Raw genomic sequence first — 137,930 nt, forward strand, 5'->3', positions numbered from 1 at the left:
GAGAGAAACAAAGGTGCTCAATATGTGGTTCAGTTGGACACAACAAAAGCAGATGCCCTAAACCTATTAAGGATGAGGTATGATTTTTAATTTTTCTTACTGCTTGTCTGAGGTTTGTCATAAGCCTAGCTAATATTGTTGTGGTTAATTACAATTGTCTGTTAGGCCCAACATTCAAAGAAGCTTAGCAAAGGCAAGAAGAAGAAGTCAAACACCAACTCACATCCTCCAGCTGCCAAGGGAGGAAGGAAGACTACATCTTCACAGCCTACTCCTAAACTGGGTGTCAAGAGGAAAACTACTTCAACAACACAGCCACCATCTTCAGCCCAGTCCAACCCTACAACATAGCAAAAAACGCCTAGAGGCAGGCCCAAGGGAACCACTAATCCAACTGTTCAGTCCAACATGATCTACAGTCCAATAAGTTCAGCACCTTCTTCATCCTCAGCACAGCCAAACACTAGAACCCTTCCAGCATCTCAGCCAACCCTTACTATATCTTCAAGCCAACCTGTTGGATACTTCTCTATCAAAAATTCTATTCATTACTTTTACGACATTCACTTCCCTACTGAGAACCTGCGAGGACGATGTTCTCACCCCCTACAGATCTTCTTTTCAGTAGCAGGTTTAAGAGTCCTTGGCGCGGAGCCACGACTAAATGATAGAATTTTTATGTAGAAATGTAATCGTATTTCTTGTATTTGGTTTGGTCATATATTTATTTTTCCCTCGCTGTTGGTTGTTTTGATTTTTAGAGAAGCAGAACTTGTATTTGACAATTTTTGAATATGTCTATGTATATAAAGCTATGTGAATATATACTTCTGTGGTTAAGTGATTTAAAATAAAGTCTCCTTTCGATTTCTTGATTAAAATTTCGGTTCGTATTTACGAAGGCTCAATATTAAATAAAGATAGTATAAAATAAAAGGTTTAGAGGTAAGTAACGCCTGGACTTTTAGTGCGATTATGAGGTATTAAAAGTTAGGGTGTTACATTATGGTAGTAATTATGTGATTACTATTACTTGGTGATCTTTGATATATGATTTTAATTAATAAAAACAAAATTTTCAGGCATTTTCTTAAAAATTGAAACGCAACATCGAACTAAAAGTTAAATATTAAATAGTTAATAAGGAAATTGTAACGCCTTACTTTTGGTACGATCATGACGTACTGAAAGTTGGATCGTTACAATATGGTATTAGAGCAGTTCGTTCCTGTTAAAGCTTTGGGAATGAACTGACTATGCTTCATTGCATACTCTGAGTGTCTGTCATGCAATAGGAGTTGTCCTAGTGACAAGAATTTGAGTTTCAGATGCATGATTGTCTATTGATTAATGCTGTTAGCTTACCATTGTATACCTCATGGTGTTAAGTCTGGCCAACTTAATACTAATGATTTATGTATATGGGAACACTAACGGGTTATCATAGACGAAATAGAAGTAATAGATGATGCGAATCACGTGGTTGGGAACGATAGAAGTTATGTTTTAAGGTTAGTTCATTTCAACACAAAATCTATATTTGTGCCAATGTGACTTGGTGTTATCTCTTCCTTGATTTCTTGCAGTGAAATTCTTTGTTTCGAACTTACTGAAAAATGGTCCAAATATTGTTTGACCATATCGTATCGTTCATACATATATCTTGGCTTGATTATGTTCCTAGTTGTTGTTTGAACCTTTTGGAACATTTAACTTTGTCATTGATCATAAATTCTGTACTCCTTGACTTGATCTTGAATTTATTTTGGCGCGACAAATGATCTCTGACTCCTTGAAAACATTGCCATTGACTTTGGCGGCCTATATTTGTAAACCTTGTATTCCTTTAATTCAGCTTGAATTTGCTTTGACTTAATATGTTACATTTTCTTTGATTGTTTCTATCAAAGATCTTTGTCTCAGATTTCTTTCGTAAGCTAAGGTACGGTTTAACTCTCCTTTCGATACACTTCATTATCTATATATCATTGTTTGATTGTAATTCTATTCATCCTTTTAAATTCTTATAATTATTATCCGTGATGTTCAATATTTTCTTTCTAAATTTTGGATCCCTTTGTTCAAATTTGAGTTTAATTGTTAAAATTTCAAGCTCTCGAATTTTAAAGTTTAATTTGCAGTAAACCTATCATACAACTTTTGCACCACACTGCATCTAATTTTTGCATCTTTCATTAGTTTTTATGCAAGATAATTTTTCTTATGTTTGAGAACTAAACATGTCAAACCTTTCTATTTCTTTGATATGTTTGAGAGTAAAATTGATATAAATCTTTTCTATCTTATATTAATTTTTGAGAACGAAAATTTTTATAAATGGTATAAAATGTAAGATCCTGAATTTTTAAAAATTAAATAATAAATTATTTTACAATTTATTCTATTTAATCAAGATTATATTTTCAAAAATTTTTACATATAAATCGAGTAATTTTTTAATTATAATTTGAGATTATAGTAATTGAGAAATAATAAAAACTTTATATACTATATTTTAAATACTCAGTTTCGAACCTTATTTTATAAAAAAAATTAATTTAATTATTTTTAATTTATATTTAATTAGTATTTATTTAAAAATAATTTATTAAATAATAATAAAATAATATTTTAAAAATAATTATCTCATATTTAATTTGATTTTAAATTATTATCCTATTTTATTATTTTTATTAATATTTTTATTTATACAAATCTTAATTTTATTCTACTCAAACCCTAATTTCTAAATCAGGAATCCTAAATTTCCAATTTTGAACCTAATTTCCAATTCACTAATGGACTAATGGTAACCTCACCGCCTCACTGCCTCACCGCTTTTACCCCACCGCTCACCCGGTACACACACAAACACACCCACCCATATGCAGAGATGGATTAAGAGAGGAAAAGAAAAGGGAAACGACATCGGGGAAGGAGAGAAGAGAGGGAGTGCCGAGGGAGTGAGGGAGAAGAGAAGAGGAAGGAGTCGCGTCCTGCGAATTGTCGCGCCGTCGCGTCACTGCCGAGCTGCGTCGTTTCTGCCGCTGCCTTCTTCATGCACCATCGTCGAAGTCACTGGAGGGAGAGAGAGAGAGTTCGCGGCGTTGTGAGGGAAAGGGATCACCGCCGCTGCCATTCACCGTGTCAACTCGTCCCTGTCGCGTCCACCAGCCGCCGAGGAAGCCACTGCCACTAACCCCAGCCGTGCCACCGCCATTGAGCCCAGACAAGAGAGAATAGACGCGAGCCTGGAACCCTGACGGGCTGGGGGAACCGAGTGTGGTGCTGACGGCGTCTGTGGAACGGCCTCTTCTCATCGTTCCTCTTCTCGTCGCCGTCGCACGAAGGTCAGCGACTCCGTGTTGAGCTCGTGGCGTTTGGTCTCATTGCTCTCTCTCTTTCTCTGCGTTGAGGTCCCTCTTCGAGCTCTCTCTCACTCTCTGTCCGAGCTCAAATCCGTCGCCGTCAGTTCTCATTCCTCCGTCGCCGCCACTTCTCTTCCTCCCTCGCCGCAGGTAAGCACAAGCACTGCTTCAATATATTTTTGCTTGTTTTGTAATAATGCTGATTCTGAGTTGCTGAGATAATGATACTAAATTACTGATTTTGTTAATTTTTGCTTATTGTGAGTTGCTGATTTTCTGAAATAATATTGTTGCTGGATTTCTGATTTTCTGATTTCATGAGTTAATTTTATTGATGGTTAATTTATTTAATTTGTTGAATGCTGGTGTGATTCTGAATTCAATTTAATTTGAATTCTGAGTTTGGAATTGGATTCAATTTAGTTTTTGTTGCTTATGTATTGAAAAAGTGGCGTTATTCTTTAGAATAAACGGTACCTGAAGCCTGCAGTGCGAGGAGTGAATCCATGTCTATGGCTGCTGCGTTAAACCCTCCCAAAACCCCCTTCAAAATCAACCTCACACCCGCTCTTCCGCCTCCCCCAACCTCCTCCGCACTCACTTTCAAACCAAACAACAACTTCCCCACACTCTCTGCCGCCGCACAACCACAAGAACACGGCGCTATGCTCGACACTCTTCTCAACAGCACACGCAAGAACCAAGTGCTCCACTCCATTAGAACCACCTCCCCCTTCAACTGCCTCTCCGAAACAAATCTTCACCATACAGTTCCCACCCTCACCTCCAAAACCAGGGGAAAGGTGCATATTTCCCTCTTTAATCCTTCTCCAATTTATCTACTCATTAATACAAATGAATGTAAGTCAAGATTTCTTGTAAAATTGCAACAGTAATATAAAAGCAGAAAACATTGTACTAAAACAAACCATCTGAAAAATTGATGAATTTGGTTACTTGTGGTCTTATGCCACAGGTTAGAGACATATATGATAGTGGAGAGTACCTTATTCTGGTTACTACTGATCGCCAGAGTGCATTTGATAGAGTCCTTGCTTCAATTCCCTTCAAGGGACAGGTTTTGTGTTCTTATTCTCTATCCTTGTTCTCTGTATGAACAGTTTACTTTTTTTTTTATCATGGATCACACTCAATGTTCTTTATTCCGACTTGCAGGTGCTTAACCAGACAAGCTTGTGGTGGTTTGAGAGAACCCAGCATATAACTGCTAATGCCGTTGTGTCCACTCCTGATCCTAATGTTACCATAGCAAAGAAATGTTCTGTTTTCCCTGTTGAGTTTGTTGGTGAGTGTTTTGTTAATTGGTATTTCGGATTGGTGCTTGCATACACATTTTATCAAATGATTTCAATGGCTATGAATTGGCATATATGTTTGGTATAGGTTGTGGAGGAGGAGTTAGTTTGCTGGAAATGATAGCTTGAAAAGTACGATAGAAATAGAATATATTTCCCCGGAGCAACTGGGATAAAAGTAAACATTGCAGTTATCATTAAGTGCTCTAAGTTTATTCATGCTACCCAAACTTCAACATGCTATGCTCATTCTTTATTCATGTTGCTGTCAATATTATCAAAATATTTTCTTTACAAAAGCGGAAATGAGGATTCTAGAAACTGTTTGTTGACACTTTATTACTGTTGGTTTGTAGCTAGAGGGTTTGTGACTGGAAGTACTGATACTTCATTATGGACAGTCTACAATAAAGGCATCCGGAACTATTGTGGCAATGCCCTCCCAGATGGTGAGGTCCCTATATTTTTTGTTTTGCATTCTTACAATTGTTTCTCTCTTTTTTTAATAGGCTATAATGTTATATAACACATAACAGGTTTGGTAAAAAACCAAAAGCTGGCTGAAAATATACTCACACCTACAACCAAAGCTGCAGATCATGATGTTCCTGTAACTCCAGATGAGGTATTATTCCTTGTACTCTCATCTGCATCTATCTTTTCAATACAATTGAAGTTACAGTGAAAGACTAGTTTTAGAGACCAAAGGAATGAATAGGCAGATCAAATAATGTTGAAGGAATAAGAAACAATAGGCAGATCTATCTTATTATGCTGTTTTTTTCTTCCCTTTTTTCTAAAAAAGACAGCGTCAATGTTTTTCTTCAGGTGGATACTATTATTTTCTTAAGAGCCTAGTTCATATCATACAGTACAGTTTCTTCTTGATACCAGTGAGGTTATGATTAATGATGGATAATGTTTTTAATATTTTTAATAATTTTCTTTTATCTAACCTTCTCAATTCTTTTTATAATCCATTTCCCTTGCAGATTATAGAAAGGGGATTAATGACAAGAGCTGATTATGAGGAAGTCAGCAGAAAAGCTTTAAGTCTGTTTGAATACGGTCAGGTAATTGAGCATTTTATCATGTCATTTGTAAATTTTGTGAAATGAAAAAAGTAACGGCATGCCTTCTCAATGTATCCCAAGACAGTAACGACACATTCTCAATGTATGTGCTATCTGTTATTTGGATTATAGAAATGAATAGATGGTGTAGACTTATTTTTCAATGAAAATCTCTAACTTGTCCATGTATTCTTTTCAATAATGCCTTACTGGAACAAAAGTATAAATACCATCTCCTTGTGATGAGTGGGAAGCTTATCTTTATTATTGCTGTGATGCAATTTGACTTTTGACATTGGCTTGCTTTGATGAAATTTGAATTTCCAGCGTGTGGCTTCAGAACATGGCCTTATATTGGTTGACACAAAGTATGAATTTGGGAAGGCAGAGGACGGTTCAATTATGTTGATTGATGAGGTTCAGTGAATCCCTGATGTTTATTAGATTCTGAAATGCACTCCACACAATTTATGAATATAGAATAAAGTTTCGTTTTTGAAAATTGTAGGTGCACACTCCTGATTCAAGTAGATATTGGATTGCCAATTCTTATCTTGAGCGCTTTCAAAATGGTTTGGAGCCTGAAAATGTTGATAAGGTGCTCTATACATTTTATTTTTTTGCTTAAAGGTTTAGGGATATGTTAGCTTATTTTGAATTGCTAGTCTTTGTTCTCTTCATTCATAAAATATGGACAATTAAGTAATCTGTTGATCTTTAAAAAATAAATTTTTAGGAGTTCTTGAGGCTGTGGTTCAAAAATCACTGCAACCCTTATGAAGATGAGGTATTTTTTATTTTATACTTGTAATTAACTAGATTGTATGCTTTAATAAGGTTTCAAATCACACTAATGAATCTTGTTCAGGTTCTTCCTGAAGCTCCTGAAGATCTTGTTTGTGAATTGTCTTGGCGGTATTTCTCTAAAACTAACTCCTTTTTTTTCCACTTGATATGTGCTTCTTTGTGATAAATACACAAATAAATTGCCTATAGAATTATGTGTTTCTTGGTTTTCGGAATCAGAATTGCTTGAATTAATCATTCAATTTTTACACAAAGATGCTTCAACCATGGTTTTGGTTGCATGGCACGTCTGTCATGTCTAATCCTCATTCAAATAGATCTACCTGCTGCTTTATTTCTCCAAACCAACGTGTAATCTTGTCGTTATACTAATTCTGTTGGACAGATACATTTTCTTGTATGAGACTATAACAAAATCAAAGTTTGAGGTGCTGTCGTCTGAGGTAATCCATATGTTTCAACATTTCGTTTTGGCTATCTATTATCTGATAAAGTCATAGGAATATAACTCCATTTCCTTTTGCAGGAGCCAATACATGAGCGAATATCACGAAATGTTGCATCTGCACTGGCATCTTTGAAGTAGCCTGGGAATCTCGGGACTTTTTCAGTTCTGTATTCTATAGACCCCTTTCTGAGGATATATTTAAAACTTACAAGTAGCAGAAATTCTACCAAGAAGTGTTTTTTTAAATAAAAGAAATTATATAAATAAAGCTTAAAACCAAAAGACGGATGAACATTTAACTCTCATAGAAATCATGCTTGGTCTTTGCCAATTGCGCCATGTATTTAACTTGTATACTTGTCAACCAAACCGATGTCTTTGGCACACATTGTTACTGAATAATGAATGATGAATATTTCATTAACTTATGTCACATATTGCTCTGGATCTTTCTTTCTTCTTATACTCTCTCTCTTCACATGAAGTCTCAGGGAATATTGCTCTGCATCTTCGCTTGGTAATATGACTATGATCAATCATCTTTGTAGTTTAGGGAATTTTTTTATCTTAATTTTTAAGGTTAAATAGGCATATTTTGAAGGATATCAAAGCCAACCTTCTTTTTCGGGTATTGATATCAAAGCCATCTTTATCCAATTAGTTTTCCTTTTGGATTAACAAATTAATTGAGAAGACAAAAAGATGGAAGGAGATTGAGTGAAGTTAATAGGATTTTGGGGTAGTCCAGCTGTTCTAAGAGTGAAGTGGGCACTAGCAGTTAAAGGAATAGAGTGCCGATATGTGGAAGAAGATCTCAGCAACAAGAGTGACATGCTCCTTAAATACAACCCTGTCTACAAAAAGGTACCTGTTCTTGTGCACCAGGGTAAGCCCCTTGCTGAATCACTGCTCATTCTTGAGTATATTGATGAGACTTGGAAGCAAAAACCTCTTCTTCCACATTCTCCTTATGAATGGGCCCAGGCAAGATTCTGGTCCAAATTCGTTGATGACAAGGTAAGAGAGTTGCAGTACCATATTTAGTATCAATCATTTATAGAACTGAGAAAAATGGTCTTAGAGACTATTATGAATTATCAAATCCTCTGAATCATTTAGTTACTAAAAATACTGAAAGCATTTATTTTTAGTAAAGATATATTCAGACACAAAATATAGAATTTTTCTGTGTGTGCTATGAGAGCAGATAAATGCTCTTACTCTTGACTATTTATTGTCTTAGTTTGATGTTAGTTTTTTTTTATTAATATTTTTATTTTACCTGTAATGCTAATGTGCAAGACAATTAATTAATGAGAGCAAGAATAATGATTTATTCTCCAGACACTTGAGAATATCTCCAAAATATAGACAAAAATATGACATAAAATTGTGTCTCTGTCTTTATTACTAGATTTTAGACATATTACAAATTGCACAAATTTCTATTAATAAGGGTGTGTTTGGGAAACTCGTTGGAAGAGAAGAAGCACGTTTAGACTTCTTGAAAGCTTCAACTTTTGGTTTGGCAAATTTTTTTTTCATAAACGCAGAAGTGATTTTGCTACCAAAACCAAGGTTTACAAGAAGCAACTATTTTTAGCTTCTGCGTTTTCCTAACGAGCTTTTAGCCATGGATATTAACCATTTATTTATCTTTTACCAACTTTATCCTTCATATATGTTATTATATTATTTATAAAATTCTTATTATTTCTATTTATATGAGCTCTATTTTTTTATTATTTATTATTTTTATTTTTTTCAACTATTTATTTGATATTATACACTTTTATAATTGTGTTTTTTTGTGTATTATGTTTGTTATTATCTTTTTATAATATGATTTATTGATTCTATTAGGTAAAGTAAATTAAACAAAAAAATTAACTATAAATAATAATAATAATAATAGTAAAAAATTATAGCATACTAAAAAAAGAGTACTAAAAATACTAAAAATATACTATATAAAAAGATCATAAAAAATTTTCAGATTTATTTCGATTACTATAAAGTAAATATTTAATTTTTTATTATTTTTAGTACTCTCTTTTATAATGATAATTCTCATATACTATATTTTAGTGTAATTTTTTATAACATAGATTATGATTCTATTAAAAAAATAAATTAAATAAAAAATTAATCATAGATAATAATAAAATCATAAATGTTGGATTCCAAATTAATATTAAGAATAAGATTATTGAGAGTATTAGAATAAGAGTACGATGTAAAAAAATACTAAAGTAACATTCTTAGTTAATACTTAAAAAAAATGTAACATATTTGATTAAATATTCTTATATATATATATATATATATATATATATATATCTAAAATTTATATTGTTTTATTTTTATTTAAAAATATATTTTATCTATTTTTATATGTTATTTTTATTTTAGTAAATAAATATTAATTTTATTATAAAATTAATTAATAAGATCTATTTAAATATCTAAATTAAAATGATAGGATAATATAAAAAGAATTATTTAAGTTGAGGTCTATTTTAGTAATTTTTTATCTAAAAGTGATTTTGAATGGTATAAGCCAAACAATATTTATTTTACTATAATCAATTTTGATACAAAAATTACCAAACATAAATCACTTTAACACAAACTTACTTTTTATCAAAAGGAAAAGTATAGGTTAACAACATATTATCTGCCAACTTCTGCCAACTCTTATTTATAATTGTGTCATGGAAGTGTGTTCGTGGATGTGTCTAATAATTAATATATTTTAAATACATATATAAAGAGACACATCCAGAAAATATATCTATAAAGACACTTCTATTAAACATAGCTATAAAAAAGATATTTTATTAGACACATCCACGAACACACTTCCATGAAACACAATTATAAATAAAAGTTGGCAGAAGTTGGCAGATATGCTGTTGGTAACGTAGCGGAACCGTTATCAAAATCAAGTTTGCAAAATCAATTTTATACAAACTTCCGTTTACAAACTGTAATCCAAACACACACTAAGTGGTTATAATTTAACGTGGAGTCAAAATTGTGTACTTCAGGGAGATGATAGAATTTCTTATTACAAATGAAGGGTAATTTCAAAAGATATTAAGTACTTATTCATGAAAAATCAGCTTTATGTATTTATGTATAAATATATATATATATATTATTTAATTTGTTTTCAGTATATATTTGTATTTTCATATGTATTAGTGCAAGTTGCTGATTTAGTGGTTATTTTTTGTGTACACGAGTTAATTTAATTGTGTGTGACTCTTTAACTCTTCAGAGTGTATGCCAAGTTGCCAACGGTTGTGGCAGCGTTTTCCAAGGTAGGAGAAGAGCAACAGAAGGCAGCAGAAGAACCTCGAGAGAATCTGAAGAGGCTTGAGGTTGGACTTGAGGGAAAACGCTTCTTTGGAGGTGATAACATTGGCTTTGCGGATATTGCTATGGCTTCCATGCTGGATTGGAATAGCTGAGGAAGTTGTGGCCATCAACCTTATTGATGCAGAGTCAATGCCTAAGTTTAACTCAGGGTTCCATGCTTTTATTGACATTCCAATTATCAAAGAACTCATGGTTCCATGCTTGACATTCCTTCAAGCGTAGACATCATCCCCTTTGAAGGCTATTTCCATTCACATATCGTATATTATATGTGATGCCATCTTACCAAGTTTATTGTTAGGACTAAAACTAGAACAACTAAGAATTAAAGAAGAATATAATAAAAGAGGAAGAGAGGTGATTGTGATTGTATTGAAATTGAGATGAATGTTAGATCTATTCGAGTATAACCAAGAAAAACAATTCTCTTTAATTCAATTCAAGTTAGAGTGAAAATTCCTCATAAACTGCTAAGGATCATTAAATTTAAAAAATCATATATAGAAAAATAATTATTTTTTTTATTTTATTTCTAAAAAAAATCTGTGAGTCCGTCCCTGTTAATGTAGGGAGGTCAAAGAATGTCGTGATTGTTTTAAAAAATAATCATTTTCTTTCCTATTTTTTTTTTATTTTATTTTTCCTTCAAACAAACATCGTCTATAGTGTTATGGATATTATGGATAAGAATAAATAGTTATAGGATAAGGGTTAGATGTTACTGGAATACAATAATCAGCAAAAATAATATCTTAACTATTAAAGTAAGAGAAGCAAAGTGCCTTAGAAATAATATAGTAATCTAATAGATATAATTTTACTAATCCTACCTCGAAATAGAGAAGTCTTATGAAAGACAGAAAAGTCATTGAAATTTTTTTTAAAAAAAAAAATAGACAGAAACTACATTCAAATTACGGAAGATCCTTCAAAAAATAAAAAAAAATAAAAAATAAATTAAATTTTTTATTAATATCTTTTTGTTATATCTATCAAAATAAATATAAAATATTAATTTAATATTTCTAAATATAATATTTTTATTTATATTTTATTTATCAAACATAATTTTATTTCTTTATATTTCTTATCTTGTAGTGTAAACAAAAGCAGCCTATATCATGGCCCCACTATTTAAAAGGTTTTCAAAATAAAACTTTGCTTTCTCGCTCATTTTACATAAACTAATATGCTTAATTTAAATTAGTTTAATAATGATTAACCAGAGTGGAAGTAAAATATAAAAAAATATTTAAAAAAAGTCTGAAGCCGCTTTACCCGTTCCCCCATGGACGAAACATAAACAATTCAAAAATTGAAAGAAACCATAAACGAGAAAGTACCGCTACTTTTCTGATTTATCTGGTTATGACTTTTTGTTTCTTGCGTTTTCTATAATCGATTATATTCGAATCTGAAAGATCCTCTATCTTTCTCTGCACTGCGATAACAAATCCAGAATATTCCAAAAACGCTATGCTCCATCGCCATCACTGTTATCCGAATCCAAGGTATCTTCACTAATCAGTATCCACCGATTCGCATCTCGAACTCGTTGACTCCAACTTCACCTTTTCTCCTATCTTTTCTTCTCAAAAACTCTCTTTCTTTTTTCTTGTTTGTTTTGTAAACGTAATTTTTCCCTGAATGAAACAGCCAGCATTGTTCAGATCTTCTACAACTCAATGTTGTTTAATATTCTTTGTTTTTCGCATGCTGCATTCATGATTTTCAAGAATTGAAGCTGAGTTCTCATGGAAAATTCATCAATTAGGGTTACTTTTCGAGGTCACCGAATCTGAGGATGTTCCTTTTTTTTTTTTAAGCATAAGGTTTTCCTTTTGGCCTGGTTATGTACTTATATTAATCATTTTCTGGAAATTTCAATTATTCTTATATAATATATAGAGAAGTTAGGGTTGGATTTTGGTTCTAGTTCAGGCTCTGAATCTGAGCGTGTTGACTCTTAAATCTTAATTAATAAGGTTCAATAAGGTTTAAAATTTGACGAATTTTCCATTATTAGTAATTTTAAAATTTTTCTTTTGCCTGCTGAACTGGACTTTATCCAGTTTTGGAAAACAAAAACGGAGCTTCCGTGTGTTGATTGAATTTGAAGACATGTGGCGGCTATTTTGTTTTTCTCTGTAATTATTGAGTTTGCTTAAGGAGGAAGTGCTTCTTTTAAGTCGGTGAGATTGATATGAATTGGTCGTCTGGATTCATTGAGAATTTGCTTGGAAATTGAGAACTTCAACCTTGAAGAAGATACTTTAATTTTGCTTATTATACATCTTGGATTGGATTCTGAATTCATTTTAATTGTCGGAATCTTTTGATTGATTTGGATTGGCTTTTGTTCTCTGTATTGGTAAGGAGACAATTGAGTTGATGGGGGGAAAAAATTCTAAGCAGGACAATCATTGGAGGCAGAGTTCATATGGCCGTTCAAGTTCCTCTTCGTCTTCCTGGAATTCATATCCTCAGCCAGCTTATGGTCAGGGGGGTCATGCCTATGAGCCACAACCAACTCCTTATCCCACGGCGCAACCCTATTATGCTCCTCCTCCTCCTACTACTCAAAACTATGGCTATGAACAATCTTATACTAGCAGCGAAGTCACCCGCCCCGATAATAGAAGGAAGTTAGAGAGGAAGTATTCGAGAATTGCTGATAATTACAATTCCATAGATGAGGTAAGAGATGCTTTAAGCGTTGTAGATTTATTTTCATTAGCTGATGCTGATCTGGACTAATATCATGAACTGTGCAATTGACTTCTGAATTGCAGGCATTATTCATCTTTTGAGTTAATTCATTAGGATTTTAGGATCATAAGAGTCAGTAGGTTGTAAAGTAGCTTGTCATGCCTTGCCCTTAAAACTATTGGTGAATGGCTATCTGTTCATCTAGCTTCCAGTTGTGGCCGTTGAGTTTCAATAAACTGAATGCACTGAGGAAAAACATATATACTCCTGATGAATTTAGAGATGTAGATTTGATGAGCGCATTTTTTTTAATACGATTAAGCATTACCTAGCTTGTGATAGTATTCCCTTGCACTCTTCAAATTCCTTTGTCAATGATGGTGCTCCTTTCTCTTTTTCTTGTGTATATTTTAAGAAAACTGGTGATTCTGTAACATTATCTTAAATTTTAATTGTTAACATTCTAGTATTTTTCATGCTTATATTTCTTTATAGGTGACTGAGGCTCTTGCACGGGCAGGCCTTGAGTCTTCCAATCTTATTCTTGGTATCGATTTTACTAAGAGCAATGAATGGACAGGTAAGGTCTTGTATACTTGTAAGCTATAGTTGGAAGCTATGCATTGTGTTTTACCGAAAAGTTTGCTGAATAATGTTTGCAGGAAAGAATTCATTTAATCGAAAAAGCTTGCATCACATTGGGAATGTTCCAAATCCTTATGAACAAGCAATATCTATTCTTGGGAAAACATTGGCTGCATTTGATGAGGATAACTTGATTCCTTGTTTTGGATTTGGAGATGGTATCTCTCTCAAAGCTAATACTAGTTCCGTTATATAATTGTTCTTTGAAGTTTAAATTTTTTAATAGTGGATGCTATAATATCATGGCAGCATCAACACATGATCAAGATGTCTTCAGCTTCTATCCAGATGACAGGTTTTGCAATGGTTTTGAGGAAGTGTTGAGTCGGTACAGGGAAATTGTTCCACATATTCGACTTGCAGGTTATATTTCTACTTCATGTTCTGTTAATCTTCTGGGATCTCTGATGAATCATATTAGGTATTGTAGTACTGAGCCTAATCACACTTATGGATTTATTTTAGGTCCCACTTCGTTTGCACCAGTTGTTGAAATGGCCACGACAATCGTTGAGCAGAGTGGAGGCCAGTACCATGTTTTGGTTATAATTGCAGATGGCCAGGTATTCTATTCTAAACCCAGTATATCAAGTCATAGGACTCCAGTTCCACGATTATTTTTTGTTTCCCTTCCGTTCTTTCTTTCTTCCTTTTTGTTCCCTCTCTCAACTGCAATGCACCTTGAAGTTTCTCATCTTCCTCATATTGCTTTAATACAAACATAAGCCTAGGTTTAGTAGGTGCTTGAGGTGGGATTTTGTTCTGCCTTTTGAGGTTCAATGTGTATAATTTACACACAATTTTTTTTTTATCTTACATCTATATGTTCACTTCCAACAATATCTGATGCAGGTTACAAGAAGTGTTGACACTGAAGGTGGGAGACTAAGTCCACAGGAACAGAAGACTGTAGATGCCATTGTTGAGGCAAGGTGATTGTGCGGTAGTTTTTGCCTTAGAATGTTTTATTTCGTCAAAACATAAAATACATTTTCTTATGTGCCTGGTTTGTCACAGTAAATATCCTCTTTCAATCATATTGGTTGGCGTTGGAGATGGACCTTGGGACATGATGAGAGAGTTTGATGACAATATTCCAGCTCGGGACTTCGATAATTTTCAGGTCCGTACAAAGAATGTACAGCATATTTATTTATTAATAATAACTTAGATACTTTTGTTAGTGGATATTGATATTCTGGCTTTCTCTTTGCTTCTTTAGTTTGTGAATTTCACAGAGATTATGTCAAAGAACATTCCTCCTTCACGAAAAGAGGCCGCATTTGCTCTTGCAGCATTGATGGAAATTCCTTCTCAGTATAAGGCAGCTATAGAGCTTAATCTACTTGGGTAAGTTTTTTGGTTCCACACAGTTTCTATTGGTTTTAATATAGATTCCATCTACTCATTTCTGCTTATAATTTGTGTAGCACTCGGAAAGCCAATGCTCCACAGAGAGTTGCCCTTCCACCACCCATGCATGGTTCAGCATCTCTTGGTGCTTCAAAACCTTACGGGTCAGCATCTTTTGGCACTTCAAAACCTCATGCTGCTAATTTTGAGCCAAGTGTTCCCACTTATCCGAGTGACAGCAGCCTATCTGGCACGACTCATCCGGCCCCAACTCCGAATTATGACAATCTGGTAAAAACTAAAAATTGTTTCTGCTATTAATTTTCGTGTCATGTTCCACGATCAGGTCTTTCTGAGAAACTAGGGTTTCTTTTGCTTTTAGTGACCTAAGTTTTTCCTTCATTTGGCATGATCTTTCCATGCTTCAATTAAGAAATTAGATGACTTGTGTAGAAAGCATCAGTTACCTGATTGGTTTTGTTGCTTCTTTTCCAACTCTTATTGTTCATATTGTTCATATTGTAGATATGTGGTGTAGGGCCTAGGATAGAGACTGAATTTGAATTCGTTCATCTTATGCATTGATTATTCCAGTTGTGACAATGTACATTTAACGAATTAAGTTGGTTATGTACAGCTTTGCCCCATATGTTTGAACAATGCAAAAGACCTGGCCTTTGGATGTGGTCATCAGGTAAGAATAAAATGTTGAATTTGTTGCCTAATTATTTTGATTTCTAATAAGGTTCCAAGGAGAGTGCATGTGACACCTTTTATCTTTTACATGACAGACGTGTTGCGAATGTGGACAAGATCTTGAGACGTGCCCCATCTGCAGGAGCATCATTCACACCAGAATTAAGCTTTATTAGAAACTTGTTTGGTTTAAGTTAAAATTCTTTGAATATTTTTTTATTTAAATTCAATTTTAGGGTTAGATTTGGTTGTGTACAAATTTAGATCAAATGTGTCTCCACCGAAGAAATGTGGTACCCCATCTGCCGTTTGAGTTGTAAGTTGTAATGTGGTACTACTCTCTACATGTACAGTGTGAAATTGCTGTTGAAAAGATCTAATGACCAATAAAAAGATGATGAAAAGATATTAATTTTTGTTTAACTGGTTTTGTGGAAGTATGTTTTTATTGTTATATGAATCTGTCTTTCCAATCTCCCTCTGTCCGAATAATGTAAGTCATTTTATTTAAAATTTTGTTGAATGTGTTACTAGTTACTACCCCTATAATCCTATTGGAACGCAAAAATATTGTATAAATATATAAAAAAATCAATATCAAATTAGTTATTATCATGTACTAGCGTGATAACCCGTGCAATGCACGGGATTTACGAAATTTAAACCTTTTTAAAAGAAAAATACTAAGAATCTATCAAACAATAGATAGCCGTGGTTTCATCTCCGAGTTGGCCTCCTCTCCGCGTTTCACGCCGATTTCCGTCCCAGGTACGTGCGTTTCACCTCCTCGCTTACGCAACGTACTTGCCCTTTTTTCCATTTTTTCACGCAACCTGCCTTCATCGATTTGTTTGAAGAGGTAATGATTACCTGAAACCCTACGAGCTTTGCTTTCTTCTCCTTACTCTGCCCTACGAAGCTCTGTTCAGGAACCCTATTTTCCTGGGACTTTGGTTCGTCGCCGTTCATCCAGCTTAACCATCTTCCAGTGGACGCACAAATGGAAGATCTTCGATCCATCAATCAGGTGCATTCAAACGTTTTTTCATCTTCATCCTTTTTCTTTCGCTTGATTGTGTACTTTTTTCTGATCAATCTTGGTTACTGTTGCAGGGTTAACCCAGATTCAATTGTCTAGGGTTTGAGAAATTTCAAATTGTGCAAAATGTGTTCAATTTTTGTTTTCTGTTCCATGGTTATCCGAAATTGTATTGTCTAGGGTTTCTGAAATTTATAATTGTGCAAATTCTGATCATGTTTGGTATCTGTTCGATGGTTAGACGAGATTTTATTGTGTATGATTTTCTGAGATTTCTTTGATTGCAAATTTGGATCCTTTTTGTTATCTGTTTCAGTGTTATTCCAGATATTATTGTGTAGGGTTTCTGAAAATTGTAATTTGGAAGTTGTGTATGTGACTTGGTTTGTGTGTGGGTTCATGTTTTTGGTTACATTTCTTTTCCACTTGTTGTTAACGTTGAGTATGGTCTATGAATGTTTTTCATCTTCTTTATTTCCTTCTTTAGAATCTCATGTGATTATCAATTCTGCTATTCCTAATCCCTTTGAATTGTTTGCAATGAATGTAGCAATTTATAAGTTTTTCTGCATTTAGATTCAAAATTCTGTTACTTATGTTTTATGTAAAATTTTATGAAGAACTTAAATAATTATAATGAACAAATCTATTGAGTTTTTATACTGTTTTCTCTATTCAGATTCGTCTTCTGTTATATGTATTTGATTTTAAATTTTATGAAGCACTCTCATAATTATATTGAGAGTTGACCCATTGAATGGTTTATTCAAATTTCATGAATCTATTTTTATTCTTTAATTTTGTGTATATTCAACCAATCTATTAACTTTAGATAAAGTCATTTGGTGGTTAGTTGTGGGCTGTGTGAATCATGATGAGGGAATTGGTTTTCTACCTAATATGTTCTATTGGTAGTGACGTGATTGCAAGAATTGATGTATAGCTTGCTGGTTGTACCTTTATATAGCTAATGTATTCTATTGGTGGTTATGTGATTGACAGTTTTTCATTCTTCTTTGTGTATATTTTTTTTCCAGTTTATTTATAAACTTTTTTTCCAATTCATTTGTTGTTTCCTATGTATTCCTAACTAAGACATTTACCAACTCTAAATGTCATCGGTACAATGATTGTTTGGGTTAGTTGATCACTGCCTTCCCTATGGTGAAATGAGATATAGGTTCACTGCCGCAGGTATAGTGTGATTTGGTTCCTATTTCTTGATTTCTTGGAATTTTCAGTTGTTCTTGCTGTTTTTGTCTTTGTTCATGTTTTGCGTTCTCATTAGTTGTCTCTATGGTATTGAATGGAGATGGATATGAACTGATATTTTGTTTTCCGTGCATTTCTATATTCAATTTGAATTCAAAAAGGTGAGCCTCTCTCATACAAGTAGAACTAATTGTGATGCATTTGTGTGCTTGATTTAATTATATGCAAAGTAGGCCCATTAAATCCTATATATCAACTGATGAATCTATTTTTAATCTTTTACTTTGTATATATTCAACAAATCCATTTAGTTTTTATATTGTTCTCTGTATTCAAGATCATGTTCTTTCATTTTATATTTGATTTCAAATTCTATGAAGCACTCCTATAATTATATTGAGAGTAGATCCATTGAATGCAACATTAAAATTTCATCAATCTATTTTTATTTTTTTGTTTTCTGTATATTCAACAAATCCATGAAGTTTACATCAGCTGAATTGGTGGTTGCATGTGGGTTCTGTGAATCATGATGAGGGAATGGGTTTTGTACCTAATATTTTCTATTGGTAGTCATGTCATTCACATAAATTGATGTATAGCTGGCTGGTAGTTCCTTTATACAATTTGCTTTGATTTTAGTTCAATTTCATTCCATTCTTTTCTTGTTTGTATAAAAGAACATTTTTGACTAACAAGAAATTCCCTGCTCCAAGTAGTTATACGTTGATTAGGTTATCTTCCCTTAAAGGTCTGTTCTGCACAGAAAATTATGTTCTGCCATACATTGTTCACTGAAAATGTGTGTATCCGTATCAAGGTATGGGATTTCTATCTTTTTGGTCAGTGGTGATGTGATTGATAAGAAGGAAGAGGCTTTCTCACAATCAGATGCCATTGCTCCATTGTTTGTGTTACTAGGGAATTCTGTTCTAGGTAGTGTATTTGATATGTGGTGATGTGATTGATACCAATTGATTCATAGCTTCTTAGTGATTTATTTGGATTTTTGAAAAAACCTTTTGTTTGTCATGTCATTTGCATTTGAATCCTTTATTGGTTATGCAAAGAGTGCTGTATATTTCCCCTGTTGTATAGAAGTAGAGCTGATTGTTTTGAATTATTGTTCTTCTTTGATAAAGGAAAATGCTTTTGCCACTCTCATTCAATTTTTGCATTCGGAATTCCATTCTCTCCTGTTAAGGTCTTGAGAGAAATTGATGTATAACTTGCTGGTCATTTATTTATTTATTCAGTTCAATTGAATTGCATTACATTATTTGGTGTTTGTGAAAAAACAAATTTAGATATGAGCTGGTTTTCGTATGAAAATCTTTACTGCACACACAATAAGGTTGTCCTATATATTTTTAATTGGAAATGTCTGAATCATTACTAACCTATGAGGTTTCAATCTCACCCATTTCCCGAATGTTGATGTGATTGATGGATTTTTGTTGATGGTTGTGTATAGTTTCTTTTTCCGTTGATTTGCTGTTTCCAATGTATCCCTACCTAGGACATTTACCAACTCTCATTGCCATGAGTAGAACCATTGTTTGGGGTAGTTGATGATTGTTTTCCCTATGGTGTAATGATATTTAGGTGCACTGTAGTAGGTATGGTGTCATATCTCATTTTTTGCTCCCTATTTCTTGATTTCTTGAAACTTTCACTTGTTTTTCCTTTTTTTGTGTTGGTTCAGGTTTTGCTCCTATGATTAGTTGTCTCTATGCCATTGAATGGAGATGCATGTGGACTCAGATTTCGTTTTCCCTCCATTTCCATCCTCAACTTGAATTCAAAAAAGTGAGCTTGCGTCTTGGTTTTTTTCTATAAAAGGATTGTTGGTGGACCACATTCAATGCACAAACATTCTGCTCTGTTCTATTTCCTCCTAAGCTCTATCTATTCTAGAATTTTTCTGTTTCCATTTTGATCTATTTCATCAACTGTGTTTATCTCCTTTTTTTTTTTACTGCAATGCCTCCTCCATTTGATATGATTTCTAAGATGCATCCTCCTAAAGAGGCTTGGAGGTTGAAAGTTAGGGTTCTAAGGCTTTGGGTTGTACCCTCTTTTGGTAACAATGAGGTTCCTAACTCAATAGAGATGATTCTCCTTGATGAGCATGTTAGTCCCTATTAAGTTCTCTTTTAAATATGGTGTTACTTGTTTTTTAAATTTACAAGTTTAAATTATGTGTTTCACTAATCTGATTTTGTTCTTTTGTTGGATTTCTAGTGTGGAAAAATACAAGCTACAGTTAAGAAACCACTCTTTAATAGGTTTAGGGATCTTATAGTTGAGGGTCAGGTTTATAGAATGGCATACTTTACTGTTGTTTCAAATCATGGTAGTTATAGAGCAACTTCTCATGAATTCAAATTGGTTTTCCTTCACCGAACCACTGTTGTAGCTGTTGATGAAGATGTTATCCCTAAGACTTGTTTCAACATGTTTCCTTTTTCTGATTTGCTGAATACGACCGAAGATTATGATTTTTTAGTTGGTGAGTCTGTCTTCTTTGTTTGCTGTTATTTATGTTTTTTTAATAGATGCTTTGAATATTTAATAGGTTTTGTTTGTTTGGAATAGATGTTATTGGTCTTTTAACTTCAGTGGGAGAAGAGAAAGAATATGCAAAAGAGGGCAAAATTGTGAAAATGATTGTGCTGGAATTAACTTCCAAAGAGTATGTTGATTGAGTCATTCCTGCTGGTTTATCTTTATGTTTTAATCACTTTCTCTCCTTATTTTCTGTTTCATTGTTTGTTATGTTTTGAGTTTCAGTCTTACCTTGCGATGTGCATTGTTTGGGGATTATGTTAATCAAGTAAATCATTTCCTTGCGTCTGGCTATGTGGAGCAGCCTGTTGTAGTCATTCAACTTGCAAAAGTCAAGTTCTTTAGGGGTACATTGTTTGTTTTCTGTACATCTCATTGCTGCTCTAGGTGTTGTCTACAATAAACTTTTGCTTAACTCTTTCTGTGTTCCTGTGTAGGTCAAGTAGGCCTTCAAAATGTGATGTATGCCACTCAAATGTTATTTAATCCTGATCTTCCTGAGGTTGTTGATTTCAGGCAGAGGTTAGGATGGTTTATTTTGTTGATTTTTTATTCTATTCTTTATTTACAGCTAATCTGGGCTAACAAGTACAAGTATTATCATAATTTTTTTTTCTTTTAGGATGATTGAGCAAGGGGTGAATGGTACTCAGCCACTGTTTATTGCAAATGAGGGTAAAGTTGTGTCCTTGGAAGATGATTTCATGCGTTTAACTAGAAAATGCACCATTGAAGAGCTTCAAGATAAGAATCAGGTTGTCTTCATTTGAGTTAGTTTTGTTTATGTTTATTTTATGTACAAATGAACTGAAAAATAGAATCAAACAACAATTTCGAGATCTGATTTTTCATTCATATCGTTAACAAATTCTGAAATGCTGTTTGGATAGGAGGGTTCTTTTTATCATTTTTGGTACAATCCAAGGTATTGTTGAGGATGGAGGTTGGTTGTATTCTGCTTGTGTGTGTGGAAAGGGTATCTATCCTTAGAATGGTGTATATTACTGTGATTTCTCTTTGAAGCACATAACCAATGTCACTCCAAGGTCAGAAATTTTGTTGAAAGTGTATTCTTATTTTGTCTTCTGGATTGTTTGTAAGAATGATGTTTCTTGGTATTATTTTTTCTGAATCATTGTGTTCCTTTTTTTTCCCTCTCTTCAGATTTAAAGTTAAAATAATAGTTGAAGATCATAGTGGGGAGGGTATTTTCCTTCTCTTTGATCGTGAGGCATCTTATTTGCTTAAGAAATCATGTGCTGACTTGTTTAGTGAGGTTCAAAGAGATGCAAGTGTATGTACTTATTTTGTGTTTTCTGTTTTGTTCAGTTTATGGGATGTGATATTTCTTACTTAAACTCTGTATTTCGTATGTATTACTTTCAAAATAGCTTGTATGTGGGGATACTTATCCTTCCATTTTCCAAGGGCTCATTGGAAAGAAGTTACTGCTTAAGGTTGATACCAAAGGTGTCCCACATGATACATTTTATGGCACTTTCCGAGTTAGGAGAATATGTGATGATCCCACCATTATTACCATGTTTGAACTTCCCAATTATGATGCTGATGACGAGTCTACTCCAAAAAAGGTTACATATTCTTATAATTATCCTTAGATTGTGTGAATTCATGTTTTGTTCTTTCTTTCTTTTTATATTCTGTTTTGGTGAATTTTTCTTATGGTGTAATATGTCTTTAAACTCTTATGCCATGTGAATAGGAGCCTGATTTACACAAATCTGTCCTGTTTGGAAAAGGGGATACTGGTATTAAGGAGGAGTCATCAAAGACTTGTATCAAAAGTGAAAAAGTTGATGGTGAGTGTTGTGGGATTTTATGTAAATCTCCAGTTCTTATAGATTTTCTTGCTGAAAAACACTCTGCTGTTTCTGGAGGGTCTGAGTTTTCTGCGTTAGTTAATGGTGAAGATGGGAAAGATGAGAAAACACCCACCAATGATACTGTTAGTGATGATCTTTCTACTGAACTGAATATATTGCTTAGCTCACCAGAAAAGGAAACTCAGGTTCTGTTATATACATTTTTTTTCTCCTCCCTATGTGTGCTGTTTCTAAATGGCTTTTCCAATCTTGAGTGACTTTGATAGGTTTTATTATTTTTTTTTGTCATAGGATGTGCTGTCCCATGTTCTCCATGCACGTTGCCAATATGGAGAAAAGGTGGCTCATGACAATGATGTTGTCACCTCCAAGGGCAAGAGGAATTTGAATCCCCAATTTGAAGAAGCGGCTACTCTTGCAGATGAGCGTGGGTCCAAGGTTGCCAAGGTTAATGGGGTGTGATTGAAGGTGTTGTATTGAGCTGCTGTGTGTAGGTGTAGGTATATTAGGTAGTATATTTACAATTGATTAAGAAGGCTTGTGATTCCAGATATTTTGAAATGTAATCATGCTGGCTGTATGGTGTTTTGGTCTAACTTTTTTGGATTGTTTCCAACAAATAGGATTGTCAGATATAGGGGTTTTCCTTTTTGTGTTGGGTGCGGTTATGTGTCAAGTATCTGTATTCTCAACCCCTCTTTTTGTAATAGTGACTTTGCTAGGGATTGGACACATTTTCAATGTTGTAGCCTGTTTAGGTTACATACTAGGATAGGTTGTCAGATGTTTGGATCCTCCTTGTCATAGGAGAGATAGCCATATGTAGTTGTTCATATCACTATCAATATTTTCATGAAATGCAGCAGTTTTTAATTTTTATTTGTTCATTGTTGTACAACTTTATCTTTTCATGTTATTTACTTATTGGTGTATTTTAGAATACTTTATTTTCTTTGCTTTTCTCCCTTATCAAAACTCTCTATGGTTATGTAAGTTCTTTTTTGGTTTATTTAGCTTTTATAAAGTTAACTCCAACACTTACTCCCCCAAAAAAAGATAGAAAATTTGTTGGTTAATAGATTGACAATTTGTTTTCCTATCGACTCGCCTTTTTTTTAATACATATTTTTTTATGGGTACTTAACAATGTCAATGCCTTTTTTGCAATGAATTAGGGTAGTTTTCGTGGTTTGTGTTTCAAACTCTTTTTTTTAATACGTGTAACAAAGATGTCTCAGAATTCTGTTCTTGCTAGAGAATATAGGAGAAATTCTTTGAAAAGAAAGCGAACACAAGGTCACAATCGAAATGCAAGAGGTGCGTATTGATTTTAATTGTGATATTTTTATTATTTTGGTTCAATTTTCAATGATTTTATATCCATTGGAGTCTTTGTAATTTTGTTCCTTTTCTAATGTTTTAGAGGTGCTCCATTCCTCGACGCCTGTTGTTTCTTTGAATGATTATTCCGGTAATTTTTGTTGCTCTATCTATATTTTTGCGGTTAATCCTTATGTTTGTAATAATTTACATGTTTATTTTATATGTTTCCAATGTTTTGTGCTCATTTTTGTCTTTTAGAAAATTTAGTTGACGTGTCCCAGAATGTTTACCAGAGTTCAACTTTTATTTTGTCAGGTACAATAATATGTTTAAGTATTCTATTCCTCTCCAATTTTGTTTTTGTTAAATTATATTTTAAGGTCTTTTGGTTTATATATAATAACGCATTCGTTTGTTGATTTACTATTGTTTTCTTGCAGTTTTATACCTAAAAGGTTTGATTTAACTAATAGTAACTCATACAATTCCAAATTAAATATATTAGGAGATTTCTGTACTTTATATTTTTTTAATTTAATATCTCACTTAGTACCGTATGAATAAATTCATTTAGTATCATATCAATAATTGCATATTAAAAAAATTAATTACTCTATTGGTCCTCTAAATTCTTGAAATTTTCTGTTAGGTGCATATAATATCTTTTTTGTTTCAATCATATCCCTCAGACAAAATTCCTTTTTTTTTATTAGGCTATTATTGGTATTGATTTGGTCAATTGTATCAGGATGTATTTACAAAAAAAAAAAAAAAAACAATACGTTCATGAATTCAATTAAAAGAAAAACAAAGCCTTTGAAGCTAATTAAGGAAAAAAATGGTGTAATGACTCAATTAAAATAAGAAAAAAAAAGGAGTTTCTTAAAAAATTTGGAAAATGCTATGCATCAATAGAGTCATTAAAGTATAAAAAAATACAACATGATTCTAATTGTGATTTTGATTATATAATTTGAACTTACATAATTAGTATGAGTAATTAAAATAATGAAACAAAGTCTATTCTAACATTAAAAAAGAAAACAAACTCTTCTTGAATATGCTTTATGTTTTATCTACATTTTGTTTTTCAATAAATCAATGTTACTTCAGGTTGGTTTTTGTAGTTTATTACATTTTTAACGTTCAATTTTTATGCTGATTATTAAATAATCAATTCATTTCTTATTTCATCATGAATTTTTTTTTATATTTGGTTGTTAAATATATATTTACATAAATTTCTATTAATTTAAATTAAAATGGATGATATAGACCAATCAGAAATATATGATCCTTCGATAAATTCATTAAGTCAAGTTGCTTCTGTTATTGATCATCCGCTGTTCTGGCAAAGTGAGATACAAGGTACGCTCTCTTTCTTAAATCATCTATTATTCAATAATACTCAAATTAAAATCTTATTTAGTTAGTTTTAAAAGATTCCATTCTGCTTCTGTGATGAGATATTATTCAGGCAGTGTAAAATAGAAATAGTGTTTTCCTATATATTCTTCTTACAAAATTTAAACGAGTCAATTATTTATTATATATTATATCAATAAGCTAATGGTTTATTCATTTTATGTTCAATCTCTTTCATGGCATCTAACTCAGATAAAAAAAATTTAACAGAAGTGCATGTTTTTTTCTTGTTTATTTTTACCAGGTTGTCTTGATGTTGGTGATCCTAACTATGAATGCTCAATCTGTGGGGCGTGTTTTTGGTTATCAGAACGTGTTGAAAGAGATTCTACAATTAGTCGACCTGTTTACTGTTTGTTGCTCAAAAGGGAAAATTCAATTACCTTATCTTCAAAAGCCCCCAGATCTGTTATATAATTTGATTAATGGACATGATAGGAAGAGTCTGTATTTCCAAAAAAATATTCGATCCTATAACAGTATGTTTGCCTTCACGTCTCTTGGTGGTAAAGTATTGGATTCAGTGAATGATGGGAGTGGTCCACCGCAGTTTATAATAACTGGTCAAAATTATCATCGGATTGGAAGTTTGCTCCCAGATCCTGGTCAGAAGCCTAAATTTGCGCAATTATATATATACGACACTCAGCATGAGATAATGCATAGGCGGGAAATCTTTCGGTATGTGTGTTTGAAGTTTTGTTGTTAATTTTTTTTTTATTTTATCTCCTTAATGTTTTAGTGTTATTTGCATTGAAAAACATGTTTATATCTGTCACTGGATAGTTATATTGTGTTTTATTCCCGTTATAATGTGTTATTAATCATTTCTGGTTGATAATGATTTATCAAAACATATTGAAATTGTATCCTGTGTGGTTTTAAATATATTTTGTGGTTAATGTATATTTGTTTTAGGCAAACATCTGAGATGGATGAAGAATTGATAATTGAGTTATTGCAAATGATTGATACTCATAATGTCATAGCACAGTCATTTCGAAGAGTCAGAGAATTTTATTAGTGTCATCCATCCGAGATATTCTCTTTGAAGTTGTATTCGCATAGGAAGGTTGATCGAAGAAATTACAATTCTCCCTCTTGTGATGAAGTTGCTGCTCTGATTGTTGGAGATTTTGATTCGTCGGATCATGGTCGTGACATTATTGTTCGATCTACTACTGGTCAGTTGCAACGTATCTATGAAACTCATGCTCTGTATTGGCCTTTACAGTATCCGTTGTTGTTTCCATATGGCGAGGATGGTTACCAATTGAATATTCCATATCGAGGTCAACAGGAGGGATATGTCCCTGGAAGAAGAACAAGGGTTTCTCTCAGGGAATTCATATGTTTTTGTTTGCAAATTAGGGAGCAAGAAGATGGAATTATTCATAAGTGTAGGCGATTATTTCAACAATTTGTTGTTGATTGTTTCACGATGATTGAGTCCCAGAGGTTGTATGAGATTAGGATGAAGCAAAGTACAATTAGAGGATAAGTGCTTCAAGGAATAGAAGAGGCTATGCGTCGTGGTGACGATGAAGCTTCTTCAATTGGGACACGAGTCATCTTGCCTTCTTCGTTCACTGGTGGTAGACGTTATATGTTTAATCGTTGTCAGGATGCGATGGCAATCTGTAAACATTTTGGCTATCCAGATTTATTTCTTACTATTACGTGTAATCCAAATTGGCCTGAATTTCAGCGGTTCACGGAGTGAGAGCGAATTCCCATCGCTGATCGTCCTGATATTTCTTGCCGGGTTTTTCATGCTAAGTTGAAATGCCTGCTAAGCGATCTCAAGGAAGGTGTATTTTTTGGTCACTTAATGCAGGTATGTTCCTTTCTTGCTTAGCATTTCAATTTCTGTCTGTTGTTTTTGTAGATGTAGTTGTCTGGCTTCTTTATGTTGTTTTTTGTATTTTTTAGGCATGTATACTATTGAGTTCCAAAAAAGAGGTCTACCGCATGCACACATGTTACTATGGCTTAACGGGGAAAGCAACTTACAAAGTGTTGAAATTGTTGATGAATTCATCTGTGCTGAACTACCCAATCCACAGAAATTTCCATCTCTTTATAATGTTGTCACCAAGTACATGATCCATGGTCCTTGCGGTCTTCTTAGACCGAGTTCTCCTTGCATGAAAGATGGTAAGTGCTCAAAGTTTTATCCGAAAAGATTTGTTGATCAAACGAGCTTTGATGAAGATGGCTATCCGATTTATAGACGTCGTAATATGGGTGTGACAGTGAAGATCAATGACGTTGATATTAACAATAGATTTGTTGTGCCTTATAATCCACTACTGTTAATGAAATATCAAGCTCACATAAATCTTGAGTTCTGTAACAAGTCAAACGTCATCAAGTATCTTTTTAAGTATATCAATAAGGGTCCGGATCGGGTCACTGCAACTGTTGGAGAAACACATTATGTTGGGGAATCTTCTCAGGTAGTTGATGAGATCAAGCAGTATTACGACTGTCGTTATTTATCACCGTCTGAATCCATGTGGAGAATTTTAGCTTATGATATTCATCATAGATGGCCGTCAGTACAGAGGTTGACTTTTCACTTGCCGAACCAGCAGCATGTTGTATTCGATGATGCTGATATCACCACTCATGTTTATTTGCGCAACAAAGATTTGCTGACGATGTTTACGGGTTGGATGATGGCGAACAGGTGGTTCCCAGATGGGCGGTCTTTAACATATGTTGAATATCTAGAAAAATTTGTCTATTGTTCGAACAGTAGGGAGTGGAAGCCGAGACAAAGGGGATTCTCAATTGGAAGATTGAGTTTTGCTCATCCGACATCTGGTGAACTTTTCTATATGCGGATGCTTTTGAATGTGCAGAGAGGTTGTACCAGTTTTCGAAGTATATGAACTGTGAATGGTGTTACTTATGATACATTTCAGGAGGCATGTTCTGCCATGGGATTCTTGATAGATGATAAGGAGTATGTTTCTGCTATTAAGGAAGTTGCCGAGGTAGCGTCCGCTGCACAGCTAAGGAGGTTTTTTGTGATATTGTTGTTATCTGGTTCCATGGGAAGGCCTCTGTCAGTTTGGGAACAAACTTGGGCCTATTTGTCTGATGATATTCTTTATCGCAGAAGGCATGAGCTGCAATATCCTGGTAAGAATTTTGTTTATGGTGATTTTATTATATGACAAGCAGACACACACGAACTTAGACAGTGCAGAAATTATATTATCGTGCTAATATTTATTAATTATTGTTAAATGTAGATTTAACGATGAGTCAGGACGAGTTGCAAACATTTTGTTTGTTAGAAATTGAGAAACTATTGCATAGTAATGGAAAATCATTGAGAAATTATGCCGGTATGCCAGTTCCTAATAACTCTCTAGTGTCTCAATTTAACAACTTGATGTTGCTGCGTGAGTTGCAGTATGACACTGTTTCTTTGACTCGTGAGCATGATGCAAACGTCTTAAAGTTAAATGAATAACAGAGGGTGGTCTACGATAAAATTATTGATTGCGTTTTGAATAAAAGGCACGGATTCTTTTTTGTTTATGGCTTTGGTGGCACTGGAAAAACTTTTTTATACAGGGTTTTGTCGGCTCGATTGCGATCTGAGAAAAGGATTGTTATAAACGTTGCTTCTAGTGGTATTGCTTCTCTGTTGTTACCTGGTGGTAAGACGGCTCACTCTATGTTCAATATTCCTATTGAGCTGACTGAAGAAACTGTTTGTCGGATTAAGAAGGATAGTGCAAAAGCTGAGGTAGTCCGATTGGCCGATTTGATTATTTGGGATGAGGCACCGATGACTAACAAGTTGGCTTTTAAAGCACTCGATAGGACGTTACGTGATATAATGGTTTCGGTCTCTGATAGGAATAAAGATTTACCTTTTGGTGGGAAGGTGGTTGTTCTCGGTGGTGATTTCAGGCAAGTCTTGCCAGTTATTCCGAAAGGTTCTCGTGCTGAGATTGTGATGGCTTCGATAAATTCTTCTGTCCTCTGGAAATATTGTGAAGTTTGCTGTCTGACAAAAAATATGAGGTTAACAATGGGATTGGAACAGTCAACTTCTCAGGAGTTAAGGTCATTTTCAGATTGGATACTTCAAATTGGTGAAGGTCGCTGTGGAACAGTGGTCAATGATAAACTTTTTGTTGAGATTCCTTCTGATATAATAATTCCTGTCTTGGAAAATCCAGTGGAAGATATTGTAAATACAATTTATCCGGATTTGGTTCAGAATTTTCGTGATCCAAGTTTTTTCCAGGATAGGGCAATTTTGGCTCCGACTGTTGACAATGTTGAAGAGATAAATAATTATATTGTTGACTTGTTGCCCGGGGAGGAAAAAAATTATCTCAGTGCTATTCGATATGTGGTAGTGATGTCTATTCTGATGTTGATGTTGATTGGATAAATATTGAATTCTTGAATCAGATTAGGTGTTCTGGTCTACCTAATCATTCATTGAAGTTGAAAATAGGTGTGCCTATTATTTTGTTGAGGAATATTGATCCAGCTGGGGGTTTGTGTAATGGTACCCGACCTGTTGTGCGAGATTTAGGGAGAAATGTGATCGGTGCGGATATTGTTTCTGGTAGCAATGTTGGGGATAAAGTTTTTATCACTAGAATGAATATGATTCCCAGTGATACAGTTATACCGTTTAAATTCCAACGCCATCAGTTCCCAATTTCTCTGTCGTTTGCGATGACAATAAACAAAAGCCAGGGTCAGACATTATCAACAGTCGGTTTGTTCTTGCGTCGTTCTGTGTTTTGTCACGGTCAACTTTATGTAGCTGTTTCCCGAGTTAGGAATAGAAATGGTCTTAAGATTTTAGTTTGTGGTGATGCATTGGTTGATCCTGTCAGTACTGAAAATGTTGTATTTACGGAAGTTTTTGATAAGATATAATGTAGTTTCTTTGTATACATTCCAATCTTATCTGTGTAATTTATAGTTTTATTTTGGTGTATGTTTTCTTTATAGATGGACAGTTTCTCTAGGGTATGTGTAAAATCGTCTCAACCATTTTGTGTGCACTAGGTGCACCATTTTTTATGGACTGTTATATTCTATTAAATGAAAATTAAAGTATGTTATGAAAGAAGAGTATTCATACGATTTATCAATAAAGGGTATATTACTATATATTAGCATGCGCGTGGTTTCATCTCTGATGTGGAGAGCTATCTGCGTTTCAGGCCCGCACACATCCAAGCTGGATGTTCTTCTCCAGCGTGGCTTTCTCCTCATGAAGGGTGCATGTGCTGCTCTTTGCTTTCGCTGTCAGCTGTCTTTTCTCGCAATTCCTTCGCGCAAGCCCCTTTTCTTGTGGATTTAGTTGATCAAGTAATCATCAAATTGAACCCAGGCCCCTTTGTTTTTATTTCCCGATTTGCTTCTCTCTGTCCTACCAAATCTTGTGTACAACCTCTGTTTCTTCGGTGTTTGGTTCCTTGTCATTCATTGCAGGTTAAGGATTTTCTCATTGAGTCTCAAATAGAAGATTTGCAAGGAATCAATTAGGTGCACTCTTCTGGTCCTTTTACTTCCAAACCTGTTTTCGTCTTCACTGTTTTGCTTTTTTAATTCTGATATTATTTTTTCTAAAAAAAATGGAAAGAAATTATATTGTTAATTTATTAATAAAAATAAAATATTTCCATCTTATTAATCAAAATTAATTATTTATGTTCTTATAGCAAGAAAGGTTATATGATACTAATGTAAGTTTCATTTTAATGTTATAAACAAAAAAAATATTTTAATCGTAATTACACTCGGTCTATACAATTTTATTTTATTTTATTATTTCTAAGAAATATATTTAGGTAACTTTTTTAAAATGTATGTATCAATTATTCTTGGTGGCTTCTGCTCTATTTTTTTTATTATTTTGGTTTTACTATTTAGTAAAAATTCTAATTTGATGTCTAATATTTTAAATATTTTGTTTTGGTTCAAAATAATTTTATACGATTTTAGATATTATTATAGTATTCTTATTTAAACTACTTAATTATGCACTAAGATATTATGTATCTGTTACAGTTTATCAATATTCTTCTGATATTATTTTCTCTAAAAAAATGGAAAGAAATTATATTGTTAATTTATTAATAAAAATAAAATATTTCCATCTTATTAATCAAAATTAATTATTTATGTTCTTATAGCAAGAAAGGTTATATGATACCAATGTAAGTTTCATTTTAATGTTATAAACAAAAAAATTATTTTAATCGTAATTACACTCGGTCTATACAATTTTATTTTATTTTGTTATTTCTAAGAAATATATTTAGGTAACTTTTTTAAAACGTATGTATCAATTATTCTTGGTGGCTTCTGCTCTCTATTTTTTTATTATTTTGGTTTTAATATTTAGTAAAAATTCTAATTTGATGTCTAATATTTTAAATATTTTGTTTTGGTTCAAAATAATTTTATACGATTTTAGATATTGTTATAGTATTCTTATTTAAACTACTTAATTATGTACTAAGATATTATGCATCTGTTACAGTTTATCAATATTCTTCTGATATTATTTTTTGTAAAAAAATGGAAAGAATGATATTGTTAATTTATTAATAAAAATAAAATATTTCCATCTTATTAATCAAAATTAATTATTTATGTTCTTATAGCAAGAAAGGTTATATGATACCAATGTAAGTTTCATTTTAATGTTATAAACAAAAAAATTATTTTAATCGTAATTACACTCGGTCTATACAATTTTATTTTATTTTGTTATTTCTAAGAAATATATTTAGGTAACTTTTTAAAAATGTATGTATCAATTATTGTTGGTGGCTTCTGCTCTCTATTTTTTTATTATTTTGGTTTTAATATTTAGTAAAAATTCTAATTTAATGTCTAATATTTTAAATATTTTGTTTTGGTTCAAAATAATTTTATATGATTTTAGATATTGTTATAGTATTCTTATTTAAACTACTTAATTATGCATTAAGATATTATGTATCTGTTACAGTTTATCAATATTCTTCTTTTATATTAACCTTTGATCTCTCTATAATATAATCGAATGCTCTATACAAATATGGCATATTTTATAAGTACATAATTGTTGTTCTCATTTAAGATATACCCTCCTGTTTAATGAATAGAATTGATGGTTCATATTTTATTTTGATTTTTTTTAAAAAAAAAAAAGGTCAGTTTTTTTTTTTGATCAAGAAAAAGTCAGTTTTTAAATACAGTTATTTTAGCGACTATTAAAAAGTTAATTGAATATGGCCCAGTTTGGGTAACGAACTTCTTTTTTTTTTGATAAAATAACTTAAATGATAAATGATTCTATTAAAAGTAACTTATAAATAGGTTATTTTGTGTTCGGATTTTTAACTCTAAAAGTGCTTATTTTATATAAATCTGATGGAAATTAAATGTATTATGTGAGAAGTGATTATTTTTTAATTTTGTTTATAAGCTTTTAAATTGCTTCTTAAAAAGTTGCAATTTGGTCTTTAAAATTTTATCAGACATTAATATTACTACTTTACATAAGTTAAAAGTTAAAAAAAAAGTTACTTCTAAAGTTTTGTAAACGGGCCCTATATCTTTATTAAAATATGAAATTTTATTAAAAAAACTTAATTATTTACTTTTTTAAATTTGATATTGTTTTTTCCAAATAAAATATATTATAACTACTTTATATATTATTCTTATGAATTTATCCAAATTTCAATTTATTTTGTTTTATTTTTTTTACTTAAAATGTATCTATTTTAATAGATGAACCAGAATTTTATTTTTTTCAAAATTCAATTTAAAGTATTTTTTTAATACATTGATTTTTCATAAAATAAAAAACTGAAATATATAAAATTATTGATTTTATTTTATTTTTCTACGACTCAAAAAAACACTTGGTTGCATTTATTTGTTTTTATTAGTATAATCATCTCAATTAAACGCTAAAGTTAATTAAGGTGAGGTCATTCTAATTTCTTTTCATCAAGTTCATCAATTTGGGGTTATTAGGGATCCTAAAAGACGTTTCTGCCTCACGCGGTTTGCTCTATCCCTAACCAAATCTCCATCCGTCGGATGATCGCTGCATCGCCATCCTCGACTGAGATTTCGGCTTCCCTCCTCGGTTCTGGTCACATGCAGACAAGCTATGGCTATCTCTGCGATTCGATTCAGTTCCACCATGAGGGTGTTCTTCTCTTCGTTGTTTCTGTTCCTTTCTCCCCAGGGTTGTTCTGTCTCTCTCTGTCGAGGATGCCTCAGTCTCCATGTCGACTTCTCGGTTTTGGATAGCAGATGTTGTCACCGCGGTTCAAGAGGTATATGTGGGCTATGGTTCCATTCGCCCCTGTTCAATCTGTTTCTCGATTCCTTCTCCAGTTTGAATTTCTTTATTGTGTTAATTGTTGCTGTTTTCTGGATCTATCATTTAATTTTTAGTTGTTTGGTTTCTGGTTTAATCATGCTGATTGTTAATTGTTTTTCTAAATCAATGGTTCTCTCCTATGTTTGTGCTGTTGGTGTTTCTGTGAAATAATTTACTTCTTGGGGGGGGGGTTTGCTCATTATAAATTATATAATTTCCTTTTTACTGTTGGACTGAAGCTAACTGTAGTGTTTGGTATAGTTGACTGATGAAATTCTCTTTTTGCTTTACTGTGAATTGTCAAATCATGTATATGTGGTAGGTATTTGGTAATTTGCAACAGCCCTCTTCCCATATTGTTTTTGCTCTTTTCCCATGAGTATTTGGTAACTTGTGATATCTTCCTAAATGATGTGTGTGACCATATCAATCTATATATTCCTATTAGGCTATCTCTGTCCTATATGTGAAGCTTACATTGTAATCTTGAGTGTTTGTTAAATTTGGGAGTTTATAACCCCAACTCCTTTGTTTATCTCCTCATCTTAGTTCTGAGTTCTTTTGTTTATATTTTCTACTTTTGGTGTTCTTATCTTTCATATTTTGGGAATGAATGACCGTGTTGATCTGGTGGACAAAATCACTCCGTGGAGAAAATCATGGAAAGTGCATGTTAAAGTTGTCAAGTTGTGGTACCACAAGAATCCTGCTTTCGATTCTTCTCAAAATCTGTTGCATATGGTCTTAATGGATAAGAAGGTGAGTTTTATTTTATGTTAGCATTTCTTTAGGTTGTTGCAGTTTTTATTTTATTTTTTTATAATATCCAGAAGGGAAGGTTGGAAACTGATATGTTTTTGTTGTTTTATTTTTTTAATCAAGTGTTGTTATGCTGTTTGAATACCTAAATAAGTTAATAAATTCAAATATGAAGCATTTTTTTTCAACTGCAGTTACACAAGATCCAGGCCACCATTAGAGATCAGCTAATATCAAAATTTTCCTTGTCTCTAAATGAAGGAATTGTGTACTTGATGACCAATTTTACAGTTGTACCCAACACTGGTTTGAACAGGGTGACAAAACATCGGTTCAGACTTTTGTTCCAATACAACACATCTGTTGTTTCTGTGGTATCTCCAAGGATACCTCATTCGGGTCTGTGTTTTGCATCATTAGATGAAATTGATCAAATGACAAAGGACCACAATTTCCTGATTGGTTTGTACAAGTTTCTTGCTCTTCCCTTTTACTATCATGGTATTGTGTTTTAAAATGTGTGGTTTCTGATTCAAATTTGTATATGTTTCAATCTTATTATTAGACTTTGTTGGGATTATTACTGGTGTTCGAAAAGAAAGAGATGTGGCATCATATGGGAAGTTGGTGAAAGCAGTGGTGCTAGAAGTCTTTGCTGATGGGTAATATCTCTCTCACTGTCTCCTATATCAGTAGTTATCTTCTATTAATTCTGTTTTTTTCTTCCAGTTTTTATGTTTATAAGAATAAATATATAGTTAGATCCTTTTGATCTTTTGAAACTTATCTGTTCAGCAAAAGGGTACAATGCAATGTGTTTGGAAATGCTTGTGATTTGTTAGAATATGATAAGTTACAAAAATATGGAAGATCTCCCCTAGTTGTCCTCGAGTCTTTTAAAATCAAAGCCATTAAAGGTTAGTTTCACGCATATTCAGCTTATTTTTACTCTAATATTTAGCTGTCTGTTTTCTTACCTTCTAATATGGATATGGTTTGGGGCTAATAAAATAGGATTCTTGCATGCAGGTGGGGTAATCCTACAGAATGTGATAGATGTCTCTAGGTTATTCATTAATCCTGACATTCCTGAGGCCGTTGAGTTCCTAAGCAGGTTAGTTGTGATCAAAATATTGAAAACCTAGAAGCTGCCATGGTTATTTTGTTGGTGTTCATGTATTTGTTTTGTGTTATGAAGATTAGTTATTGTATCTTATGTGTAGATTTAGTGTAGCCAGTTATGGATTCTCAAGCCTTGTGACCAATGACCTTGGATACTTAGTTTCTAAAGTTGATGGTGATTATTTCAATTCCAAAGAGATCAGTAATATTCAAGATCTTCATTCAGATAATGGGGTACTACTTTAAATTGGCAAACTCTTTATTTAATACTTAATCTTGAATTTCTTAAACAATAGTCTTGGGTTTTGTAAGCTGTTTTGTTAATCATTATTGTATAGTATATCATTGTTTTTAAAATTTTACAGGATTCTCATTACTTTGTTATTGGGACAATTAAGGAAGTCATGGATGAACCAGATTGGTGGTACTATACATGTGTGTGTGGTCAAGCTGTTGTTGAGCATGAGGATCTCTACCTTTGTGATGCTTGTGGTTCATGTGTTGAGAATGTTATGGTCAAGTGAGTTCATATGTAACCTTATTTTGGAATAGATTAATTAATAATCTTATGGATTTTTTCTTACTTCTTTGTTATGCGCCACTCTATGTGTTGTTAAGCAGATTTTTTGGTTTTACTTATGATTCTTGGTTGTTAATTGTGTTAGATATGGGATTCGGGTAAAGATTCAGGATGCTAGCTGTACTGTTTTGTTTCTTTTGCTTGATAATGCGGCAACAAAACTATTTGGAAGAACCTGTTCTGAAGCATTTCTTAGCATAGAAGATGAATTTCCAGTTGATCCTAGTGTGCTTGCAGTATGAACTCTTTCATACTGAACCTCATTTAATCTTTATTATTTAAATTTTGTGTTCAAGTTTATTGATTCCTTTATATTAAACTCCTAAGGTTTGTCGTTCATATTCTCCACAAATGTTTGATCATGTTGTTGGAGAGGAGAAAGGTTTCAAGGTTGAAATTGATTCTACAGTTGATCCAGATTACTCCAGTTGCTTTAAAATTGTGAATGCCTTTAGTCATAATCAAGAACCAGTTGCAGTTGATGATTATATCAATGTATGATTCCTCACCTTATCTTACAACATGTTGATGCAATTGTTTTTTTTTTTTTGAACCAATGGATTCGATGCTTATTTTAACCAACTTATCCCAGGCAATGCTTCATGGTCCCATTTTTCCACCAATCTATGATAGCTACTTGCAGTATGCAACTGGCGAAGATTACAAGACTCAAGTAGTTTGTGATAATGCTATTCAATCAGAAACTATTGAAGGTATTATCACTGATCTTATTTCACCGAACCGCTGTTATTCTGATTCTGAGAACGTATTTTTTTCCCTCATTTGTAATAAAATCTCTTAAATCATTTTTTGTTAGTCTTGTTATATCATAACTTGAAAAATTAGTAAATAATAGTTTTGTAAATTATTTGAAATTTTAAATGCTGTAATCCTTTTTTCTTTGTTGCAGGGTGGTTTTGTTTTTATTCTGGGAACTATATCATCTGTGTTGAAGAATCATAAGTGGTGGTTCTCAACTTGTTTATGTGGTTCTCTTGTGTCAACTAATAAAAATATTTTATCATGTGATCTATGTCAGCTTCAATGCATTGATGCTGTCCGAAGGTGTTTTGTTCTTTCATTTTATTCTGTTTTTGTAACTATTTATTATTTCAATGTTAACTGAAATTTTCGTTGTTTTCTCATGATTTAGAAGGTTCTGCTTGAAGGTTGTAGTGTCTCATTCAAATGGGAACAATATTTTTATTCTTAAAGACCGTGAAGTCGTCCAAATAATAAAGACAAGATGCTCGAGCTTTTTGGATAATCACCCAGAGTTGAGTCAGGTTGTCATCCAATTGTGGTTTTAATTAGTATATGGATATACATATAGTAACTTTGTTTCTTTTGCAATTCCTAGAGAAAACATAAATTATTTTTGACGTATTTGTTAAGTATTTTGTGTTTTTTTTTCTTTATTTTTTGGTTTTTAGGGATCTTATTGCAAAGTTGTTCCATTGAAACTCATTTCAAGTCTTTTGCACAAAAAAATTGTGTTCATGGTTGATGCTAGGCCTGTGGGTTATGAGATGAATCGTTCTGTGTATATTGTTCAACAAATCTAGGATGATGCCTCTGTTATTAATGTTTTTGAGGCTGCTGCTGAGATGAATGACCATAAGGTTTGTTTTATATTTTTTATAATTTGTTCAATTATTAGTGTTTAAAAATATCAATAGCTAAGTGAATTTAAATTTTGTTCAGATTCATGTTCTGGTTGATTCTATACCTGAAGTTGAGGATGCTTTCAGCCAATGTGGAAGTGATCATGAGGCCGTGGAGGATCTGCATGCTTTTTAGTTTAATGTGTTGACATACTACTTTAAATTGTTGTTTGATTTCTGGTATTTAGTGTCTGTTGAATTCTAATATGGATATAATTGTGATAGTTATGTATTTAATGAAAGTACTTTTTAATTACAAGAAAAGAAAATCTTCGTTTATTTGAGCTATTTCAAATGAATTGGCTCAATAATTAATTAATTATTACTCTGTTTATAAATATAAGAATAAATTATAATCGCCCAAAAAGATATAGATGCTGGTTAATAAATTGCTTTACATTTACATTTTTTAATGTATTTAAGCTAAAGTTAAATTTAATTGTTATTAACAAATATATATTTTGTCTTCATTTAAAAATTTATAACATTTCAAATTGAAATATAAATATGAAAGCTGGTTAACTCCAAATACCGAACTGATTTTGTACAAGAACTCTGGTGTTCATGAAAGAATTTTTTTTTGACCATGCAGTCAAAAGACAAAATATATTGTAGTTACAAGTCTATTTTTTTTTTAAATTATTCTCAACATGCCGTAATGGTAGGGTGTTTTTATATCAACCGTTTCGTCAATCACTAAAGCTATGATACAAAATAATATGTATTTTAAATATTCTTTTATATAACATAAAAATTTCTATCATTATAGTTACATTTAATTAATACTATAATTTTGTTTTAGGAAAAACAAAATTTATTTATATTTTCATATTATACACCTAATATATATTTAATATTGATCGATTTTTTATTAAGACTCTAATATATCTTTTTTCATAATTTAGTACGTAGATTTTTTACTTTTCTTTCGTATATTATTTATTTTATTTTTAAAGTTCAGTCATTTATTTTGTTGTACATATATGTTAATTTTAATATTTTAATAGTATTTTATTTTTGTTTTAGACTTCAACCTAATGTATAAACTTTATAAAAGAATTTAAAATTAAAATACATTTATATTTAAAGAATTATTTGTATTTTTTTTCCTGTCAATTTATTAAAAAAATAATTAAACTTTAAATTTATTGGTGTACTCTTTTCATGTTCATCTAAAATATCGTATATAATGTTTATTAAATTGGTGTGTAAATTTATTTTTCAATGGTATTTGAATGAAAAAAAAAATATAATCTTATTTTAATAGAAGATTCATAATATATTTTGAAAACAGAATAATAAATTTTAAAATTTTTTTATGATAATATATAAATCTAATTAACATACATATATATACAATTTTAGTTAGTTTGTTTAGTGAGGTGAACGTCATATCATTATCATATGGTAGCGGTGTCAGTGGCGTGGTCGTCATGGTAGGGTGTTTTTGCATCAGCCGTCTCATCAATCACTAAAACTATAACACAAAATAATATATATTTTAAATATTGTTTTATATAACATAAAAACTTTTAGCATTGTATTTACATTTAATTAATACTATAATTTTGTTTAGGACAAAAGAAAATTTATTTAAATTTTCATATTATACACCTTATATATATTTAAAATTGATTTTTTATTAAGATTCTAATATCTCTTTTTTTCATAATTTAGTACATAAATTTTCAACTTTTCTTTCATATATTGTTTATTTTATTTTTAAAGACCAGTAATTTATTTTGTTCTACAGCTATGTTAATTTTAATATTTTTATAGTATTTTATTTTTTGTTTTACACTTGAAGCTAATATCTGAAATTTATAAAAGAATTTAAAACATAAAAAAAATGGTCCATCTAATGGAATGGAACATCAACAGTCATCTTCCTCATAAGTTTCTCCTTCGTTACTGAGTCCTCGGCCCTACGTTTCTCTTTGCTGCTGGCTATTGGCACTCTCCCGTTCCTGCATCTTTCTTCTCTATGGTTGGTGTGACCCCGATTCGTCTCTCACCATCCTCAACCAGTTTTCTTTATCCTCATACGGTTCGTGTTTATGGATCGTTTCTTGGATTATCCGATCTCTCTCTCTGTCGGAAAACTGTGCATCAATGTTACCTACTTTCGTCGACATTTTTGGTCTCAAAGATCCCGTCGGAACAGTATTCCTATCATCATCGTGTTTTCTTTGATTTGTTTCCTTTTGTTAAAAATATCATTCTAATTTACTAATTTTTATACTCTAATCTCTTAGTAGACGAAGATGTATGAGAAATCAATCCAGAATGGAGCTGGTTCTGGATCTGTTGCAACCGGGTTCCACTGAAAATCGAGAGTGCGTTTGAAGATTTGGAAGAAAGCTAAGTTACATAATTTTTCGTCTGAGCTATTTGTGTAGAAACTATGTTCAATTGTGATGAGTTTTTTTTATTCTTCTTACCAGCTATTTTGGGTCAATTGTTTTCTTTGTGAGTGCTTTGAGGTAGTGATTGAGAGAACGGATTCAAGTGGGAAGCATGCAAGGGAGTATACTGTTTATATAGGGGGTGTTGGTTCAGTATACTTGTTTTCATTTGTAGGGTTTTTTGCGTGTTTGGTCCCAGGAAAATGATGTGCTTGAAATCTATGCTCATAAGAATCAAACTAGGATGTCAACATTTCTTCAATTGAAATATCTCCAAGCGGTGTTGTTGTTGGGAACTCTACTATATTTAAAATATAACCATTTGAAAAAGGGATATTGTTATCTATGTTCATTTCTGTTTCAGGTTTAAAACGAAATTATTGACCACAAAACAAGTGATTTGTTTATTTTCAATTAGTCTGGGTTGGTTTGACATTTATCTTTTTTTTTTTGTGTGTAATTTGTACTTTCTTTTTCAGCTCTCTTGGAGTTTCAGCTGAACTCTTGGGTATCATTGATAAAATTTTGTAGCTTTTATTTTATTTTTATTTGGGTGAATCTTCCTCATATGTTCTATCTCACTACTCATATTGGTGGGGAACAGTATATCTACATAGTCAAAGATATCATGAATCAATAGGTATGGTTGGTTTATAGATAATAGATAGATAGGTAGATGTATGTAGATTCATAGATAGGTTGATATTACATAGCTATATATAGAGGTATGAGTATATGTTATTTAATTAGGTATGGGAACATTGAAAGTCATATGTCAATCAATCAATCAATCTATGCAAGGACTTCAACATAAACGTGTTCTACAAGCTTTGCATTACAGGGTTGCCCGTTTCTCTACTATAAGTAGTGATGAGGTGATGGAGTATTGTGCTGATCTCTCAGAAGCTATCATTTGTTCCTTACTTGGTTCTCTTCTTTTGCATTCCCTTTCATTGAGATAAGACTCAGATCCAACACACTTTTTTCTTGCCAAGCTTTTGCTTTCTGTTTTTATTATCTACATTCTTTCATCTCTGCTATTTTTATAAAATGAGTCTTGCTATTGATGCTATTAGAAAAATCTCTCCATGGAAGGAAAGTTGGACTATTGAGGCTAAGATCTTGACCATTTGGGAAGATGCTACCATTGTTAATCAAAATGTGCAGAAACTCTTACACATGGTCTTGATGGATAAGCAGGTGAATATGTGTGTTTGTGTGTCTCTGTGTGTGTATGCCTGCCTATGTTCTATCAAGACTGATTTTTTAGTTAACTAAAATCTGTTTTTTAAAATTCTATATGTGATAATTTTTAGCATGTAATGTCTCATGGTATAATATTATAAAGGCTAAGGTGTTTTTTTTTCCTTGTTTTTTTTTAAGCACCACAAAATCCAAGCAACTATTGAGGATGATTTGATTTCAACTTTTATTGATCGGTTAAAAGAAGGAGAAGTATTCATTATTTCCGACTTCAAAGTGATACCCAATCTTGGATTGGTCAGGGTTACAAGACATCGTTTTTGCATCCTTTTCAAGTGTAGTACTTTGTTGTTGCTGCTTCAAGTACAGTCATACCCAACCCTGGTTTAAGTGTAACTTCTATGGACCAGATTCTTCAGAAGTGCATTGATTATGAGTACTTAATAGGTAAATTTCAATTTTTTAAATATAAACCATTATAAAGGTGTGTTAAATTGAAATTAATAGAAAATCAAGCAAATGTCTCATGGTATTCTATCTGAGGGTTTAATTTTGTCTTCTATAATTTGAGTAAACAGATTTTATTGGGGTGCTTTGTGGATTGAAAAAGAGAAGGGATGTTGAGTGTAATGGAAAGATATTGAAAGTTCTGACCATTGAAGTTTTTGCTGATGGGTATGCATTGTGTTTCTGTTTCTCATCCTTTTTTTTTTAAATAACCTTGTGTTTGTTTTTCTTCTTTTTTTTTACTGCTCTTGAATTAGTCTATTCTTGTCCATCCTTTCTTATAATGATTACCCAGGAAGAAAATCTCCTGCAATTTTGTTGGTGATTCTCCTGCTCTTTTAGAGATGAATACTTTGAAAAGGTACCAAAGACCACCTGTTGTAATTCTGCAATCTTTCAAGATCAAAGTCAATGGAGGTGAAGAGTTGTCCATGTTGCACATGTTTCAGTTTTGATTTGTTTAAATATTTTTTTTATACCAATGAATACTTTATTTAAGAATTAATTTCTTCTTATTGTCTTTTGTGATTTGTAGATAAAGTCAGTCTCCAAAATGTGATCAATATTTCCCGAGTTTTGATCAACCCTGATATGCAGGAAACTGTGAATTTTCTGAATCAGTTAGTTTTATTCAGTTCTCTTTAAGTTTTGCCTCTCTAAACTTGAAATTTGTGCCTCCCTCTCTATCACTCACTCTCTCTCTATCTCTTTCTGTTTTTCTCTTTCTCTTTGTAACTCTCTATAACTTTGTTCTTGAAATTCTTTAATCCTAATATTAATTTTTTTATGCGTTTTAAATAGATATGGTATTGGGAGCCACCATTTCAGTAGACTCTGTAGTAATGAGGTTGGGGATTTGGTATGTGTAATGGATGATGAATCTTTTGATTGGAAGCTATTTACGCACTATTGATAATCTTAAGGCCAACAATGAGGTGCGCACTATTAGTTTTTTAACATGTTTTAGTCGTATGTAAGACATACTCATGTTAATTGATTTCTAAAAATTGTAGACATCCTTTGCTGATTCAATTCATAATTTTATTTTTCTAATAGGATGGACAATACTTTGTGGTTGAAAAAATTAAGGAGATTGTTGAAGATCCGGAGTGGTGGTTTTTTTCTTGTGTTTGCGGTCATCCTATTGTAGGTGATGACAATGTGTTCTATTGTCAGCTGTGCAGCAGAGAGATTCAGCATTTTATGATAAGGTAAATCTAGGTTATGATTTACAAATTTACTTTCATGTGTTCTGATTCAATGATATAAGTTGCCTTCATGTATCAGCCTCTTCTAGGACTGAAAAATAGGTGAATCTGATATTTACCTTCTTTATTATAGTTACAGGATTAAGATACTTGTTGAAGACGGTACTTCTTGTGGAATGTTTGTCTTGTTAGACAGCCTAGCCACTAAGCTATTAGAGAGAACGTGTTTTGATGTTTTTTTGTTGTTAGAAGATGAAATCGATGTATGGTTTATTCACTTATAATCTATTGCTGTATACTCTATGGATAAGTATCTCTTATACTTTATTTTTGTCCAATAATTAGTGATCACTTTTCAATATCTATGACAGAAAATTGAGCACCGATACTGTCCACAGTTTTTTCATAAACTGCTTGGCAAAGAAATTATTTTCAAAGTTCAAGCAAAGAGGATTAGTGCTCATGGTTATTGTGGTACCTTTAAAGTCATCAATGTCATTAGTGATGCACGATTTTTCAACAAACTTCAGGCTGATCAGTGCATCAAGGTTAGTGCATCAAGGTTATTGCTCTTTCTTTATGTTAGATATGGATATGGATGAATTGGAGGAATCTTTTTTATGTATAGTTTGTCGATCCCCATTTTCTAATTATTTGGCTGTTGTTTAAATTGGTTTCCTTTACATGCCAACATGGTTTTGCCTCATACTTTATAAAATTGGTTGCGTTTAATGATTAATGTTTTCTTTCCAAATTTTAAGGATGTTAGTTCTGATTCGGCCTTTAGCCCAATATTTGAAGACTTTTCTCGGTATGGACAGCTTAGATGTTATGAGAACCAAGTCATATCTGGTGTTCGAATAGAGCTGCATAGCATTAAAGAGATTCTTGCTGACATTCTTTGTGCTAAGATGTATTCTTCTGCATCAAGAAATGTTAGTATTTTTTTTTCCAACCATCTGAACTGTGTTTCAACATGTGTGGTATGATAAGAAATGTATCATAATATACCAATTATTGTTTTTCTACATGATCATATTTGTATTCTGATCGGTGAGATTATTGATGTTTTGAAACATCAGAAGTGGTGGTACTACTGTTGTCTGTGTAATGCACATGTTTCTCATGTTGGGAATGTATTTTATTGTTATCTGTGTAGAGTTGAGTGTGTTGATGCCATAAGAAGGTATCTATTCTTTCTCTGGAAATTGTTGGTACCAGTTTTCTTTTTGCTTTATTGAATCTTCTGCACATGTTTCCCAATGTATATATTTTTTATTTTTTTTACATTATTTAGGTATCGGATCAAAATTATTGTTTCCCACTCAAATGGCAGCAATATTTTCATACTTGAGGATGATGAGGTGATGCAAATAGTCAAAAAGAGTTGTTCAGACTTTTTGATAGATGAAAAGAAAAACTCCCAAGTAATCATTTTGGTTTTAATTTAATTTAGTTGTGCTTCTTTTCGGTTTAGTATTTATGGTTCAGGTATGTGAATTTTGCTAATGTCCCTTCTCTTTTTCCTTTTTTTTTCTTAGTCAACCGATGAATACACTCTTCCGAATGGGATAATTTCTCAGTTGATGAACAAGAAAATTCTGTTCATAGTGGATCCTAGACCTGTTGGATATGAATTGAACACATCTCTTCACATTGTTCGTGCAGTATGTGATGATCTTGAAATTGTGAAGTTTTTGGAGGACTCTAGCAATGATAATGATCAGCAGGTGATAAGATTGTTAACTGAATCTGATGTTGAGTTAGTGAGTTTTTTTTCTAATCAGGTCAACCTGATTTTGGTATATTGTTCTGTGTTTTTCATGTGTCATGTGTTAATGGTTTCTGATATTATTACTTTGTTGTTCAATTTAGAAATTTCATCTGGATCCCTTTGTTCCTCATTTTCCTTTCGAATTTAAGAATCCAGTTCAGTTTCACTCCAATGCAAGCATTCAGTGTTCATCGAGCTCAAGTGCTACAGTGGGTCAGGCTTCACCCATTTCTGTTCTCAACTGGAATTGTTGGGTATTTGTTGATCTAATTCAGTTTGATTTTTTATCTCTTTTTAAACTATGTGAACAATGATAGATACATTCCTATATATGTATTGCTTAAATTCTTTTACTTTATTTGTTTAGTTTTTGTTTTATTACTCTTCAAAGTTTCATCCTTCGTGGTTTGTTTCTCATCTTGTTTTATTTTATTTGTTTAATTATTTATTTATTTATTTATTTATTTTTTGGTAGTTTCTTCATTCGATGTTCTTATATTTTGTTGTGTTATTTGTAGAATGTTAACCATGATTTTCATGCAAGAATCTCATCCTCACAAGGTTCGAATTTATTTGGGAGTCATCAACCTCTCACTATTAGGGAAGAGCTTCGGAGTGCTTTTGGACAATGTGAAAATACTGCCGAGGCTGTTGAAAGGATGGATGAGTGTAGTGGCTAATCATTTGTTACATTAGAATATTATATATATATATATATAAAATATAATTCCACCTCTTTGAAGAATTGTCATAACTTTGTTTATTTGTGTTAAGTAGTTGGAAAATTGGTAAAATCTATTGTCAATATATCTATTTTGGTATGTAATATCAAGACATTTTCGGAGTTGTCATGTTTATGAAACTTATTATTCTATTTGATATATTTAAATTTCTATGTGTTGTTATGTTTCTCTGTGTTATTGAATAAACCATGATTATTATGTATAGACATCTGCTTTGTTTGGTATATATATATATATATCTTTATATATATATGATATATTTTTTTTCTCCTTATAAGTTATTTAAATGTGTGCAAGAATAAAAATAATGAACCCAAAATTAATGATTGTATTTCTTTTCAATTGTGTTGTAATTTGTGCTTATTCCTATTTCCCTTTTGGATACAAAGAAATCCTTTCTTTTTTTTTTTCTGTTAATAGAATCAAAATTAAAACAATCTTAATAACTATTATTCTTATATAAATTATTTATGTGAGTTTTAAAAAAGAAATATATCTATATATATTTGTGTGTGATCTTTATGAAACTTATTGTTCTTTTTCTTATGCTTAAATTTGTATCTGTGAGTATGTTTCTATGTGTTTTTGAATAAAGCATGGTTATTATATATAGACCTACTCTTTTTTTGGTATATATATATATTTGTTTTTTTATAAGTTATTAAAATGTATAGAATAATTTAAATAATGAACCCAAAATCATTTAAAAAATGTATTTTTTTTTAATTGTGTTATAATTTTATATTTAGATTTAGATATCTCATATAAAAAAATGTTGTTAAGTAAAATTAGTTAAAAGTATTTTTTATTTATTTATCATGTGAAAATATACATTTAAAAAAAATTATAAATATAAATTTAAATTTCTAAAAAAAATATTATAATGAATTTTTAAATAAATTTTACTTTTATTATTAAAAATTTTTCAAGTGCACTAAAAAGTAAGTAAAAACATATTTTCCATCCTTTTTTTTTTTCGATTTTATCATCAATAATCAAATGCTTAGTTGCTTCTATTAGTTTATTGATTTAATTAGCATAGTTATGTATCTTAACACTTTAATGGTGTAGAGATAGATATTTTTCATAAAAAAATGTTAAAATTTTTTCTGATACTGGATGGATTAGATCAATAGATGTGGACCGCAGAATGGAGTTAGGATGAATCTGATTGGAAAACAGGGGTGTTCCATTGGGAAGACATTATCTCTTGCTCACTATCTGTTTAGTTCGTCAAGCCGATTCTCATTCGGATCTTTCTCAGTCACATATCCCTTCTCACTCTCTCTGGAATTCGGGCGAAGATAGAGTCCGATCGGAAAAGGAACAAGTCTCCGGTGGTGCCGGCGGAGCAGAAGGAGAAGCATAAGTCGAATTTGAACAAGGAGAAGCTTCCCTGATCTTTTCCCTCTGTTATCTCTCTTTCGCTTCAACCCTTGCTGTCCTCTCTGTTTTTCTTTTGAAACCCTAAATGCAACCTTCCCCTTCTTTTTTTTCATAGATAGCCAACTCACTCCTGCTGCTCCGGATAATCCCTGGCCATTCATGCTCTGTTTATCGCTCTCCCTGTCTCCCAAATTCTCATTTTCGTAATGCATATTTCTCGGTCCTGAACGCCGTAACTTCAACGTCGTTTTTGTCAACCTCCATCCAGAAATCCTAACCCACCTAGCTAAGCCGATAGATGCTGGTGATGCTGAGAGACTGAGATCTCTGTTGCAGGCTTCACATGCTCACGAAGAGCGTTATCCCGGCGGCTTGCTTCAAGGCAACTGAGGAATCGCATCCCACTTCCTCGGCAACGGCGGTTGCAGCTACAAAGGTCCAATCATCATCTTTTCAAGCATCTTCTTTGTCGATTGGTAATGGCTCTCTATCCCTCGAATTCAAACTGTGTCTTCTTCCATCTTTTTATTCAATATTATGCCTATCACCTAATTCTTGATCTCTCTCTTTGATATAACTGCCTGTGCGATTAGGGTTCATGGAAAAGGATCATGGGAACAAATTTTTTTTGTTCTGATTTGTCAGATTCATTTAAAGATTGGTTGTAGTTCTCAAGAGGAAATCAGCCTAGGGTTCATGTCACTCTGCGTCTCTCTTATCTTGGGAAACAACAAGTTAGGTGGGAATTTTTCCGGCCGTCCTGTCTTTTCTGTGTCCCCTTCCATCATGTGGTGTAGGTATGTAGTGGTTATGACTTGTTTCAGATTCTTTAATATTTCTTTACTTTGATACTCAAGTTTCCTTTCAATTGACAGGATTTGTTTTTGCCCCTGTTTGGGTGTTCTTTTCTGATTCTGTTTCGGATACTTTTTGAACTTGGCTTTAACTAAAGTTTTATATGATGTTGACTAGAAACATAAATTGAGTTTACTACTACACATGTGTGGAGTGTAAGTGTTGATATTTCCTTATCTTATTTGTTAGCAGTTTTAATGTGTTCTTTGTGCCCTTTTTTTGTCTTGAGAGTCAAAATTACCTTTGTGTCTTATTTTGTACCTAAGTGTACACCACTTGAGTTTTATTTGGAAGCTATTTAAAATACTTTTTTTATCTTTTATCCTGTCTTTTTCAATTGTCACGGAGCTGTTAGCTTGGAAGAAGGAGCTGTTTGATGAAGTTATGTGATATTTTTTCTTGCATATTTTTACTTAAATTATATTTGTGTGTTGTTTTGTGTGGTTTTGAAAGTTTTTTTTCCCCTGATATGGGAAAGTTCATAACTGTATTAAAATCAATTAGATTATTATTTTACGCAAAGCTTTTTGGACAATTTTTTCACTCACCGTGTTTTCCAAATCCTAGGGATTCAACTCTGATCTCCACAATAGTGTTTCTATATTATTTTCAGTGGTTGCAACCTCTTCATTTTTGTTATCTTCAATTTAATGCCAAGGAAACTAATCTAATTTCATTGGTGGTTCATTGCAGCTCATATTATCAAAGTCAGAAATTGGAAAGGCCAGTTGAACATTCCCTATCCAGGTAAGTAGGGTGGGTTGTTGTTTTGTTGTAGGTTATTCGTGGTTGTTTTCTAAGCTGTGTGTGTATTAGACTAAAGTGTATTTTGTAGTTGTGCTTCCTTTTAATTGCATTATTGTGACTTGTGTGCTTTGAAGGAAGCAAATATGAACTCCAGTGTGCATCCCTAATTAATGTTTTCAAATATTGGTTTTTTCTTTTCCTTTTTTTTTTTTCAATCCATTTGCTGTTTCTAATGTATGCCTACCTAAGATATTTACCAACTCTGAATGGCATAAGTACAATGATTTTTTTGGAGTATTTGATGACTGCCTTCCCTATAGGAAAATCACATGGAGGTGCACTGTACCAGGTATGGTTTCATGTGGTTCTTATCTGTTGATTTCTTGAAAGTTTCAGTTGTTCTTGCTGTTTTTTTGTTTGTTAAGGTTTAGCCCCTCTCATTATTTGTGTCTATGGTGTTGAATGGAGATGGATATGGACTCATATTTTGTTTTGCTTGCAATTCCATATCCAATTTCAATTCAAAAAGGTCAGCCTCTTTGATACAAGTAGGACTAATTGTGATGCATTTGTGTGCTTCATTTAATTATAACCAAAGTAGAACCCTTAAATCCTATATATCAACTGATGAATCCATTTTTAATCTTTTACTTTCTATATATCCAAGAAATTCATTTAGTTTTTATATTGTTTTCTGTATTCAGGATCATGTTCTTTCGTTTTATGTTTGATTTCAAATTTTATGAAGCACTCTCATAATTATATTGAGAGTACACCCATTGAATACAATATTCAAATTTCATTAATCTATTTGTATTTTTTTATTTTCTGTATATTCAACAAATCTATCAAGTTTAGATAAAGTGGTTTGGTGATTACATATGGGCTATGTGAATCATGATGAGGGAATGGGTTTTCTACCTAATCTGTTCTATTTGTTGTTTTGTGATTGACAAGAATTGATGTGTATCTTACTGTTTGTTCCTTTATATAGTTTGATTTGATTGTAGATGAATTCATTCCCAATTTCATTCTCTCCTATTCAACTTTTGCATACCAATTTCCATTTTAATTCAGTAATCTATTTGGATTTTTTGGGTGTTTTCTATGATTTGCTTGATTTTGTTTCAAATAAATGCTAATTTACTAATTTTTATACTGTAATCTGTTAGTAGATGAAGATGTATAAGAGATCAATTGAGAATGGAGTTGAAAAGAAAATTATCTTTTTTTCACTTTCAGAATGACCCAAACAAAATTCCAGCACTATCACACCACAAGAGAGGATGTAACTGTAAGAAATCATTCTGCCAAAAGAAATACTGTAAATGCTTTCAGGTATTCATCCATCCTTACTAGGTATCATGAATGCTTCCGTTTTAGTTATAATTTTATATTCTAATGGTAGTATGTTTTGTTTTTCAAAGGCTGGTGTTGGATGTTCCATAAACTGTAGATGTGACACGTGTAAGAACACGTTTGGTAGAAAGAATGGTTAGCTGTCCCTTCTTTTGCAAATTAAATACATGTCAGAATTTAACTGTTTTATTATTTCAGGTTCTAATTCCGTAGGAATAGAAACCCAACCAGAAGTAGAAATAGAGGCCTGTGGTAAAGAGTTTGTAGAAAATGCATCACGGAAAATTGATATTTAGAACTCCCACGGAAAATTGAAATGGTAGCTTTTATTCTACTTTTATTTGGGTCAATCTTGATAAATTTGTTACTTAAAGGGGTGTTTTCATTTACACTGGCTTTTGATTGTGGTCTACATATTTTATTTGAATCATTAAGAAGTAAGTGTTGATTTTTTCAACCTAAAATTATGGTCAATATTAGTTGGTTCTAATTATCTTTGAGGTTATTAAAATTTGATAAAAAACTGTTAATCTTATTCCATTCAAGATTATATCAAAGCAATATCTAATTAAAAAAGAGAGGTTGAGAATAGAAAAGTTCAGTTTTCTATTAGTTGAAATCAAGATTATTAATTAAGTATTATTAAAAAGAATTTTAATACCAAAATTAGTAACAATAATAATTTTTTTTTTACACATATATCGTATATTCTTACAGAGCAGTTTGCTATTAGTTCAAGGTTGAGGCATGATTAACTTTTTTAGTAAAGTTTTACATCAATAGAAGAATATATGTTCAAAAGTGAAGAAAAAACTGATTGTTGGTGATTTTAGTCATAATTTTTAAGTAAAATATTTTTTATTCTGATCTATAAATTCCATTTGAATCATTAAAAAGTGCATATTAGTTTTTCATACTATAATTATGATAAATATTGGTTGGTTGTAATTTTCTGAGTTAATTGAAATTTTATAAAAATGTCTTATTGTTATTCTACTACATTATTATATAAAAAAAAATTTCTAATTAAAAAAGATTAGAAGTTGAGAATAAAAAAGGTCATTTTTTATTACTTGAACTGGAGATCATTATCATTAATTAAGTCGAATTAAAACACTTTTAGTGCCAAATTTGTTAAGAATATTCAGCTTTTAGTTTTAACGTCTATCATATTTAACAAGTAGCAAATCATTTTTAAAAAAATATATATATCCGTAATTATTTCTTTATCTACTTTTCATAATTTGTATCTTAATCATTTTTGTGTCATGTCAAATCTTTATTAATAATTTTGTTTTGTCCGGATTTTTTTTATATGTTTTGTGATTTTTCGTCATTTTTTATGCGAATTAACATTAGAAAAAAGAATTGAAAAAAATCTGAACATTACTTAAACTTTAGGATACATCAAATTTATTAATATAAAAAACTCAGAAATAAATAAAGAAATTAATTCCTGATTTTCTTTTTTTTCAACATTTAACCATTCTTTTTACTTGTGATAAATACTAAAAAAAATAAGTGCTTCTTAAGAATTCGAATACTAAAAGTTTTTATGATCATTAGTAATTATTTCTTCATAATGATCCACTATAATCTCTTTCTTTTTTAGAAAAAAATTAAATATCTTTTATTTTTGTGTTCTTTTAATTTTTTCTCAGGTATAAGAAGAACAACAGTGTTATCAGCAGCAAAGAGTAAAAATCCAAAGGCCACAACCCAGTCTTTCCACCTATCCCTCAACGAAAAAAAAAAAAAAAGGGAAGCAAACGCGACAACAACATACTTACTGCACCTCCTTCGTCTTTATTTCTTTGCTTTCACCTCCCTCAACCCGCAAACTCTACCACCGGACTTTTGCATGTTCAAAACCTCATATCCGGCTACAAGTTACCAACCTGTCCTCATCTGCGGTGGCTCACAGTGCTTCCAGTCGGTGCGACACACCAGTGTTGCTTGGTGAATCGGCGCATAATTCATTATCTTCATGTTTTGACAGATCGAGGCACTAAACTTCAGCCAAGTAACAACTGGGGTGCTGTTAAGGTAAATCCTTTATAAACTGAAAACCAAGCATCAATTTCATCTTTTGCCCTAATGGTTGTACTGGTAACTAAGTTTTCAGTTTTGTATTTTTTCTTTTCGTTTTCTTCTCAGTTTTGCTAGGTTTCTTTGCCTGTAAACTTGATTTTTTTTTTTGGGACATGCATGTATTATTCAGTGAATGTTTATATGAAAATTTAAAGGAAAAGAAAGAAACAGTTGATTTTCAACACATGACTTGTCTGATACTTCGTTCAGTGCAACATCTGATTCTTATCAAATTATTTTTGTTCAATCTTTCCGTTGGCATCATTTTCATTTTAGATTGGATTTTTTTTTTGTTCTGTACAAGAATTAGTTATTTTGGAAACTACCCCAACTATTAATCCCAATTTCATATTCTCAGATATGGGTTTATTCTTTTAGGTTTTGTAAGCTCTTTCTCAGTTAAAAAAATATAATTATTGTATAGATTATTTTATCCATTATTTTCAAATATAAAAATGATTTTTTGAATTCAGTTTTGTCATATCTATGATCCTTGAATATCAATTTTGGTCTTTTATAGTTGAATATTGATATAATTTTTTTATTTTTTCTTTTTTCGTATCATTTGTAATCCATATTCTAATTAACAAACTCATAATCCATGATTGTTTGCTTAAATTATTATTAATAGTCGTGGTTAGCTTTTTGACACTTCTCAACATTATAATTAGGATTAGTAGAAATTTAGTTTACTAGAATAAATAACGATATTTTTGTTGATCTGTTCCTTGTTTTCTTTATCAATGGTTGCTGTTTGTTCTTTATGTTTCTGGATTCAATTTTATCACTTATTTTTATTCAATTTGTTCAAATCTTATATTAGCATTTACTTTATCATAATACTCTTTTTGGCAGAAATAAACAAGTTCTTTTCTCCGTTCTTGGATCTTTATACGAAGTGTCTCTATCTCATAAGGCTGAATTCTGATGGATGCTAATAGAGAAGATCCAAATAGGTATGGTGCTGAGGATTATAGAAGATGTTTTGTTTGCTGCATTTTCAATTTGATTGAAGTCTCATCTACTTTTTAACTCAATATATTTCACATTAATTTTATAAAATGTTAACGTCAATTAAATATCGATGTTATGCCATGTATATATATTTTTTAAATTCTTTCTTTCATGCTTTTCATGTAGTTATTTAATTTTATTGGCTTGTCATCTATATGTAGTTCAGATTAATTTTATAAAATGTTAACGTCAATTAAATATCGATGTTATGGCAGGTATATTTTTTTTTTTAAATTCTTTCTTTGATGCTTTTCATGTAGTTATTTAATTTTATTGGGTTCTCATCTATATGTAGTTCAGATTTCAGGAGTTGTAGTAATCTGTAAAATATGTTGTGTAGTAGTTTTCAAGTGTGGTCTCTTGGATATTTTTCTCTAATGTTCTTTTAATTTGTTACTTTTTTTTCTTTTTTCTGGTATACTTAGTCAGTTGTTTTCTTGGTTAAAAGTCTCAGTCTTAAATTTTAATCGTGCCTTTATATGCTAATAGGAGGTTTTTAGCAACCCAGGTATATTGGCCTAGCGGAAAAGAACTGGTTTTCAGATTTCATGATTTCAGTCAGGTAACGAAATATAATGGCCAATGTGCAGTTTTGTACAGTAGTATCAATCTGAATTAATTAGATTATTGATTTGGCTTGATGTTCTTTAATTTGTTATTTTCTATTATTTTCTGCATGTGTGAGACTGATTGCTTTGCCCCTTTGTCGCTTTTCTATGGATATTTTTTTTAAATTCATTAAGCTGTTTACTGAACTAGAATCTTTTCAATTATTTATTCTAAAGTTTTCTTCTCATTATAATGTTAGTTCATTTACGTGATTATTGTTCTCTTGTGTTGCTCAGTTGGTAATAATAGTAGATTTAAAATACCTCTATTTGCTAAATAATTAGGTAAAATTATGTTAAGCTTTTTTACCATGTTTTGTTACACGAGTTAACTTTGAAAAGAAATTTGAATATAGGGTGACAGAGCTCTTCCCTCAAATTTTGTTTCAACTCATGGGGAAGAATTAGGGCCAATATTCTATGTCATTGACGAGTTAGATAATTGTTTATCGCTGGAGGTGATCAGAAAGAATGATCAGTTGCTGATAACTGAGAACTCATTTGAACTGATTAGAACTTTCTATCTTATCGATAGACCGGCAACTATTCAATTTAGGTATGTTGGTTTTGGAATTTTTTTTATTTCATTGTTCGATAAGGACAACCAACCCATCCAAGTTCACCTTGATCCTGACTGCTATGTTCCTGAGCTAATGGACCCAGAGACACTTGATAATGTGTCAAGAGTCTTCCACATAAAGTATACCAGGATGGAAGAAGAACCATCGGATGTGATTGTTCTATCTGGGTCTGAACCATCGGATTAACAGTTTTCATCGGATGATGATGAAGACAACGATCAAGATGGGCCACTGGTGGGGGATAATCCACATGATCCGATAGATTTGTCTAGTGGCAGCAGTTTATCATTGGAAGTTGATGAACAGATTAACGCGTCAAATGATTTAGCTGATCCTAGGTAATGCTACATGTAACTATTCTCCTTTCTTTTGTATTTTAATATCATTTGATAGCTTTCTATTTTTTACTGTCGTGACTAATGTTCATATTATCTTGAATTAGATATGCTCTAGAGGTTTCTTATGAAAAGAAGATCACAGCTTCGGATGTCGGACAATCTAGATTGGTAACTTGATCATAAAGAGTGTTTTTTTTTTCTGCAAACTTATTGGATGTTCTTCCTAAATCTATTATTCATTGTGTATGAAAATATTATGTTTACGTTAACTATGAATTATTCGTTTCAGTATTTGGCTTCAAAATTTGCTGTGCATCTTAAACCATCTGGAGATAGGTCGATTTGGACGATCACTGGTCCAGATTCCAATGTTGAGAAGAATGTGTTCTTTTTTCACTTACTGAATGGTAGAGGAAGAGGTACAGAATGGAAATTTGGGGTCTGGTGGAGTGAATGTTGTAGAACATACAATTTAAAGGAGGGTGATACCATCACTTTGAAACTCAGCTCGAAAAGTGATGGTATCACCCTCCTTTAAATTGTATGTTCTACAACATTAACTCCACCCGAATACAAATTTTCATTCTGTATCTCTTCCTCCACTATTCAGTAAGTGAAAAAAGAATACATTCTTCTCAACATTGGAATCTGGACCAGTGATCGTCCAAATCGACCCATCTCCAGATGGTTTAAGATGCACAGCAAATTTTGAAGCCAAATACTGAAACGAATAATTCATAGTTAACATAAGCATAATATTTTCATACACAATGAATAACAGATTTAGGAAGAACATCCAATAAATTTGCAAAAAAAAAAAAAAAAAGAAAACACTCTTTATGATCAAGTTACCAATCTAGATTGTCCGACATCCGAAGCTGTGATCTTCTTTTCATAAAAAACCTCTGGAGCATATCTAATTCAAGATAATATGAACATTAGTCACGACAGTAAAAAATAGAAAGCTATCAAATGATATTAAAATACAAAAGAAAGGAAAATAGTTACATGTAGCATTACCTAGGATCAGCCAAATCATTTGACGCATTAATCTGTGTATCAACTTCCAATGATAAACTGCCACTAGACAAATCTATCGGATCATGTGGATTATCCCCCACCAGTGGCCCATCTTGATCGTTGTCTTCATCACCATCCGATGAAAACTGTTCATCCGATGGTTCAGACCCAGATAGAACAATCACATCCGCTGATGAACCATCCTGTTATACTTTATGTGGAAGACTCTTGACACATTATCAAGTGTCTCTGAGTCCATTAGCTCAGGAACATAGCAGTCAGGATCAAGGTGAACTTGGATGGGTTGGTTGTCCTTATCGAACAATGAAATAAAAAAAATTCCAAAACCAACATACCTAAATTGAACAGTTGCCGGTCTATCGATAAGATAGAAAGTTCTAATCAGTTCAAATGAGTTCTCAGTTATCAGCAACTGATCATTCTTTTTGATCACCTCCAGCGATAAACAATTATCTAACTCGTCAATGACATAGAATATTGGCCCTAATCCTTCCCCATGAGTTGAAACAAAATTTGAGGGAAGAGCTCTGTCACCCTATATTCAAATTTCTTTTCAAAGTTAACTCGTGTAACAAAACATGGTAAAAAAGCTTAACATAATTTTACCTAATTATTTAGCAAATAGAGGTATTTTAAATCTACTATTATTACCAACTGAGCAACACAAGAGAACAATAATCACGTAAATAAACTAACATTATAATGAGAAGAAAATTTTAGAATAAATAATTGAGAAGATTCTAGTTCAGTAAACAGTTCAATGAATTTAAAAAAAATATCCATAGAAAAGCGACAAAAGGGCAAAGCAATCAGTCTCACACATGCAGAAAATAGTAGAAAATAACAAATTAAAGAACATTAAGCCAAATCAGTAATCTAATTAATTCAGATTGATACTACTGCACATTGGCCATTATATTTCGTTACCTGCTGACTGAAATCATGAAATCTGAAAACCAGTTCTTTTCCGCTGGGCCAATATACCTGGGTTGCTAAAAATCTCCTATTAGCATATAAAGGCACGATTAGAATTTAAGACTGAGACTTTTAACCAAGAAAACAACTGACTAAGTATACCAGAAAAAAGAAAAAAAAGTAACAAATTAAAAGAACATTAGAGAAAAATATCCAAGAGACCACACTTGAAAACTACTACACAACATATTTTACATATTACAACAACTCTTGAAATCTGAACTACATATAGATGAGAACCCAATAAAATTAAATAACTACATGAAAAGCATCAAAGAAAGAATTTAAAAAAAATATATACATGGCATAACATCGATATTTAATTGACGTTAACATTTTATAAAATTAATCTGAACTACATATAGATGACAAGCCAATAAAATTAAATAACTACATGAAAAGCATGAAAGAAAGAATTTAAAAAATATATATACATGGCATAACATCGATATTTAATTGACGTTAACATTTTATAAAATTAATGTGAAATATATTGAGTTAAAAAGTAGATGAGACTTCAATCAAATTGAAAATGCAGCAAACAAAACATTTTCTATAATCCTCAGCACCATACCTATTTGGATCTTCTCTATTAGCATCCATCAGAATTCAGCCTTATGAGATAGAGACACTTCGTATAAAGATCCAAGAACGGAGAAAAGAACTTGTTTATTTCTGCCAAAAAGAGTATTATGATAAAGTAAATGCTAATATAAGATTTGAACAAATTGAATAAAAATAAGTGATAAAATTGAATCCAGAAACATAAAGAACAAACAGCAACCATTGATAAAGAAAACAAGGAACAGATCAACAAAAATATCGTTATTTATTCTAGTAAACTAAATTTCTACTAATCCTAATTATAATGTTGAGAAGTGTCAAAAAGCTAACCACGACTATTAATAATAATTTAAGCAAACAATCATGGATTATGAGTTTGTTAATTAGAATATGGATTACAAATGATACGAAAAAATAAAAAATAAAAAAATTATATCAATATTCAACTATAAAAGACTAGAATTGATATTCAAGGATCATAGATATGACAAAACTGAATTCAAAAAATCATTTTTATATTTGAAAATAATGGATAAAATAATCTATACAATGATTATATTTTTTAACTGAGAAAGAGCTTACAAAACCTAAAAGAATAAACCCATATCTGAGAATACGAAATTGGGATTAATAGTTGGGGTAGTTTCCAAAATAACTAATCCTTGTACAGAACCAAAAAAAAATCCAATCTAAAATGAAAATGATGCCAACGGAAAGATTGAACAAAAACAATTTGATAAGAATTAGATGTTGCACTGAACGAAGTATCAGACAAGTCATGTGTTGAAAATCAACTGTTTCTTTCTTTTTCTTTAAATTTTCATATAAACATTCACTGAATAATACATGCATGTCCCAAAAAAAAAACAAGTTTGCAGGCAAAGAAACCTAGCAAAACTGAGAAGAAAACGAAAAGAAAAAATACAAAACTGAAAACTTAGTTACCAGTACAACCATTAGGGCAAAAGATGAAATTGATGCTTGGTTTTCAGTTTATAAAGGATTTACCTTAATAGCACCCCCGTTGTTACTTGGCTGAAGTTTAGTGCCTCGATCTGTCAAAACATGAAGATAATGAATTATGCGCCGATTCACCAAGCAACACTGGTGTGTCGCATCGACTGGAAGCACTGTGAGCCACCGCAGATGAGGACAGGTTGGTAACTTGTAGCCGGATATGAGGTTTTGAACATGCAAAAGTCCGGTGGTAGAGTTTGCGGGTTGAGGGAGGTGAAAGCAAAGAAAGAAAGACGAAGGAGGTGCAGTAAGTATGTTGTTGTCGCGTTTGCTTCCCTTTTTTTTTTTTTTTTCGTTGAGGGATAGGTGGAAAGACTGGGTTGTGGCCTTTGGATTTTTACTCTTTGCTGCTGATAACACTGTTGTTCTTCTTATACCTGAGAAAAAATTAAAAGAACACAAAAATAAAAGATATTTAATTTTTTTCTAAAAAAGAAAGAGATTATAGTGGATCATTATGAAGAAATAATTACTAATGATCATAAAAACTTTTAGTATTCGAATTCTTAAGAAGCACTTATTTTTTTTTAGTATTTATCACAAGTAAAAAGAATGGTTAAATGTTGAAAAAAATGAAAATCAGGAATTAATTTCTTTATTTATTTCTGAATTTTTTATATTAACAAATTTGATGTATCCTAAAGTTTAAGTAATGTTCAGATTTTTTTCAATTCTTTTTTCTAATGTTAATTCGCATAAAAAATGACGAAAAATCACAAAACATATAAAAAAAATCTGGACAAAGCAAAATTATTAATAAAGATTCGACATGACACAAAAATGATTAAGATACAAATTATGAAAAGTAGATAAAGAAATAATTACGAATATATATATTTTTTTAAAAATGATTTGCTACTTGTTAAATATGATAGACGTTAAAACTAAAAGCTGAATATTCTTAACAAATTTGGCACTAAAAGTGTTTTTAATTCGACTTAATTAATGATAATGATCTCCAGTTCAAGTAATAAAAAAATGAACAACTTCTAATCTTTTTTTAATTAGAATTTTTTTTTATATAATGTTGTAGTAGAATAACAATAAGACATTTTTATAAAATTTCAATTAACTCAAAGAAAATTACAACCAACCAATATTTATCATAATTATAGTATGAAAAACTAATATGCACTTTTTAATGATTCAAATGAAATTTATAGATTAGAATAAAAAATATTTTACTTAAAAATTATGACTAAAATCACCAACAATCAGTTTTTTCTTCACTTTTGAACATATATTCTTCTATTGATGTAAAACTTTACTAAAAAAGTTAATCATGCCTTAACCTTGAACTAATAGCAAACTGCTCCGTAAGAATATACGATATATGTGTAAAAAAAAAATTATTATTGTTATTAATTTTGGTATTAAAATTCTTTTTAATAATACTTAATTAATAATCTTGATTTCAACTAATAGAAAACTGAACTTTTTTATTCTCAACCTCTCTTTTTTAATTAGATATTGCTTTGATATAATCTTAAATGGAATAAGATTAACAGTTTTTTATCAAATTTTAATAACCTCAAAGATAATTAGAACCAACTAATATTGACCATAATTTTAGGTTGAAAAAATCAACACTTACTTCTTAATGATTCAAATAAAATCTGTAGACCACAATCAAAAGCCAGTGTAAATGAAAATACCCCTTTAAGTAACAAATTTATCAAGATTGACCCAAATAAAAGTAAAATAAAAGCTACAATTTCAATTTTCCGTGATGCATTTTCTACAAACTCTTTACCACAGGACTCTATTTCTACTTTTGGTTGGGTTTCTATTCCTACGGAATTAGAACCTGAAACAATAAAACAGTTAAATTCTGACATGTATTTAATTTGCAAAAGAAGGGACAACTAACCATCATTTCTACCAAACGTGTTCTTACACGTGTCACATCTACAGTTTATGGAACATTCAACACCAGCCTTTGAAAAACAAAACATACTACCATTAGAATATAAAATTATAACTAAAACGGAAGCATTCATGATACCTAGTAAGGATGGATGAATACCTGAAAGCATTTACAGTATTTTTTTTGGCAGAATGATTTCTTACAGTTACATCCTCTCTTGTGGTGTGATAGTGCTGGAATTTTGTTTGGGTCATTCTGAAAGTGAAAAAAAAGATAATTTTCTTTTCAACTCCATTCTCAATTGATCTCTTATACATCTTCATCTACTAACAGATTACAGTATAAAAATTAGTAAATTAGCATTTATTTGAAACAAAATCAAGCAAATCATAGAAAACACCCAAAAAATCCAAATAGATTACTGAATTAAAATGGAAATTGGTATGCAAAAGTTGAATAGGAGAGAATGAAATTGGGAATGAATTCATCTACAATCAAATCAAACTATATAAAGGAACAAACAGCAAGATACACATCAATTCTTGTCAATCACAAAACAACAAATAGAACAGATTAGGTAGAAAACCCATTCCCTCATCATGATTCACATAGCCCATATGTAATCACCAAACCACTTTATCTAAACTTGATAGATTTGTTGAATATACAGAAAATAAAAAAATACAAATAGATTAATGAAATTTGAATATTGTATTCAATGGGTGTACTCTCAATATAATTATGAGAGTGCTTCAGAAAATTTGAAATCAAACATAAAACGAAAGAACATGATCCTGAATACAGAAAACAGTATAAAAACTAAATGAATTTCTTGGATATATAGAAAGTAAAAGATTAAAAATGGATTCATCAGTTGATATATAGGATTTAAGGGTTCTACTTTGGTTATAATTAAATGAAGCACACAAATGCATCACAATTAGTCCTACTTGTATCAAAGAGGCTGACCTTTTTGAATTGAAATTGGATATGAAAATGTAGGCAAAACAAAATATGAGTCCATATCCATCTCCATTCAACACCATAGACACAAATAATGAGAGGGGCTAAACCTTAACAAACAAAAAAACAGCAAGAACAACTGAAACTTTCAAGAAATCAACAGATAAGAACCACATGAAACCATACCTGGTACAGTGCACCTCCATGTGATTTTCCTATAGGGAAGGCAGTCATCAAGTACTCCAAAAAAATCATTGTACTCATGCCATTCAGAGTTGGTAAATATCTTAGGTAGGCATACATTAGAAACAGCAAATGGATTGAAAAAAAAAAGAAAAAGAAAAAACCAATATTTGAAAACATTAATTAAGGGTGCACACTTGAGTTCATATTTGCTTCTTTCAAAGCACACAAGTCACAATAATGCAATTAAAAGGAAGCACAAATACAAAATACACTTTAGTCTAATACACACACAGCTTAGAAAACAACCACGAATAATCTACAACAAAACAACAACCCACCTTACTTACCTGGATAGGGAATGTTCAACTGGCCTTTCCAATTTCTGACTTTGATAATATGAGCTGCAACGAACCACCAATGAAATTAGATTAGTTTCCTTGGCGTTAAATTGAAGATAACAAAAATGAAGAGGTTGCAACCACTGAAAATAATATAGAAACCATATTGTGGAGATCAGAGTTGAATCCCTAGGATTTGGAAAACACGGTGAGTGAAAAAATTGTCCAAAAAGCTTTGCGTAAAATAATAATCTAATTGATTTTAATACAGTTATGAACTTTCCCATATCAGGGGAAAAAAAAAAACTTTCAAAACCACACAAAACAACACACAAATATAATTTAAGTAAAAATATGCAAGAAAAAATATCACATAACTTCATCAAACAGCTCCTTCTTCCAAGCTAACAGCTCCGTGACAATTGAAAAAGACAGGATAAAAGATAAAAAAAGTATTTTAAATAGCTTCCAAATAAAACTCAAGTGGTGTACACTTAGGTACAAAATAAGACACAAATGTAATTTTGACTCTCAAGACAAAAAAAGGGCACAAAGAACACATTAAAACTGCTAACAAATAAGATAAGGAAATATCAACACTTACACTCCACACATGTGTAGTAGTAAACTCAATTTATGTTTCTAGTCAACATCATATAAAACTTTAGTTAAAGCCAAGTTCAAAAAGTATCCGAAACAGAATCAGAAAAGAACACCCAAACAGGGGCAAAAACAAATCCTGTTAATTGAAAGGAAACTTGAGTATCAAAGTAAAGAAATATTAAAGAATCTGAAACAAGTCATAACACTACATACCTACACCACATGATGGAAGGGGACACAGAAAAGACAGGACGGCCGGAAAAATTCCCACCTAACTTGTTGTTTCCCAAGATAAGAGAGACGCAGAGTGACATGAACCCTAGGCTGATTTCCTCTTGAGAACTACAACCAATCTTTAAATGAATCTGACAAATCAGAACAAAAAAAAAATTGTTTCCATGATCCTTTTCCATGAACCCTAATCGCACAGGCAGTTATATCAAAGAGAGAGATCAAGAATTAGGTGATAGGCATAATATTGAATAAAAAGATGGAAGAAGACACAGTTTGAATTCGAGGGATAGGGAGCCATTACCAATCGACAAAGAAGATGCTTGAAAAGATGATGATTGGACCTTTGTAGCTGCAACCGCCGTTGCCGAGGAAGTGGGATGCGATTCCTCAGTTGCCTTGAAGCAAGCCGCCGGGATAACGCTCTTCGTGAGCATGTGAAGCCTGCAACAGAGATCTCAGTCTCTCAGCATCACCAGCATCTATCGGCTTAGCTAGGTGGGTTAGGATTTCTGGATGGAGGTTGACAAAAACGACGTTGAAGTTACGGCATTCGGGACCGAGAAATATGCATTATGGAAATGAGAATTTGGGAGACAGGGAGAGCGATAAACAGAGCATGAATGGCCAGGGATTATCCGGAGCAGCAGGAGTGAGTTGGCTATCTATGAAAAAACAATAATTGGTATTTTATGATACATTTCTTATCATACCACACATGTTGAAACACAGTTCAGATGGTTGGAAAAAAATACTAACATTTCTTGATGCAGAAGAATACATCTTAGCACAAAGAATGTCAACAAGAATCTCTTTAATGCTATGCAGCTCTATTCGAACACCAGATATGACTTGGTTCTCATAACATCTAAGCTGTCCATACCGAGAAAAATCTTCAAATATTGGGCTAAAGGCCGAATCAGAACTAACATCCTTAAAATTTGGAAAGAAAACATTAATCATTAAACGCAACCAATTTTATAAAGTATGAGGCAAAACCATGTTGGCATGTAAAGGAAACCAATTTAAACAACAGCCAAATAATTAGAAAATGGGGATCGACAAACTATACATAAAAAAGATTCCTCCAATTCATCCATATCCATATCTAACATAAAGAAAGAGCAATAACCTTGATGCACTGATCAGCCTGAAGTTTGTTGAAAAATCGTGCATCACTAATGACATTGATGACTTTAAAGGTACCACAATAACCATGAGCACTAATCCTCTTTGCTTGAACTTTGAAAATAATTTCTTTGCCAAGCAGTTTATGAAAAAACTATGGACAGTATCGGTGCTCAATTTTCTGTCATAGATATTGAAAAGTGATCACTAATTATTGGACAAAAATAAAGTATAAGAGATACTTATCCATAGAGTATACAGCAATAGATTATAAGTGAATAAACCATACATCGATTTCATCTTCTAACAACAAAAAAACATCAGAACACGTTCTCCCTAATAGCTTAGTGGCTGGGCTGTCTAACAAGACAAACATTCCACAAGAAGTACCGTCTTCAACAAGTATCTTAATCCTGTAACTATAATAAAGAAGGTAAATATCAGATTCACCTATTTTTCAGTCCTAGAAGAGGCTGATACATGAAGGCAACTTATATCATTGAATCAGAACACATGAAAGTAAATTTGTAAATCATAACCTAGATTTACCTTATCATAAAATGCTGAATCTCTCTGCTGCACAGCTGACAATAGAACACATTGTCATCACCTACAATAGGATGACCGCAAACACAAGAAAAAAACCACCACTCCGGATCTTCAACAATCTCCTTAATTTTTCCAACCACAAAGTATTGTCCATCCTATTAGAAAAATAAAATTATGAATTGAATCAGCAAGGGATGTCTACAATTTTCAGAAATCAATTAACATGAGTATGTCTTACATACGACTAAAACATGTTAAAAAACTAATAGTGCGCACCTCATTGTTGGCCTTAAGATTATCAATAGTGCGTATTAGCTTCCAATCAAAAGATTCATCATCCCTTACACATACCAAATCCCCAACCTCATTACTACAGAGTCTACTGAAATGGTGGCTCCCAATACCATATCTATTTAAAACGCATAAAAAAAAATTAATATTAGGATTAAAGAATTTCAAGAACAAAGTTATAGAGAGTTACAAAGAGAAAGAGAAAAACAGAAAGAGATAGAGAGAGAGTGAGTGATAGAGAGGGAGGCACAAATTTCAAGTTTAGAGAGGCAAAACTTAAAGAGAACTGAATAAAACTAACTGATTCAGAAAATTCACAGTTTCCTGCATATCAGGGTTGATCAAAACTCGGGAAATATTGATCACATTTTGGAGACTGACTTTATCTACAAATCACAAAAGACAATAAGAAGAAATTAATTCTTAAAGAAAGTATTCATTGGTATAAAAAAAATATTTAAACAAATCAAAACTGAAACATGTGCAACATGGACAACTCTTCACCTCCATTGACTTTGATCTTGAAAGATTGCAGAATTACAACAGGTGGTCTCTTGTACCTTTTCAAAGTATTCATCTCTAAAAGAGCAGGAGAATCACCAACAAAATTGCAGGAGATTTTCTTCCTGGGTAATCATTATAAGAAAGGATGGACAAGAATAGACTAATTCAAGAGCAGTAAAAAAAAAAGAAGAAAAACAAACACAAGGTTATTTAAAAAAAAAGGATGAGAAACAGAAACACAATGCATACCCATCAGCAAAAACTTCAAGGGTCAGAACTTTCAATATCTTTCCATTACACTCAACATCCCTTCTCTTTTTCAATCCACAAAGCACCCCAATAAAATCTGTTTACTCAAATTATAGAAGACAAAATTAAACCCTCAGATAGAATACCATGAGACATTTGCTTGATTTTCTATTAATTTCAATTTAACACACCTTTATAATGGTTTATATTTAAAAAATTAAAATTTACCTATTAAGTACTCATAATCAATGCACTTCTGAAGAATCTGGTCCATAGAAGTTACACTTAAACCAGGGTTGGGTATGACTGTACTTGAAGCAGCAACAACAGAGGTACTACACTTGAAAAGGATGCGAAAACGATGTCTTGTAACCCTGACCAATCCAAGATTGGGTATCACTTTGAAGTCGGAAATAATGAATACTTCTCCTTCTTTTAACCGATCAATAAAAGTTGAAATCAAATCATCCTCAATAGTTGCTTGAATTTTGTGGTGCTTAAAAAAAAACAAGGAAAAAAAAACACCTTAGCCTTTATAATATTATACCATGAGACATTACATGCTAAAAATTATCACATATAGAATTTTAAAAAACAGATTTTAGTTAACTAAAAAAATCAGTCTTGATAGAACATAGGCAGGCATACACACACAGAGACACACAAACACACATATTCACCTGCTTATCCATCAAGACCATGTGTAAGAGTTTCTGCACATTTTGATTAACAATGGTAGCATCTTCCCAAATGGTCAAGATCTTAGCCTCAATAGTCCAACTTTCCTTCCATGGAGAGATTTTTCTAATAGCATCAATAGCAAGACTCATCTTATAAAAATAGCAGAGATGAAAGAATGTAGATAATAAAAACAGAAAGCAAAAGCTTGGCAAGAAAAAAGTGCATTGGATCTGAGTCTTATCTCAATGAAAGGGAATGCAAAAGAAGAGAACCAAGTAAGGAACAAATGATAGCTTCTGAGAGATCAGCACAATACTCCATCACCTCATCACTACTTATAGTAGAGAAACGGGCAACCCTGTAATGCAAAGCTTGTAGAACACGTTTATGTTGAAGTCCTTGCATAGATTGATTGATTGATTGACATATGACTTTCAATGTGCCCATACCTAATTAAATAACATATACTCATACCTCTATATATAGCTATGTAATATCAACCTATCTATGAATCTACATACATCTACCTATCTATCTATTATCTATAAACCAACCATACCTATTGATTCATGATATCTTTGACTATGTAGATATACTGTTCCCCACCAATATGAGTAGTGAGATAGAACACATGAGGAAGATTCACCCAAATAAAAATAAAATAAAAGCTACAAAATTTTATCAATGATACCCAAGAGTTCAGCTGAAACTCCAAGAGAGCTGAAAAAGAAAGTACAAATTACACAAAAAAAAAAAAGATAAATGTCAAACCAACCCAGACTAATTGAAAATAAACAAATCACTTGTTTTGTGGTCAATAATTTCGTTTTAAACCTGAAACAGAAATGAACATAGAAAACAATATCCCTTTTTCAAATGGTTATATTTTAAATATAGTAGAGTTCCCAACAACAACAGCGCTTGGAGATATTTCAATTGAAGAAATGTTGACATCCTAGTTTGATTCTTATGAGCATAGATTTCAAGCACATCATTTTCCTGGGACCAAACACGCAAAAAACCCTACAAATGAAAACAAGTATACTGAACCAACACCCCCTATATAAACAGTATACTCCCTTGCATGCTTCCCACTTGAATCCGTTCTCTCAATCACTACCTCAAAGCACTCACAAAGAAAACAATTGACCCAAAACAGCTGGTAAGAAGAATCAAAAAAACTCATCACAATTGAACATAGTTTCTACACAAATAGCTCAGACGAAAAATTATGTAACTTAGCTTTCTTCCAAATCTTCAAACGCACTCTCGATTTTCAGTGGAACCCGGTTGCAACAGATCCAGAACCAGCTCCATTCTGGATTGATTTCTCATACATCTTCGTCTACTAAGAGATTACAGTATAAAAATTAGTAAATTAGAATGATATTTTTAACAAAAGGAAACAAATCAAAGAAAACACGATGATGATAGGAATACTGTTCCGACGGGATCTTTGAGACCGAAAATGTCGACAGAAGTAGGTAACATTGATGCACAGTTTTCTGACAGAGAGAGAGATCGGATAATCCAAGAAACGATCCATAAACACGAACCATATGAGGATAAAGAAAACTGGTTGAGGATGGTGAGAGACGAATCGGGGTCACACCAACCACAGAGAAGAAAGATGCAGGAATGGGAGAGTGCCAACAGCCAGCAGAAGCAGCAAAGAGAAACGTAGGGCCGAGGACTCAGTAACGAAGGAGAAACTTATGAGGAAGATGACTGTTGATGTTCCATTCCATTAGATGGACCATTTTTTTTATGTTTTAAATTCTTTTATAAATTTCAGATATTAGCTTCTAAGTGTAAAACAAAAAATAAAATACTATAAAAATATTAAAATTAACATAGCTGTAGAACAAAATAAATTTCTGGTCTTTAAAAATAAAATAAACAATATATGAAAGAAAAGTTGAAAATTTATGTACTAAATTATGAAAAAAAGAGATATTAGAATCTTAATAAAAAATCAATTTTAAATATATATAAGGTGTATAATATGAAAATTTAAATAAATTTTCTTTTGTCCTAAACAAAATTATAGTATTAATTAAATGTAAATACAATGCTAAAAGTTTTTATGTTATATAAAACAATATTTAAAATATATATTATTTTGTGTTATAGCTTTAGTGATTGGTGAGACGGCTGATGCAAAAACACCCTACCATGACGACCACGCCACTGACACCACTACCATATGATAATGATATGACGTTCACCTCACTAAATAAACTAACTAAAATTGTATATATATGTATGTTAATTAGATTTATATATTATCATAAAAAAATTTTAAAATTTATTATTCTGTTTTCAAAATATATTATGAATCTTCTATTAAAATAAGATTATATTTTTTTTTCCATTCAAATACCATTGAAAAATAAATTTACACACCAATTCAATAAACATTATATACGATATTTTAGATGAACATGAAAAGAGTACACCAATAAATTTAAAGTTTAATTATTTTTTTAATAAATTGACAGGAAAAAAAATACAAATAATTCTTTAAATATAAATATATTTTAATTTTAAATTCTTTTATAAAGTTTATACATTAGGTTGAAGTCTAAAACAAAAATAAAATACTATTAAAATATTAAAATTAACATATATGTACAACAAAATAAATGACTGAACTTTAAAAATAAAATAAATAATATACGAAAGAAAAGTAAAAAATCTATGTACTAAATTATGAAAAAAGATATATTAGAATCTTAATAAAAAATCGATCAATATTAAATATATATTAGGTGTATAATATGAAAATATAAACAAATTTTGTTTTTCCTAAAACAAAATTATAGTATTAATTAAATGTAACTATAATGATAGAAATTTTTATGTTATATAAAAGAATATTTAAAATACATATTATTTTGTATCATAGCTTTAGTGATTGACGAAACGGTTGATATAAAAACACCCTATCATCATGGCATGTTGAGAATAATTTAAAAAAAAATAATAGACTTGTAACTACAATATATTTTGTCTTTTGACTGCATGGTCAAAAAAAAAATCCTTTCATGAACACCAGAGTTCTTGTACAAAATCAGTTCGGTATTTGGAGTTAACCAGCTTTCATATTTATATTTCAATTTGAAATGTTATAAATTTTTAAATGAAGACAAAATATATATTTGTTAATAACAATTAAATTTAACTTTAGCTTAAATACATTAAAAAATGTAAATGTAAAGCAATTTATTAACCAGCATCTATATCTTTTTGGGCGATTATAATTTATTCTTATATTTATAAACAGAGTAATAATTAATTAATTATTGAGCCAATTCATTTGAAATAGCTCAAATAAACGAAGATTTTCTTTTCTTGTAATTAAAAAGTACTTTCATTAAATACATAACTATCACAATTATATCCATATTAGAATTCAACAGACACTAAGTACCAGAAATCAAACAACAATTTAAAGTAGTATGTCAACACATTAAACTAAAAAGCATGCAAATCCTCCACGGCCTCATGATCACTTCCACATTGGCTGAAAACATCCTCAACTTCAGGTATAGAATCAACCAGAACATGAATCTGAACAAAATTTAAATTCACTTAGCTATTGATATTTTTAAACACTAATAATTGAACAAATTATAAAAAATATAAAACAAACCTTATGGTCATTCATCTCAGCAGCAGCCTTAAAAACATTAATAACAGAGGCATCATCCCAGATTTGTTGAACAATATACACAGAACGATTCATCTCATAACCCACAGGCCTAGCATCAACCATGAACACAACTTTTTTGTGCAAAAGACTTGAAATGAGTTTCAATGGAACAACTTTGCAATAAGATCCCTAAAAACCAAAAAATAAAGAAAAAAAAAACACAAAATACTTAACAAATACGTCAAAAATAATTTATGTTTTCTCTAGGAATTGCAAAAGAAACAAAGTTACTATATGTATATCCATATACTAATTAAAACCACAATTGGATGACAACCTGACTCAACTTTGGGTGATTATCCAAAAAACTCGAGCATCTTGTCTTTATTATTTGGACGACTTCACGGTCTTTAAGAACAAAAATATTGTTCCCATTTGAATGAGACACTACAACCTTCAAGCAGAACCTTCCAAATCATGAGAAAACAACAAAAATTTCAGTTAACATTGAAATAATAAATAGTTACAAAAACAGAATTAAATGAAAGAACAAAACACCTTCGGACAGCATCAATGCATTGAAGCTGACATAGATCACATGATAAAATATTTTTATTAGTTGACACAAGAGAACCACATAAACAAGTTGAGAACCACCACTTATGATTCTTCAACACAGATGATATAGTTCCCAGAATAAAAACAAAACCACCCTACAACAAAGAAAAAAGGATTACAGAATTTAAAATTTCAAATAATTTACAAAACTATTATTTACTAATTTTTCAAGTTATGATATAACAAGACTAACAAAAAAAATGATTTAAGAGATTTTATTGCAAATGAGGGAAAAAAAATACGTTCTCAGAATCAGAATAACAGCGGTTCGGTGAAATAAGATCAGTGATAATATCTTCAATAGTTTCTGATTGAATAGCATTATCACAAACTACTTGAGTCTTGTAATCTTCGCCAGTTGCATACTGCAAGTAGCTATCATAGATTGGTGGAAAAATGGGACCATGAAGCATTGCCTGGGATAAGTTAGTTAAAATAAGCATCGAATCCATTGGTTCCAAAAAAAAAACAATTGCATCAACATGTTGTAAGATAAGGTGAGGAATCATACATTGATATAATCATCAACTGCAACTGGTTCTTGATTATGACTAAAGACATTCACAATTTTAAAGCAACTGGAGTAATCTGGATCAACTGCAGAATCAATTTCAACCTTGAAAACTTTCTCCTCTCCAACAACATGATCAAACATTTGTGGAGAGTATGACCGACAAACCTTAGGAGTTTAATATAAAGGAATCAATAAACTTGAACACAAAATTTAAATAATAAAGATTAAATGAGGTTCAGTATGAAAGAGTTCATACTGCAAGCACACTAGGATCAACTGGAAATTCATCTTCTATGCTAAGAAATGCTTCAGAACAGGTTCTTCCAAATAGTTTTGTTGCCGCATTATCAAGCAAAACAAACAAAACAGTACAGCTAGCATCCTGAATCTTTACCCGAATCCCATATCTAACACAATTAACAACCAAGAATCATAAGTAAAACCAAAAAATCTGCTTAACAACACATAGAGTGGCGCATAACAAAGAAGTAAGAAAAAATCCATAAGATTATTAATTAATCTATTCCAAAATAAGGTTACATATGAACTCACTTGACCATAACATTCTCAACACATGAACCACAAGCATCACAAAGGTAGAGATCCTCATGCTCAACAACAGCTTGACCACACACACATGTGTAGTACCACCAATCTGGTTCATCCATGACTTCCTTAATTGTCCTAATAACAAAGTAATGAGAATCCTGTAAAATTTTAAAAACAATGATATACTATACAATAATGATTAACAAAACAGCTTACAAAACCCAAGACTGATGTTTAAGAAATTCAAGATTAAGTATTAAATAAAGAGTTTGCCAATCTAAAGTAGTACCCCATTATCTGAATGAAGATCTTGAATATTACTGATCTCTTTGGAATTGAAATAATCACCATCAACTTTAGAAACTAAGTATCCAAGGTCATTGGTCACAAGGCTTGAGAATCCATAACTGGCTACACTAAATCTACACACAAGATACAATAACTAATCTTCATAACACAAAACAAATACATGAACACCAACAAAATAACCATGGCAGCTTCTAGGTTTTCAATATTTTGATCACAACTAACTTGCTTAGGAACTCAACGGCCTCAGGAATGTCAGGATTAATGAATAACCTAGAGACATCTATCACATTCTGTAGGATTACCCCACCTGCATGCAAGAATCCTATTTTATTAGCCCCAAACCATATCCATATTAGAAGGTAAGAAAACAGACAGCTAAATATTAGAGTAAAAATAAGCTGAATATGCGTGAAACTAACCTTCAATGGCTTTGATTTTAAAAGACTCGAGGACAACCAGGGGAGATCTTCCATATTTTTGTAACTTATCATATTCTAACAAATCACAAGCATTTCCAAACACATTGCATTGTACCCTTTTGCTGAACAGATAAGTTTCAAAAGATCAAAAGGATCTAACTATATATTTATTCTTATAAACATAAAAACTGGAAGAAAAAAAAACCAGAATTAATAGAAGATAACTACTGATATAGGAGACAGTGAGAGAGATATTACCCATCAGCAAAGACTTCTAGCACCACTGCTTTCACCAGCTTCCCATATGATGCCACATCTCTTTCTTTTCGAACACCAGTAATAATCCCAACAAAGTCTAATAATAAGATTGAAACATATACAAATTTGAATCAGAAACCACACATTTTAAAACACAATACCATGATAGTAAAAGGGAAGAGCAAGAAACTTGTACAAACCAATCAGGAAATTGTGGTCCTTTGTCATTTGATCAATTTCATCTAATGATGCAAAACACAGACCCGAATGAGGTATCCTTGGAGATACCACAGAAACAACAGATGTGTTGTATTGGAACAAAAGTCTGAACCGATGTTTTGTCACCCTGTTCAAACCAGTGTTGGGTACAACTGTAAAATGGGTCATCAAGTACACAATTCCTTCATTTAGAGACAAGGCAAATTTTGATATTAGCTAATCTCTAATGGTGGCCTAGATCTTGTGTAACTGCAGTTGAAAAAAAATGCTTCATTTGAATTTATTAACTTATTTAGGTATCCAAACAGCATAACAACACTTGATTAAAAAAATAAAACAACAAAAACATATCAGTTTCCAACCTTCCCTTCTGGATATTATAAAAAAAAAATAAAAACTGCAACAACCTAAAGAAATGCTAACATAAAATAAAACTCACCTTCTCATTCATTAAGACCATATGCAACAGATTTTGAGAAGAATCCAAAGCAGGATTCTTGTGGTACCACAACTTGACAACTTTAACATGCACTTTCCATGATTCTCTCCACGGAGTGATTTTGTCCACCAGATCAACATGGTCATTCATTCCCAAAATATGAAAGATAAGAACACCAAAAGTAGAAAATATAAACAAAAGAACTCAGAACTAAGATGAGGAGATAAACAAAGGAGTTGGGGTTATAAACTCCCAAATTTAACAAACACTCAATATTACAATGTAAGCTTCACATATAGGACAGAGATAGACTAATAGGAATATATAGATTGATATGGTCACACACATCATTTAGGAAGATATCACAAGTTACCAAATACTCATGGGAAAAGAGCAAAAACAATATGGGAAGAGGTCTGTTGCAAATTACCAAATACCTACCACATATACTTGATTTGACAATTCATAGTAAAGCAAAAAGAGAATTTCATCAGTCAACTATACCAAACACTACAGTTAGCTTCAGTCCAACAGTAAAAAGGAAATTATATAATTTATAATGAGCAAACCCCCCCCCCCAAGAAGTAAATTATTTCACAGAAACACCAACAGCACAAACATAGGAGAGAACCATTGATTTAGAAAAACAATTAACAATCAGCATGATTAAACCAGAAACCAAACAACTAAAAATTAAATGATAGATCCAGAAAACAGCAACAATTAACACAATAAAGAAATTCAAACTGGAGAAGGAATCGAGAAACAGATTGAACAGGGGCGAATGGAACCATAGCCCACATATACCTCTTGAACCGCGGTGACAACATCTGCTATCCAAAACCGAGAAGTCGACATGGAGACTGAGGCATCCTCGACAGAGAGAGACAGAACAACCCTGGGGAGAAAGGAACAGAAACAACGAAGAGAAGAACACCCTCATGGTGGAACCGAATCGAATCGCAGAGATAGCCATAGCTTGTCTGCATGTGACCAGAACCGAGGAGGGAAGCCGAAATCTCAGTCGAGGATGGCGGTGCGGCGATCATCCGACGGATGGAGATTTGGTTAGGGATAGAGCAAACCGCGTGAGACAGAAACGTCTTTTAGGATCCCTAATAACCCCAAATTGATGAACTTGATGAAAAGAAATTAGAATGACCTCACCTTAATTAACTTTAGCGTTTAATTGAGATGATTATACTAATAAAAACAAATAAATGCAACCAAGTGTTTTTTTGAGTCGTAGAAAAAAAAATAAAATCAATAATTTTATATATTTCAGTTTTTTATTTTATGAAAAATCAATGTATTAAAAAAATACTTTAAATTGAATTTTGAAAAAAATAAAATTTTGGTTCATCTATTAAAATAGATACATTTTAAGTAAAAAAAATAAAACAAAATAAATTGAAATTTGGATAAATTCATAAGAATAATATATAAAGTAGTTATAATATATTTTATTTGGAAAAAATAATATCAAATTTAAAAAAGTAAATAATTAAGTTTTTTTAATAAAATTTCATATTTTAATAAAGATATAGGGCCCGTTTACAAAACATTAGAAGTAACTTTTTTTAACTTTTAACTTATGTAAAGTAGTAATATTAATGTCTGATAAAATTTTAAAGACCAAATTGCAACTTTTTAAGAAGCAATTTAAAAGTTTATAAACAAAATTAAAAAATAATCACTTCTCACATAATACATTTAATTTCCATCAGATTTATATAAAATAAGCACTTTTAGAGTTAAAAATCCGAACACAAAATAACCTATTTATAAGTTACTCTTAATAGAATCATTTATCATTTAAGTTATTTTATAAAAAAAAAAGAAGTTCGTTATCCAAACTGGGCCATATTCAATTAACTTTTTAATAGTCGCTAAAATAACTGTATTTAAAAACTGACTTTTTCTTGATAAAAAAAAAAAACTGACCTTTTTTTAAAAAAAAAAATCAAAATAAAATATGAACCATCAATTCTATTCATTAAACAGGAGGGTATATCTTAAATGAGAACAACAATTATGTACTTATAAAATATGCCATATTTGTATAGAGCATTCGATTATATTACAGAGAGATCAAAGGTTAATATAAAAGAAGAATATTGATAAACTGTAACAGATACATAATATCTTAATGCATAATTAAATAGTTTAAATAAGAATACTATAACAATATCTAAAATCATATAAAATTATTTTAAACCAAAACAAAATATTTAAAATATTAGACATTAAATTAGAATTTTTACTAAATATTAAAACCAAAATAATAAAAAAATAGAGAGCAGAAGCCACCAACAATAATTGATACATACATTTTAAAAAAGTTACCTAAATATATTTCTTAGAAATAACAAAATAAAATAAAATTGTATAGACCGAGTGTAATTACGATTAAAATAATTTTTTTGTTTATAACATTAAAATGAAACTTACATTGGTATCATATAACCTTTCTTGCTATAAGAACATAAATAATTAATTTTGATTAATAAGATGGAAATATTTTATTTTTATTAATAAATTAACAATATCATTCTTTCCATTTTTTTACAAAAAATAATATCAGAAGAATATTGATAAACTGTAACAGATGCATAATATCTTAGTGCATAATTAAGTAGTTTAAATAAGAATACTATAACAATATCTAAAATCGTATAAAATTATTTTGAACCAAAACAAAATATTTAAAATATTAGACATCAAATTAGAATTTTTACTAAATATTAAAACCAAAATAATAAAAAAATAGAGAGCAGAAGCCACCAAGAATAATTGATACATACGTTTTAAAAAAGTTACCTAAATATATTTCTTAGAAATAACAAAATAAAATAAAATTGTATAGACCGAGTGTAATTACGATTAAAATAATTTTTTTGTTTATAACATTAAAATGAAACTTACATTGGTATCATATAACCTTTCTTGCTATAAGAACATAAATAATTAATTTTGATTAATAAGATGGAAATATTTTATTTTTATTAATAAATTAACAATATAATTTCTTTCCATTTTTTTAGAGAAAATAATATCAGAAGAATATTGATAAACTGTAACAGATACATAATATCTTAGTGCATAATTAAGTAGTTTAAATAAGAACATCCAGCTTGGATGTGTGCGGGCCTAAAACGCAGATAGCTCTCCACAACAGAGATGAAACCACGCGCATGCTAATATATAGTAATATACCATTTATTGATAAATCGTATGAATACTCTTCTTTCATAACATACTTTGATTTTCATTTAATAGAATATAACAGTCCATAAAAAATGGTGCACCTAGTGTATACAAAATGGTTGAGACGATTTTACACATACCCTAGAGAAACTGTCCATCTATAAAGAAAACATACACCAAAATAAAACTATAAATTACACAGATAAGATTGGAATGTATACAAAGAAACTACATTATATCTTATCAAAAACTTCCGTAAATACAACATTTTCAGTACTGACAGGATCAACCAATGCATCACCACAAACTAAAATCTTAAGACCATTTCTATTCCTAACTCGGGAAACAGCTACATAAAGTTGACCGTGACAAAACACAAGACGACGCAAGAACAAACCGACTGTTGATAATGTCTGACCCTGGCTTTTGTTTATTGTCATCGCAAACGACAGAGAAACCGGGAACTGACGGCGTTGGAATTTAAACGGTATAGTTGTATCACTGGGAATCATATTCATTCTACTGATAAAAACTTTATCCCCAACATTGCTACCAGAAACAATATCCGCACCGATCACATTTCTCCCTAAATCTCACACAACAAGTCGGGTACCATTACACAAACCCCCAGCTGGATCAATATTCCTCAACAAAATAATAGGCACACCTATTTTCAATTTCAATGAATGATTAGGTAGACCAGAACACCTAATCTGATTCAAGAATTCAACATTTATCCAATCAACATCAACATCAGAATAGACATCACTACCACATATCGAATCAGTACTGAGATAATTTTTTTCCTCCCCGGGCAACAAGTCAACAATATAATTATTTATCTCTTCAACATTGTCAACAGTCGGAGCCAAAATTGCCCTATCCTGGAAAAAACTTGGATCACGAAAATTCTGAACCAAATCCGGATAAATTGTATTTACAATATCTTCCACTGGATTTTCCAAGACAGGAATTATTAAATCATAAGGAATCTCAACAAAAAGTTTATCATTGACCACTGTTCCACAGCGACCTTCACCAATTTGAAGTATCCAATCTGAAAATGACTTTAACTCCTGAGAAGTTGACTGTTCCAATCCCATTGTTAACCTCATATTTTTTGTCAGACAACAAACTTCACAATATTTCCAGAGGACAGAAGAATTTATCGAAGCCATCACAATCTCAGCACGAGAACTTTTCGGAATAACTGGCAAGACTTGCCTGAAATCACCACCGAGAACAACCACCTTCCCACCAAAAGGTAAATCTTTATTCCTATCAGAGACCAAAACCATTATATCACGTAACGTCCTATCGAGTGCTTCAAAAGCCAACTTGTTAGTCATCGGTGCCTCATCCCAAATAATCAAATCGGCCAATCGGACTACCTCAGCTTTTGCACTATCCTTCTTAATCCGACAAACAGTTTCTTCAGTCAGCTCAATAGGAATATTGAACATAGAGTGAGCCGTCTTACCACCAGGTAACAACAGAGAAGCAATACCACTAGAAGCAACGTTTATAACAATCCTTTTCTCAGATCGCAATCAAGCCGACAAAACCCTGTATAAAAAAGTTTTTCCAGTGCCACCAAAGCCATAAACAAAAAAGAATCCGTGCCTCTTATTCAAAACGCAATCAATAATTTTATCATAGACCACCCTCTGTTCTTCATTTAACTTTAAGACGTTTGCATCATGCTCACGAGTCAAAGAAACAGTGTCATACTGCAACTCACGCAGCAACATCAAGTTGCTAAATTGAGACACTAGAAAGTTATTAGGAACTGGTATACCGGCATAATTTCTCAATGATTTTCCATTACTCTACAATAGTTTCTCAATTTCTAACAAACAAAATGTTTGCAACTTGTCCTAACTCATCGTTAAATCTACATTTAACAATAATTAATAAATATTAGCACGATAATATAATTTCTGCACTGTCTAAGTTCGTGTGTGTCTGCTTGTCATATAATAAAATCACCATAAACAAAATTCTTACCAGGATATTGCAGCTCATGCCTTCTGCGATAAAGAATATCATCAGACAAATAGGCCCAAGTTTGTTCCCAAACTGACAGAGGCCTTCCCATGGAACCAGATAACAACAATATCACAAAAAACCTCCTTAGCTGTGCAGTGGACGCTACCTTGGCAACTTCCTTAATAGCAGAAACATACTCCTTATCATCTATCAAGAATCCCATGGCAGAACATGCCTCCTGAAATGTATCATAAGTAACACCATTCACAGTTCGTATACTTCGAAAACTGGTACAACCTCTCTGCACATTCAAAAGCATCCGCATATAGAAAAGTTCACCAGATGACGGATGAGCAAAACTCAATCTTCCAATTGAGAATCCCCTTTGTCTCGGCTTCCACTCCCTACTGTTCGAACAATAGACAAATTTTCCTGGATATTCAACATATGTTAAAGACCGCCCATCTGGGAACCGCCTGTTCGCCATCATCCAACCCGTAAACATCGTCAGCAAATCTTTGTTGCGCAAATAAACATGAGTGGTGATATCAGCATCATCGAATACAACATGCTACTGGTTCGGCAAGTGAAAAGTCAACCTCTGTACTGACGGCCATCTATGATGAATATCATAAGCTAAAATTCTCCACATGGATTCAGACGGTGATAAATAACGACAGTCGTAATACTGCTTGATCTCATCAACTACCTGAGAAGATTCCCCAACATAATGTGTTTCTCCAACAGTTGCAATGACCCGATCCGGACCCTTATTGATATACTTAAAAAGATACTTGATGACGTTTGACTTGTTACAGAACTCAAGATTTATGTGAGCTTGATATTTCATTAACAGTAGTGGATTATAAGGCACAACAAATCTGTTGTCAATATCAACGTCATTGATCTTCACTGTCACACCCATATTACGACGTCTATAAATCGGATAGCCATCTTCATCAAAGCTCGTTTGATCAACAAATCTTTTCGGATAAAACTTTGAGCACTTACCATCTTTCATGCAAGGAGAACTCGGTCTAAGAAGACCGCAAGGACCATGGATCATGTACTTGGTGACAACATTATAAAGAGATGGAAATTTCTGTGGATTGGGTAGTTCAGCACAGATGAATTCATCAACAATTTCAACACTTTGTAAGTTGCTTTCCCCGTTAAGCCATAGTAACATGTGTGCATGCAGTAGACCTCTTTTTTGGAACTCAATAGTATACATGCCTAAAAAATACAAAAAACAACATAAAGAAGCCAGACAACTACATCTACAAAAACAACAGACAGAAATTGAAATGCTAAGCAAGAAAGGAACATACCTGCATTAAGTGGACCAAAAAATACACCTTCCTTGAGATCGCTTAGCAGGCATTTCAACTTAGCATGAAAAACCCGGCAAGAAATATCAGGACGATCAGCGATGGGAATTCGCTCTCGCTCCGTGAACCGCTGAAATTCAGGCCAATTTGGATTACACGTAATAGTAAGAAATAAATCTGGATAGCCAAAATGTTTACAGATTTCCATCGCATCCTGACAACGATTAAACATATAACGTCTACCACCAGTGAACGAAGAAGGCAAGATGACTCGTGTCCCAATTGAAGAAGCTTCATCGTCACCACGACGCATAGCCTCTTCTATTCCTTGAAGCACTTCTCCTCTAATTGTACTTTGCTTCATCCTAATCTCATACAACCTCTGGGACTCAATCATCGTGAAACAATCAACAACAAATTGTTGAAATAATCGCCTACACTTATGAATAATTCCATCTTCTTGCTCCTTAATTTGCAAACGAAAACATATGAATTCCCTGAGAGAAACCCTTGTTCTTCTTCCAGGGACATATCCCTCCTGTTGACCTCGATATGGAATATTCAATTGGTAACCATCCTCGCCATATGGAAACAACAACGGATACTGTAAAGGCCAATACAGAGCATGAGTTTCATAGATACGTTGCAACTGACCAGTAGTAGATTGAACAATAATGTCACGACCATGATCCGACGAATCAAAATCTCCAACAATCAGAGCAGCAACTTCATCACAAGAGGGAGAATTGTAATTTCTTCGATCAACCTTCCTATGCGAATACAACTTCAAAGAGAATATCTCGGATGGATGACACTGATAAAATTCTCTGACTCTTCGAAATGACTGTGCTATGACATTATGAGTATCAATCATTTGCAATAACTCAATTATCAATTCTTCATCCATCTCAGATGTTTGCCTAAAACAAATATACATTAACCACAAAATATATTTAAAACCACACAGGATACAATTTCAATATGTTTTGATAAATCATTATCAACCAGAAATGATTAATAACACATTATAACGGGAATAAAACACAATATAACTATCCAGTGACAGATATAAACATGTTTTTCAATGCAAATAACACTAAAACATTAAGGAGATAAAATAAAAAAAATTAACAACAAAACTTCAAACACACATACCGAAAGATTTCCCGCCTATGCATTATCTCATGTTGAGTGTCGTATATATATAATTGCGCAAATTTAGGCTTCTGACCAGGATCTGGGAGCAAACTTCCAATCCGATGATAATTTTGACCAGTTATTATAAACTGCGGTGGACCACTCCCATCATTCACTGAATCCAATACTTTACCACCAAGAGACGTGAAGGCAAACATACTGTTATAGGATCGAATATTTTTTGGAAATACAGACTCTTCCTATCATGTCCATTAATCAAATTATATAACAGATCTGGGGGCTTTTGAAGATAAGGTAATTGAATTTTCCCTTTTTAACAACAAACAGTAAAAACAGGTCGACTAATTGTAGAATCTCTTTCAACACGTTCTGATAACCAAAAACACGCCCCACAGATTGAGCATTCATAGTTAGGATCACCAACATCAAGACAACCTGGTAAAAATAAACAAGAAAAAAACATGCACTTCTGTTAAATTTTTTTTTATCTGAGTTAGATGCCATGAAAGAGATTGAACATAAAATGAATAAACCATTAGCTTATTGATATAATATATAATAAATAATTGACTCGTTTAAATTTTGTAAGAAGAATATATAGGAAAACACTATTTCTATTTTACACTGCCTGAATAATATCTCATCACAGAAGCAGAATGGAATCTTTTAAAACTAACTAAATAAGATTTTAATTTGAGTATTATTAAATAATAGATGATTTAAGAAAGAGAGCGTACCTTGTATCTCACTTTGCCAGAACAGCGGATGATCAATAACAGAAGCAACTTGACTTAATGAATTTATCGAAGGATCATATATTTCTGATTGGCCTATATCATCCATTTTAATTTAAATTAATAGAAATTTATGTAAATATATATTTAACAACCAAATATAAAAAAAAAATTCATGATGAAATAAGAAATGAATTGATTATTTAATAATCAGCATAAAAATTGAACGTTAAAAATGTAATAAACTACAAAAACCAACCTGAAGTAACATTGATTTATTGAAAAACAAAATGTAGATAAAACATAAAGCATATTCAAGAAGAGTTTGTTTTCTTTTTTAATGTTAGAATAGACTTTGTTTCATTATTTTAATTACTCATACTAATTATGTAAGTTCAAATTATATAATCAAAATCACAATTAGAATCATGTTGTATTTTTTTATACTTTAATGACTCTATTGATGCATAGCATTTTCCAAATTTTTTAAGGAACTCCGTTTTTTTTTCTTATTTTAATTGAGTCATTACACCATTTTTTTTCCTTAATTAGCTTCAAAGGCTTTGTTTTTCTTTTAATTGAATTCATGAACGTATTGTTTTTTTTTTTTTTTTGTAAATACATCCTGATACAATTGACCAAATCAATACCAATAATAGCCTAATAAAAAAAATGAATTTTGTCTAAGGGATATGATTGAAACAAAAAAGATATTATATGCACCTAACAGAAAATTTCAAGAATTTAGAGGACCAATAGAGTAATTAATTTTTTTAATATGCAATTAATGATATGATACTAAATGAATTTATTCATACGGTACTAAGTGAGATATTAAATTAAAAAAAATATAAAGTACAGAAATCTCCTAATATATTTAATTTGGAATTGTATGAGTTACTATTAGTTAAATCAAACCTTTTAGGTATAAAACTGCAAGAAAACAATAGTAAATCAACAAACGAATGCGTTATTACATATAAACCAAAAGACCTTAAAATATAATTTAACAAAAACAAAATTGGAGAGGAATAGAATACTTAAACATATTATTGTACCTGACAAAATAAAAGTTGAACTCTGGTAAACATTCTGGGACACGTCAACTAAATTTTCTAAAAGACAAAAATGAGCACAAAACATTGGAAACATATAAAATAAACATGTAAATTATTACAAACATAAGGATTAACCGCAAAAATATAGATAGAGCAATAAAAATTACCGGAATAATCATTCAAAGAAACAACAGGCATCGAGGAATGGAGCACCTCTAAAACATTAGAAAAGGAACAAAATTACAAAGACTCCAATGGATATAAAATCATTGAAAATTGAACCAAAATAATAAAAATATCACAATTAAAATCAATACCCACCTCTTGCATTTCGATTGTGACCTTGTGTTCGCTTTCTTTTCAAAGAATTTCTCCTATATTCTCTAGCAAGAACAGAATTCTGAGACATCTTTGTTACACGTATTAAAAAAAAGAGTTTGAAACACAAACCACGAAAACTACCCTAATTCATTGCAAAAAAGGCATTGACATTGTTAAGTACCCATAAAAAAATATGTATTAAAAAAAAGGCGAGTCGATAGGAAAACAAATTGTCAATCTATTAACCAACAAATTTTCTATCTTTTTTGGGGGGAGTAAGTGTTGGAGTTAACTTTATAAAAGCTAAACAAACCAAAAAAGAACTTACATAACCATAGAGAGTTTTGATAAGGGAGAAAAGCAAAGAAAATAAAGTATTCTAAAATACACCAATAAGTAAATAACATGAAAAGATAAAGTTGTACAACAATGAACAAATAAAAATTAAAAACTGCTGCATTTCATGAAAATATTGATAGTGATATGAACAACTACATATGGCTATCTCTCCTATGACAAGGAGGATCCAAACATCTGACAACCTATCCTAGTATGTAACCTAAACAGGCTACAACATTGAAAATGTGTCCAATCCCTAGCAAAGTCACTATTACAAAAAGAGGGGTTGAGAATACAGATACTTGACACATAACCGCACCCAACACAAAAAGGAAAACCCCTATATCTGACAATCCTATTTGTTGGAAACAATCCAAAAAAGTTAGACCAAAACACCATACAGCCAGCATGATTACATTTCAAAATATCTGGAATCACAAGCCTTCTTAATCAATTGTAAATATACTACCTAATATACCTACACCTACACACAGCAGCCCAATACAACACCTTCAATCACACCCCATTAACCTTGGCAACCTTGGACCCACGCTCATCTGCAAGAGTAGCCGCTTCTTCAAATTGGGGATTCAAATTCCTCTTGCCCTTGGAGGTGACAACATCATTGTCATGAGCCACCTTTTCTCCATATTGGCAACGTGCATGGAGAACATGGGACAGCACATCCTATGACAAAAAAAAATAATAAAACCTATCAAAGTCACTCAAGATTGGAAAAGCCATTTAGAAACAGCACACATAGGGAGGAGAAAAAAAATGTATATAACAGAACCTGAGTTTCCTTTTCTGGTGAGCTAAGCAATATATTCAGTTCAGTAGAAAGATCATCACTAACAGTATCATTGGTGGGTGTTTTCTCATCTTTCCCATCTTCACCATTAACTAACGCAGAAAACTCAGACCCTCCAGAAACAGCAGAGTGTTTTTCAGCAAGAAAATCTATAAGAACTGGAGATTTACATAAAATCCCACAACACTCACCATCAACTTTTTCACTTTTGATACAAGTCTTTGATGACTCCTCCTTAATACCAGTATCCCCTTTTCCAAACAGGACAGATTTGTGTAAATCAGGCTCCTATTCACATGGCATAAGAGTTTAAAGACACATTACACCATAAGAAAAATTCACCAAAACATATAAAAAGAAAGAAAGAACAAAACATGAATTCACACAATCTAAGGATAATTATAAGAATATGTAACCTTTTTTGGAGTAAACTCGTCATCAGCATCATAATTGGGAAGTTCAAATATGGTAATAATGGTGGGATCATCACATATTCTCCTAACTCGGAAAGTGCCATAAAATGTATCATGTGGGACACCTTTGGTATCAACCTTAAGCAGTAACTTCTTTCCAATGAGCCCTTGGAAAATGGGAGGATAAGTATCCCCACATACAAGCTATTTTGAAAGTAATACATACGAAATACAGAGTTTAAGTAAGAAATATCACATCCCATAAACTGAACAAAACAGAAAACACAAAATAAGTACATACACTTGCATCTCTTTGAACCTCACTAAACAAGTCAGCACATGATTTCTTAAGCAAATAAGATGCCTCACGATCAAAGAGAAGGAAAATACCCTCCCCACTATGATCTTCAACTGTTATTTTAACTTTAAATCTGAAGAGAGGGAAAAAAAAGGAACACAATGATTCAGAAAAAATAATACCAAGAAACATCATTCTTACAAACAATCCAGAAGACAAAATAAGAATACACTTTCAACAAAATTTCTGACCTTGGAGTGACATTGGTTATGTGCTTCAAAGAGAAATCACAGTAATATACACCATTCTGAGGATAGATACCCTTTCCACACACACAAGCAGAATACCACCAACCTCCATCCTCAACAATACCTTGGATTGTACCAAAAATGATAAAAGAACCCTCCTATCCAAACAGCATTTTAGAATTTGTTAACGATATGAATGAAAAATCAGATCTCGAAATTGTTGTTTGATTCTATTTTTCAGTTCATTTGTACATAAAATAAACATAAACAAAACTAACTCAAATGAAGACAACCTGATTCTTATCTTGAAGCTCTTCAATGGTGCATTTTCTAGTTAAACGCATGAAATCATCTTCCAAGGACACAACTTTACCCTCATTTGCAATAAACAGTGGCTGAGTACCATTCACCCCTTGCTCAATCATACTAAAAGAAAAAAAAATTATGATAATACTTGTACTTGTTAGCCCAGATTGGCTATAAATAAAGAATAGAATAAAAAATCAACAAAATAAACCATCCTAACCTATGCCTGAAATCAACAACCTCAGGAAGATCAGGATTAAATAACATTTGAGTGGCATACATCACATTTTGAAGGCCTACTTGACCTACATAGGAACACAGAAAGAGTCAAGCAAAAGTTTATTGGAGACAACACCTAGAGCAGCAATGAGATGTACAGAAAACAAACAATGTACCCCTAAAGAACTTGACTTTTGCAAGTTGAATGACTACAACAGGCTGCTCCACATAGCCAGACGCAAGGAAATGATTTACTTGATTAACATAATCCCCAAACAATGCACATCGCAAGGTAAGACTGAAACTCAAAACATAACAAACAATGAAACAGAAAATAAGGAGAGAAAGTGATTAAAACATAAAGATAAACCAGCAGGAATGACTCGATCAACATACTCTTTGGAAGTTAATTCCAGCACAATCATTTTCACAATTTTGCCCTCTTTTGCATATTTTTTCTCTTCTCCCACTGAAGTTAAAAGACCAATAATATCTATTCCAAACAAACAAAACCTATTAAATATTCAAAGCATCTGTTAAAAAAACATAAATAACAGCAAACAAAGAAGACAGACTCACCAACTAAAAAATCATAATCTTCGGTCATATTCAGCAAATCAGAAAAAGGAAACATGTTGAAACAAGTCTTAGGGATAACATCTTCATCAACAGCTACAACAGTGGTTCGGTGAAGGAAAACCAATTTGAATTCATGAGAAGTTGCTCTATAACTACCATGATTTGAAACAACAGTAAAGTATGCCATTCTATAAACCTGACCCTCAACTATAAGATCCCTAAACCTATTAAGGAGTGGTTTCTTAACTGTAGCTTGTATTTTTCCACACTAGAAATCCAACAAAAGAACAAAATCAGATTAGTGAAACACATAATTTAAACTTGTAAATTTAAAAAACAAGTAACACCATATTTAAAAGAGAACTTAATAGGGGCTAACATGCTCATCAAGGAGAATCATCTCCATTGAGTTAGGAACCTCATTGTTACCAAAAGAGGGTACAACCCAAAGCCTTAGAACCCTAACTTTCAACCTCCAAGCCTCTCTAGGAGGATGCATCTTAGAAATCATATCAAATGGAGGAGGCATTGCAGTAAAAAAAAAAGGAGATAAACATAGTTGATGAAATAGATCAAAATGGAAACAGAAAAATTCTAGAATAGATAGAGCTTAGGAGGAAATAGAACAGAGCAGAATGTTTGTGCATTGAATGTGGTCCACCAACAATCCTTTTATAGAAAAAAAACCAAGACACAAGCTCACTTTTTTTAATTCAAGTTGAGGATGGAAATGGAGGGAAAACGAAATCTGAGTCCACATGCATCTCCATTCAATGGCATAGAGACAACTAATCATAGGAGCAAAACCTGAACCAACACAAAAAAAGGAAAAACAAGTGAAAGTTTCAAGAAATCAAGAAATAGAGAGCAAAAAATGAGATATGACACCATACCTACTACAGTGCACCTAAATATCATTACACCATAGGGAAAACAATCATCAACTACCCCAAACAATGGTTCTACTCATGGCAATGAGAGTTGGTAAATGTCCTAGGTAGGGATACATTGGAAACAGCAAATTAACGGAAAAAGAAACTATACACAACCATCAACAAAAATCCATCAATCACATCAACATTCGGGAAATGGGTGAGATTGAAACCTCATAGGTTAGTAATGATTCAGACATTTCCAATTAAAAATATATAGGACAACCTTATTGTGTGTGCAGTAAAGATTTTCATACGAAAACCAGCTCATATCTAAATTTGTTTTTTCACAAACACCAAATAATGTAATGCAATTCAATTGAACTGAATAAATAAATAAATGACCAGCAAGTTATACATCAATTTCTCTCAAGACCTGAACAGGAGAGAATGGAATTCCGAATGCAAAAATTGAATAAGAGTGGCAAAAGCATTTTCCTTTATCAAAGAAGAACAATAATTCAAAACAATCAGCTCTACTTCTATACAACAGGGGAAATATACAGCACTCTTTGCATAACCAATAAAGGATTCAAATGCAAATGACATGACAAACAAAAGGTTTTTTCAAAAATCCAAATAAATCACTAAGAAGCTATGAATCAATTGGTATCAATCACATCACCACATATCAAATACACTACCTAGAACATAATTCCCTAGTAACACAAACAATGGAGCAATGGCATCTGATTGTGAGAAAGCCTCTTCCTTCTTATCAATCACATCACCACTGACCAAAAAGATAGAAACCCCATACCTTGATACGGATACACACATTTTCAGTGAACAATGTATGGCAGAACATAATTTTCTGTGCAGAACAGACCTTTAAGGGAAGATAACCTAATCAACGTATAACTACTTGGAGCAGGGAATTTCTTGTTAGTCAAAAATGTTCTTTTATACAAACAAGAAAAGAATGGAATGAAATTGAACTAAAATCAAAGCAAATTGTATAAAGGAACTACCAGCCAGCTATACATCAATTTATGTGAATGACATGACTACCAATAGAAAATATTAGGTACAAAACCCATTCCCTCATCATGATTCACAGAACCCACATGCAACCACCAATTCAGCTGATGTAAACTTCATGGATTTGTTGAATATACAGAAAATAAAAAATAAAAATAGATTGATGAAATTTTAATGTTGCATTCAATGGATCTACTCTCAATATAATTATGAGAGTGCTTCATAGAATTTGAAATCAAATATAAAATGAAAGAACATGATCTTGAATACAGAGAACAATATAAAAACTAAATGGATTTGTTGAATATATACAAAGTAAAAGATTAAAAATAGATTCATCAGTTGATATATAGGATTTAATGGGCCTACTTTGCATATAATTAAATCAAGCACACAAATGCATCACAATTAGTTCTACTTGTATGAGAGAGGCTCACCTTTTTGAATTCAAATTGAATATAGAAATGCACGAAAAACAAAATATCAGTTCATATCCATCTCCATTCAATATCATAGAGACAACTAATGAGAACCGCAAAACATGAACAAAGACAAAAACAGCAAGAACAACTGAAAATTCCAAGAAATCAAGAAATAGGAACCAAATCACACTATACCTGCGGCAGTGAACCTATATCTCATTTCACCATAGGGAAGGCAGTGATCAACTACCCCAAACAATCATTGTACCGATGACATTTAGAGTTGGTAAATGTCTTAGTTAGGAATACATGGGAAACAGCAAATGAATTGGAAAAAAAGTTTATAAATAAACTGGAAAAAAAAATATACACAAAGAAGAATGAAAAACTGTCAATCACATAACCACCAATAGAATACATTAGCTATATAAAGGTACAACCAGCAAGCTATACATCAATTCTTGCAATCACGTCACTACCAATAGAACATATTAGGTAGAAAACCAATTCCCTCATCATGATTCACACAGCCCACAACTAACCACCAAATCACTTTATCTAAAGTTAATAGATTGGTTGAATATACACAAAATTAAAGAATAAAAATAGATTCATGAAATTTGAATAAACCATTCAATGGGTCAACTCTCAATATAATTATGAGAGTGCTTCATAAAATTTAAAATCAAATACATATAACAGAAGACGAATCTGAATAGAGAAAACAGTATAAAAACTCAATAGATTTGTTCATTATAATTATTTAAGTTCTTCATAAAATTTTACATAAAACATAAGTAACAGAATTTTGAATCTGAATGCAGAAGAACTTATAAATTGCTACATTCATTGCAAACAATTCAAAGGGATTAGGAATAGCAGAATTGATAATCACATGAGATTCTAAAGAAGGAAATAAAGAAGATGAAAAACATTCATAGACCATACTCAACGTTAACAACAAGTGGAAAAGAAATGTAACCAAAAACATGAACCCACACACAAACCAAGTCACATACACAACTTCCAAATTACAATTTTCAGAAACCCTACACAATAATATCTGGAATAACACTGAAACAGATAACAAAAAGGATCCAAATTTGCAATCAAAGAAATCTCAGAAAATCATACACAATAAAATCTCGTCTAACCATCGAACAGATACCAAACATGATCAGAATTTGCACAATTATAAATTTCAGAAACCCTAGACAATACAATTTCGGATAACCATGGAACAGAAAACAAAAATTGAACACATTTTGCACAATTTGAAATTTCTCAAACCCTAGACAATTGAATCTGGGTTAACCCTGCAACAGTAACCAAGATTGATCAGAAAAAAGTACACAATCAAGCGAAAGAAAAAGGATGAAGATGAAAAAACGTTTGAATGCACCTGATTGATGGATCGAAGATCTTCCATTTGTGCGTCCACTGGAAGATGGTTAAGCTGGATGAACGGCGACGAACCAAAGTCCCAGGAAAATAGGGTTCCTGAACAGAGCTTCGTAGGGCAGAGTAAGGAGAAGAAAGCAAAGCTCGTAGGGTTTCAGGTAATCATTACCTCTTCAAACAAATCGATGGAGAAGGCAGGTTGCGTGAAAAAATGGAAAAAAGGGCAAGTACGTTGCGTAAGCGAGGAGGTGAAACGCACGAATGACAGCGAGTTGACAGAGGAGCACATGCACTCTCTGAAGATCAGAAGCCACCGTGGAGGGGATGCCACCATGGAGGAGAGATGCCACCTGGGACGGAAACCGGCGTGAAACACGGAGAGGAGGCCAACTCGGAGATGAAACCACGGCTATCTATTGTTTGATAGATTTATACATTTATATATTTTACTTCCCATATTTTTATAAGAACGTAATACTATTAAAATAATTATATTTGACATAATAGAGTAAGCAACTTTATCATAAAAAAATAATATAGTTTGTATGATAGTGAAAATTATTCAAACTTTTGGTAGAATTATTTGATTAGCTTAACACTTGATTAAGTGGGTGAGTAAATTGACTATTCAACTAATTTAAATTGGTTAACCGATAATTATAATGTATTGATCCTGTTTCATTTTTTCACACATACAATATTTAAGGATTTCATCTACTACCTAGCTATTGTCAAGTTTTCGACGCAAATGCAGCATATTAAGAAGCATTTTATTTTACCACTCAGCCAAAGCCTTTCACTGCATAATCTGATCCTTAATCCTCACACTAGCAAATGAAAAAGATAGAAATTGACATGCAGCCTTTTTGGACCGAAATGCACATTTACTTTTTTATGACAAAATTCACATATTCTTTACTGATGATAAATGGAATGGTGATGCAAAGCTGTTGGATGGTTGGTGTTATTTGTTGGGGGTGTGGGTTAGAAATCATAGCCCATGTCAAGGCCCAAACTCTAGCCCATCTAGCCCAAAACCAAAACCTAAAAAAATGGATAACATCCGTTCAAAAATAACACCAAAAATCCAAATCCCAAGGGTTTTACAAGCTCCGGAGTGAGTGAGAGAGAAACAAAGACAGGAACTGGAGTGAACTGATTCCATTGCCATGAAACTCCTTCAATCTCTCATAGGCACTCTCTTCCTCCTCTTTCTCCATTCTCAAACACAAGCAAACATTAATTTTCCTAATCTCAAATTTACGTTCTTTATTTTTCCTGATTTATTTTTATTCCCATTTTGCAGCTCGTCGCGGATCATTGCGTCGGGTGGTGGGTTCGAGAAACTTCTCGGCTTCCACCGAGGAGTACAGTAAGAGAAACTACGCTGACAATGTCGCAGAATACAACACTGTCTTGGGTTCTCTCACAGCTAAAAGAAGGTTTTTTTTTTTTTTTTTTTTTCAAAAATGTATTTTTTTCCCTGTTTTGGTTAATTTGAGGCAAATCATTTATTTTTTCTTGGTTGGCGTAGGCATTACTTGCTTAGGGATGCGTATGATGACATGGTGCTTGATGGGGTGATGCCAAACCGTGACACTTTCCGTTCCCTTGTTGTTGGAACCATGAAAGGGTCAAGATTGCAGGATGCTTTCTTCTTCATTAACCAAATGAAAACCATGGGTTTGGTTCCTGATGTATGTGCTCTTTCTTCTTATGTTTACTTGTATATATAAATGTTTTATTTGTTTTGTTATTTTGGGTTATGAATCAAGTTAGTTAGGTAGTATTTGTTTCTGGATACCGGAGGTGAGACTGGGACTGAGGGACTGAAATTTTTGAGACTGGAGACTGAAACTTTAATATTTCTTTTTACAAATACTCTCATTTAATTTTTCAAATTCCAAATCTACCTCTCAATTTTCATATTTATTGTAAACGTACATTTTACACTAAACACAAGAGACTTAATTTAGTCTAAGTCTTTCAATTTTTGTCTCCCCTCTTCCAAACATAGTGTTCGGAGTGTATATTTAGAGGGACAGAAACAATGGTGATATAGACATGAAAAGAATAGTATTTCTCCTTATCTTGTTTGATAGTAATGAGAAACAAGACACACAAGAAAAGTTTGCATATTGTTGCCCTTTCCGGTCAACTGCTGCTGGCCACCAGAAATGTCGCTAGTGGCTGTCAGCGGTTGTTCAGTGGTGGTCCAGTGAGGTAGTGTTGTAAATAATTTCTGTCCCCGTGTTTTATCTCCAATATCCCGACCTGTTGGAAATACATCAAAATACAGAAATTTCCTGTCCCATGACATAAAAATTTTAATGTCTCTGTTCATGTGTCCATAGCCAGATATGACTGTCTTTTGTCCCACCCCTGTATATCCATCGTAGAGACAGGAACAAACGCTGCCCAAATGAATCAAATGAAAACCATTTCCTCTTTTACTTGCGGAAGTGTCGTGCCTCTGTTGTTAATCCCTTTTGAAGTGAAGTCTATCCTATTATAAGTAGAGCAAAATCATGGTGTATACACTTCCATTTTCAGTTTTTGTATCACTGAATCAATGATTTGTCTTTTATTGATACATAGGTTACTTTATACAACTTTCTAATTTCAACTTGTGGGAAATCCAGGAACTCTGATCAAGCTGTTCAGGTACTTATCATTGCCATGTAGTTGTTGACATTTAAAAAAAAAATCTACTACATTAGAAGTTATTTCTGTTTTCCCGCTAGCCGTATAATGGTTTTCTTGTTTCCTTTTGGATAAAGATTTTGGAGGAGATGAAGTGTATGCAAGTAAAGCCAAATGTGCAAACCTACATCTGCTTGCTAAATGCTTGTGCAGCTGATGGACGCTTAGACCGAGTGTATGCTATAATACTTCTTCTTTAGTAATTTTAATATAATTTCCCTTTTTTTCTCGAAGTGTATGTTGTAAATGGTAATAAATACCCTTCTTTTATTAGCTATAATTAACTTCTTGATTAAAATTTTCTTTTTCTACTTTCTGGTTTTGGACAATTCTCTGTTACTTCATATTAGAGTCATCAAGTATTTTATAGTAATGTTCAAAATATTAAATTCATATAAAATTTATTGATGCAGGTATGCAATTGTCCGGGATATGACTGCAGCTGGTCTAGGATTAAACAAGTTCTGTTATGCTGGTCTTATAATTGCCCACAAGAACAAAACACCTGTTCCTGATGATATTGATACAAAAGTAGTTATCTTATCCATTCCTTGATTTGAAATCATTTATGCTGTAGTGACTTTTAACCTTACTGTTCTGTGGAAAAAGGTTATTGAGTTCGTGGAGAGGTCAAAGATGTGGTCTTCAGTTGAAACTGACAGTGAAAGTGCAGAAAATGTGATGATGGGTGTTACAGATGAGGAGTTATACAACTTACCGACAGCAGAATATGTTCAGAGACGATTATTTTTGGCTAGGCCACTAACAGCATATCATACTGCTTTTTATGCCGCTGCAGACCTGAAGAATGTTCAGGTATTTGTCATCATCTCTTGAGATCTAATTAGATGGTTCTTGCTTCTTAGATTTTCTTTAACCTTCTAGGATAAGCTTCTTTTTTTTTTTTTTCGTTTGTACAATGAACTAATAAAATCAATTAATATATTATGGTCAAAACACATGTATTATCAGGATTAAAAAATAAATTCAAATTATCTGTTAGTTCTGAAACATACTTATCTCAGTATTCATCCATCTTTTATTAATTTACCTCTTCCTGTCTTTCTTTCTTTCTTTATATAAACTGGATTGAAGAGGAATGAGTGGTATTCTTCTCCTTGAGCTGGTTGACATTATTGATTTGCTCTAAGTTGATTTCATTTTCAAATTGTTTCATATCTATTTTTGTTTTTAAAGTGTCGTATGAGATTTGCATGGCTGATATCTGATTGTGGCAGTTGTTGGAAACCCTTTTGGATACACTGAGCAAGGATAGAAAAACTCCCGATGGCTTTATTATGATGCAAATAATTAGGTAATTAATTTTCAGTTATTATATTTATAGTTTGTTCTGTACAAATGGATTGTAACCATGTATACTATGAAACTATACATTTATATTGGTATGTAAACAACCAACCCCATTACATGGAGTTTATGGTTGCTTACACTAATTATATGAATAACTTATGCATTGATTGCTTACTTCTGTTTTACTGTCCTTTAGTGTGTCCTGGTAAAGGTTAGACTGAATTTTGGCTGTCAATGACTTGTGATTTGTGATGTACTGATGTCACATGCTGTGTACATTAGATTTTACAAGAAATCAAACAAAAGGATGAAAACACAGGCACTAGAAAATTTGATATCTCATTGCATAGTTTTAAAATTTTGGGACCTAATTGTGCATAATCTAAGCTGGAGGCCATAAACTGGATACTTCATTTAAACAACCATTCAACCATATACCAAGAAACATAAAATAAGGGCTTTTAAATGAAAAGGTTTCTTTGTTTTGAGAAAGAAAGGAAGCCAAAATATTTATGACAAAGCAGTCTTTGCCACTGGTGTATTTGGATGGAGCATATCTTTTGTATTTTTAATTGGATCCAAATAAGCAAGTTTTGTGGGATAGGCGGTGCAAGACACATGGCCTGCTAGAGGGAAACCTGTCTCTAATATACAGAGAGATTGGAGAGCTTTGCTGTTTTGATGTTTCGTCTATTCCTTTCCCCTATTGAGGTTATCTTATCCTCCAAACCTCTTATGATATCCTTCTCTTCACATTAATAGAATTTATTCTTTTATAAGAAAAACAAGTGTTTTTTTTTTTTAATCTGTTACTATTATTATTATTAATGTTGCAGCCCAACAGCATATTCTGTGCTCACCCCTTAAGCAATCATGTCTAAAGTAAGTAGTAATGCCCCCGTGATCTGTAGCCTACCTCAAAATATTCCAATAAGCAAGGCACCAAGTACTCATTATGCTTTATTTCTTATTGTTATTTCTGTTAGATTTTGTTAATCAACAAAATTGCATAAGTGTAGATATGGAAGCTGGTAAGAGTCGTTTTGCTTTAAGTGTCCTATTATGTTAATGATCACTTTTGGCTGGACCTGTACTAGACTGCAACTAGTGCACCACATTAGTTATTGTCTTATATTAGTAATATTAAGTGTAACATTGGTAATTGACTTATATTGATAATATAAACTCGAACATTACATCGTTAGTTATTATCAGTTGAAACTGCTTTCTTTCCTCAGTTTCGTTGCAATTTCACTTAATATAAAGCCATTAGATGATACCAATTGGAGTCTCTTGTTGAAAATAGGCTATGAATTGCTTGTAAATACTTGTAACCATCAAATTTGGTCAACTTGGTTCTGTTATGCTTGATGAAGTTAGCAAATACTGTTAGAAGTTAAACATGTTTTGTCTCTAGAATGGACAGTTCTTCCTTGCTCCTGTTTTATTCAATAGATATCTATTTTTGCTGATTCCATTATAAGATAGTTCAGTATCTCTGATTAACATTACTATGCAGGTGCCATTGCAATGCAGGAGATATTGAGCGTGCTCGTCAAACTTTAGAGGATTACAGAAATTCAGGAAAGCCTTTAGCTGCAGATCTTTTTGTGGTGAGTTTGGTTATGTGCAGTTTCTGTGATTTTCAGTACCTAATATCGTAATTCAAAGAATGCTGGTGTTTCTTTGCACAATCTCAAGGACCTTATGAATATGGATAAATGACCTTTATTACAATGCAGTGGGCATGTGTGAATTTTAAAGATGGCAATTGTTCTCCTTAGTTTCTGTTTATCTTCATCTATAGCATTTATTCTGTCAAGTATCAATTAATTGTCCACTTTGTTAATTTCGTCTCTAGATACATTGGTTTTCCAGTGTATCAAATTACGTTAGTGCATATATAATGGATACCAGAAGGGGAAACTTTCAACATCTGTTAATAGTTCATGTGGCCGGCAATTTGTTGCCTAATTGCCATAGTAGTTTCAATTTTTGGTGTTGTAGTCATGGTGTTTTCCTTATTCAGCATCTGACATTTATTGAATACCAATTTTGGTTACAATGCAAACCAATATGGCTGCAGACACTTGCAGAGGGGGCAATGGTTGGGTACACTGAGAAAGGAATGCAAATTGCTCAAGATGCACTGGTAATTGTCATAGCTACTTTATCAACTTGGTTACATAGTGGATTTTCTGATTTGTTCAACAACTTTAGAATACACGCCTATAAATGCAGGTAGCGATGAACCAAAGAAACTTTTCGTTAAATCCTAGAACGGGAAGTGATCTCCTGCTTATAGCTGCTGGTGAAAAGGTATGCAAACTTTTCCGTTTATATCCTCTTTGTATATATTTCATATAAGATAAATTATATTTCTTCCCCTGGGTTTAAAATGTATATTCTGGTGTTTATTTCTCAAATGGTAGACTGGTGGATACACTACTGCTAATTTCATATGGGACTTGATGCGAGCTCGTAATGTTACTCCTATCCTGCCTGCAGTAGAGGCATATTACAAGGGCCTAAAAGTAAGCTATTTTCCTCAATCATAAACTTGTGTTCTTTTAAATATTATTTCCTGTTAGTTTGTATGTTCATGTGTTGTAAAGTTTTTAAAAGTTGTAGAATGCATGGAAGTTGCAAAATTTTCTTATGTCAGTTGAGAATAACAATGAGTATCATTTTAATTTTTTGTAAGAAAACAAGATTTCATTAGAAAATAAGAAAAAAATTCAAAAGGAGATTAGACATCTTCAAACAGACACAAAGAAGCATGTCAATCCCTTTGTATATTGTATATCAGCAGCTAAAGATAAAGGAACACTATGGAACCGATCATATGAGGATATCACCATATAGATGCAAGAGTTTAATTTTAATGCACGGATAATGTAAAGTAGTTTTACATAGTCATGCAATCACATCCGTTCTTTTGGATGACCATTTACGCGGTCAATGTGAAAGGTAATTATTTTTACTCATGTGTCATTATGTAATTGGATGCACATGTAAAACTACTTTACACTGTCAGTGCATCAAAATTAAATTCATGGATGCAAAGTAATTCTATTCTCAATAAACTTGCAAAGCAATCATATAGTTCTAGCATTCCTTTCAAACGAGATTTGTATTAAAAAAACACTGATGCCAATACAACTAGAAACCAAACTCACTACCCCTTAAATATCTGTCACGTATGGTTGATTTATCATGTTACTTCATGTTAGGGATTTCTTTGTACCAACTAGAGAAGTAAACTTTTCCCTCTTTATAATCTTCTCTCTTTATTTTGGGGAGAAAATTTTACATTCCCGGTATGGTAAAGTACTCATGATCTTGAATCTAGTTCCCCAATAAAATAATGCACAGTATGTAAAAAAGTTGAAGGGAGTGGAGTTTTAAGTTTTCTATTATACGGTTAAGATCCCTGAAAGTTAAATACTAATTGCCAGGTACTCACATAATCAAACTTTTGTATGATACTACAAAACTAAATTTGAGTACTATAAGCTTCTTATTTTTTACTCAATGAAATCCTAATGGAGTTGTTTCAGTCAATATATGATTATGTTTGGAGTTGGTGCTGATGAAGTTTTCCATCCTCTTATTTGATTGGTTAACATTTTCACTTATTTGGTACTGCAGGATCGTGAGATACCTGAAAATGATCCAAGACTCTTGCTGGTTTCTCAAACTTACGATAACCTCCGCTCAAGGTTTGGGAACAGGAACTGAATTGCAGAGGTTTAAGGTCTTCATATATTATCCTTAAAGCCTTTAGCTGTTAAAGTATTTATTATTTTGAAGGAAGAATGCTTAATTCGCCGTGGTTTTTGTTTTTTTTTTTTTCCTTCTCCAATTCATGGATGAGTTGGTATGGGTTCCTATGGATGATTCACTCATGGTTGTGATTCTTCTCAAGAGAAAGTTGAGCTAAGCTCTTAAAGATAGCTGCTAGGTTGTAATACCTTTTTGCTCTCAATTTGATAGTACACGTATTTATTCTTAATGGTTTCTTTGTTGTAGAATAATTGCAATTGTTTTAGTTATGTTGTAATAAGAAAATTGTAAACTTCTACAAAGTATTCTTTACTTCTTCTTCTTCTTCTTCTTCTTCTTCTTCTTTTTTTTTTTTTTTTTTTGTTTCCAAGTGAGAGAGGGAATTATATCTATACAAAATGGATAAGTATTATTCAAGGTTGCATTTGCATAAGCATTTCATGTATTAATGTGTCAAACCCTAAAGTTTTATGCTGGTTAAAAACTCCTGGTGCACAACCCTACGCAAAAGAATAAAAGGCATATTACATGGCCAACAGTTTTGAAGCGAGTGTAAGAAAAAACAAAGAAATCAAACATTACTTCCTCTGCTTTTCTTAAAAGAGAGTAAAAAATGAAGAATTTAAATCCTCTAAATTTTAAATTTGTACTTTAGAAGATAAAGTGTGATCTTTTACTTTTAAATGGTTTCTTTTTCATCTTTATTCTTGGTCTCACTTGTAAAATAAATAGTGAGAGACTGAGAAATCACATTTTATTTTCTAAGGTGAAATTCAAATTTTAGAGAATCCAAATCAAAAAATGAAATCTTGTTAGTTGTTACATGTTAGCTAAAAAACTGTTGACCATCTATTTTTTTTTCCCAACAAATTATTTCACTTGGCTTATAGATTATAATTGAAGTTCCTTGCAACAATTTTCTAATTGATGAATTTTCCAATACCGTCAGTATACATGGATTAATAGTCAAATTAGTCTCTGAAAAATAAGATATTTTTCAAATTCATTTTTGAAAGATTTTTTCAATCAAATTGGTCATTCAAAGATTGCGAATTAATCATATTTGTCTTCCGGTCACTCCATTAACAATTTTTTTCAAAGATTGGTGTAGAACATTAATTGATAACATATAACATATATAATACATGATATATTTAATTAGATATTGATCAAATATGTTTATGAAAATTTATTAATTTAATTATTTTCTTCAATTATAAAAATCCTATTCTTTTATTAATTTAATCATTTTCTCCAATTATAAAAATCCTATTCTTAATATAACCTAGTGACTAAATTGATAGATTTTTGTAAATATATTTAGCCAACATCTAACTGACCACGTTACGTGTCATGTATGTTATCAATTAACATTTCACATCATCAATTATTGACGAAAATTGTGAATAGAATAATTAAAAGACATATATGATTAATTTATAATATTTAAAGGACTAATTTGATTGAAAAAATCTTTCAATAACAAATTTGAAAAATGTCTTATTTTCCAGGAACTAATTTGACTATTAATCTTGCAAAAAATTGGCTTCTTTTTGTAAAAGATAAGACTTAGAGTGAAGGTGGATATATAATAATACAAGATTTGTTGTCATATGCTTTTCTTTGGTTCCACTTAAAGTCTTATACGGTGTGAAATCACACTTCACAACATCAACTGAGAAGAAAATTGAAAGAATCCATTCCAATATAAAAACCTGAGTGGAAGAATTTCACAATGGCATTTGACATTAAATAACACCACAGACGGTATTTTCCAAACATTCATTCAGTGGATCAGTGGATGTGCTATATCGTCAAATGTTTTTAAGATTAGATCTATACATGAGATTGCAGTACTATCCAAAAGTTTCATTCCATGGCAAGTCTAGAAGTATATTTACTCTCTTATCACAGGGAATTCCAGATATAAATTCACAGAAAGATTACACAGAGTTTGAGTTTCTCATAATCAGCTGCAACAGCCACCCCCAGTACTAACAGTTCCATCTCTTGCACCGTTTTGATTTTGGAGACGTAAATACCCTGGTTTTATACCAAATGACTGCAATAACAATACATATTCATTGCTAATTTTAGTCAAAGAACCACACATGGCAGCAGAAAATTTTCCTTTTCACATTTGGGGAATAAAACAGGTTTAAATAAATTTTTGGTTCACGTAAATACATGTGTGTGTGTGTGTATGTGAACCAAAAATTTGACACTTGAGATAGTGCAACAGCTTTTTACAGGAAACAGACAGTTGACAGTTACCTCATTGGACACATCAATGACACCTTCTTGAATATTCTGGAGAATCTTTGCAGCAGTCTTTATGAAGGCCTGTAGAATATAGAACAATGAAAAAATCACATTATCCATGGGGCAATGTAGCATACGGGATATGTTATGAATTTAGGATCTTGTCTTGCTATTAATTGGGATAAATCACCTCTTCCACATTTTGAGCTGTCCTAGCAGAAGCTTCCAAGAACAGAAGTCCATTTTCCTTTGCAAATTGCTCACCCTCCTCTTTGCTCACTGCCCTTCGGTGAGAAAGATCACACTTGTTGCCTATCAGCATGATTGTCATGATAGGGTTGGCATGCTGCCGAGCATCTTCCAGCCAACTTGCTAAATGATTAAAAGTCTCTCTCCTAATCAACAAACAAACCCTTCTTGTCAGTTGAAGGAAAGATTTAAGAAAAGGATCAACCTCATATTTAGGTAACACATCAGACCACTGCAATCCTGAAAAATACATGGAAGAGGTTGGGACACATTGCTTTGTAGTGAAGAAAATTGCACTGCATACATGCATAAATGGAGAAAAACTGTACTGACCATGAAAACATGTTGTAAAGCAGTATTAGAGCCCCTCACATGAGCAATTTAAAAACAAAAAATTACATAAGGTGGCTTAAAAATCAAAACTATACTAAAACTCAAATGATCAATACTCGAGAGTAAGACAATAATAATGCTTCAGGCAGCTGCCAGAAAAGGTATAAGAAGTAACACAGCATTTCGCATTTGTCGCATCCATTACGAACATCTCAATTCTCAGATCACTTGAGAGTTATGAGTTAGCATTCACAAAAATGGAAAACAAGAAGAAACTTATGTTCATTTTGACGGGTCATATCATATAACATTTGGCATTAGTCATGCTGAGACAATTCAGAAAGCATCACCCACCTAGTAATGTCATAAACTAGAAGTGCTCCCGCTGCTCCTCTGTAGTAAGATCTAGTAATGGATCTAAATGACTCTTGCCCAGCCTACGGTTAAACAATGTATTATGCATCAATGTTCATGTACTATTGTTGAATACCATAACATAAAAGAAGAGACTTGGAAACAAGTTATGACTAAGAATTCTATATAACCCAAACCTAGAAAAACAACTGTGCCACCTTATATTGTGTATTTGGATTCTACAAATATGAATTAATGTCACGATCAAGCAGAGCAATTAATACATTCTTACTATATTGATTCAACCATACCTGGCAATGCCGGACTGTGGATCAAATGTTTGATGCTATACTAAACAGGTCAAATATTATTTATGTATCTAGTTTTCCTAGGCATATCTTGCTGAAATGCATTAATGATACTTCTAATCATATCCATTCACGCTAAAAAAAATATATAAACAAAAATATACAAAGAAAAAAAAATCAGTATCAAAAACTAACTACAACTTTAAGGTAACTTCATCCTGAATCACTCTTTAGTTTATATTTTATTATTTTCATTTTCTTTTTCCATGTTTCCTATTTTATGTATTTTGTGACAAAACATAAAAACAATAAAATCATGTACTCATCTTCTATGTTTTTGCCATTTCCTTCACAAATTCAACAAAATCAGAAACATCGAAAACAAAGACAGTAACCAAACAAACCCTAATAGCTTGTCCGACATCTCTCTGCGTGTGTATATATAAGCATAGATTGCGCTTTAATTTTCCTTTTAACCTAAACAAATTCAATACCTCAAAAGATATGAACAAATACAGACCCTTGCTCCTAATCATAAGTTAGAAACGATTAAAATCAATTCCAGTGTCCTACTGCAAAATATGTAAGATCAGTTCTCAACTAGTAATTTCAGGCACGACAAGAACAAAAAAGGAATAAAGAAAAGCATAATTAACTTACAGAAATAACCACAAAAATAAGAGAGAGAACTAACAGTGTCCCATATCTGAAGCTTGATAGGTCGGGAATCGATGGTGACCATGCGAGCACCGAACTCAACGCCAATGGTGAGATCATGGACGGGTTGGAATCTCTTGTCGGTGAACTGCAGGAGCAGGCACGATTTCCCTACACCTGCGCCGCACCGGATAAAAACAATGAATAAGAGAAAATCAAACACGGAAATGGATAAAAGAGAAGAGAAAAAGGAAATTGAATTTGAGAGAGAGAGAATAGAACCTGTGTCGCCGATGATGATGTACTTGAAGAGGTAATCGTAAGACATGGCGCCGAAGAAGAAGAAGCAAAGAGAAAGTAACGGTGGTTGAGTGGGTGTTACTGTCAGTGACAAGTTAGAAGTGAGAGTGATGAAGAAGACGACGACGATGAAGGAGAAAGAGAGAAGGGGAATGTGCGATAAATGGGGTTTTAAGAGAAAACAAACAACGGAAATGGCGTGACGTGTGAATGTGGGAAACATCTCTAACAATTTTCTTTACCATTTCCTCTCCAAATGGCCAATTTTGGATTAATATTCAATAAATTTTTATATTTTAAAAATATTAATTTATTTTTCTTTATATATTTTTTTATCTATTTCCTACTAGTAATTTAAATATTAATTCATATTTTATTTATATGGTACATGTTTGGACCTCCTGAATAAGTGAATATAAGTGATCATGGATGTTGCAAATTCGCAAGATGTAACTTCCAATTCTCTGTAAATTCGCACTAGTCTTTGTACAAATACACTTCGAAAAATATTATTAATCATTATATATAGTTTCTTGGGTCACTATAATAGTTTTTTAGACAATATTATAGTGGCCCAAGAAGCTATTTAGACTATAAAAACAAAGAAAGGGCCTATTAGTTATATGGCGGTGAAAATTAATTTTGAAAAAGTTTATGATTGCCTTAATTAAAACTTTATACATGATACTCTTGTGGAAGCCAGGTTGCTTGAGAACCTGATTGATCTTATTGTTTAGTGCTATTTCTCAATTGAAATGAAAGTTCTTTGAAATGGGATTTTTTCATTTTTTTTTTCTCCTTTCAGAGGTGTTTGACAAAGTGATCTTATTTCACTGTACCTTTTTGTCCTCTGCATTGAACGATTGGCCCAAATTATCTCTGTTGTAGTTAATAATAATCTGTGGGTTCCTATCATGCTTCGTTGTGGAGGTTCGAAGCTGTCGCACCTCTATTTCGCTGATGATATTGGACTCTTTGGTGATGCTTCTGTGGAGCAGATGGGTCTGATTAGAGGTATTTTAGATTTCTTTTGTCGTAGCTCTGGCCAAAAAATGAGTTATAAGAAATTTTGTGTTTTTTTCTCCAATAATGTGTCTTTTACTAGGAAGCTAGAAATGAGTGACGCCCTTAGTATGCGTTTGACCTCTAATTTGGGAAAGTATCTTGGTGTTCCCTTGCTTCATGGGCGAACCAAGAAGGATGATTTTCACTTTATTGAGGAGAGGATGCAGAGTAGATTGAGTATTTGGAAGACAATAAATCTTGGTTTAGCTGCACGAGTAACATTAACTCAATCTGCGTTAACTACCATTCCATCATACATTATGCAAACCATGAAGCTTCCTTTGAGCATATGTGATAAAATTGACAAAATTTGTCGAAATTTTATTTGGGACGGTGACTCTAATATGAAGAAGCCTCATCTAATCAGTTGGGACAAAATATGCAACCCAAGCAGCAAGGAAGTTTGGGCCTGAGATCGGTTAGGATCTTGAATAATGCAAATTTGATGAAACTAGCATGGAGGTTAATTCATGACAGGGAGATCTTGTGGGTAAAGATTTTGAGAAATAAATATGGTGGTGGTGATACTCTTGTACCAAAAATAACCAAACCTCAATCATGTTCTAATGTGTGGAAGGAAATCTGTCAAGTTTGGAAGCGGTTTGAAGGGAACCTTATTTGGAGATTAGGTGCTGGTAATACAATTCGATTCTGAATTGACCACTGATTACCTGGCATGTATCGGCTTGCTGATTTTGTTCATAATGGTATATCAGAGGATAGGCTGGAAGAAAGAGTTTGTGACTATGTTTCGAGCTCAAATTGGGATCTTAATCGTATTTTGGAGTTACTGGGCTCCCATTTTGCCGCGACAAAACCTCCTGAAGTGAGCTTTGAGGATGACCAAGTGGTTTGGTTGCGCTCAGCAAATGGCTTCTTTTCCATTAAGTTAGCCTACTCCATTTATCTGGAAATCCCTGAGGACTCGGCTGCTAGTCTGTTTTTGAAGGTTTGGAAGCTTAATGGTCCCCAAAGAATCCAAAGTTTCTGTTGGCTGGTTGCAAATGATGCCTTACTCATTGATGCTCTGCGTTTTAGAAGGGGGATGGCTCAAGATGATATTTGCAGGGTCTGTAGAAACTTTTCTGAATTTGTGCTCCATGTCTTCCGTGATTGTAAAATTGCATACACGACGTAGAAGAGCATAAACAATTCATTAAGTCTTGATAATTTCTTCAACAAACCTCTTCAAGTTTGGCTTTTGGAGAACCTGTCATCCCAATCCACCAATCAAGTTATTATTCCTTGGCCACTACTTTTCTCTTATATCATGAATACTCTTTGGTTTCATTAGAATAAGTATATCTTTGAAGAGGATCGAACTATGCCAAAGGATACTATCCATTTGGCTGCTCTTCGGCTAGTTCGAGATTACGCTGCTGCCCTGAGTTTATCAGAATAAGGAAAAATGTTGGTTCTTTTATGGAAAAGCAGATTCATTGGTCTCCCCCAACCCCCTTCTTTTATTAGACTAAATACAAATGGTTCAGTGTCAAAGGAAGGAAAGGCTGCATGTGGTGGCATTTTGCGGGATCATGAAGGACAATTCTTATCTTGTTTTAGCGCCAATCTAGGTGTTTATACTGACTGTGGCTAAATTGTGGGGCATACTTCTTGGTACGGAATTAGCTATTCATTTGGGTATTTCTAATTTCGCTATTGAGGTTGATTCTAGAGTTACAGTTTCGTTGTATCTGAATGATACTATCGATCTCCATGGAAAAGGATCCTCTCCAGTTTTTTTAACAATTGATAGAATACAGTGTGATCTTTCACTTTTGATTTTATGAGTGGGACCAGAAATAAATAAGAGAGAGAAAACAATGAATGATTAGATTGAACACTGGATACCATCCAGTTTTTTTCTCACCGGAGAGGATCCACTCCCATCTCCATAAAGCTCACATGCTCATCGTGGTTATTAAAGACAGGTTCAGCAAGTTTTCAAATTAGGAGCTTCACCATAAATTTCGAAAAGCAAATTGATGTGCCGATCATTTAGTATTTAATGATCATTCTCTGAAGTTTGGTTGTGATTTCTTTTATAATTTATCTTTCTATATTTTGTCTTATTTTCTTTCTAATGTCATGGGCGTCTCCTTTCTTAGAATAATTTTTACTTAGTGTCTTTGGACTTTTTGCCGCATTGTTTATAAAAAAATGTATGAATATTATTTTAATTTAAATGTTATCAAACACTTACTATTTTACGGTATCGATATTTTGAATTCAATTCCTACACTTAATTCCTAAGAATTTGACGCAGAAATCTCAAATTTTTTGGATAACCAAAATCCAATGACTTATATTTAACTTATATTAATATCGCTGTATATAATTATTAAATTTTTATTTTATTTTTATTCATTATTTTTTTAAATAAAATTTATTATACTTATATTTATTTTTAAATTACTTATGAATTATCTAAAAATTTTGGTGATTTTAACTTATTTTAAAATTTAAAATTAATTTTATAATTAATATAAATAGGTAAGAATATTTTCTCGATATATAACAACAATATATAATAAAAATCCTTCAACTTTTCTTTTCTTATTTTTCATACTTTTATTAATAATTTACATAACTATGAGTGTATATTATATGGAGAAAAAATTTAGTCACCAAAAAAAAAATATGGAGAAAAAATTTAAAATGAAAAATTGGTAAAATAAAAAAATAAATAAAAACGATCCTAAAAGATGGGAAAACATCCACATGAGGCCTTAGCTAAGACGCTCATCAATGCTCCCCGACGCCTAAGTGGCCGGACCAATTCCCAGCAACTCTCTCCTCCGTCGCTGGAATCGTCCTCCGCCGGAAACTTCGGCAACGACACGGGCTCATTTCGCTCTTGCCTCATCTTAATGTCACTCAGATCCATTTGCAACGGAAACTTCACCGTTCCAAACATCCCGTTGTAACGCTTATTGGAGCTGCAGCTCTTCCGGCACCGCCTTTCCATGCAGGACGGTGATCTAAGCAGGGCGGTAAAGCCGTTGGTCCGACCGGAGTTTTGCTTGCCCAAAGTTTCTGGTTTACTCAGCTCCGAATCCGGTCCAGTTTGACGAGTTATGACTTTGCCGCAAAAAACGACGTCGTTGGGAACGGTTGGGGAAACAGCTTTGGGGAACTCGAAGTTGGAGTGAGATGCAGGTCTAGTTTCAAGTAAATTCTGGTAACGTTCCATAATTTGTTAGTGGCTAATGGATTCACAGTGAAAATTCAAAATTGTTTGAAGCTAGTTGTGGATGTTAGTTAATTGGGAGTCGAAAGCATTTATAATTGGTGGTGTGGTTCAACGTTTATGACACGTCGTTTTTTTTTTCTCTTTTTTTAAAATTATTTTGTGATATAATAAAAAATTTACACGCAGAGTAAGAATTACTCTTCCCTTTGTAAGAGCTAAGACATTTTTTCTAGAATAGGGATTGTAGAGGGAAGTTGACTGGGTAACGTTTTGTTTCCGCCGTATTTCCTTCAACAGCACGGCTAGGGTTAGCTCAGTTATAAATAAATAAACTAATTCTAGAAAGTAAGAAACAAAAGGGGATCCAGAAGAATTGTACTGTATTTCAAAATGGTTCTAGAATCCGTCCATTATTTATTTAAACCAGCATTATTTCTTACTATCGTTTATTGACTCCAACAAATATTGTCTTTAAGACTCCTTAGTCCTTATAATGGAATATATTTATCATTCTTTAATTAATTTATACTTATATGCTTTTTTTTTTTTTTTTTTAAGATAAGTTCAGGTGAATTTGACATTCGTAAACTCGTCAAAATTAGGATATATGTCTTCATGTTAATTACGTGTATGAAGATAATTACAATTGTGTTTCAACTTCCAAACCTCTATTGTCAATTCTCTTTTGCTTTCTCATACTTATAGTAAATATTGGTAGATGTTATTTAGTTTGTACAATCGCATAAATGAACATAATATTGTTTATAAATATTAAAAAAATTAGCGTATATTTTTATAAATAACTTGAAAAATGTTATACATAGTACTATCTAATCTCAGGCAACATAAGTGAAACACAGCAACTTGCTGTATATAAAAGAATCTAAATTAGTTTTTAAAATAAAAAATGGGAAAAGATTAAGAGTAACCATTTTTTTAGCCAATAAACAAAAACAACTATCTTTTTCTTTAAACTTCTCTTCTCTTTATTTCTTAAAAAAAAAGTAAAATAAAATTACATTAAAGGTGATACCATCAAAAGCATGGCCAATACTACTATTGCAATTCAAACCGATAAAAAATTCCGACCATAAGCGATTTAAGAATCTATGTACCAACCAGGCACAAAACCAACCACCATATGGCTTAGTACAATGACATCTAGATTTGTAAACTCAAATAGACAATGAACAATGCCTCGTTAATTTGGAGTCCAGCTACTAAGACTGACTCCAATATCAACATATATGGTCATCGAACAAATTGTTGAACAATTCAAATACTCAGCATACTGCCTCTAGGCTTGATCTACTGTCCCATGTTAGGGGGAGGTGGAGGCATCCGGACACCCTGATTCTGTATTTGTTGGAATGGGAAACCTTGGGGTGGAGGTGGCATTGACGGCGGTCTAGAACCCATGTTGAAACCTCCTGATGTGCCGCTGCCAACTGGGGGAGGGGGCGGGATAGATGGCATTCCACCAGGAGGTGCAGGTCTGGGACCATTTGCCATAGGAGGAGGGGGTGGCAATGATCTTGGCATTGGAGTTGGAGGGGCTCTATGAGGATTTCCAATAGGTGCACCAGGAGGTGGCCCCTGTGGAGGAGGAGGAGGTGGTGGTGGAGCTTGAGGTGGTGGGGGCATGGGCCTTGGTGGAACACCAGGTGCTGCTGTACCATTGGCTGTAGATGGGGGCTGTGGTTTGTTTGCCTCTGGTGGCTTGGATTTAAAATACAATTGTAGCTGCATAAAAATATCAATTTCATCATCAATGACAGGTGACAAATGGAATATCATTGAGCACGCCATATGAACAAAAAGAACAAGCAATAGCCGGAAAGAAATTAAACAACCAGGTGGCTGACGGAGGTGCGACAAGTGAGGGAGAGGGAGATGGCGGCGCGACGACTTCAGAGAGGGAGACGGCAACGTGACAGGTGCTGAACCATGGAGGGAGGAGCGACGATTGAGGGTTTGCGATACAGAGTGAACGTCGACGGAGGGTTTGCGATAGGGAGTGAACGCCGAGGGAGGCCTTACCAGAGTGAGTCACCGCCGAAGGAGGGATAGAGGTTTACAGGAGAGACGGAAGGAGCGCCGACGCAGGTAGCAACGGCAGAGGTGGCACCTACGGAGGGGTTGCGAGAGAGGGTTGGAATGAGGTTGACCAACGAGTGTTATTGGGGGAGAGAGTAAGAGCTCCGGTTATGAGCTCTATGTTAGGTGAAGATCGCCGCCGCGGTTAGGGTGATGAGTTCAGCTTTTCACTTTTCAAGGCATTGTTAGGAAGAAGTGTGTGTGTTTCGAAGAAAGGAAGGAGTGTTGTTAGGGCATTGTTGTGTAAAAATGTGTGTTTCGAAGAAAGAGGGATGGAAACTTTTTTTTTGGTTTTAGAATTTTATGGCCACGTTTTTAAAGTGTGCCGAAAGAGTTAGAGGAAATGGCCACGCTTTAAAAATGTGATGACAACGAAACCATTTTGCCACGATTTTCAAGTGTGTCGGTTTTTTTCTATGGCCACGCTTTTTAAGCGTTTCAAAAAAAGCGTGGCCAAATTTCAAATCAGTAGCCACCCCTAAAAAAAACATGCCTATTTTTCTCTATGATTACCCTTTTTAAACGTGGCAAAAAAGCGTGGCCAAATCACAAATCAGTTGCTATCCTCGCAAAAGCGCGATCATTAATCACTTTTGGGCACGCTTTAAAAGCGTGACAAAAAAAATGTGCCAACCGACCTTTTTTCTTGTAGTGATTTGATAAACTAATCTCAATATAATTGAGATATTCCCATGTTAAATATGATGTTACATAGCACTTACACTTGAACCTTTGCATAAATTGCACTCGTAGTTTTATAAAATCAAATTCGTCTAAAACATAAATTATCTATCTATATATAATAAGTAACTAGTGCATGTTTAGGTGATTGATAAGTTTCATGGCCAATTAAATGACACATGTCTATCAACTAAAAAAAAAGTAAAATGTCAACATTGAAAAGTGAATGGGTAAAATAAGTATTGTAGCTGTCAAAATAATAGCTCCGAAAAGAGTGTGTTTGACAAAAAAAAGTTATTCCGTGAGACAGAGTAATAGAAACTTCAAATCACATAAGATTGCAAAAGAGATTTTGGCTATGAGCGGGTTCTTTCTCTTTTTTGGGTTAGAATTCAAATTTCAAACACAAAAGTTGAATAAGCATTCCAAATCAAAACTAAGTGAATAAATTTAAACTTAAGGTTTTATCTCTCTCTCTCTCTCTCTCTCTCTCTCTCTCTAAAGAAAAAAAAGGAGCTCACCGGTGATGGAAATTAATAGTAACTGAGATAGAAGATAGAAAATGAGCGTGCTTAGTGCTCCGGGTTAGGAGAGCATCTGTCGAAGAAAAAAGAATACGACGACAGAAGCTCCGAATCTATTTCCGGCGTGTTAGAAATAAGAGATTAAACGGGAGAAAAGATTGTGTATTATTGAATGTATTCAAATTGTCTAAATATTCAGATATGCTAAATAATGCTAATTGATCCTAATTATATTCTAACATCTCCCTTCAAACTCAAGTGACAATTTGAGTTTGAAACTTATTTAAAACAACGAAATAAAGAGAAAAAAATGCATAAACTGATAAAACGGGTGCAGAAGAAACGTGCAGATGAAACTGCCAAAAGAAAGCGTACACAAAACTACCGAAAGGAAGCGCAGATGGAACTGTCGCTGTCTGAAAGAAGCGCAGACGGAACTGCCGGAAAGATGCAGACAAAACTGCCACAAGGAAACGTAGATGGAACTACCACAAGAGAACGCAGACGGAACTGCCACGAGGAAAGCAGACGGAACTACCGAAAGAGAGCAAAAATTATATGATTTCTTCATGAGAATAGGAAAACAGCGGGGAAAAATGGCACGGGAGAAAAGTATGAAAAATACGGTAATTTCAACTGAAGAAAAACAACATATTCTCTTCAAGGAGGATACCATGGCTCTGATACCATGTTAGAAACAAGAGATTAAACTGGAGACAAGATTGTGTATTATTGAGTATATTCAAGTTGTCTAGAATGATACAATATAGAAGGATATTTATAGGTGTTAAGCGAATAAATATTATATATGCTAAATAATGCTAATTGATCCTAATTATATTCTACCAAGGCTAATAGCAAAGATGAAAAACAATAAATTAGAGGTGGTGGGCTGTTGATGCAGCTGCAAGGAGAAAGAATAGTGGCACGGTGAGTGATGTTACTACCATCAGAGAAGAAGGAGCAATTGGCAACAAGTTGACGACTTCAGTCAAAAGAATGGAGAGCTCCGAGATCCTATCGTCGGTGGTATAGCAGAGGTAAATTTTCTTCTTTAAAAGCATAAATTTTTTTTCTTTTTTCTTTTTTTCTTTTTAAAAAAATTACAGAAAATGCTATTTGGGTTCTGAATGCAACGAGAGGAAACGCCGGAGCTCCGGTGCAATGTTTTGGTAAGCGTTCCGGCAATGTATTTTTGTGGTGTGGTATTATAGTATTTTAGTTTACTCTCTCCCTTGTTGCTGTTAGCAAAATTTTCTAACCAATAAATATGATGGAACATATTCTTCTTCCTTTTTTTAAACATTTTTATTAGAATTTTTATATAAGTAATTTGGAAAGTTGATTCTTTTTTTAAGGAACAACCTCCCTGGCAAAGCTCAAGGTGTGAAACTTGCTGGCAGGGTGCTCCGGCTAAAGCTGCGCCTGCCAAAACGGTATAAGTGATGCGTCTGCCTTAATTGCTAACTTTTTTTACCTTTCTTTTATTTATATTATATCATTTTTGTCTCTTCTTTAGTTTGTTCAGTTTAATTTTTGGATGGCAAACATTAATATTTAACTAAGTTTATATGTATTTAACTAATTTTGTTCTTCCTTTTCCTTCCATAACTTTTGTATATTTGGTTTTAAGTTTCCTTCCATATATAAATATTGAAAACTCAATGGCTCACAGATAATGCAAATGGTTAAAGTCTTGTATCACATGCAGTATTTTGTGAATATGCAGCAATAATACTAATAATAGTTCATAAATTATCTGCTTTAATTTACCTTTCCAATTTTTAGTTTGTATTGCAGTTTCAATGAACTCAGTATATACCACTGTTACAGTTCTATGTTATGGTTTGTCAGCAGCTTTTTAATCATTGAACCATGTTCTTGACTATTTTCTATAACTATAACAACTTGAAAATTATATAGATTTCATTTCCCGTATTTTGAGAAGCAAACATTTTTTAGTTAACTAAGTGAAATTTGAAAAACATGTCACTATGTGTAAAACAAACATTTTTTAGTTAACTAATTGATTGTTAGCATTATATTAGAGAAGAGATCATGAACTTGAATTTTATAGTGATTCCATTAGCATGTGTACTAGAGTTCAATTGCATCTTTCTTGTGTGCCCTTGATATAATGAACTTGGATGTAGCAGCTCGATTGTGGTTTAGAAGTACAGAGAAGAAGGCAGAGATAATAAGAGATGTATTTATACTAATTTTGTGCTATTACTAAAAGTTTTTAATTGCTCTCACTTGCCTTTTGTGTTGTTCCTCCCCCCTTTGATTTGAACTTTTATGTGTATTCAATTTTCATGATTTTATTTTCAGCTTAGATAATATTGCTTAGTCTGTTCACCATTCAATTTGCATCATTATATTGATCCTTGGAAATGATATAGTTGTTGTACTACTAATAATCTCATTTTTAATTATTATATAATTTATGCTATGTTATTGTTTCAGAAATTGCATAAGAGGTTAGTCAGAAAAAGCAACAAGCTCCGAGTGAAGGCCAATCAAGTGGCACCCTCAGTTGAATTGGTTAGGTAAATATCTTTTGGAAAAAATATTGAACATGATGTATTTTGTTTGGGTAAAGTACTAAATTGGTCCCCTAGGTTTGGGCGTAATTCTGTTTTGGTCCTTAAGGTTTAAAGTGTTCTATTTGAATCCAAAAAAGTTTCATTTAGCATTAATTTAGTCCCAGAGTGAGGTCAAAATTAAATAATTAACAAAATGTCCTACATAACAATAGTTCAAGAACAAAATCGATAATCTGGAGAACAAGTACAAGCTCTAGAGGCACAAAATCAACCATTGATGCATCAATACATTTATTTATCATTTTCTTTAGTTTTATAGAAAATATTTTATTTATATTATAAAAAAATAATAAATAAATGTATTGATGTATCAATGGTTGATTTTATGCCTCTGGAGCTTGTACTTGTTCTCCAGATTATCGATTTTGTTCTTGTACTGTTGTTATGTAGGACATTTTGTTAATTATTTAATTTTGACCTCACTATGGGACTAAATTAATGCTAAATGAAACTTTTTTGGATTCAAATAGAACACTTTAAACCTTAAGGACCAAAACAGAATTACGCCCAAACCTAGGATACCAATTTAGTACTTTACCCATTTTGTTTTTATTATCAAATGTCAGAGATGTGTTATTCTCTAGTCTCTATGACTTGGTGTTTTGGTCTGATAATCAATTAGTACACAATTATTAGCATAATTTCATAATGATATATATGCAACGGAGGAGATAAGAGAATAGATATAGATTACACACTAAGAATCAGAGTTTTTGGGTATATATAGATAGATGATCATATCAGTTAAAAAATAGATTCATGGACCGAATTCTTTTAATGTATACAAATGATTTTTAGGAAGATTGTATAGTGGTAAATAAATTATTCGGGTCATTATATGCTTTTAGGATCTTTGAAACTTTATACTAAAGATATTTAAGTACAGATTATATATTAATTATTAAAATGATTTCTTTTGAAAGCCATGGCTCAACCATGTGATCTTATTTTGTAAGATTTGATGCTGCTATAGTTTGAATAATGGAAGTATGGTATGGAAATTAAATTATATTCATGTCTCAATCATAATGCTTTGTTAGAGCTTGATCCTGTGACTGTTGGCTCATAATAGAGACCTGTTTAAGATTAGGAAAGGAATATTTGGATACTCACATCTAGATGTGTTTTTGATTTATATGTGATTTGAAGTTGGCTTACTTACTTTTGATACAAGGCATATTGGTGTAAAGCTGAATCCAGAAGAGAAAAAGTAAATGAATGATATTTTCATATGTAAAATATTCGATTCATCATCATGAATAAGTTTCTGCTTCAAATCTTATATTCGAATTAATTAATGGTTTATTTGATAACCTAATCTCAATATAATTGACATTTAACCGTGTTAAATATGGTGTTACATAGCACTTGCATCTGAACTTTTGCAGAAATTGCACTGGCAGTTCTGTAAAATCAAACTCGTCTAAAACATAAATTATTATATAGCATTTCATGATAAATGCATATTCTAACTAAAGCGAAACACGATTGGTATTCATGTCTGTATGGTTCAGTTCGATTCATAAGGAAGCTACTTAAAAAGAGACCGTGCAGGATATTCTTCACCAAATGAACAGGCTTAAGAGATTATAGGCTTGGCTTAAATAACCGCATTTGAGATGAGCAAGTTGGAAGACCAAAGTGCGAGGGTGAAACTAAGCTTTCATGATAGATGTGAAAGGACCTTCCGCCTGCACCCCGAGACAAAGGACGGAGTTGGGTCATGCCATCACCGGAGCTGTCAATATTAGGAAAATCTATGTTGCCATCATTTAAGTTACATAAAACAAACTTGCAACTAGGAGAAATCACCAGTAGAACATCATTTTTCAACATGTACACAGGCTCTAATGAAAAATTTCTAGGAGCATCAACGAGTAGTGGGTGGTGGGGGATTATGGCCAATTTAGTCCAAGATTGAGGAACTCCATACTCCTTCATCATCCAGAGAGTCCAATGAGTTTTCTTAGTCTCATAACAAACAGCAAGACAACCCCTCAAGATACTCAAATGGGGAAACACACGGAGAGCATCATCTGAATCCCTACTGGGAAGGGAAATCTGACTATAAGTCTCTTTCACCAAGTCAAGGGAAAGAACTGCTACAAAACTAGTACGACTGCTGCAAAGAAGCCAATTAAGGGTGCCAGTGCCACTTACAAAAAGCCCTACCGGAGCCAACAGAATAGCCTTGTTATTGGGGTCATGTAGTCTATATGGGAAATCCTGAATTGTTCTCCAGGTAGATTTTGGGCCGAATGTGAAAATTCTGGTGAAAGATTCACCTGATTTGTTTTCCACAATGACGAAAAGCTTATACTTGTCGTTCACATGATCATAACCGAATCCACAGACGCGGAATATACCGCCAATTTCAAGCGGCTGAGATGTGAATCCGGTGCAGGGGTTCCACAGCATGGCACGAGGGCCCAATAATCCATCCTTACGCTGCTTATCGTGCAAGCACAGCAATCCATTACAAGAGCCAATCATGCGAAGGTGGCGTCGTCCCTCATAGGCAACTACTTTGGTGGGTTCGTGGGGATGGTTCTCGAACACAGATCGGACGGAGAAAACTCCGATTGTGGGGTATGAGTGCCAGAAGCTATAATAGGCAATACGCGGGTGGGTCAAGGCTGGATCCACTGCCATTGAACGTCGAAGGTGGTCCTTGGCAAATTGGGAACTGGAAATTAGGGTTCTCCATGAACTGCAGACGCTGTTCCTTAATCGAACGAGAGACCTTGCCGGAATCCTCAGCAGGATTTCCGCTATGAGCTCGTCCAGAAGGATAGGCGGTGGTTTTGTGGTGGTACAGCGGAGCAGTTCCGGCCACCCCTCGGTGGTTGTGACAACCTTGCCCTTCCTCGCAACAGTATCATCATCATCAGGAATGGGACCCCTCTTCATTCTCTACAACAGCAGGAATAAGAAATCAAAAACAATATAATTCTAACAAATCTACTCTCAAGATAAAACATACATTGAGATGAGATAGCGGAGGAGGAAGACGGCGGTCAGCACGGGCACGGGGCTGCCGCAACTTCTTCGATGAAATTTTGGAACTCCGGAATCCGGATCTATCCTATGTTATTTAACTAGTTAACCACTTATCTTATCTCTCCTTCTGACATATTTATCTTTTTTTCTTTTCAAAAAAGAATTTTAAATAATTTATTTCCTAATTATTTAATTTTCATAATATCTTATTACAATTATATTCGTTATTCCGTTCTGATTTTACTATGCTCAAATGACCATAAAATTTTTTATCTTTAAATTAAACATAGACAATATTAACTTGATCAAATTGTTTTAGCCTATAAAAAAATATTTTTTCAATAAAAAAAGATTTATTTTTCATTTATTTAGTGTATTTGTTAACTTTTAATAATAAAAAAAAATATTAACAAAATAATTAAAAAATATTTTTTTCTAGTAGATTGTAGATGAAGTACATGCTATTCTACTAGTAACGGATTTTTTCAACAATTTTAACATTCTTACTTATGATAATCTTTCCTACTAGTAGATTGTAGATGAAGTACATGCTGTACTATTAGTAGGAGAATTCTTCAACAGTCTCAACATATAGAATACACAGGAATGGATCCTTTTTTATTAATGGAGTAAAGTATAATTTTGTATTATTAATTTTATAAGTGGGATTAAAAAAAATAAGAAAGAGAATAATAAAGAATTAAAAATTATACTTTATTTTTTTAATTTTTTTTTTTTATAATTAAGAGGATCCATTCTAAAAAAAACCATTATTCTCATAGTTATTATCTTTTTGAGGATCCATTCTAAAAAAAACAATTATTCTCGTAGTTATTATCTCCTTTAAAATCAGAGAAGATCATAATTTTATTATTATTTATCAATCTTTCAAAATGATTAACAAATCAAATCTAAATCTTAAGGTAAACGTTTATAGTAGTAATATAAATTTTAATATTATTAACAAATAGATCTCTAATATACTTAAACTTTATTATTATTATTTGTGTAGAAATTCTATTACTAGAAAATTAGTTATTACAGACGGATATTTTTTTATGGATTTTATCTCATAGAAATATAGACAGAATTTCAGAGGGATTTTTTGTCAAAAAACAAAAAAAATGAATTAGCATAAATTACAGACGAAAAAGATAATCCGTCGATAATTCTGTCGAAAAAATTAATTTTTTTCCGTGAGAAATGGTTACAGACGAAAAATTCGTCTGTAATTAAATAGACAAAAATGTTGTGTTTTATTAAATTATTACAAAAAAAATTCATTTATAATTTAAAATTTGGGTAAAAAAACGTAAATAAGCCAAGGAAGCCGAGAAATTACGTAAATCCGCCAAACTGAAAATTGCTTCACGAATGAGCCAAAGCACATTACTATATAATTCGAACCAGGTTGGTTCGAACTAACAAAACACATAATTCGAACTAAGGTAGCTCGAATATTGATGGAACAAGTGATGCATGTAATTCGAACTAGGTGAGTTCGAATTAGTCAAAGTTTGCCTCGAATAGTAATTCGAACTATGTTGTTAAAAAATTAATAATTTATTAAAAAAAATTTATTAAAAAATTTATTAAAAAAATTAATAATTTAAAAATTAATAATTTAAAAATTAAAAAAATATATATTATTCCATACAAAATAATTAAAAATATATTTTATTCTATACAAAATAAATTTAAAAAATAGCTTAAAAGATGTTATGAGTACTATAAAAGTTTGTAATATTCTATTGATTTAGGTAAATACATGATAAAAATATTTTTTTTTAATTTCTAAATTATTAGTGATTATGTGGAGTATTTCTTTAATGTCCTAAGTCATTAGGACATTACAAATTTTATAGTATTTCTAACATTTTTTAAGCCATTTTTTAAATTATTTTGCATAGAATAAAATATTTTTTTGTGGTATAATTTTATTAAAATAATTTTAGTAAATTTATTTAAATTATATGGTGAGATATTACATGATTCGAATTACGCATGTGAAAGTTCGAATCACTCTGATTCAAATTATATAGTGAGCAATTCGAATTCTATACAATACTCTTCTGCCCATTATTGATAGCTAATGAATATTTTTTAATAAATTTATTTAAATTATACCACAAAAAAATATTTTATTCTATGCAAAATAATTTAAAAAATGGCTTAAAAAATTTTAGAAGTACTATAAAAATATGTAATGTTCTAATGACTTAGGACACTAAAGAAATATTCTACATAGTTACTAATAATTTAGAAATTAAAGAAAAAATATTTTTATCATGTATTTACCTAAATCACTAGAATATTACAAACTTTTATAGTACTCATAACATCTTTTAAGCCATTTTTTAAAATTATTTTGTATAGAATAAAATATATTTTTTAATTATTTTGTATGGAATAAAATATTTTCTTTTATTTCTAAATTATTATTGACTATGTAGAATATTTTATTTAAAATTTGAGTACATTCATGTATTTACCTAAGTTAGTAGAACATTACAAATTTTTATAGTACTCCTATCAATTTTTAAGCCATTTTTTTTAAATTGTTTTGCATAGGATAAAATATTATTTGTAGTATAATTTAAAAAAATTTATTAAAAAAATTTATTAAAAAGTATTCGTGAGCTATTAAAAATGGACAGAAAAATATTATATGAAATTTGAATTGATAACTTATTAATATTTTAAAAAAGTCTCGTAATTAAATATTTTGTTAGTTTTTTTTTTAACGTATGAAATAAAATATATATTTTTTTAATTTTTAAATTATTAATTTTTTTAATAAATTTTTTAATAAATTTTTTTAATAAATTATTAATTTTTTAACAGCATAATTCGAATTACTATTCGAGACAAACTTTGACTAATTCGAACCAACTAGGTTTGAATTACTTGCTGAAGCGTCCAAACGTGTAATTCAAACTCACCTAGTTCGAATTACTCTCAATGGTTCAGTTCGATTCATAAGGAAGCTACTTAGAAAAATGGAAAAAACAAGGCACCACATAATGATAATAAAGTTATGGATTGAAGAGACCGTGCAGGATACTTAAGAGATTATAGGCTTGGCATAAATAACCGCATTTCAGATGAGCAAGTTGGAAGACCAAAGTGCGAGGGTGAAACTAAGCTTTCATGATAGATGTGATATGTCCTTCCGCCTACACCCCGAGACAAAGGACGAAGTTGGGTCATGCCATCACCGGAGCTGTCAATATTAGGAAAATCTATGCTGCCATCATTTAAGTTACATAAAACAAACTTGCAACTAGGAGAAATCACCAGTAGAACATCATTTTTCAACATGTACACAGGCTCTAATGAAAAATTTCTAGGAGGATCAACGAGTAGTGGGTGGTGGGGGATTATGGCCAATTTAGTCCAAGATTGAGGAACTCCATACTCCTTCATCATCCAGAGAGTCCAATGAGTTTTCTTAGTCTCATAACAAACAGCAAGACAACCCCTCAAGGTAGCCAGTTGGGGAAACACACGGAGAGAATCATCTGAATCCCTACTGGGAAGGGAAATCTGACTATAAGTCTCTTTCACCAAGTCAAGGGAAAGAACTGCTACAAAACTAGTACGACTGCTGCAAAGAAGCCAATTAAGGGTGCCAGTGCCACTTACAAAAAGCCCTACCGGAGCCAACAGAATAGTCTTGTTATTGGGGTCATGTAGTCTATATGGGAAATCCTGAATTGTTCTCCAGGTAGATTTTGGGCCGAATGTGAAAATTCTGGTGAAAGATTCACCTGATTTCTTTTCCACAATGACGAAAAGCTTATACTTGTCGTTCACATGATCATAACCGAATCCACAGACGTCGAATATACCGCCAATTTCAAGCGGCTGAGATGTGAATCCGGTGCAGGGGTTCCACAGAATGGCACGAGGGCCCAATACTCCATCCTCACGCTGCTCATAGTGCAAGCACAGCAATCCATTACAAGAGCCAATCATGCGAAGGTGGCGTCGTCCCTCATAGCCAACTACTTTGGTGGGTTCGTGGGGACGGTTCTCGAACACAGATCGGACGGAGAAAACTCCGATTGTGGGGTATGAGTGCCAGGTGCTATGATAGGCAATACGCGGGTGGGTCAAGGCTGGATCCATCGCCATTGAACGTCGAAGGTGGTCCTTGGCAAATTGGGAACTGGAAATTAGGGTTCTCCATGAACTGCAGACACTGTTCCTTAATCGAACGAGAGACCTTGCCGGAATCCTCAGCAGGATTTCCGCTATGATCTCGTCCAGAAGGATAGGCGGTGGTTTTGTGGTGGTACAGCGGAGCAGTTCCGGCCACCCCTCGGTGGTTGTGACAACCTTGCCCTTCCTCGCAACAGTATCATCATTATCATCATCAGGAATGGGACCCCTCTTCATTCTCTACAACAGCAGGAATAAGAAATCAAAAACAATATAATTCTAACAAATCTACTCTCAAGATAAAACATACATTGAGATGAGATAGCGGAGGAGGAAGACGGCGGTCAGCACGGGCACGGGGCTGCCGCAACTTCTTCGATGAAATTTTGGAACTCCAGAATCCGGATCTATCCAATGTTATTTAACTAGTTAACCAGTTATCTTATCTCTCCTTCTGACATATTTATCTTTTTTCTTTTCAAAAAAGAATTTTAAATAATTTATTTCTTAATTATTTAATTTCCATAATATCTTATTACAATTATATTCGTTATTCCGTTCTGATTTTATTATGCTCAAATGACCATAAAAATTTTTATCTTTAAATTAAACATAGACAATATTAACTTGATCAAATTGTTTTAGCCTATAAAAAAATATTTTTTCAATAAAAAAAGATTTATTTTTCATTTATTTAGTGGATTTGTTAAATTTTAATAATAAAAAAAATATTAATAACAAAATAATTAAAAAATCTTTTTTTCTAGTAGATTGTAGATGAAGTACATGCTATTCTACTAGTAACGGATTTCTTCAACAATTTCAACATTCTTACTTATGATAATCTTTCCTACTAGTAGATTGTAGATGAAGTACATACTGTACTATTAGTAGGAGAATTCTTCAACAGTCTCAACATATAGAATACACAGGAATGGATTTTTTTTTAATAGAGTAAAGTATAATTTTTCATTATTAATTTTATAAGTGGAATTAAAAAAAAATAAGAAAGAGAATAATAAAGAATTAAAAATTACACTTTATTTTCTTAATTTTTTTTTTACAATTAAGAGGATCTATTCTAAAAAAACGATTATTTTTGTAGTTATTATCTCCTTTAAAATTAGAGAAGATCATGATTTTATTATTATTTATCAATCTTTCAAAATGATTAACAAATCAAATCTAAATTTTAAGGTAAACGTTTATAGTAGTAATATAAATTTTAATATTATTAACAAATAGATCTCTAATATACTTAAACTTTATTATTATTATTTGTGTAGAAATTCTACTACTAGAAAATTAGTTATTATAGACGGATATTTTTTATGGATTTTATCTCACGGGAATATAAACAGAATTTTAGAAAAATTTTATGTCAAAAAACAAAAAAAAATGAATTAGCATAAATTACAGACGAAAAAGATAATCCGTCGATAATTCTGTCGAAAAAATTAATTTTTTTCCGTGAGATTTCGTCTGTAATTAAATAGACAAAAATGTTGTGTTTTATTAAATTATTACAAACAAAAAATTCATTTATAATTTAAAATTTGGGTAAGAAACGTAAATAAGCCAAGGAAGCTGAAAAATTACGCAAATCCGCCAAACTGAAAATTGCTTGAGCCAAAGCACATTACTATATAATTCAAACCAGATTGGTTCGAATTAACAAAACACATAATTCGAACCAAAGTAGCTCGAATATTGATGGAACAAGTGATGCATGTAATTCGAACCTAGTTGGTTCGAACTAGGATTGAGAGTAATTCGAAATAGGTGAGTTCGAATTAGTCAAAGTTTGCCTCGAATAGTAATTCGAACTATGTTGTTAAAAATTTAATAATTTATTTAAAAAAATTATTAAAAAAATTAATAATTTAAAAATTAAAAAATATATATTATTCCATACAAAATAATTAAAAAATATATTTTATTCTATACAAAATAAATTTAAAAAATAGCTTAAAAGATGTTATGAGTACTATAAAAGTTTGTAATATTCTATTGATTTAGGTAAATACATGATAAAAATATTTTTTCTTTAATTTCTAAATTATTAGTGATTATGTTGAGTATTTTTTTAATGTCCTAAGTCATTAGGACATTACAAATTTTATAGTACTTCTAACATTTTTTAAGTCATTTTTTAAATTATTTTGCATAGAATAAAATATTTTTTTGTGGTATAATTTAAATAATTTTATTAAAATAATTTTAGTAAATTTATTTAAATTATATAGTGAGATATTATATGATTCGAATTACGCATGTGGAAGTTAGAATCACTCTGATTCAAATTATATGGTGAGCAATTCGAATTCTATACAATACTCTTCTGCCCATTCTTGATAGCTAATGAATATTTTTTAATAAATTTATTTAAATTATACCACAAAAAAATATTTTATTCTATGCAAAATAATTTAAAAAATGGCTTAAAAAATTTTAGAAGTACTATAAAAATATGTAATGTCCTAATGACTTAGGACACTAAAGAAATATTCTACATAGTCACTAATAATTTAGAAATTAAAGAAAAAATATTTTTATCATGTATTTACCTAAATCACTAGAATATTACAAACTTTTATAGTATTCATAACAACTTTTAAGCCATTTTTTAAAATTATTTTGTATAGAATAAAATATATTTTTAAATTATTTTGTATGAAATAAAATATTTTCTTTCATTTCTAAATTATTATTGACTATGTAGAATATTTTATTTAAAATTTGAGTACATTCATGTATTTACCTAAGTTATTAGAACATTACAAATTTTTATAGTACTCCTAATATTTTTTAAGCCATTTTTTTAAATTATTTTGCATAGGATAAAATATTATTTGTAGTATAATTTAAAAAAATTTATTAAAAAATTTTATTAAAAAGTATTCATGAACTATTAAAAATGAACAGAAAAGTATTGTATGGAATTAGAATTGATAGCTCATTAATATTTTAAAAAAAGTCTCGTAATTAAATATTTTGTTAGCTTTTTTTTAACGTATGAAATAAAATATATATTTTTTTAATTTTTAAATTATTAATTTTTTTAATAAATTTTTTTAATAAATTATTAATTTTTTAACAGCATAATTCGAATTACTATTCGAGACAAACTTTGACTAATTCCAACCAACTAGGAATTACTTGCTGAAGCGCCAAACCTGTAATTCGAACTCACCTAGTTCGAATTACTCTCGATCCTAATTCGAAACACGATTGGTATTCATGTATGTATGGTTCAGTTCGATTCATAAGGAAGCTACTTAAAAAAAATGGAAAAAACAAGGCACCACATAATGATAATAAAGTTATGGATTGAAGAGACCGTGCAGGATATTCTTCACCAAATGAAGAGGCTTAAGAGATTATAGGCTTGGCTTAAATAACCGCATTTCAGATGAGCAAGTTGGAAGACCAAAGTGCGAGGGTGAAACTAAGCTTTCATAATAGATGTGATATGTCCTTCCGCCTACACCCCGAGACAAAGGACGGAGTTGGGTCATGCCATCACCGGAGCTGTCAATATTAGGAAAATCTATGCTGCCATCGTTCAAGTTACATAAAACAAACTTGCAACTAGGAGAAATCACCAGTAGAACATCATTTTTCAACATGTACACAGGCACTAATGAAAAATTTCTAGGAGGATCAAGGAGTAGTGGGTGGTGGGGGATTATGGCCAATTTAGTCCAAGATTGAGGAACTCCATACTCCTTCATCATCCAGAGAGTCCAATGAGTTTTCTTAGTCTCATAACAAACAGCAAGACAACCCCTCAAGATACTCAAATGGGGAAACACACGGAGAGCATCATCTGAATCCCTACTGGGAAGGGAAATCTGACTATAAGTCTCTTTCACCAAGTCAAGGGAAAGAACTGCTACAAAACTAGTACGACTGCTGCAAAGAAGCCAATTAAGGGTGCCAGTGCCACTAACAAAAAGCCCTACCGGAGCCAACAGAATAGTCTTGTTATTGGGGTCATGTAGTCTATATGGGAAATCCTGAATTGTTCTCCAGGTAGATTTTGGGCCGAATGTGAAAATTCTGGTGAAAGATTCACCTGATTTCTTTTCCACAATGACGAAAAGCTTATACTTGTCGTTCACATGATCATAACCGAATCCACAGACGCTGAATATACCGCCAATTTCAAGCGGCTGAGATGTGAATCCGGTGCAGGGGTTCCACAGCATGGCACGAGGGCTCAATAATCCATCCTCACGCTGCTTATCGTGCAAGCACAGCAATCCATTACAAGTGCCAATCATGCGAAGGTAGCGTCGTCCCTCATAGCCAACTACTTTGGTGGGTTCGTGGGGACGGTTCTCGAACACAGATCGGACGGAGAAAACTCCGATTGTGGGGTATGAGTGCCAGGTGCTATTATAGGCAATACGCGGGTGGGTCAAGGCTGGATCCATCGCCATTGAACGTCGAAGGTGGTCCTTGGCAAATTGGGAACTGGAAATTAGGGTTCTCCATGAACTGCAGACACTGTTCCTTAATCGAACGAGAGACCTTGCCGGAATCCTCAGCAGGATTTCCGCTATGAGCTCGTCCAGAAGGATAGGCGGTGGTTTTGTGGTGGTACAGCGGAGCAGTTCCGGCCACCCCTCGGTGGTTGTGACAACCTTGCCCTTCCTCGCAACAGTATCATCATCATCATCATCAGGAATGGGACCCCTCTTCATTCTCTACAACAGCAGGAATAAGAAATCAAAAACAATATAATTCTAACAAATCTACTCTCAAGATAAAACATACATTGAGATGAGATAGCGGAGGAGGAAGACGGCGGTCAGCACGGGCACGGGGCTGCCGCAACTTCTTCGATGAAATTTTGGAACTCCGGAATCCGGATCTATCCAATGTTATTTAACTAGTTAACCACTTATCTTATCTCTCCTTCTGATATATTCAACATATTTATCTTTCTTCTTTTCAAAAAAAAATTTTAAATAATTTTTTTTTAATTATTTAATTTCCATAATATCTTATTACAATTATATTTGTTATTTCGTTCTGATTTTACTATGTTCAAGTGACTATCAAAGATTTTATCTTTGAATTAAATATAGACAATATTAACTTGATCAAATTATTTTAGTCTATAAAAAAATATTTTTTCAATAAAGAAAGATTTGTTTTTCATTTATTTAGTGTATTTGTTAAATTTTAATAATAAAAAAAAATATTAACAAAATAATTAAAAAAAAAAATTTTCTAGTAGATTGTAGATGAAGTACATGCTGTTCTACTAGTAACGGATTTCTTCAACAATTTCAACATTCTTACTTATGATAATCTTTCCTACTAGTAGATTTTAGATGAAGTACATGCTGTCCTATTAGTAGGAGAATTCTTCAACAGTCTCAACATATAGAATACACAGAAATGCAGGAATGGATCCTTTTTTTTTCTAATGGAGTAAAAGTATAATTTTTCATTATTAATTTTATAAGTGGGACTTAAAATGTCAAACTCTCGAGTTAAATCGTAAATTCGTACGAGTTTACGAGTTTAGATATGGAATCGAGTTGACTCGGTCATACACTCTATCCTGAGTAAACTCGGCTAGATTCAGCTAGACTCGGTCAGACTCGATCAAACTCGGACAAACTCGTGAGTCTAGGACCGAGTTAGCGAGTTTGTATTTTTCTTCATTTTTGCTAAAAAAATGTCTTTTTGAAACAAAAAAAAAACACTTTTTTTTATTAGGGTTACGATAATACTCCCAAAGAATGAAAGAAAACTCACTCACAACTCACTCATCTGCATCGTTTCTCTCAAGTCTCACTTTCTTCATGTTCTGCCGCAGTCGTCGTTCACCGTCGAGCTGCTGCTATTTGCCTGCGTCTGCTACCTCTGCTCTGATTTGCGCCATTGTCTTTGTGAATTTTATCTATGTTGCCCTCTACTTTGTATTTCTTCACATCTCCACTATCCGCAACTCCATTGTGCTATCACCGTTCACGAGTTTGACTACTTCTCCTACAATCCTATCTCTACTATGGTTTGTGCCGTCGTGAAATCTATGACTCTTTGTCGCCATCATTTCGTGCTACTGCTATACCCTTGTCTTCGATCTGCTGTTGCTAGGACTTTGCCCCTTCTTTTCTTCTGTATCCTCTATTTTGTGTATGCCTTTTGCCCTTTCTTTTAGCCTTTGCTTCTTGATTTAGTTTTTTTTTTCTTTTTAAATTTTATTGCTTCTAATTTTAGTTTATTGCTTATCGTTTATGTTAAATGGCCAGATGGTTCATCCATTCATGGCTGATTAGTAATTAATTATTTTGAATAGAGTTAATTTGATTATTTGATATTGTTCAATATTCAATTAAAGATTTAGTATTACAGATTTAGAATTTTTAATTTTGTGTGTTCTATGTTGTATTTGTATAATAATTATTATAAATGATTTGAATGTGTATTTTAAAGTATTTGTTATAATGTATGCTCCTATTTTAATTTATTATGTGCTTTAAGATTGATATTATTAATTTTAAGGGTTAGAATTGAGTAAATATACATTATATATATATATATATATATATATATATATATATATATATATATATATATATATATATAACTTCATAACAGGTGAACTCGTACGAGTCTACGAGTTAACTCGCGAGTCGAGTCTAGGTCAGCTCCACGAGTTTACTTAGACTCGCGAGTTTGACAACCTTGAGTGGGACTAAAAAAAATATAAGAAAGAGAATAATAAAAAATTAAAAATTATACTTTATTTTTTTAATTTTTTTTTTTTACAATTAGGAGGATCCATTCTAAAAAAAATGATTATTTTCGTAATTATTATCTCATTTAAATCATAGAAGATCATGATTTTATTATTATTTATCAATCTTTCGAAATGATTAACAAATCAAATCTAAATCTTAAGGTAAACGTTTATAATAATAATATAAATTTTAATATTATTAACAAATAGATCCCTAATATACTTAAACTTTATTATTATATAAAAATATCAACTAAATATAATTTTAAATTATTAAAATATAACGAGTAATTACTTACTATCATTGCCTTTTAATGTCATCAACCCATAAAAAAATTTATTATTATTATTATTATTATTATTATTATTATTATTATTATTATTGGAATTCTTACTATAAATTACTAATAATGACTATAATGATTTGTAAAATTTCTTGTTCCTCAAGCTTATATTATAAATCATAAAATTTTAGGGTATAGTACTAAATTGGTCCTTATGTTTGGGCATAATTCTGTTTTAGTCCTTAAGGTTTAAAGTATTCTATTTGAATCCAAAAAAGTTTCATTTAGCATCAATTTAGTTCCACAGTGAAGTCAAAATTAAATAATTAACGGAATGTCTTACATAACAACAGTACAAAAACAAAATCAATAATGGAGAATAAGTACAGGCTCCAGAGACACAAAATCAACCGTGGATGCATCAATACATTCATTTATTATTTTTTTTATAATATAAATAAAATATTTTCTATAGAACTAAAGAGTCATCCCAATCCACCTACCAAGTTATTCCTTGGCCGCTACTTTTCTCTTGTATCATGAATACTGTTTGGTTTCGTCAGAATAAGTATATCTTTGAAGAGGATCGAACTATGCCAGAGGATACTATCTATTTGGCTGCTCTTCGGCTAGCTCAAGATTACGCTGCTACCCTGAGTTTATCAGAATAAGGAGAAATGTTGGTTCTTTTATGGAAAAGCAGATTTATTCGTCTATCCCAATCCTCTCCCCCCCTTCCTCTTTTATTAGACTAAATACAGATGGTTCAGTGTTAAAGGAGGGAAAGGTTGCATGTGGTGTATTTTGCGGGATCATAAAGGACAATTCTTAGCTTGTTTTAGCGCCAATCTAGGTGTTTATATTGTTACTGTGCCTAAATTGTGGGGTATACTTCTTGATACGGAATTAGCTATTCATTTGGGTATTGCTAATCTCGCTATTGAGGTTGATTCTAGAGTTGCAGTTTCGTTTGTATCTGAATAATACTATCGATCTCCATGAAGTTCACATGCTCATCGTGGCTATTAAAGACAGGTTCAGCAAGTTTTTAAGTTAGAAGCTTCGCCATAAATTTCGAAAAGCAAATTGATTTTTCGATCGTTTAACATCTAATAGTCACTCTCTGAAATTTGATTGTAATTTCTTTTATAATTTATCTTCCTATATTTCGTCTTATTTTCTTTTTAATGTCATGACGTCTCCTTTTCTAGAATAATTTTTAGGTAGTGTCTTTGGGTTTTTTACCTCGTTGTTTATCAAAAAATATATAAATTATATTATTTTAATTTAAATGTTATCAAACACTTACTATTTTATCATGTTGATATTTTGAATTCAATTCCTACACTTAATTCCTAAGGATTTGACGCAGAAATCTCAAATTTTTTGGATAACCAAAGTCCAATGACTTATGTTTAACTTATGTTAATATTGCTGTGTATAATTTTAAATTTTTATTTTATTATTTTTTTAAATAAAATTTATTATACTTATATTTATTTTTAAATTATTTATGTTTATCTTTTTTTAATAAAATTATCTAAAAATTTTGGTGATTTTAACTTATTTTAAAATTTAAAATTAATTTTATAGTATAAAATGGTAACAATATTCTCTCGTAATATATAACAACAATATATAATAAAAATCCTTCGACTTTTCTTTTCTTATTTTTCATACTTTTATTAATAATTTACATAACTATGAGTGTATATTATATGGAGAAAAAATTTAAAATGAAAAATTGGTAAAATAAATAAATAAATAAAAAGATCCTAAAAGATGGGAAAACATCCACATGAGGCCTTAGCTAAGACGCTCATCAGTGCTCCCCGACGCCTAAGTGGCCGGACCAATTCCCAGCAACTCTCTCCTCCGTCGCTGCAGCCTTCCTCCGACGGAAACTTCGGCAATGGCGCGGGCTCATTCCGTTCTTGCCTCATCTTAATGTCACTCAGATCCATTTGCAACGGAAACTTCACCGTTCCAAACATCCCGTTGTAACGCTTATTATTTGAGCTGCAGCTCTTCCGGCACCGCCTTTCCATGCAGGACGGTGATCTAAGCAGGGCGGTAAAGCCGTTGGTCCGACCGGAGTTTTGCTTGGCCAAAGTCTCTGGTTTACTCAGCTCCGAATCCGGTCTGGTTTGACGAGTTATGACTTTGCCGCAAAAAACGACGTCGTTGGGAACGGTTGGGGAAACAGCTTTGGGGAACTCGAAGTTGGAGTGAGATGCAGGTCTAGTTTCAAGTAAATTCTGGTAACGTTCCATAATTTGTTAGTGGCTAATGGATTCACAGTGAAAATTCAAAATTGTTTGAAGCTAGTTGTGGATGTTAGTTAATTGGGAGTGGAACACAGAGAAGCATTTATAGTTGGTTGTGTGGTTCAACGTTTATGATACGTCATTTTTTTCCTCTCTTTTTTTAATTATTTTGTGATATAATAATAAATTAATACACGCAGAGTAAGAATTACTCTTCCCTTTGTAAGAACTAGACGTTTTTTCTAGATAGAGATTGTAGAGGAAGTTGACTGGGTAAGGTTTTGTTTCCACGGTATCAGCACGGCTAGGGTTAGCTCAGTTATAAATAAACTAGTTCTAGAAAGTAAGAAACAAAAGGGGATCCAGAAGAATTGCACTGTATTTCAAAATGGTTCTAGAATCCGTCCATTATTTATTTAAACCAGCATTATTTCTTACTATCGTTTATTGACTCCAAGAAATATTGTCTTTAAGACTCCTTATATATGGAATATATTTATCATTCTTTAATTAATTTATACTTATATGCTTTTTGTTTTTTTAAGATATTGATAAGTTCAGGTGAATTTGACATTGCAAAATTAGGAGATATATTTTCATGTTAATTAGTTTGTGTTTCAACTTCCAAACCTCTGTTGTCAATCCTCTTTGGCTTTCTCATACTTATACTAAATATTGGTTGATGTTATTTAGTTTGTACAATCGCATAAATCAACATAATATTGTTTATAAATATTAAAAAAATTAGTGTATATTTTTATAAATAAACTGAAAAACGTTATACATAGTAACCTAATCTCAGGCAACATAAGTGCAACACAGCAACTTGCTGTATATAAAGGAATCTAAATTAGTTTTTAAAATAAAAAATGGGAAAAGGTTAGGAATAATCATTTTTTAAGCCAATAAACAAAAACAACTATCTTTTTCTTTAAACTCTTTATTTCTTAAAAAAAAAAACTAAAATAAAAATAAAATCATTGTTGCTTAGAAAAGAAAAATTGAGAAGGTGGTGAAGCCCATGCAGCTTCGTGATCACCATCCTCATCCACAACGTCTTCAACTTGTTTCTACACTCCCATAGGATACTGGTAGTAGACGCTTACGGATGCGCATTTGCAAAAGCTACATGGTTAGAACAGCATAGGTACTAATTTGTCCCAAAAGACTTGCCAATTAACACATGTAACACATTGACATGATAAAACCATGCAACATTCCATTATAAGATACATTACTTATGAATGGCGAATAAGAATACATAGTCGCACAAAATGCTAACTATCGCCTTCCATTTAAGATATATTACTTACAGGTAATTTAAATGTTCTCGTTTTACAAAATTACATGAAAAGTGATACCATCAAAAGCATGGCCAATACTACTATTGCAATTCAAACCGATAAAAAAATTCCGACCATAAGCGATTTAAGAATCTGTTAGCGGTACATTATATGGCCAATACCAACCAGGCACAAATACCAACCACCATATGGCTTAGTACAATGACATCTAGATTTGTAAACTCAAATAGACAAATGAACCATGCCTCGTTAATTTGGAGTCCAGCTACTAAGACTGACTCCAATATCAACATATATGGTCATCGAACAAATTGTTGAACAATTCAAATGATCAGCATACTGCCTCTAGGCTTCATCTACTGTCCCATGTTAGGGGGAGGTGGAGGCATCCGGACACCCTGATTCTGCATTTGTTGGGATGGGAAACCTTGGGGTGGAGGTGGCATTGACGGCGGTCTAGAACCCATGTTGAAACCTCCTGATGTGCCACTGCCAACTGGGGGAGGGGGCGGGATAGATGGCATTCCACCAGGAGGTGCAGGTCTGGGACCATTTGCCATAGGAGGAGGGGGTGGCAATGATCCTGGCATTGGAGGTGGAGGGGCTCTAGGAGGATTTCCAATAGGTGCACCAGGAGGTAGCCCCTGTGGAGGAGGAGGAGGTGGTGGTGGAGCTTGAGGTGGCGGGGGCATGGGCCTTGGTGGAACACCAGGTGCTGCTGTACCATTGGCAGTAGATGGGGGCTGTGGTTTGTTTGCCTCTGGTGGCTTGGATTTAAAATACAATTGTAGCTGCATAAAAATATCAATTTCATCATCAATGACAGGTGACAAATCGAATATCATTGAGCACACCATATGAACAAAAAGAACAAGCAATAGCCAGAAAGAAATTAAACAACCAGATTCAAGGCCATGTGGCTGTAGAGCCATGCCATTTTTCCAATATTAAATGTGTTAAAGCTCTCGGGATCAGTGCATATTATTTCCTTGGCTTAACATACTATAGGTTCTGCTTCTAATTTTTCGTCCAAAAAAAGGGGTTCAGAAAGATATATTAATTCAATGCTCCCAGATCACTTTCCCAATTCCCTAAGGAAAAATATCAAATTATTCCCCAATTCCACGCAAAATATGTACTTTCATTAAAAAAAAAAAATGGGAAACAGGAGGAAAGTATACCGTGAACATCTTTGAATCTGGGTCCCAGTGTGAGAAAAATTTTGGTGTAGACTTATCAATCTCCGTGCTAGGGACCTGTAAATACAGATTAATCAACAAAAGAAAGAATTTTCTCAACTCAGCACAAATGGACTAAGGCCCAATAAAAATTCACTATAATTCTTTTTCCTTAGAAAAAATATAAAAAAGACAAAAGGGATAAACAAGAGCAGTGATTTACCTTGAAAGCAATGATTTCATATGGTTCAGCCGCAAACAAAAGATATTGATATCTTTTATCAAATGGTTGCACCCTCTGTGAAAAAATGTGACCAGAGAGAGGGAAAAAGTAATTTATTTTAGACCATGCTTTCATTGAGGACAAAAAGAATGCAACTTAACACAGAAAGATAGTGATAAGCCAATAAAATGACACAGTCCCACCTGCTCATAAGAAGACATAAATCGGTGCCTTGGCTTTGTTAGGTCTTCAATCTCAGGATATTCAATCTGTATAATTCGGAAAAATAATAAATTAAGAAAGTTACGAGGCAGAAGGGAAACTGAAGAAGTAAAGATAACCTAAAAAATACCTGGAAAAGCAGAGATCGTTGCTTTGTCTCTGGATCATATTGCTTTGTCACCCGATATCCAGGTCGACCAATCTTGACTGCCAAAATATAAAATATTTCCGCATTATATTCTTATGTTAAATAGGGTTTCTTTTATAAAATAAAAGATTAAAAAAAAAATCAACCACAAAGTAATATTGACAGCATCTTGCATCTCACTCTGTATAAAACCACTCTCATAGTACGCAAGACACAAATCAGTTCAAATGGAATAATATCATCTCATTCATCATTATAATCACACAATTATGGAGAGCCACATTTGTGTTGTTTTCTAATATGTCCCATAATTCCATAACATATCATGTAGAAAATAATAAGTTGAAGTCCCACAAATAGGCATGGATACTAATCTCATATTCTGATCAAGCACAACATAGCTATAAAGAAAACCCCAAGTTGTGAAGTTATCCCCGTTCACTAGGTACGCCGAATTAGCATTCATAATCCATATAACCCACATCAAAATATGTAAAGAAAATGTTTGGACCTATAAAATCAATTTGAAAACTACGGGCGGAGAATGATTTTTGAGCAGCCCACTCTTTATCTCTACAAGAGAAGACCAGTAAGTTCTACCCAAGTAGATGTCAATGAAAAATTGAAATTTTAGAAGATATCTGAGAGGGAAAATTGACTGGTCTCTGAGATCAGAAATGTTAAAGAATCGTCTCCAGATTCAGATATCCCTAAGCTTCAGTCATCAAAACAGATAAATCCTATTGTTAGTCCCTGTAAATATTGTTACCCCAAACAACTATTTGTATAACATCCCATCACACGAAATGATACTTTCATATGCTACATACAACCACAACCGCCAATGCAGAATGGAATGTACCCTTACGTTGAACCATGAAATTCAAGATAAATAAATCACAATTGTCACTGACGCTTACAAATTAGTATTAGTATCATTTTCATGCCAGATATTTCATTTTAGCTATTATGTTCTTCTTTTCAAGAGAAAGGGTAGTCCTTAACATTGTGTCCTCGTATGCTCTCAACTCAATCAGTACTTAATTTACTAACACAGACACTAATCTGATTGATAGATTGATATCTATGACTAAACTAGTGATATACTATTTTGATTGAGAATTAGAATTACAAAAAAAAATTAAAATAAAAAAAATAAAAACCTGTTTTGCGAACGGAAACTTTGCGCTTGTGAGGTTGAGGTTGAGCTGGAGCATCTTTAGCTTCACGAGCAGCACGCTTCGCCAAATTCGTTTGATGTCGTTTCCCCTGCGTATGGGCCAAGTAGTTCCCTTCATTGTTGTGCAAAGTCAAGCAAAGCTTGCACTCGTAGCTGAGAAAAAAAAAAAAAGCAATTCAATTTATTGAGAATCGCTCGCAACAGAGGAATATTTTCAGAGCTAGGGTTTTAGGGAAACTAGGGTTTTTGTTTACCTTCCGAGGTGATTGCGCATGAAATAAGGATCCTTGGCGAGATCAATGGTCTCGAGGGCAAGCCGCCGGAGACGCTCACGGCGGTCGATGGCTTCGTTCTGAGCGGAGGCGGCGCCGCCGCTCCCTGGCTTGGAACCCCATTCTCGATCCATCTATAATGCTACTCAGCAGAGAGCGGGAATAAGGTAGTGAGGGAGGATGGTAATGGCGAAAGCAGCAAGGCGGTGAGGGCAGCCACGAAGGCAGCAATGGAAGAGAAGAGAGGGAAAGTGAGTGACTGCAGTGATGGCAGAGAAGAGAGGAAGTGAGATTTGAGATTGGGAGTGAGGCAAAGTTGAGACGAGAAATTGAGTTTGAGAAAGAATCAGACAAAATGAGATTAGGTTTTTTTGTGGAAATATATCTGGGGACAACTTAGTAATTTCAATATACCTTTTTTTTGTTTTTTGAAGCAGGGAGAATTGTGGAGAACTATGGAGAGAAATTAACTTAAGAGAGTAAATACTAAATGGTTAAATTAGTTTTTAAAAAAAATATATTTTTTAAATATATTTTTAAAAGATTTTTTTAATTTAATTTATTTTTTAAAAGTTTTTAGTTAATCAGGTTAGCCTTTTTATCATTTTGGTTGTTAAGAATGTTAAAATTTATAAATATAATATATTAAGTGATATCACAACACATATATATTAATCTTAATTAGCGATTAACATGATAAATTTATAAAATTAAATCAAATCAATATCAAATTATCACAAAAAAAAAAAATCAATATCAGATTAAATTATTCTAATGTCTTAAGATTTCTTTAATTAAATTTTGATTTGATATAATTTTATGAACTTATCATATTAATAGTCAATAGAAATTTTTAAATGTGTATTGTGATGTCATTTAATATGTTACATTAGCAAATTTTGATGGCGTAAACAAAAAAGTGGAAGAAGGACCAACATGATTAACTTAAAATCGTTGAAGGATAAATTTAACTGAAAAAAATCTTTCAAGAACTAATTTAGAGAATAAGTAATCTTTCAAGAACGAATTTGACCATTTTACTCAATAACTTAATAAGACTTAATCAACTTGGTAATTTTTATTACGTGGAGAACTATAATTTCATTATTTTCTTTTCTGCTAACAATCTCTAATACGTAGGAAATCATTAAGCATCCTCTCTCTCCCATACCTAAGAGACTCTCGCTTTGAGGGCTGTCACCACTGCTCAGCCTTGGCAGCGACGGCCTCTTCTCAACCTCCAAACGTCTCCTCCTTTTTCTTTGTTCTTTCTTACCTCACCTACTTTCTTTGGTATTCTTCTCCGAATAAATGACCATTTGTATCCATAAAAGTTGAAAACACTGACATATGTACCCACACTAGATCGAAACTAAACTTGTACCCACGCAAGATGTCCTCTGCGTGACAAAAGTACCCTACGTGGTACTCCAACCCTCCAAAGACAGGGTACTTTTGTCACATGGATGGCATCTTGCGTGGGTACAAGTTTAGTTTCGATTTAGTGTGGGTACATATGTCAGTATTTTTATCTTTTATGGGTACAAATGCTCATTTATTCTTCTTCTCGTTTTCCAATTTTCCTCTTGATTTTCACTTTTTTTTCCTTCTAGTTTGGTTAGATTTGGAAAAATCCTCTCCCAGCCTTTTTCTTACTCGTTTCTTTCCTTTTCTTTCACTTTCTCTTCTCTTATTTTTTTGCTGGTTCTAGTATTTTCTTCTGATTTTAATTTCTTATTTCTTTTAGTTTTAGGTTTATTTTAATTTCTCTTTTTCTCTGTCTACGATTCTCATTGTTGATTGTTATCGGACTTGAGTTTAACTTTGTGTTCCTGATTTTAATAATCCATCCGTGGTGTTTTTTCTCTTTTATAGTGATGCTTTTGGTTCTTTTTATGGTTGCTGCTTGTGATTTAATCCACATATCTTTTCAAATTTAGAAGAAAATTTTTATATTTAGGAAATATTCAGATCTATGTAGAGAAGAAGAAAATATATTTTACTGTCTTGCAGTACATCTGTGTAAATTTAAAAATAAAAGAGACTCAAATTTTTTTCTGTTTTTATTTTTTAAAATTTTAGTAATCGAATATTATGCTTTCTATCAGATTATAATTTAATACATAAGATATTGATCTTCTTATTATCGATGTAAAATTAATATCTATTATATTTGTAAGTGTTATTTGGCTTCTTTATGAATAAAAATATTTCTTTAAAAAAATTAATAGATTAATTCAATGATAATAAAACTTTCACATTATCATTTTACTATTTTTATCAGTTTTATTTTTTCTCTAACCAAAATAGAGACCACAATTATTGGAAAGGTTGAAAAAAAATTGGATTATCGTAACCTCACAATTAGGAGTGGAATGAATACCAAATTCAGTTTTATCTTTTTTTTTTTTAAAGAGGAGATTGTTGCAAAAAATGGATACTAAAATGCATTTTTTTTATAATCTATATAAATCGCGACAGGAGTTTCACAGTTTACGAATACACGTAATTCGCTATTGGAGTGTTGCGAATTACGTGCCAGGGAAAATAAGCATAAATCGCGACAGGGGTATCGCAGTTTACGTGTGAATGACTATTGTGCATAAACCGCGACAAGAGTCTAGCGGTTTATGCGTTAGTGAGCAGTTTGTATAAACATAAAACAAAATAAGTCTATGGTTAACAAAAACATACATAACACACACCTAATTCCATGGAAATAAACTAAGTACAAACACATATAATACAAAAGTACATGATAAATCTGACATACATAGTTTACGTCAATGAAAACATAAAATAGTAAGCTACGACTCCTGCCTGTCCTCACGATGGATATGGACCACGAAGTTGGGAGTTCACAGTTCTATTCCGACTTTGTAGATCTCATCCGGGATGACGACCCTCCGCATTTTCAGCAGCAGACCCCACAGAATCAGATGCTGGAGACCCAGCCCCAGATGGACGTTACGCAGGGGTACCGTCCAGATATGGAGAGTATGCAGCGGTACCAGCCGCAGATGTCTGACCCTCATGGGTTCCAGCCCCAGTTTCATGTAGACCTGAATGAGCCTGCTGCCAGCCTGTATGATAGTTGGTTGGGCATGGGAGGGACACCTCCATCTGCATATGGCGTGGGCATGCCCGTTGAACCTCCAGCATAGTAGCGCTAGAGGCCAGCCAGAGTGAGACGGGCCGCTTGATGTGGTACAGGGTCGCATCTCCTAGGAGCTCGAAACATGTGTAAGAGGAACCTCCTGGGTCTCCGCCCCCTGCCTGCTCAGTGGGTCTATCACCAGGACCACCAGATGCGACCCCTGATGAACCACCTCGACGCTGAGGACGGCCACGCCGGACAAAGTGATCGGCATGTCCGACTCCGTCGCCACCAGATCTGTCATCCTGAATCATGTCATCCAGCCATCGCCACTCCCGGTCTGTAGCCCGGGTACCAACGCGTTGTCGCTGCTCGACGCGCCTGTTATCAGGCACGTCCGGCATCGGAACTCTAGAAGGTGCCTATGACGACCCTCTCTGAACAACATCCTGACTGATCTCCTCGACCCTAGGATCGGCAATCAAGGAATCCGGCGACAGAAACCTATGGGCCACTCTGTACCACTATCACAGAAAGTCTGCGGACGGCCCGGGATCAGGCACCTGGGGATACTCAGGACAGCATCAACCCTGTTCTGCCAACTAAGGTGCCATACCTGATAGTAGCTCGGGAACCATCTGTCCCCACCCCTCCCATCCTTGGCATGGAGCCAGTCTATATTCGAGGCTGGCTCAGGCTCGTGCTAGACGCCACCCAGCTGTGGCAGTACCCTATCCACCTGGTGCCACTCAATGACGATGAAGTATATCAAGCAAGTACATGCACGCCATAACCGACTGTGCTCCTCTGTGAGAATCTCTGGATGAACAACAGCCATCACGTCGAGCGAAGCATAAGGCTCCCAAACAATCTACAGACGTTGACAGAATACATTTATTAGTCCATTAACTAACAAATATATAGTTAATTACTAGATAAAAATTGAAACAAAATGAATAAACTTACATCTCGATCACCTAAGCGGTCCAACGCTAGGCGACGCTGGACGACTCTCTCCTCCTTGCGGTCAGATGTCGGCAAGTAGGTGGCCCACCTGAACGAATACAATGTTATACAATATTAACAGGTAGAACCATAATAAAAAAAAGTTACAGTTCAAGTCTAACTACACAGATTGTATACTTGGAAGCCAATGGGAAGGAATATGTGTCGAATCCCCGCGGCCTGAGGCTAGGAAACCGCCAGAAAATTCATGACTGCAGTAGTTGCAGTGGGCCTGCCAAGCTTGTCACGTTTCTGTTGCCCACCCGACACATGCAACGATATAGCTAGGCCAACGCTATCAACCCCCAGCTATAACTGCCCATATCATCAAGTCTCGCCACAAAGGGCAACCACCGCCGTTGAGCCTGTAAAGACTGCATGCCTCTGCCATAGTCCCGACTCCGATCTCAAATCAATCACCCCACACTTTTCTCTCTTTTCCTCTCTCTAAAAAACCTCTCTTTCTCTCTAAAAAACTTTACAACCACCACAAATGTAATCCGTGAGACCCCTAAAGCGTATTTATACTAACACATAAATCGCTAGACCCTTGTCGCGGTTTATGCTTATTTCCCCTGGCATGTAATCCGCGATACCCCTATAGTGAATTATGTGTATTCATAAACCGCGGGACTCCTATCGCGATTTACATAGATTATGAAAAAAATGCATTTTGATATCTATTTTTCATTTTATGCATTCTGGTAATAATGGATCCTACATTATTTATTATAGTAAATAGTAAATTGCCCACATATATATGTGTGTGTATGTGTGGCATGTATTGATCTTATTTTTTTTAAGACAATACAATTTCTTTTGTCATTTTTAAAAAATACTTAACTATCAAGTTTCATAAACCGCGGGACTCCTGTCGCGATTTACATAGATTATGAAAAAAATGCATTTTGATATCTATTTTTCATTTTATGCATTCTGGTAA

The 137,930-nt window shown here is 32.6% G+C and overlaps 22 protein-coding genes and 1 pseudogene across 35 annotated transcripts; 11 read left to right on the forward strand and 12 right to left on the reverse strand.

Annotated features, from left to right (window-relative positions):
* The first annotated feature begins 3,424 nt into the window (after positions 1-3,424).
* Positions 3,425-7,459, forward strand: LOC107623522 (phosphoribosylaminoimidazole-succinocarboxamide synthase, chloroplastic). 2 transcript variants are annotated; one of them, XM_088485638.1, is made up of 13 exons: positions 3,425-3,488; positions 3,852-4,171; positions 4,345-4,446; positions 4,545-4,674; positions 5,041-5,133; positions 5,221-5,309; positions 5,677-5,757; positions 6,085-6,174; positions 6,266-6,355; positions 6,494-6,544; positions 6,626-6,672; positions 6,950-7,007; positions 7,091-7,459. In XM_088485638.1, exons 2-13 carry the CDS (start codon positions 3,875-3,877, stop codon positions 7,148-7,150), a joined length of 1,188 nt encoding a protein of 395 aa, XP_088341764.1. In that variant the 5' UTR covers positions 3,425-3,488; positions 3,852-3,874; the 3' UTR covers positions 7,151-7,459. The 2 variants fall into 2 exon arrangements, with proteins under 2 accessions (XP_088341764.1, XP_016181325.2); XM_016325839.3 differs by lacking the exon at positions 3,425-3,488 and having other exon boundaries at positions 3,864-4,171.
* Positions 7,440-10,700, forward strand: LOC148582024 (glutathione transferase GST 23-like; annotated as a pseudogene).
* Positions 10,701-11,636: 936 nt separating this feature from the next.
* LOC107623465 (E3 ubiquitin-protein ligase RGLG2) lies at positions 11,637-16,222 on the forward strand. 6 transcript variants are annotated; one of them, XM_016325732.3, is made up of 12 exons: positions 11,637-11,907; positions 12,773-13,093; positions 13,601-13,685; positions 13,768-13,908; positions 14,000-14,113; positions 14,216-14,313; positions 14,603-14,682; positions 14,768-14,873; positions 14,973-15,100; positions 15,181-15,394; positions 15,741-15,797; positions 15,895-16,222. In XM_016325732.3, exons 2-12 carry the CDS (start codon positions 12,788-12,790, stop codon positions 15,973-15,975), a joined length of 1,410 nt encoding a protein of 469 aa, XP_016181218.1. In that variant the 5' UTR covers positions 11,637-11,907; positions 12,773-12,787; the 3' UTR covers positions 15,976-16,222. The 6 variants fall into 6 exon arrangements, with proteins under 6 accessions (XP_016181218.1, XP_016181219.1, XP_088341744.1 ...); XM_016325733.3 differs by having other exon boundaries at positions 11,693-11,907; positions 12,776-13,093; XM_088485618.1 differs by having other exon boundaries at positions 11,769-11,907; positions 14,000-14,313.
* A 3,811-nt stretch (positions 16,223-20,033) lies between these two features.
* Positions 20,034-21,388, forward strand: LOC148582025 (replication protein A 70 kDa DNA-binding subunit C-like). The gene is made up of 6 exons (XM_088495087.1): positions 20,034-20,183; positions 20,295-20,562; positions 20,649-20,745; positions 20,844-20,965; positions 21,056-21,140; positions 21,241-21,388. Exons 1-6 carry the CDS (start codon positions 20,034-20,036, stop codon positions 21,386-21,388), a joined length of 870 nt encoding a protein of 289 aa, XP_088351213.1.
* A 167-nt stretch (positions 21,389-21,555) lies between these two features.
* On the forward strand, positions 21,556-23,316 carry LOC148582026 (uncharacterized). Its single transcript, XM_088495089.1, has 6 exons — positions 21,556-21,561; positions 21,642-21,664; positions 21,783-21,912; positions 22,010-22,210; positions 22,342-22,647; positions 22,754-23,316. The coding sequence occupies exons 1-6, from the start codon at positions 21,556-21,558 to the stop codon at positions 22,922-22,924; spliced, it is 837 nt and encodes a 278-aa protein (XP_088351215.1). The 3' UTR covers positions 22,925-23,316.
* Positions 23,317-26,735: 3,419 nt separating this feature from the next.
* On the forward strand, positions 26,736-30,748 carry LOC107621286 (uncharacterized). Its single transcript, XM_016323320.2, has 10 exons — positions 26,736-26,850; positions 26,991-27,047; positions 27,143-28,071; positions 28,141-28,360; positions 28,474-28,684; positions 28,802-29,594; positions 29,654-30,103; positions 30,209-30,226; positions 30,377-30,571; positions 30,695-30,748. The coding sequence occupies exons 1-10, from the start codon at positions 26,736-26,738 to the stop codon at positions 30,746-30,748; spliced, it is 3,042 nt and encodes a 1,013-aa protein (XP_016178806.2).
* Positions 30,749-33,579: 2,831 nt separating this feature from the next.
* On the forward strand, positions 33,580-37,844 carry LOC110268227 (replication protein A 70 kDa DNA-binding subunit C-like). 2 transcript variants are annotated; one of them, XM_021114125.2, is made up of 14 exons: positions 33,580-34,352; positions 34,547-34,814; positions 34,918-35,014; positions 35,148-35,269; positions 35,382-35,466; positions 35,576-35,708; positions 35,840-35,994; positions 36,140-36,290; positions 36,382-36,549; positions 36,647-36,767; positions 36,965-37,119; positions 37,208-37,340; positions 37,488-37,676; positions 37,759-37,844. In XM_021114125.2, the coding sequence occupies exons 1-11, from the start codon at positions 34,203-34,205 to the stop codon at positions 37,015-37,017; spliced, it is 1,503 nt and encodes a 500-aa protein (XP_020969784.1). In that variant the 5' UTR covers positions 33,580-34,202; the 3' UTR covers positions 37,018-37,119; positions 37,208-37,340; positions 37,488-37,676; positions 37,759-37,844. The 2 variants fall into 2 exon arrangements, with proteins under 2 accessions (XP_020969784.1, XP_020969786.1); XM_021114127.2 differs by lacking the exon at positions 36,965-37,119.
* A 3,329-nt stretch (positions 37,845-41,173) lies between these two features.
* On the forward strand, positions 41,174-44,206 carry LOC110268301 (uncharacterized). The gene is made up of 11 exons (XM_088495097.1): positions 41,174-41,323; positions 41,668-41,773; positions 41,905-42,001; positions 42,129-42,250; positions 42,369-42,453; positions 42,635-42,692; positions 42,890-43,044; positions 43,175-43,304; positions 43,413-43,589; positions 43,803-43,976; positions 44,201-44,206. The coding sequence occupies exons 1-11, from the start codon at positions 41,174-41,176 to the stop codon at positions 44,204-44,206; spliced, it is 1,260 nt and encodes a 419-aa protein (XP_088351223.1).
* A 202-nt stretch (positions 44,207-44,408) lies between these two features.
* On the forward strand, positions 44,409-45,495 carry LOC110268499 (uncharacterized). The gene is made up of 4 exons (XM_021114721.2): positions 44,409-44,468; positions 44,583-44,771; positions 44,917-45,069; positions 45,334-45,495. The coding sequence occupies exons 1-4, from the start codon at positions 44,409-44,411 to the stop codon at positions 45,493-45,495; spliced, it is 564 nt and encodes a 187-aa protein (XP_020970380.2).
* Positions 45,496-46,671: 1,176 nt separating this feature from the next.
* Positions 46,672-55,042, forward strand: LOC107622569 (uncharacterized). 7 transcript variants are annotated; one of them, XR_015881213.1, is made up of 9 exons: positions 46,672-47,420; positions 47,538-47,741; positions 48,493-49,884; positions 49,974-50,040; positions 51,567-51,951; positions 52,852-52,952; positions 53,500-53,572; positions 53,975-54,537; positions 54,642-55,042. XR_015881213.1 is itself a non-coding variant. In XM_088485607.1 (9 exons), the coding sequence occupies exons 7-9, from the start codon at positions 52,924-52,926 to the stop codon at positions 54,383-54,385; spliced, it is 513 nt and encodes a 170-aa protein (XP_088341733.1). In that variant the 5' UTR covers positions 46,676-47,420; positions 47,538-47,741; positions 48,493-48,546; positions 49,789-49,884; positions 49,974-50,040; positions 51,567-51,951; positions 52,852-52,923; the 3' UTR covers positions 54,386-55,042. The 7 variants fall into 7 exon arrangements, 6 of the variants coding, with proteins under 6 accessions (XP_088341730.1, XP_088341725.1, XP_016179999.1 ...); XM_088485607.1 differs by having other exon boundaries at positions 46,676-47,420; positions 48,493-48,546; positions 49,789-49,884; positions 53,975-55,042; XM_088485604.1 differs by having other exon boundaries at positions 49,974-50,224; positions 53,975-55,042.
* Positions 55,043-60,074: 5,032 nt separating this feature from the next.
* Positions 60,075-62,867, reverse strand: LOC107622570 (uncharacterized). Its single transcript, XM_021113716.2, has 4 exons — positions 62,627-62,867; positions 62,305-62,509; positions 61,498-61,551; positions 60,075-60,256 (listed from the first exon to the last, which is right to left on the reverse strand). The coding sequence occupies exons 1-4, from the start codon at positions 62,757-62,759 to the stop codon at positions 60,097-60,099; spliced, it is 552 nt and encodes a 183-aa protein (XP_020969375.1). The 5' UTR covers positions 62,760-62,867; the 3' UTR covers positions 60,075-60,096.
* Positions 62,868-62,895: 28 nt separating this feature from the next.
* On the reverse strand, positions 62,896-65,873 carry LOC107621285 (replication protein A 70 kDa DNA-binding subunit B-like). Its single transcript, XM_021114722.1, has 10 exons — positions 65,724-65,873; positions 65,272-65,539; positions 65,044-65,140; positions 64,795-64,916; positions 64,592-64,676; positions 64,276-64,408; positions 64,000-64,154; positions 63,740-63,869; positions 63,078-63,255; positions 62,896-62,987 (listed from the first exon to the last, which is right to left on the reverse strand). The coding sequence occupies exons 1-10, from the start codon at positions 65,871-65,873 to the stop codon at positions 62,896-62,898; spliced, it is 1,410 nt and encodes a 469-aa protein (XP_020970381.1).
* A 3,212-nt stretch (positions 65,874-69,085) lies between these two features.
* Positions 69,086-72,480, reverse strand: LOC110267766 (uncharacterized). Its single transcript, XM_088498667.1, has 10 exons — positions 72,247-72,480; positions 72,047-72,143; positions 71,064-71,195; positions 70,768-70,918; positions 70,509-70,676; positions 70,240-70,413; positions 69,938-70,092; positions 69,717-69,846; positions 69,380-69,568; positions 69,086-69,297 (listed from the first exon to the last, which is right to left on the reverse strand). The coding sequence occupies exons 1-10, from the start codon at positions 72,431-72,433 to the stop codon at positions 69,202-69,204; spliced, it is 1,479 nt and encodes a 492-aa protein (XP_088354793.1). The 5' UTR covers positions 72,434-72,480; the 3' UTR covers positions 69,086-69,201.
* A 4,024-nt stretch (positions 72,481-76,504) lies between these two features.
* LOC148582027 (uncharacterized) lies at positions 76,505-78,387 on the reverse strand. The gene is made up of 3 exons (XM_088495104.1): positions 77,919-78,387; positions 77,535-77,682; positions 76,505-77,420 (listed from the first exon to the last, which is right to left on the reverse strand). Exons 1-3 carry the CDS (start codon positions 78,385-78,387, stop codon positions 76,505-76,507), a joined length of 1,533 nt encoding a protein of 510 aa, XP_088351230.1.
* An 84-nt stretch (positions 78,388-78,471) lies between these two features.
* LOC148582028 (uncharacterized) lies at positions 78,472-81,232 on the reverse strand. Its single transcript, XM_088495107.1, has 5 exons — positions 81,127-81,232; positions 80,715-80,824; positions 80,387-80,628; positions 79,232-80,151; positions 78,472-79,136 (listed from the first exon to the last, which is right to left on the reverse strand). Exons 1-5 carry the CDS (start codon positions 81,230-81,232, stop codon positions 78,472-78,474), a joined length of 2,043 nt encoding a protein of 680 aa, XP_088351233.1.
* A 1,733-nt stretch (positions 81,233-82,965) lies between these two features.
* Positions 82,966-86,244, reverse strand: LOC148582029 (replication protein A 70 kDa DNA-binding subunit C-like). The gene is made up of 11 exons (XM_088498710.1): positions 86,095-86,244; positions 85,716-85,983; positions 85,533-85,629; positions 85,313-85,434; positions 85,138-85,222; positions 84,905-85,037; positions 84,615-84,769; positions 84,367-84,496; positions 84,069-84,269; positions 83,635-83,940; positions 82,966-83,528 (listed from the first exon to the last, which is right to left on the reverse strand). The coding sequence occupies exons 1-11, from the start codon at positions 86,242-86,244 to the stop codon at positions 83,358-83,360; spliced, it is 1,818 nt and encodes a 605-aa protein (XP_088354836.1). The 3' UTR covers positions 82,966-83,357.
* Positions 86,245-90,400: 4,156 nt separating this feature from the next.
* On the forward strand, positions 90,401-97,553 carry LOC107623557 (Pentatricopeptide repeat (PPR) superfamily protein). The gene is made up of 13 exons (XM_088485643.1): positions 90,401-90,645; positions 90,758-90,893; positions 90,986-91,148; positions 92,050-92,115; positions 92,232-92,329; positions 92,568-92,685; positions 92,764-92,970; positions 93,393-93,469; positions 94,985-95,078; positions 95,552-95,617; positions 95,707-95,784; positions 95,898-95,999; positions 97,117-97,553. Exons 1-13 carry the CDS (start codon positions 90,621-90,623, stop codon positions 97,204-97,206), a joined length of 1,320 nt encoding a protein of 439 aa, XP_088341769.1. The 5' UTR covers positions 90,401-90,620; the 3' UTR covers positions 97,207-97,553.
* Positions 97,554-98,992: 1,439 nt separating this feature from the next.
* Positions 98,993-101,757, reverse strand: GB2 (GTP-binding 2). Its single transcript, XM_088485648.1, has 6 exons — positions 101,697-101,757; positions 101,452-101,591; positions 100,450-100,532; positions 99,704-99,908; positions 99,526-99,594; positions 98,993-99,313 (listed from the first exon to the last, which is right to left on the reverse strand). The coding sequence occupies exons 1-6, from the start codon at positions 101,740-101,742 to the stop codon at positions 99,221-99,223; spliced, it is 636 nt and encodes a 211-aa protein (XP_088341774.1). The 5' UTR covers positions 101,743-101,757; the 3' UTR covers positions 98,993-99,220.
* Positions 101,758-107,003: 5,246 nt separating this feature from the next.
* LOC107621284 (uncharacterized) lies at positions 107,004-108,266 on the reverse strand. Its single transcript, XM_016323317.2, has one exon. The coding sequence runs from the start codon at positions 107,779-107,781 to the stop codon at positions 107,281-107,283; it is 501 nt and encodes a 166-aa protein (XP_016178803.1). The 5' UTR covers positions 107,782-108,266; the 3' UTR covers positions 107,004-107,280.
* A 5,170-nt stretch (positions 108,267-113,436) lies between these two features.
* Positions 113,437-114,790, reverse strand: LOC107622514 (F-box/kelch-repeat protein At3g23880-like). Its single transcript, XM_016324443.3, has one exon. The coding sequence runs from the start codon at positions 114,788-114,790 to the stop codon at positions 113,468-113,470; it is 1,323 nt and encodes a 440-aa protein (XP_016179929.1). The 3' UTR covers positions 113,437-113,467.
* A 3,153-nt stretch (positions 114,791-117,943) lies between these two features.
* Positions 117,944-119,500, reverse strand: LOC110262431 (F-box/kelch-repeat protein At3g23880-like). Its single transcript, XM_088498805.1, has 2 exons — positions 119,355-119,500; positions 117,944-119,284 (listed from the first exon to the last, which is right to left on the reverse strand). The coding sequence occupies exon 2, from the start codon at positions 119,279-119,281 to the stop codon at positions 117,953-117,955; it is 1,329 nt and encodes a 442-aa protein (XP_088354931.1). The 5' UTR covers positions 119,282-119,284; positions 119,355-119,500; the 3' UTR covers positions 117,944-117,952.
* A 2,765-nt stretch (positions 119,501-122,265) lies between these two features.
* LOC107622516 (F-box/kelch-repeat protein At3g23880-like) lies at positions 122,266-123,963 on the reverse strand. Its single transcript, XM_088498843.1, has 2 exons — positions 123,827-123,963; positions 122,266-123,756 (listed from the first exon to the last, which is right to left on the reverse strand). Exon 2 carries the CDS (start codon positions 123,751-123,753, stop codon positions 122,425-122,427), a length of 1,329 nt encoding a protein of 442 aa, XP_088354969.1. The 5' UTR covers positions 123,754-123,756; positions 123,827-123,963; the 3' UTR covers positions 122,266-122,424.
* A 5,651-nt stretch (positions 123,964-129,614) lies between these two features.
* LOC107623528 (hydroxyproline-rich glycoprotein family protein) lies at positions 129,615-133,283 on the reverse strand. Its single transcript, XM_016325844.3, has 7 exons — positions 132,868-133,283; positions 132,597-132,766; positions 131,416-131,492; positions 131,267-131,332; positions 131,064-131,138; positions 130,844-130,918; positions 129,615-130,453 (listed from the first exon to the last, which is right to left on the reverse strand). Exons 1-7 carry the CDS (start codon positions 133,017-133,019, stop codon positions 130,019-130,021), a joined length of 1,050 nt encoding a protein of 349 aa, XP_016181330.1. The 5' UTR covers positions 133,020-133,283; the 3' UTR covers positions 129,615-130,018.
* Between the last annotated feature and the right edge of the window lie 4,647 nt (positions 133,284-137,930).

Source organism: Arachis ipaensis, chromosome B10 (assembly GCF_059453495.1).
Source record: "Arachis ipaensis isolate K30076 ecotype BB chromosome B10, ASM5945349v1, whole genome shotgun sequence".
NCBI lineage: Eukaryota > Viridiplantae > Streptophyta > Magnoliopsida > Fabales > Fabaceae > Arachis > Arachis ipaensis.

Bases quoted from the DNA above. Each gene is read 5' to 3' on its own strand.
- LOC107623522 (XM_088485638.1), top strand. From the start codon at position 3,875: ATGTCTATGGCTGCTGCGTTAAACCCTCCCAAAACCCCCTTCAAAATC. The intron at 5,310-5,676 runs GTATTATTCCTT...TTTCCCTTGCAG, and splicing joins TTCCTGTAACTCCAGATGAG to ATTATAGAAAGGGGATTAAT. The intron at 6,673-6,949 runs GTATTTCTCTAA...TCTGTTGGACAG, and splicing joins GTTTGTGAATTGTCTTGGCG to ATACATTTTCTTGTATGAGA.
- LOC107623465 (XM_088485618.1), top strand. From the start codon at position 12,788: ATGGGGGGAAAAAATTCTAAGCAGGACAATCATTGGAGGCAGAGTTCA. The intron at 14,314-14,602 runs GTATTCTATTCT...TATCTGATGCAG, and splicing joins TTATAATTGCAGATGGCCAG to GTTACAAGAAGTGTTGACAC. The intron at 14,683-14,767 runs GTGATTGTGCGG...GGTTTGTCACAG, and splicing joins GATGCCATTGTTGAGGCAAG to TAAATATCCTCTTTCAATCA.
- LOC148582025 (XM_088495087.1), top strand. From the start codon at position 20,034: ATGCCTCCTCCATTTGATATGATTTCTAAGATGCATCCTCCTAAAGAG. The intron at 20,184-20,294 runs GTTAGTCCCTAT...TTGGATTTCTAG, and splicing joins TGATTCTCCTTGATGAGCAT to TGTGGAAAAATACAAGCTAC. The intron at 20,966-21,055 runs GTACATTGTTTG...GTTCCTGTGTAG, and splicing joins AAAAGTCAAGTTCTTTAGGG to GTCAAGTAGGCCTTCAAAAT.
- LOC148582026 (XM_088495089.1), top strand. The intron at 21,913-22,009 runs GTATGTACTTAT...CTTTCAAAATAG, and splicing joins AGGTTCAAAGAGATGCAAGT to CTTGTATGTGGGGATACTTA. The intron at 22,211-22,341 runs GTTACATATTCT...CCATGTGAATAG, and splicing joins ACGAGTCTACTCCAAAAAAG to GAGCCTGATTTACACAAATC.
- LOC107621286 (XM_016323320.2), top strand. From the start codon at position 26,736: ATGCGTCGTGGTGACGATGAAGCTTCTTCAATTGGGACACGAGTCATC. The intron at 26,851-26,990 runs GTAAACATTTTG...TTTCATGCTAAG, and splicing joins TCAGGATGCGATGGCAATCT to TTGAAATGCCTGCTAAGCGA. The intron at 30,572-30,694 runs GTAATCATCAAA...CATTCATTGCAG, and splicing joins TTGTGGATTTAGTTGATCAA to GTTAAGGATTTTCTCATTGA.
- LOC110268227 (XM_021114125.2), top strand. From the start codon at position 34,203: ATGAATGACCGTGTTGATCTGGTGGACAAAATCACTCCGTGGAGAAAA. The intron at 34,353-34,546 runs GTGAGTTTTATT...TTTCAACTGCAG, and splicing joins TGGTCTTAATGGATAAGAAG to TTACACAAGATCCAGGCCAC. The intron at 34,815-34,917 runs GTTTGTACAAGT...TCTTATTATTAG, and splicing joins GGACCACAATTTCCTGATTG to ACTTTGTTGGGATTATTACT.
- LOC110268301 (XM_088495097.1), top strand. From the start codon at position 41,174: ATGAGTCTTGCTATTGATGCTATTAGAAAAATCTCTCCATGGAAGGAA. The intron at 42,693-42,889 runs GTATGTGTAATG...TTTTTCTAATAG, and splicing joins GTAATGAGGTTGGGGATTTG to GATGGACAATACTTTGTGGT. The intron at 43,305-43,412 runs GTATGGTTTATT...TATCTATGACAG, and splicing joins TGTTAGAAGATGAAATCGAT to AAAATTGAGCACCGATACTG.
- LOC110268499 (XM_021114721.2), top strand. From the start codon at position 44,409: ATGCAAATAGTCAAAAAGAGTTGTTCAGACTTTTTGATAGATGAAAAG. The intron at 44,772-44,916 runs GTGATAAGATTG...TGTTCAATTTAG, and splicing joins GCAATGATAATGATCAGCAG to AAATTTCATCTGGATCCCTT. The intron at 45,070-45,333 runs GTATTTGTTGAT...TGTTATTTGTAG, and splicing joins TTCTCAACTGGAATTGTTGG to AATGTTAACCATGATTTTCA.
- LOC107622569 (XM_088485604.1), top strand. From the start codon at position 52,924: ATGGATGCTAATAGAGAAGATCCAAATAG. The intron at 52,953-53,499 runs GTATGGTGCTGA...ATATGCTAATAG, and splicing joins AATAGAGAAGATCCAAATAG to GAGGTTTTTAGCAACCCAGG. The intron at 53,573-53,974 runs GTAACGAAATAT...ATTTGAATATAG, and splicing joins GATTTCATGATTTCAGTCAG to GGTGACAGAGCTCTTCCCTC.
- LOC107622570 (XM_021113716.2), bottom strand. From the start codon at position 62,759: ATGCTCACGAAGAGCGTTATCCCGGCGGCTTGCTTCAAGGCAACTGAG. The intron at 62,510-62,626 runs GTAATGGCTCCC...CTGTGCGATTAG, and splicing joins AGCATCTTCTTTGTCGATTG to GGTTCATGGAAAAGGATCAT. The intron at 61,552-62,304 runs GTATGTAGTGTT...GGTTCGTTGCAG, and splicing joins CCTTCCATCATGTGGTGTAG to CTCATATTATCAAAGTCAGA.
- LOC107621285 (XM_021114722.1), bottom strand. From the start codon at position 65,873: ATGAGTCTTGCTATTGATGCTATTAGAAAAATCTCTCCATGGAAGGAA. The intron at 64,917-65,043 runs GTATGCATTGTG...ATGATTACCCAG, and splicing joins CTTGAAGTTTTTGCTGATGG to GAAGAAAATCTCCTGCAATT. The intron at 64,677-64,794 runs GTGAAGAGTTGT...TGTGATTTGTAG, and splicing joins CAAGATCAAAGTCAATGGAG to ATAAAGTCAGTCTCCAAAAT.
- LOC110267766 (XM_088498667.1), bottom strand. From the start codon at position 72,433: ATGACCCATTTTACAGTTGTACCCAACACTGGTTTGAACAGGGTGACA. The intron at 70,677-70,767 runs GTATGAACTCTT...TAAACTCCTAAG, and splicing joins TTGATCCTAGTGTGCTTGCA to GTTTGTCGGTCATACTCTCC. The intron at 69,569-69,716 runs GTTGTCATCCAA...TTTGGTTTTTAG, and splicing joins ATCACCCAAAGTTGAGTCAG to GGATCTTATTGCAAAGTTGT.
- LOC148582027 (XM_088495104.1), bottom strand. From the start codon at position 78,387: ATGGCGAACAGGCGGTTCCCAGATGGGCGGTCTTTAACATATGTTGAA. The intron at 77,683-77,918 runs GTAAGAATTTTG...ATAACTTTCTAG, and splicing joins GCATGAGCTGCAATATCCTG to TGTCTCAATTTAGCAACTTG. The intron at 77,421-77,534 runs GCACGGATTCTT...CGTTGCTTCTAG, and splicing joins GATTGCGTTTTGAATAAGAG to TGGTATTGCTTCTCTGTTGT.
- LOC148582028 (XM_088495107.1), bottom strand. From the start codon at position 81,232: ATGGATGATATAGGCCAATCAGAAATATATGATCCTTCGATAAATTCA. The intron at 80,825-81,126 runs GTACGCTCTCTT...TATTTTTACCAG, and splicing joins CTGGCAAAGTGAGATACAAG to GTTGTCTTGATGTTGGTGAT. The intron at 80,629-80,714 runs GTTTGTTGTTAA...TGGACATGATAG, and splicing joins TTAGTCGACCTGTTTTTACT to GAAGAGTCTGTATTTCCAAA.
- LOC148582029 (XM_088498710.1), bottom strand. From the start codon at position 86,244: ATGCCTCCTCCATTTGATATGATTTCTAAGATGCATCCTCCTAGAGAG. The intron at 85,038-85,137 runs GTTAGGATGGTT...TTTTTCTTTTAG, and splicing joins GTTGTTGATTTCAGGCATAG to TATGATTGAGCAAGGGGTGA. The intron at 84,270-84,366 runs GTATGTACTTAT...CTTTCAAAATAG, and splicing joins AGGTTCAAAGAGATGCAAGT to CTTGTATGTGGGGATACTTA.
- LOC107623557 (XM_088485643.1), top strand. From the start codon at position 90,621: ATGAAACTCCTTCAATCTCTCATAG. The intron at 95,079-95,551 runs GTGAGTTTGGTT...ATATGGCTGCAG, and splicing joins TAGCTGCAGATCTTTTTGTG to ACACTTGCAGAGGGGGCAAT. The intron at 95,618-95,706 runs GTAATTGTCATA...CTATAAATGCAG, and splicing joins AAATTGCTCAAGATGCACTG to GTAGCGATGAACCAAAGAAA.
- GB2 (XM_088485648.1), bottom strand. From the start codon at position 101,742: ATGTCTTACGATTACCTCTTCAAGTACATCATCATCGGCGACACAG. The intron at 99,595-99,703 runs GTGATTTATCCC...TATATTCTACAG, and splicing joins CAGCTCAAAATGTGGAAGAG to GCCTTCATAAAGACTGCTGC. The intron at 99,314-99,525 runs GTAACTGTCAAC...TTGTTATTGCAG, and splicing joins TCATTGATGTGTCCAATGAG to TCATTTGGTATAAAACCAGG.
- LOC107621284 (XM_016323317.2), bottom strand. From the start codon at position 107,781: ATGGCGTGCTCAATGATATTCCATTTGTCACCTGTCATTGATGATGAA.
- LOC107622514 (XM_016324443.3), bottom strand. From the start codon at position 114,790: ATGAAGAGGGGTCCCATTCCTGATGATGATGATACTGTTGCGAGGAAG.
- LOC110262431 (XM_088498805.1), bottom strand. From the start codon at position 119,281: ATGAAGAGGGGTCCCATTCCTGATGATGATAATGATGATACTGTTGCG.
- LOC107622516 (XM_088498843.1), bottom strand. From the start codon at position 123,753: ATGAAGAGGGGTCCCATTCCTGATGATGATGATGATGATACTGTTGCG.
- LOC107623528 (XM_016325844.3), bottom strand. From the start codon at position 133,019: ATGGATCGAGAATGGGGTTCCAAGCCAGGGAGCGGCGGCGCCGCCTCC. The intron at 132,767-132,867 runs GTAAACAAAAAC...TTTTTTTCTCAG, and splicing joins ATGCGCAATCACCTCGGAAG to CTACGAGTGCAAGCTTTGCT. The intron at 130,919-131,063 runs GTAAATCACTGC...CTGTATTTACAG, and splicing joins ATGAAATCATTGCTTTCAAG to GTCCCTAGCACGGAGATTGA.